Source organism: Gorilla gorilla, chromosome 9 (assembly GCF_029281585.2).
Source record: "Gorilla gorilla gorilla isolate KB3781 chromosome 9, NHGRI_mGorGor1-v2.1_pri, whole genome shotgun sequence".
Lineage (NCBI taxonomy): Eukaryota > Metazoa > Chordata > Mammalia > Primates > Hominidae > Gorilla > Gorilla gorilla.
In genome coordinates this window covers 48,170,976-48,315,154 of record NC_073233.2, presented here as the reverse complement: position 1 = coordinate 48,315,154, position 144,179 = coordinate 48,170,976, and the positions used below count along the sequence as shown (strand labels likewise).

The following is a 144,179-nucleotide window of genomic DNA, read 5'->3' as shown; positions in this document are numbered from 1 at the left end:
TTAGCATTTCAGTCTCCTTCAGTTCAGCTCTGATTTTTGTTGTTTCTTCTCTTCTGCTAGCTTTGCAGTTGGTTTGCCCGTGGTTCTCTAGTTCTTATAGTTGTGATGTTAAGTTGTTAAACTCAGCTTTTCTAATTTTTTGATGTGGGCATTTAGTGCTATAAATTTCTCTCTTAACACTGCCTTAGCTGTATCTCAGAGATTCTGGTATGTTTTATCTTTGTTCTTATTAGTTTCAAATAATTTCTTGATATCTGCTTTAATTTTATTATTTACCCAAAAGTCATTCAGGAACATGTTATTAATTTTCCATGAAATTATATGGTTTTGAGTAAATTTTAATAGTGCATATCTCAATGTCAAATGAATAATCAGTGACCTGGGACCAGGCAGGATAACTCCCTGACCCACCCCAACTACTTGTTAGCAATTATTGTTTGGAGCTATGGCACAACAGTGGGAGAACATCACGAATAACAAGTTATCCTCAGTTCTGCAGGTGAGGTCTGGAAAAATAAATTCTATTAAAATATTTTCAGGTTAAAAAAGAAATTTTGAATAGAAAATAAAATGAATTTGTATTTCTTGCACATACGAGTGTGTAGACTGATTCACACTTGCTTAAAAATATAATGATCACAAAATAATAACATTATTGGACACTTGTAAATGCATGCCACTCTTAGAATCTTATGCTAAATACATTAAAAAAATTTTTATTTACTTATCACAAATCTATATAATAAATGTTTTTATTAAGCCCATCCTATGAAGCAGGAAGCTAAAGCTTAGTAATTTATCTAAGGTTATAATTATGCCACATCCCTTTACAGAACCAATGTTTGCCACTTGCCCTGACCTGGTAATTTTCTTTCTTGGCTAATTATTTCAATATAAGACAATATCATCTTTACTCTACCCTCATAGTTTTCCATATTGTCTTCACTAAAAGTATGTGAAGCTGTTTATTATGTGAGCCTGAGTAGTACTCAGTGAGATAGAGATAAATGTCCTGAAAAAAATCAAAGTGGAATGCCAAATGGGGCAAAATCATCACTGAACTCTAGAGAAGTCCAGGTATAGATTTAATGAAGGTAAAATAAGTTTAAATTTACTTCATATTTAATTTTTAGCCTAACTCATTAAAAAAAAGATACTATAGATATGCATATAATAAGTAGGGTAGACCAGGTTCTTTTTAGCAAGTAATTGTTCTCTCTCTCTCTCTTCCCTGTCTCTTACTCTATCTCCACCATCTGTTTGAGAGGAATACATTTTCCTATCCCATTAGTCTATTGATGTTGGGCTTGGCTGTGTGATCTTTGTTCAATGTGATATGAGCAGGTATGCCACAAGCTTGATTGAGTCTGTGATCTTGGGCGTCAGCGACTCTCCACGAGAAGAAATCCAACCCCCACCCACCTCCATGGGTAACCACTACTCCTTCAATCTCAGCCTAGAATTACCAAAAGCAGAATAAACCCATCTCCAGCTCTAAACCAAGCCTGGATAAATTCCCAGCCTAAAAGCAATGCTACCCAAGATGACAGACATACAAACAAGAAATAAATGCTTATTCTTGTATATTATTGAGATTTTGAGCTTCTTTTCTACACATAAAAAGCTAGTGATATAATAATCAATATAAAAGATCACCCAGTTAATCATCTCTTTACTTTTAGTTTAACTCTCAGGAATCAAAGTTTGGTGAAATGAATTATGAGGATGAAGTCCTCCAACATGCTTCTACAGTTACTTACTTTTTTGTGATTTGTATGTAGCTCAGGAACTAGAAGATAGGAGATAAATTTTGGAACATGAAAAGCTCTCTCTTTCTAAGCAAAATTCCGTAGAAAGAAAGCAATGATGTCTCCACCAAGCAATAATTGTGAGCATAAGTTTCATTTACTATGTAGACATTCAGAACAGGAAGAACTCAGAGAAAAGCGTTATCATAAAGACTTGAAGTATAAAAGATTAAGACACTCTTTAAGATTCCATTTCTTCATCCCCAAAATAGAAATAATCACAATATCTACTTTATAGGTGAGATTATTAAATTTATTTCATAAGTATTTATTAAACACCAATATTTATTGTTTGGCCAGTTTCTGTGAAATATGTTGAGGATACCATGGTGGAAATAAAAGAGAAACATTTTTCATCTCATGTGCCATATTGTCTGGCCACCTTAACAATATTTGTAAAACCAAATATTCACAATAATTAAATACATGCATAACTAAAAATTTCAAAAGTGTTTTAGAAATTAAAAGAAATAGTACATATAATGTGTTTATCTCAGTGCTAAATTATTAATATTATTACTTATCAATTATCAACAAAAGAGGTTAAGATGATATGGCAGTTATGATCATCAGGGTGAAAATTCTCAGATTTTTCAGTACAAGTTCTCCTGGGCTTGGATTTTTCTCTTTGTCTTTTCATTCTCTGTCTCTTTTTCTCTCCCTGCTCTGTCTCTCTCTCCAACACACACATGCTGTCTCTCTCTCTCTCTCTCTCTCTCTCTCTCTCTCTTTGTTTGCATAAATGTAAGCATTGGCCACACTGAACAGGTTTCTAAAGTGATGGTAAGCTAATAATAAGTACACCGTCCTACGTGATCTTAAAAATCAGGTATGTCTTTCCTAATGTCTCACTAAGAGCTCCTTACCAGGCAAAACGATGGTCTTCAGAAAGAAGGCATCTGTATAAGGACATCCAGCCTGCTTTTACATTCTGGGCTCAGGAAACAGTAAGAAAGGAGGCAGTATGGGAGCAGCATATTGTCCACAACGTCTCTAAAATTTCCTTGCCATTTGTGTTTAATGAAACCTAGTGGGTTTCTAGTAGATGCTTCCAACAGTCTCTTGGAGTATGAATTATACTGAACTATCTTGGTCTGATAATTTAATATATTATAATGGAGGGGCATTTCAAAAGAGCAATGGGATGCTTAGATATTAAGGTCCTGTTTCTAACCTCACTTTTTATTCATAGGTTACTCTCTTTGGTTAAATCACTTAATATTGCTAGATTTTGTTTTTCTCACCTGTAGTTTAACAATGTTGAAGGCTAGATAAACAGGTATTTTCCATGTCCAACCATCTATGATTATATGATTATTCTAATAACTTCTGAAATCTCTCTCTCTGTCTTTCTCTCTCTCTCTATGTGTGTGTGTGTGTGTGTGTGTGTGCGTGTGTGTATCTGTATCTGTCTGTCTGTCTATCTATCTAAAGACAGGCAGGGACCCTAAAACTCACACATTATGCTTTTCCAATGGATTTTGCCATGAAAGCTTTGTTTTACATGATGACATGATATTAAAATTTCTCAAAGGGTAAAGCTTTGAGTTCAACCTTCTATTTTAAATCTAAGACTACATACACATACACTATAGAAAATACATTTCTGCAGTAGCTGAACTTCCAAGTCTAAAATCAATGAGGCAAAGCTGCTTTATTGAGTTATTCCAATAATACCTATCTGCTTTTAAAGGGGCCTTTGTCTAATGATAGTCAGAATTGTAGAGCCAAGAAGAATAATAGACTTCATTAGATCTAAACCATTATTTCACAAATGAGAACATTTTTATCTCATTTTATCCTTATGCCAGCTTGGATTTGGTTTAACCTGAGATCACCTCACTGTATTGCTGTCACTATTATTACAGGATGTAGGGAACAAGCATATATTGACTACATACTATGTTAAACACTGTGATAGACAATTGCACACCATTGCCTTTGTACTTCCCAGTTTCAAAGCAAGGTAGATATTAATATCACCTTTTACAGAAAAAGGAATCAAAGCCTACAGTTTACGTAAGTTAGACAAGCACTGTTAGTGGCAGAATCAGGGTTTGAAACCATCCTTGTTTATTTGAACTCCAAACCCAAGGATCTTTCCACAATGCTAGCTCTTACCCTAGGACCTGTACATTGGCATAAAAAAGTCTAAAACCTCCTGGAATTGTTTGTATAGTTTTGTATGTAGACACACACACATACACACACACACACACATATACACACACACATATATATATATATATATATATAAATATATAATTTCCTCTTTGGAGAAAGTTTTAGCTTTGATTAAATTTTCAAAGGGAGACATGATCCTCAAAATACTGAAGACTCCCAAAAGTCTATTCGTGTCATTATTTAAAATCTACCTTACTGCAAAATTAATTTGGGAAAATTTACTACATGCACCAGTTAGCCCAGGCTGGATGGCATCCACCACATCTCAGTGGGTAAAAATGCCAAAGGTTCATTTCACACCCAGACTCCATTACCATGTGAGGTAGTTAGGATGGTAGCTTCTGGGTGGCCCACATTCAATGTGCTGGGATGATGAAATCTCCTCTATCTGGAAAGTCCTGTGACATGTCAAAGACAGAAAATGGAGAATCAGCCGGGCGCGGTGGCTCACGCCTGAAATCCCAGCACTTTGGGAGGCCAAGGCGGGTGGATCAAGAGGTCAGGAGATCGTGTCCATCCTGGCTAACACGCTGAAACTCCGTATCTACTAAAAATACAAAGAAATGAGCCGGGCGTGGTGGTGGGCGCTTGTAGTCCCAATTACTCGGGAGGCTGAGGCAGGAGAATGGTGTGAACTCAGGAGGCGGAGCTTGCAGTGAGCCGAGATCGCGCCACTGCACTCCAGCCTGGGCGACAGAAAGAGACTCCATCAAAAAAAAAAAAAAAAAAAAAAAAACCAAAGAAAATGGAGAATCAGACTCAGTGAGTGGCTCCTACATGTACCCGTAATATCAGTTCATGTTTAGTTAGCCAAAGTTAGCAACATGACCATCTAAAGACAAGGGGTGAGAAGCATCGTCTTTTGGGATGCCCAAAGCAGAAGAGCAAACATTTTTCATAAAAGGCTAAGAGGTAGAAATTTTCAGCTTTGTGGGCCATTCTGTCACAACTGCTCAGTCTTATTTTTGTAGAGTGAAAACAGCTATAGGAAATAAGAAAATGGGAATGGCTGTGTATCATTTGGTCCTGAGGGCTGAAGTTTATGAATTCCTCACCTATGTGATCAACATGCATTGGTTGCTTAGCAAGAGCAAAGCTTTTTTGTGAGTTAAGGTCAAAGACAAATTTGTCCATTGGCTACTCAAATTAGAACTTTAGTGATGAAGTGAACATTTTCAACAAAATTCCTATAACTTATGTATAATTGTATTCTACAAAGTTGTATGACTATTTCTAAATGAAAGCTAAGGCATATTATAATTCTACAAGGTGAAAAAAATGCTTAAGTTTAAACCTCTCTCATAGCATGATTTTATCTATGAAAAATATTTGAAATAAATGAAATATTTAAGATTATCCTTAAAGTAATCAATCATAGATCAGTATTATTTTTCATCACTTTATTTTTTATTTTTTTTATAAGTAGCTGATACCTGGCAAGAATGTCAGATTCTGAATACAGATATTCCATGTATCACAGTGACATAGACTTAAAAAATTGAGATTTCCTGAAAAAAGTGAGCCAACCTGCCTTGAAGAAAATTAAAGAAACAAACCAAGATTCTTTTCTTATCTTTATCGCCTACTGCAGATGGGAGAACAGGAGCTGAAAGTGACCGAAGTGACTCAAATATTAGTTGGAAAGTGTTGAGACTAGAACCTAGGTCTTCTTCCTCCCAGGTTGGGCTCGTTTCTACTCAGGCCGTGAACTTTTTACTCACGGGACTGCATGTAATAGAATAAAATAGCAATGTTTAAGAGCTGGACCTCTGGAAAAAAGCCATACTGTCATGCTTTGTTTTTATTTTAAATCCCCCAGGACCTTGGGCAAGTTATTACACCTTTATAAGTCCCATTTTCCTCCTTTAGAAAATTAGAATACTAGGACCTTCTGCATAAGATTGTTCATAGAATTCAATATTATAGGCTTGTAAAATGCTTAGCACAATTTCTTGCATATAGTAACTGCTCAACAAAGTATAGCTCTCATTTTTACTCTAATTATCAACTTCATTATATTCAGCCTTATACAATAGCATGCATTTACCTGTTAGGATGGTTATTAGTTTAATAAAAATATATGTCCTTGAATATCAGAGAAACTGGAACCCTTCTACACTGTTGGTGGGAACGTAAAATGGTGCAGTCATTATGGAGGTTCTCCAAAAAATTAAAAATAGAACCACCGTATGATCCAGCAAGCCCACTTTTGGATATTCACCCAAAACGATTGATTCAGGACCTTGAAGAGATAAATGTACTCTTACATCCATTGCAGCATTATTCAGAGTAGCCACGATATGGAAACAACCAAAATGTGCATCAACAGATAAATAGTAAAGAAAATGTGTTATATACATACAATGGAATACTACTCAGCCCTCAAAAAGGAAGAAATCTCACCATTTGCAGCAACATGTATACAGCTGGAGGACATAATTTTAAGTGAAATAAGCAGGCTACAGGTGGACAAATACTAGATGATTCCAGTTACATGAAGTATCTAAAATAGTCAGATTCATAGAAGCAGAGAATAGAATGGTGGTTGCCAGAGGTTCAGAGTAGAGATGTTGCTCAATGGGTATAATGTTTCAATTTTGCAAGATAAAAAAGTTCTGGATATTTGCTGTACATCATAGTGCTTACATTATGGTATTGTGCACTTAAAAAATTTCAAGAGGACAGATCTCATGTTAAATGTTCTCACCACAAAACCAAAACAAAACCAAGGATAAAACAAAACAAATAAAGCAAACATAAAGGAGGTACCTGGTATAATGCCAACATGACATAGCTGAATTTCTATCCTGTGCTAACTCTGCTTATTTTTAAAAACCAGGGCACTGGTGATAAAAAGTTCCCTTAGTAACCAGACCAGCTGAGACTGGTAAGAACCAAGAAAGCCAACCAAATGACTTCAAAAAGACCTCAGGCTTCATATAATCTCATTTTCATGCTAAATGACTCTCCCACCATTGCCGTAATATTGATAATCACCATGACAATGACCAGAAGAAGTCATCAAAGAACAAAAAGGAAAGCAGTACTCTGGTTCCAGAAAGCTCACCTCCCATTGCCAGAAAAGGCATGAGTATTCCTCCCCTCACTTTAATGTCCAACCCCTTTATTAAAGAAAGCCTATATTTTAATTTCCTCATCCCTCACCCATTGGGAAGTTGATTTGTAGGCCATGCTTCCACCTCTCAATTCTATGGCCATCAAACAAAGCCTGTACTGCTTGACACTCACTTTTGGTTTCATGTATTGGCTCCGTGACACTGAACAGGGAAAGACCCCATCTTTCGGGGACCAGCTTTATCAAAGGGACACAAGGAAACTTTCGAAAGCAAAGGATATATTTATTACCTTGAATGCGGTGATATTATTGTGAGTATATGCATATGTCAAACTTATCAAAATGTATGTATTAAATGCGAAGTTTTCATTGTATATACACTATACTTTAGTAAAGCTGTTTAAAAATAGTGTTTGTTCGATTATGATCTGTTTGATTACAATCTGTTTGCAAACTCTCTGCACCTCACTTGTGGAAAATTGACTACCCCTCACATAAACAAGATCCATTTGTGTATTAAGTATATGCAGTCTTTGATGCCTGGATTTTGAGGTAAATTATTTTTTAATGAAATAGTGAATATTCTTCTTTAAAGGCACTTTATCTCTGGCCAGAGACAGCAGAGCAGCCCAAAACATTTTGTCACAGCACTTTTATGAATAAATGGGTAATATTAACATGAGTGTGAATTTTTGTTTCTCAGCTCAGCATGTATCACCAGCTTAAAATCTCTCTGAGAAAACACAGCTTTGCATTCATGTGGACACAAGCTCAAGTGCATACCCAGAGCACTGAGGTCAGAGAAATGATTCTGAATCCTGAAGTCTACTCAAATGCACAGTGGCACAGCCTTGACGTAGCTTAAACATCTGAAGAGCAGTTAACGGACACTGTCCACTTTGTGGCTATCCAGGAAGTTAGAAGAACCTTCCATTTATTATCCCTTATTCTTGAGTTTTTGTGAGTATATATATAAATGTTAAATGAAGACTATTGTGGAAAAGAGACAAAGTGCTCCAACGTTGCGCACGGAAATGTATGATCACATTTTTCTCTGTCCCAACAATGGTATAATTACTTTCCGAGTACAAAATGTAATCAGACACACAAAGCAAACTTTAAAAGGTGTCTTTGCCAAACACCATTGTGTAGGAACAAGGTGAAAGCCATCTTCTTCCTTCTCTTCCTTGTTTCCTTCTTTCCTCCCTTTATTTTAGAAAAATAGGATGTGGAGATTTAAATTATTTCCAAGCCCTCCATAGTATCACCTCCACCTACTTTTTACAGTTATTGCCCATTGCTCCTCCTTGTGAAGCTTTCTATCTTACAGTTCTGAACCATTTCTTATTCCTTTGTTTTGTTGCTTAAGTCTCCTTATCATTTATTACTCCCTTCTTTGGCCCCTATCACCACCTGAATAGATCCTATACACATTTAACTGTGGGTTAGAATGAAACAAATAGTCACTGAGCAATTACAAAACTAGATATACAGGGGTTGAATAAATCAGATGTTTTACTCTTTTTTTCACAATATATATAAAGTACTTAATAGTTGTTGGAGGATGTAAAATAACAGTCTCAGAAAGTTCAACACTTACATTCAGAAAGTAGAACCTTTGATTTAAACCTAAATTTTAGGGAGCCACTTTTTTTTAAGGGGTAAGGGAGGAGTCAATTGGGCCAAAGAGAAATATTCTCTTAAGTCATACTTCAAACTGCCCTAAACCCACTGCTTCAAGGGCCTCTTTCCTAAGTCTGTTATCCTCAGAGGACTCCATTGCTGATGTGTTCATCTGGACTCAAGGAGTGACCAGGAGCCTGCTGTTTACAGAAAGCATGGATGGAGCTTGATAGGAAGGCGGGGTGTCCACATGCGGCAGGGTATAATCAGGTGTAGGAAGGAAGGCAACATGAGACTCTAGGAGTCAATCATTCTGAATTAAATTCTGGCTTTCCATGTTGTGGTGAAAATGTCACCTTGTATTCTTGCCCCAGGCCTGCAAACTTTAGGCATGGACAGGAACTACACGGCCTGTTCTCTATGGGGCCTTCCTTAATCCTCTCAGTCACTTCTGAACTTCTGTTTTACTGGCTCTAGGCCTTGTCTGCTCCATAGATCACTTTTAGTTGTGAATTAGTTATATTTATGAACAGACATTTTCATTATCAGCTTATAAACCTCTTGAAAGCAGACTCTGTATGAAAGATGCATATTGGTGGTTTCAATATACCTATAACAGTGTATCTTCCAAGTTATGGATAATTGATAATTTTTGTTGAGTTAGTAGAAAGATAAAGAAGTTTTTTAAAAATGTAGATTTTTTTCCCTCTTCTAGAATGTGCCAGATACATGATAGTTGGCTCTTGTCAAGGTCATTTGGTTATAACAAACACATTCGGGTTAATGGAGAATTCAAGGAGACCCTTAAGATCTGGTGGGGATAAAGTAGGACTGAGACTCATAGGCACTAAAACTGAGGGTTTAAGAACATGACTGTCTTGTTTTTTCTAGGACGACAAGACTGTGAATTGCCACTTCTCTGAGACTGGTTTCCTCTGCCTACCAGGTTTCTGCTCCATTTACTGTGATTCAGTCTTGCCTGGTCTTTTGTTTTACCGGAACACTGTCTGTGTCAGTCAGCATTCAACCAGAGGAACAGAGCCAGTAGGAGGTACATATTGAGAGATTTATTGAAAGGAATTGTCTTATGTGACTGTGGGGGCTGACTAGGCAAGTCCAAAATCTGTAAAGCAGGTCCTTAGGAAGGGCAGGCTGAAGTTCTCAGGTCGGGGCTGAAGCTTCTGTCCACAGGTGGAATTTTGTCTTTCTCAGGTAAGCCTTGGTTCTGCTCTTATAGCCTTTCAACTGATTAAATTGTACCTCCCCAGATTATATACAATATTCTCTCTTGCCTAAAGTCAACTGATTTTGCACCTTAATCATAGCTACAAAATGTCATTACAGCAACACCTAGATTCATGTTTGGATGAGTACATATTCTAACTAAGTTGACACAGAAAGGAAGCTATCACACTGTCTCTGGCCTCTATTTAGCCAGACCCTTTGTTTGGCTTCCCACACTTAGATAGCCTCATTTTATTTTAGTTAAAATATTCAAAATAAAAGCTCATGTTAGTTGTTGGCAATCAATGTTTTCTATCCCTGGTGAGGTAAATGGGGCCAAGATAGAATATGTAGATCTACTCCTTCCAGAGACTGTGGTGGAAAGTTTCTCTAGAACCTGTAGGCATGGTTAGCCAAGAAGCCCATCTTGTAGAATGTCTACATTTCCTTGGCTCTCTTCCTTAATATTGTGGAAGTAAGGGATCAGGCCATGAGAGGTAAGGCACATTCTCAGTCCCTTAATTTTACAATAAACAGTCTCATCTGAAAGGAAGTTTTATATGGATGAAGTAAGTTTGAAGCATATACCAAGAAAACATTCATCAGAATTTTGCTAATTTACAACTGTATTAAATATAGAGGCAAACCAATAAAGTGCAGTATGGCCATAAAACTCATAATTTGTTTCAAATGTAATAATAGTAATAAAATACCTGAGTGAATCTTTTGCAATTTTTTCCCTGTGTGTTACTAACGTAGCTTAATTCTGTCAGTTTTTATCATTCAGACTTGTATTCATTTGCAGGGTAAATATCTACTCTGTTTCATAATTTTGCAAGTGTGTAACTTTGATGGAGATTATAAAATTTTACTCACCAATGGCAGCTCTTTCCTTCAGCATATCCAATTAAGTTTTCATCCTAAAGCAAAGTCTTACAGATCACAGCAGAAACAAACAATTGTCATGGGCTGTGGCTGGGCTAAATGCTAATCGTGGCTGGCTTCCTTCTGCCCACAAAATTTGTGTTTTACAGTGAAATTCAGAATAGTATAAATGAGCTATAAATTGCATTTTCATTCTCCAGCCTCCACCATACAAATTCTGTAAGTGAGTTATGCATCTTATATGGTTTGCTTTTGATACCACAGATTGCTGTGCCCTGTGGTTTTATGTACCCAACCTCTCTTGCTGATAAGCACCTTTGCCCTAAGTGAAAGAGAGAAAAAAATGAAGGTGCAAAGGACTGAACTATTGAAGGCACTTAAAGGAGATCTGTAAGACAGAATATTTAAGATGTAGGTTCACTACATTCACTTATGGGCTAATTTGTGAAAAGCCTCTATTTGATAAATGACACACTGTGTTCGGTACTCTGGATATTGTCCCACATATATACATGTATGTGGGTGTGTATCTATCTATCTATCTATCTCTCTATCTATATGAGAGGCAGCTCAAGTTCCAAAATCTCTCTCTCTCTCTCTGGTCTCTAAATAAGAAAGGTACAGGGAGTATTGTGATGTGATTAAAACAAGTCTAATCACAGACAAAGTGTGCACTGCTTTATGAATGTTCCAGGGAGGAGCAGATTGCATCCAGCAGAAATAAGACATAACTTCATGAAGGAGTTTTGAAAGACATTAAAGATGGATTTGTTGACAATACAGAACTAGGAAATCATATGAGCAATGGCAAAGTGCAGGGAAGCAGAAGGTGTGTTTGGGTACAGGAAGTCATCCTATGTTGAGTGCAGAGGAGGGCACTGCCAAAACGATATGGCTGAACCCAGATTATGGAAGATTTTCAATATGAGAATAAATTGTGTACTTATTTCTGAGGAATGTAACAGATAATTCTGTGAACAAATGTAATAAAGATGTTAAGGCAGAAACATCCAGGCAAAAACTTGCCTTCTTAGGAATCCCTAACCAGCACTCCTTAGAATGTGCTCCTTATCTGTTTGCTACTGGTTCACACTGAGATAAATGCAAACAATAAAATTAAATATACAAACATTTTATAAAAACCTGTTATAACCATCCAAATGCATGACTTTGTATTTTTCAATCCATGATGGATTGAAAAAAGAATTGATCTTCACTGCAAATAATCTGAGAGGTACCCCAGTGCCTACTCAACATGATGCCTAGCATATAGATATATTCACTTTGCAACTGGAGTTGGAATTTATGTGTCTGTCTTTCTCTTGTTCTTAATTACCTTTATCTCACTGGCCATGTTACTTTTTGATCTTGACATTTTGATATTGCATATTTATCTTGACCTGTTGAAAGGCAATAATATCAGGCCATAGAAATCAATCCCATGTAATTCAGAGCAAGGGTCAGCAAATTATGGCCTATGGGCCAAATTCAGTTATCTGTCTTTTTTGTAAATTGAATTTTATTTGAACAAAACCATGCTCATTTGTTTACATTTTATCTATGGTTGTTTTCATGCCATAACAGCAGAGCTGAATAGGTGTCACAAAGATTGTACTGACAGCAAATCCTAAAATATTTACAAATGGTTCCTTTATAGTAAAAGTTTATATGAAAAGTGATTGAGTCTTATATGGAAGCTACTCATCACATACGTAAGGTTCTTATTTTTAGGCATGAAAGGAAGCTCAGAGAACATGCTACATTAACTAATTTCTCACACCAAGTTTTTAGTTCAGCCCAGAATAGAATGCAAGCTAATGACATTTGATGAGAAAAATCTGATTCTTGTCACTGGTTCTAAAAGACCATATCAGGTGCGTATATCCTAGAGACAATAACACCCACATAAAGGTTATGTGGGGAAGTTGAAGTCATTTCAGGTAACAACTACTTTAAATTTCTTCATGTATCATTTTTTGCTTTGGCTTCTAACAGCATCGGGGTAATCAAAAGATTTTTTTCCTGGAAGTAGTAGTTTCTTGAATTGGTATGGAATTATATAAAAAGTAAGGCTGGGCGCGGTGGCTTATGCATCCCAGCACTTTGGAAGGCCTAGGTGGGTGGATTGCCTAAGGTCAGGAGTTCGAGACCACCCTGACCAACATGGTGAAACCCCGTCTGTCTACTACAGATACAATAAACTAGCTGGGCATGGTGGCGGGCGCCTATAATCCTGGCTACTCAGGAGACTGAGGCAGGAGAATCGCTTGAACCTGGGAAGTGGAGGTTGCAGTGAGTCGAGATTGTGCCATTATACTCTAGGCTGGGCAACAAGAGTGAAACTCCACCAAAAAGAAAAAAAGTAAAGATATTAAGTAAAACAGTTTTCTCTTCTCCTTATATACCTTCTTATATATTTGTGTCGTGGTTATCATTGTGGAACACAACCACTGCAACATTATTTGCTATACTGGACCCATTTCCATATTTAGCTATATTCTCAGAAGCAAAATAATTCAGGGATCGAGAATAGAAGGGAAGAGAGGCATTAATTCTTTGCTTTAATTTTTGTAAGACAAAGAAGGGCATATTATCAATCTATAGATAAACTTATGTGATATATATTACCCCATTTTACAGTGAAGAAACTAAGATTTAGAGAAGTTGTATAACTTGCCAGTGTTGCATAGCTAGTAAGTGAAGGAAACTGCATTTCAGCATAAGCCTATTCTTCTCACTCTCCCAGCTGAAGTTTGAAAAAAATAATGCCATGTCAGAATATAAATCTAGGTGGAAAAAGGAAAATGAGCAAGATCAAGATCCATAGTGATTAAAAAGTTCTCAGCTTGGCTGGGCGTGGTGGCTCGTGCCTGTAATCCCAGCATTTTGGGAGGCCAAGGCGGGCATATCACCTGAGATTGGGAGTTCAAGACCAGCCTGACCAACATGGAGAAACCCTGTCTCTACTAAAAGTACAAAATTAGCTGGGTGTGGTGGCACATGCCTGTAATCCCAGCTACTTGGGTGGCTGAGGCAGGAGAATTGCTTGAACCTGGAAGGCAGAGGTTGCAGTGAGCCGAGATTGCACCATTGCACTCCAGCCTGGGCAACAAGAGCGAAAATCTCCATCTCAAAAACAAAACAAAACAAACCAAAACAAATAAAACACACACACAAAACAAAACAAACAAAAAAAAGTCCTCAGCTCAATATAGACAAGATCAGGTGGGAAAAGAATGCAAGTAAATTCATTATATAGAGGAGGAAAAAATTTTTTAAAAAAGCAGGAGTGAAAAGAGTGATGTTGGGCAGAGACAATGGTTAGAGGCATAGTGCATATATTTTGAATAATAAAACAGCTTCCATATTTTCAAGTCTCTGCACACACATGTATATTTATGAATACATATTACCAACAATGAGAAAAACATCTGCAACCCATACCTTGGAGAAGACAAGGGGCTGTAGATGGTTCTGTGGCTCACTATGATCTGCTGGTATTCTGAAATAAATTCATGTATAAATGCTTTGTTGCTTATAAATCCAACCACAGGTGAATAATATTTGCAAATCTCTAATAACTTGGAAACGTATATTGATTGCACCAGAACCTAGACTATTAAAAGTTATTACAAGGTATATTTTATTTGACTATCTTCCAGAAAAAATATTTTTTTTCTGTTCAGTTGTCTTTTAGAAAAATAACTTTCTTTCTCTCAATCTCTCACTCTCTGTCTCCCCTACACCTCCGTTTTATACAAGACTTAATCAAATCATGACACCCATTTATGCATTTGGGTATAGGACCAGAAATTCACATAATGAATACTGCAGCTCGCCATTTTTAAAGAAGCTTTTGACTCAGAAAATAAACGTTTTAGAAGATAAATTTTGTTTGCTTATTTGTTTCTATATTATATTTATTAACAACTACTGGCTGATTACTTTAAAGCCAATTTCAACATTAAAAGGAATATACTGTCAAGCATGGTAAATCTTCCATACTCTAATTTCCCCTCGACCACCTAGAATTCAGTCACTAGCAAAAAGTCCCCCAGGAATATATAGCTGTAAGAAACTACAGATCCGTGGAAGCCTGCAAATCACTTTTCTGGCATTCTAGTCCACTCAGATGTTCCTCAAGTCCTATAGTATAAGCCTGTTTGAAACCAATTAATTTTCTGAAGGAAACCCCCACTGCCCATATTTTGTGTTCTAGAGAAGGGCTTCCCATCAATCCAGTTGTCTAAACCAGATACCTAGGTTTCATTCTTGCCTCTCCTCTCTTCATCACCACCACCATCTAGTTGTTTGTTTATTTGTTTTAACCAATCTTTATTGATTCTACCTTTCTTAACTCATTCACCTCTATCCACCTCCATTGCTCTGGCTCTGAGTGAATGATCATTTATCCAGGGATGGCTGCAAATGCCTCCAAACTGTTCTCCCTGCTTCCACTTTTGTCTTGCTCCCACCCATTCGTCATGCAGCAACTAGAGAATGTTTCCCCTCAAATTCAGTCATGCCATTCCTCTATTTAAAGGTCTTTGTTAACTAACAATTGCTTTTAGAATCAAATCTAGACTAAGCAAATTGTTCTGCAGAGCTCAATCATCTGACTTTTATTGATCTCTGCTGCTCTATCTTTGCTGTCTAACCTGAGAAACTTAATATAGCTCAAAAGAAGCACACTCTTATTTATCGCCAGGACTTTATTCTATTCATTTCACCTGGAATGCTATTCCAGGGTTCTTTGTGTGATCAACACCTATGTGTCCTTCAGAATCCAGCTTAGAATTTAATTAATCTGGAAAGATTTCCCTGACTGGTGCCTCCCCTCACACTCAACACACATCACACCACATTCTTGCTCAAATGCATCTCATTATTTCTCATTCAGTGCATTTAACATTTGTATTAGTTTCATCTTGCTACCATAACAAATTACTACACACATATTAGCTTAAAACACTAGATACTAAATGTCTTACAGTTCTGGAGATCAAAATTGTGGCATAGGTCTGATCGAGCTGAAATCAAAGTGTCAACAGGGGTGCATTCTTTCTGTAGGCTCTAGAAGAGCCTTCCCTTTCCAGCACGTAGAGACTGACTGCATTGCTTGACTCATGCCCTCCTTCCACCACCTTAAAAGCCATCAACATCAGGCCAAGTCCTTCTCACATCATGTCATTTTCAGTTTCTCTTCTTCTTGTCTTAATGCCTCTTCTGTATCTTTCTTCCACTTTTAAAGATTCTTCTGATTACATCTGTACCCATCTGGACAATCCAATTCCTATTGTAAAGTCAGAAGTTAACAATCTTAATTCTATCTCCCGCCTTAATTTCCCTTTGCCATGTAAGGTAACGTGTTACTAGGATCCAGAAATTGGAATGTAAACTTCTTTTGGTGGGGTAAAGATTATTCTTCTTACCACAATACTTTCTACTATAATTTTATGTTTACTTGTCTGTGAGCACCACCCCCCTAACTCCCCTGCAGGCAACACACCCCAGCCATACACTTACATATAAGTTTTGAGAGAGAAGAAATGGTATTTGGCCCCTTATCAAAGCTCTGGTGGCTAGCAAAACTCTTCATATGTAGTAGGTCAATATATATTTTGAAAGGATAAGTTAATGAAAACTGAGTCAAAGAGTCTACGGACCCCTTCAGTTCTGAACCGATAGTCTTAATGAAAGACCATCACTTAACTTGTAGAAAAGAAGAAAGCTATATGAATGAGTTTGTTTAACTTCCTCCAACAATGCTGTGCCCTAACTGTTGCGGTATTAAAATGTTCAGCTATTGAGGAAGCAGAACAAATAACTCAATGATAAGTGTGACTTATTCATTGCGCCATCTATAATTAGATAAAAAGAATTAGTTTTATTTTGCTTTGCTAAGAATGTAGTACTATTATCATTATTATGAATTACTTTTTGGAGTCAAAGGAGTACAAAATCTGACTTTTTAGTGTTAGATCTGACCCTGAGAGTTGTTGTCTTATTTTATTTTTATTATTTTATGTTTTATGTATATATGTATGCATGCATGTATTTAAATTGACAAATGAAAATGGTGTATATTTATGGTATACAACATGATGTTTTGATATATGTATACATTGTGGAATGGCTAAATCAAGCTAAGTAATTTATTCCTTACCTCAGACACTTAAATTTTTTTGTGAAAAGATCATTTAAAATCTACTCTCATTAATTTTCAATTATACAATACATTGTTAATGACTATAGTCACAATGTTTTACAATAGATCTCCTGAACTTATTCTTTTTGTCTACCTAGAATGTTGCATTCTTTAACAACATGTCTCAAAATCCTCCTTCCCACCCTATAACTCTAACTCTGGTAACAACCATTCTACTCTGATTCTATGAGTTCAAAGTTTTAAGATTTCATATATAAGTGAGATAATGCAGTATTTAAATACGTTTCTCCATCTGGCTTATTTCACATAGCATAATATCTTCCAGGTTTTTCATCCTTGTTGTGACAAATGATAGAATTTTTTTAAAGCTGAATAGTATTCCACTGTGTATATGTATGTGTGTGTGTGTGTGTGTGTGTGTATCACATTTTCTTTATCCACTCATTTGTTCAAAGACACTTAGTTTGATTCTATATCCTGACATTTCTAATACCCATTAATAAAAACTTGAGACTTTGATACGATGTCATTAAATCAAATAAAACAGTGACCTATATTTCACGCACAGCTCTTTTCTTCCACTATCATATGTCACATGGATTCACAGTGTCAGCACCATTAGGATTTTTTTTTTTTTTTGAGACGAAGTCTCACTCTGTCGCCCTGGCTGGAGTGCAGGGGTGCGATCTCAGCTCACTGGAACCACTGCTTCCTGGGTTCAAGTGATTCTCCTGCCTCAGCCTCCTGAGTAGCTGGGACTACAGGCGTGTGCCACCAAGTCCAGCTAACTTTTTGTATTTTTAGTAGAGATGAGGTTTCGCTGTGTTAGCCAGGATGGTCTCGATCTCCTGACCTCATAATCGGTCCCCATCAGATTCCCAAAGTACTGGGATGACAAGCTTGAGCCACCATGCTTGTGGTGGCTTAGCATTTTTTACCAGATAATTGTTGGTGGAGGAAAGCTGCCTAGTGTGCTTCAGGGTATTCAGCAGCATCCTGGCCTTTATCCTCTCAATGCCAATAGCACCTTTCTGGTTGTGAAAACCAATAATATCTCCAGATATTGACAAATCGTTTTGGGGAGAGGGAAGAAGGCACAATCAGCATCAGTTGAGAACTACCAATATAACTGGTTAGATAAAATTTAAGACAATTTCGTTGTCTTTCCCTTAAAGACTCTTGGCTATTATACTGGAAAGAAGATTCTCTGATAATGTGGGGTACACATTCATGTAGAAATGGTATAATTTCTGAGCCCCTGTTTAAGGGCTCTTTGACAGATCATAACAAGCATCCATTTTTGTCCCCCATTTTTACTCTTTTCCTCAATTAAGAATTCTTTTATTTCTCCTGATTTTATTTTGCTCTTATAATAAGCATTAACCGGTGCTTACCACATATGGAAACTATTATATTGGATTTAAAGATGGAGTTTCCTCCTCCTTTTCCTTTTCCTCTGTTTGCCCTTCACTGTGCTAGCAAGGGCATTTTGATAGCCTCTCAAATGAACACACATATATGTGTGTCATGTAAATAATAACCACTTTCTAAAAGTGACCCATAAAAGCCAGTCCTGACCGTATTAGCTCCTCCTTTTCCATATGCCAAGTTCCATGTTCTTTTAGGAACAGCCAATTAATCCTAGACTATGTTATTTGCTTATGCTGATCATCTCATGAATACCTGCCCAGTAATTGGTTTTATCGGTTTTTCTAGAGTGCTGCATGAAGTGTAACCACCAGAAAATGTCAGTCTACTTTCAATGAAAATCACTTTTAATTTTTTGGTTGCCTGATAAGCTTCACAAAGAGAAATATTTTAAGCACATAATCCTAGAATCCATCCTTTGAAGTAATTTTATTTTCTTACCTGCTGGCTTCTGTTTCCAAGCAGTTTGTGCCTTTAATCAATAGTTTATTATATCATAGAGAAAAAAAAGTGTGGACCACTTTTTAAATTGTTTGTTTGTATCTACTTCCTTTTGTTTCCAAGGCAAACTTGGTAGCTGGCCTATGATATACATGATTTCTGTGGACAGCCAAGGAACTCTGACTTCATTCTACCCCAAATATATTTCTAATATTCGAAGTTAGATATCTGTTTCTTTCACATAAGATTTTGAGAAATTAATCAAACTTGGATAAGATATGGCATCTTGACTTAATGACAATTTTGTAGCATAATTTTTTGTAGATAGGAGTAAGAAAATATCATAAATCAGCTCTTGATAGGAACAGCAGAGAGAAGAACAGAAAAAAAAAAGAGTCCTGTGAGTACTTAAGAGCATCCTGGCCTACTTATCAGTTTGTCCCCAGTGGGTTCCAACCATGGTGTGGCATTTAATCAGGCTGGATTGCATTATGTGTGAGTACATAGGTCTATAAGACTCATGATATACTGGACTAGGGACTACAAAATTTCAATGGGTGAGTTTTTTGTTTTGTTTTACATGTGAGAACTATATTTCTCAGTAGCCCATACCAAAATGTAGAAAACTTGTCAATAAAAGTGTGTAATCTGTTTGGGTTTTTTTTTCCTCATTACTTCATACTCAATGTGTAGATCAGAGGCTGTAAACAGTGGCTCCTTAGTAAATTTATATTGAATGAATGAATGAAAAGTCACAAAGGAGATCTGGAACAATTATTCCTCCCTATTCTTAAATTGTTAAATGTAATATGTCCCCTGTCAAGAGAGTTGTCCATCAAAGTCTCATTTCAGATATACAGTACACCCACCTGATTTTATTGGTTTGATAGCAGTTCTGGTGTTCTGGGGATCTGCGTTGTATTTGAACCCATGGGCATATAAGTCTCAGAGGTGAGAAAGTGGAAAGTGTACAGGCTTTGGAGTCCTCAAGAATGAGTCTGTATCCTACCTCTATTTCTCACTAGCTTCAGGACCCTAGACCTCCTAAGCTTTGGTTGCTTCCTGAAAATATGGAGAACTGACATGAACTGTGGATTCCCTCCTCTAAGTCAACTGTGGAGAAACTGCAGATGAGGGAAGAATGTACAGATCTAAAGGTTTTATGAAAAACCCAGGAAAACACCAAACACTTCTGTAAACTGATGTGTGGCAGGTGGCACCCTGCAGCCCTGCGGTGAAATGCCAGAGCAGACAGGTATGGAAAAGGTTTTTTCCTTCCATTTTACCTCTAGGCTTGGGAAGATTCCTGCCTTCTGTAATCCCCAGGGAGTCAGTGTCAGCAGCGCTTGCTCAGGCTATCAAGTGTTAGTAGTGCGTAGCACAGCACAACCTGCTGCAAACAAATGTGAACTGCCCCACCCCCTCTAACATTCAGTCATCCTTCCCTTCTCCCTTCAAACCCTTAGCCATGGGGGATTACAATCTAAAGAGAATGCTTTTTTCCCTTTGCTGGCTTGTTCAAAGGGTTTAAAGGAGAATGCATGATCATAGGATTATGCCTGGTGGAAATGAAGCAAAGAAGGTGGTTGCCAGCAGTTCTGAGGCACATTGTCTCTTGTCTCCTGAAATTCACAGGAAGAGCACAAACAAAGAGGGCCTGGGCTTTGACTCCTCCCTATGCCTAATAACAATCAGATTTTTCTGATACCCCCTGGGGGACAGGCACTCTCAGCCAAAATAACCAGATGCTTAGGAAATGCAACCATTAGAAAGAAAATATCAAACAGAACAATGTTTATCACACAAATTTTAAAATGGGGATCAATAATTTAAACTAATCATGAAAATATTTGCAATGACATAGGGGAAAATGTTAATGAAATGGAACAGGACAATTGAAAAATTAGTCATAAAAAGTATAGTAGTTGTTATGCAGTCATAAAAAAGAAAGAAATTATGTCCTTTGCAGCCACATGAATGGAACTGGAGTCCACTATCTTAAGTAAATGAACTCAGGATCAGAAAACCAAATATTGCATGTTCTCACTTATAAGAGGGTGCTAAACAATGAATACATACGGACATAAAGATGGAAATAATAGACACTGGTTCTCCAAAAAGGGAAAGGATGGGAGAGGACTAAAGGTTGAAAACTTACCTGTTGGGTACAACATTCGATATTTGGGTTGTAGGCACACTAGAAGCACACCAGTCCCCACCATTACAAAATATACCCATGTAACAAACATGCAAATGTACCCCCAGACATAGAATTAAGAGAAAAAAGTGTAGAAGTTGTCACAGACAACAGGGCTCTAAGGAGGCATGATGATTAAACAGTGTGGTGTCCTATGTAGGATCCTGTAGCAGAAAAATAATAGTAGGTAAAAACTAAGGGAACCTAAATAGTGTAGACTTTATTTAACAATAATATGTCAATTTCTGTTCATTAATTATGACAAATGGACCATACTAATGTAAGATGTTAGTAATACTGGAAACTGGATATGGGGTATATGGGAGCTCCATATACTATTTTTGGAACATTTCTGTAAACTTAATTTTATTTTAAAATTAAAGTAAGGACTTTCATTTTCCAGTTTGGTATATAAGGAGCTTAGAAGTTGTCATTGTATCCTAACAATAAGTAAAAAGCTGAACAAACTGAAGAATAACTGAAGAATAAACTGAACAAGCTGAATAAACTGAAGAAGGAAGTTCTTCATATATCCTTCAGAGAAGTGAGTTCACAGGACATCATTGCCCCCAAAATTTAAGAGACTGGTAGATGAACACAGAAATTCAGAAATTAACAGAGCAGAAACCAGGAGCAGAAAACTCTCTGAGAACTAGTACCAGGGTAGGAAAAGCTAAACTGTAACTGACCAGTTACTGGAGACTCAGTGTGGGCAGTCTGAGAGTTAAAGTCTTCAGAGATGCCCATTGTTGGGGTTTGGGAAGGGGTGCAGTTCATGCTTTTGTGAGTTTTACCTTTAGGAGCTCTGCTCACTTCCCACAGTGAAGGCCTGGAAAAATCCCCTTACTGATTCTGCAGGCAGGAGTGAAGGGAGGGGAAACTCCCCATTTTGATATACACCAGAGCATTCTATTCTTCGTCACAAAGCCTGCTGTCAGGAGAAACTATTTCACCAGAATCTAAACTACTGGGGTTTTACCAGAACCTAACTGACTTGGTAGAAGGGCAATTCCCAATTCCAGCCCACTTTAGCTGTCCTGTCCCTCCTAAAGTGAGGAAGGACTGAGACACTTCCCTTGCTACAACTTACCATCACATTATTAAAGGCCTATTTACCACTGTTATTTGTATCCAGTCTATTATGTCCAGCCATCATGAAAACATTGCAAAGCATACTCAAAGTCAAAACAAAACAAAACAAAACAACACAGCTTGAAAAGATTCAACAGGCTTCAGATTCAGACTCAGATATGGCAGGGATGTTGGAATTATCAGACCAGGAGTTCAAAACAACAATAATTAATATACTAAGGATGCCAATGGATAAAGAACACAGCATGCAAGTACAGGGGGACAATGTAAGCAGAGAGATGGAAATCCTAAGAATATTTTTTAAATGCTAGAAATAAAAACACTGTAACAAAAAAGAAAAATGTATTTGATGGGCTTATCAGTCAACTGAACAGAACTGAGAAAGAATCTGTGAGCTTCAGGGTATGTCAATAGAAACCTCCAAAACAGAAATTAAAAGAGAATAAAAAACTGCAAAAATTAAAAGGAGTAGAATATCCAAAAACCGTGGGATGCACCTGTAAATTGGTGTACCAAAAGGAGAAGAGAGAAGGAGCTAAATAAATATTTAAAACAATAATGACTGAGAATATCCTCCAAATTAATGTCAGATATTAAACTATAGTAACAGGAAGCTCAGAGAATTCTAAGCAGGGTAAATGCCTCCAAAACCTATATCTAGGCATATTGTATTCAAACTGTTAAAAACCAAAGATTAAAAAAAATTCCACAGAAGCTAGAGAAAAAATCATCTTACCTATATGGGAGCAAATATATGAATTACATTTAACCTCTCTTCAGAAACCAAGCATCCAGGAAGAGAATGGAATGAAATATTTATAATATAGAAGAAAAAGCCACCAACTTAGAATTGTATACCTTGTGAGATTATCCTTCAAAAGTGAATGAGAAATAAAGACTTTCTCAGACAAAAATAAACAGAATTTGTTGCTGGTAGACTTGCATTGCAAGAAATGTTAAAAGTTCTTTAGAAGAAGAAAAATGATTTAGGTTTGAAATTTGAATATACATTAATAAAGGAAAAACATAACAGAAGGAATAAGTGAAGGTAAAAGAAAAACTTTTTATTCTTAATTGATCTGACAGGTAATAGTTTGTTCAAAACAATAATAGCAACAGTAAAATAAATTATACATATATATAGTTTGTGTATATATGTATAATTACATAAGCATACCTAAGTGTATGTGTGTATTTGCACACATTTGCATACCTAAGTATATACACATACACTTAGGTATGCTTACGTAATAGTGAAATGAATGGCAGCAACAAAACAAGGAACAGGAGAGAAGAATTAAGATTTTTTTTTATTATAAAGTACTTTTACTACTTGCAAAGCATTTTAGTATTATTTGAAAGAAGACTTAGATTAGTTGTAAATGTATATTGCAAATTCCAGGGCAACAATTTAAAAAGAAGAAAATTATAACTGACATACTAAGAAGAAAGAAAAAATTGAATCATATAAAATGCTCAATTAAAATCAAAAAACAAACAAAAAAGGAAGAGTAGAAAAATAGGAACAAAGAACAAGGACAACAAATAGAAAACAAATATGACAAATTTTAATTCATTATATCAATAATCCGTTAAACATCAGTAATCTAAATACACTAATTAAAAGACAGAGATTGTCAGAGTAGATCAAATAAGACCCAACTATATGTTGTCAACAAGAAATCCACTTTAAATATAAAGACCCATATAGAGTATGTATAAAATGATGAAGAAAGATATAGCATGCGAACACCAGTGAAAAGAAAGCACGAGTATCTATATTAATTTCAAACAGCATAAACTTCAGAGCAAGGAAAGTTATCAAGAATAAAGGGGGGGCAGGGCCAAGATGGCCGATTCAAAGCAGTGACAATTGGAGGCTCCCACAGCAAAGAACCATAACAGTGTGCAAATCCTGCACTGGCAAACGAGGGATCCAGGTTCTGTCATCAGAACTGACTAGGCAGCTAGTGTGACCCATGGAGAGGAAGGAAGAGCAGTGTGGTACGGTGGCCCACCTGAGAGCCACACAGGGCAGGGGAATCCCCATCCCTCAACCAAGGCAGGCAGTGAGTGAGCATGCTATCTAGCCTTGGGAAAACGTGCTTTTTCCACAGAACTGTGCAATCCATGGATTGGAAGATCCCACTACTAAGCCTTTGTCACCAGAGCCTAGGGTCCCAACCATGGAGCTGTGCAGATTCTCCACAACCACTCAGTTAGAATCTGCTTAAGCCTACTGAGCTCCTGGGTGGAGGGGCGGCTAGTACCACAGCTGTGGCTGCCTGCTGTCTAAGCCCTTTGAGCTCCTTGGGGGAGGGGCGACAGTCAACACTGGGACTGATAGCTGCCTAACACACTAAGCTACCAGGGTGAGGGAGGGGCAGCACCATCTCTCTAGCTCCAGGCTGTGCTTTTCCCCTGCTGAAGCCAGGGAAGCTGGGTGGCTTGGTCCCAAGAGGTATCCATCATAGCCCAACACACCAGCTCTGGCAGACTATGTACAAAGTGTCTCTTCAGCCCTGACCAGACCCATCCCTTCTCCTCACTGTGAGGTGGGAGGCCCTCGCTGCAGGAACTCCAACAACTCCAGCCAGGGTCTCAGGGACATAACTCTAACCTCCCTGGGCCTGAGCCCTTAGGGGAAGGGGTGACCACAGTCTCCATGGAGCAGCAGACCTAGTCTTTCCTCCTGCTAGCTCTGAGGAATCCGGGCAGCCCAGATGAGTGAGTTTTCCCCCAGCGAAGCACACCTCCTCCACCAAGGGACAGTCAAAGTGCTTTGTTAAACAAGTCGTGCTCTCCGTGCCACCCAACTGGGTGAGACCCTCTAACAGGGGTTGTCAGACACCCAATACAAGAGCATTTCTACTGGCATCAGGTCAGTGCCCCATGAGGTCAGAGATCCCAGAGGAAGGAGCAGGCACCCATCTTTGCTGTTCCCCAGCCTCCTTGAGTGCCACCTCCAAGTGTGGGAGTGAACCAGATGAATAGGGCCTGAACTGAAGCCCCAGCAAACCTCCTCAGCAGCCCTACAGAAGAGGTACCTGACCATTGCAAGAAAAACGGACAAACAGAAAGCAACAACAACAGCATCAACAAGAAAACGCCCCCACAAAAGCCCCATCCAAGAGTCAGCAGCTATAAAGATCAATACTAGACAAACTCATCAAGATGAGAAATAATGAAAAAATCCTGAAGACCCAAAAGGCCAGAGTGACTCTTCCCCTCCAAATGATTGCAATGCCTTTCCAACAAGGACACAGAACTGCAGAAGAAGATGGGTGAGTTGACAGAAGTAGGCTTCAGAAGGTGGGTAATAATAAACTCCACTGAGCTAGAAAAGGATGTTCTAACCCAATGCAAAGAAGCTAAGAACCTCGATAAAAGGTTAGAGGAGCTGCTAACTAGAATAACCAGTTTAGAGAGGAACATAAATGACCTGTTATAGCTGAAAACCACAGCACAAGAACCTCGTGAAGCCTACACAAGTATCAGAAACCAAATCAATCAGTGGAAGAAAAAATATCAGAATTTGAAGACCATCTTACTGAAATAATGCATACAGACAAGATTAGAGAAAATATAATGAAAAAGAACAAACAAAACTTCTGAGAAATATGAGACTATGTAAAAAGAATGAGCATATGATTGATTGGAGTATCTGAAAGGGACAGGGAGAATAGAACCACACTGGAAAACACACTTCAGGATATTATCCAGGCAAACTTTCTCAATCTCACAAGACAGGCCAACATTCAAATTCAGGAAATACAGAGACCGCCACTAAGATACTCCATGAGAAGATCAACCCCAAGACACGTAATTGTCAGATTATCCAAAATTGAAATAAAGGAAAAAATGTTAAAGGCAACCAGAGAGAAAGGCCAGGTCATCTACATAGGGAAAGCCATCAGGCTAACAATGGACCTCTCAGTAAAAACCCTACAAGCCAGAAGACAGTGGGGGCCAATATTTAACATTCTTAAATAAAATAATTTTCAACCCAGAATTTCATATCCAGCCAAACTAAGCTTTACAAGTGAAGGAGAAATAAAATGCTTTGTAGACAAGCAAATGCTGAGGGATTTAGTCACAACCAGGCCTGCCTTGCAAGAGTTCCTGAAGGAAGCACTAAATATGGAAAGAAAATCTGGTACCAGCAAATGCAAAAACACACGAAAATATAAAGACAAATAACACTGTGAAGAAACTGCATCAACTACTGTGAAAAATAACTAGATAGCATCATGATGACAGGATCAAATTCACACATAACAATATTAACCTTAAATGTAAATGGGCTAAATGTCCCAATTAAAAGACACAGACTGGCAAGTTGGATAATGAGTCAAGACCCATTGGAGTGCCAAAATCAGCAGACTTATCTCATGTGCAAAGACACACATAGGCTCAAAATAAAGAAATGGAAGAAAATTTACCAAGCAAATGGAAAGAAAAAAAAAAAGCAGGGGTTGCAATCCTAGTCTCTGACAAAACAGACTTTAAACCAAGAAAGATAAAAAAGACAAAAAAGGGCATTACATAGTGGTAAAGAGATCAATTCAACTAGAAGAAGTAACTATTCTAAATATATATGCACCCAATATGGAGTACACAGGTTCATAAAACAAGTTCTTAAAGACCTACAAAGAGACTTAGACTCCCTCACAATAACAGTGGGAGACTTTAACACACCACTGTCAATATTAGACAGATCAACGAGACAGAAAATTAACAAGGATATTCAGGACTTGAACTCAGCTTTGGATCAAATGGACCTAATGGACATCTACAGAACTCTCTACTCCAGATGAACAGAATATACATTCTTCTCAGTGCCACAAGGCACTTATTCTAAAATTGACTACATAATTGGAAGTAAAATACTCCTCAGCAAATGCAAGAGAACTGAAATCATCACAAACAGTCTCTCAGACCACAGTGCAATCAAATTAAAACTCAGGATTAAGTAACTCACTCAAAGCCACACAACTACATATAAATTGAACAACCTGCTCCTGAATGACTCCTGGGTAAATAATGAAATTAAGGCAGAAATCAAGAAGTTCTTTGAAACCAATGAGAATAACGAGACAACATACCAGAATCTCTGGGACATAACTAAAGCAGTGTTAAGAGGGTAATTTATAGCACTAAATGCTGACATCAGAAAGCAGAAAGATCTGAAATTGACACCCCAACAGCACAATTAAAAGAGCTAGAGAAGCAAGAGCAAACAAATCCAAAAGCTAGCAGAAGACAAGAAATAACTAAGATCAGAGCAGGACTGAAGGAGATAGAGACTCAAAAAGCCCTTCAACAAATCAATAAAACCAGGAGCGGGTTATTTGAAAAAATTAACAAAATAGACCACTAGTTAGACTAATAAATAAGAAAATAAAAAAGAATAAAATAGACACAATAAAATGATAAAGGGGATATCACCACTGACTCCACAGAAATACAAACTACCATCAGAAAATACTATAAACACCTCTGTGCAAATAAACTAGAAAATCTAGAAGAAATGTATAAGTTCCTGGACACATACACCTTCCCAAGACTAAACCAAGAAGAAGTCAAATACCTGAATAAACCAATAACAGGTTCTGAAATTGAGACAGTCATTAATAGCCTACCAACCAAAAAAAGCCCAGGATCAGATGAACTCACAGAGATCAGATGAACTCTACCAGAAGTACAAAGAGGAGCTGGTACCATTCCTTCTAAAACTATTCCAAGCAATTGAAAAGGAGGGACTCCTCCCTAACTCATTTTATGAGGCCAGTGTCATCCTGGTACCAAAATCTAGCAGAGACAAAACAAAAAAAGAAATCTTCAGGCCAATATCCCTGACGAACATTGACGCAAAAATCCTCAGTAAAATACTGGCAAACCAAATCCAGCAGAACATCAAAAAACTTATCCACCATGATCACGTCAGCTTCATCCTTGAGATGGAAGGATGGTTCAACATACACAAATCAATAAGCGTAATCCATCACATAAAGAGAACCAATGACAAAAACCACGTGATCCTCTCAATAGATGCAAATAAGGCCTTTGATAAAATTCAACATCCCTTAATGTTAAAGCCTCTCAATAAACTAGGTATTGATGGAACATATCTCAAAATAGTAAGAGCTATTTATGACAAACCCTCAGCCAGTATACTGAAAGGACAAAAGCTGGAAGCATTCCCTTGAAAACTAGTACAAGACAGGATACCCTCTTTCACCACTCCTATTCAACATAGTATTGGAAGTTCTGGCCAGGGCAGTCAGGCAAGAGAAAGAAATAAATGGTATTCAAATAGGAAAAGAGGATGTCAAATTGTCTCTGTTTGCAAATGACATGATTCTGTATTAAGAAAACTCCATGCTGTCAGCCCCAAAACTCCTTAAGCTGATAAGCAACTTCAGCAAAGTCTCAGGACACAAAATCAATGTGCAAAAATCACAAGCATTCCTGTACACCAACAATAGACAAGCAGAGAGCCAAATCATGAATGAATTTACATTTATAATTGCTACAAAGAGAATAAAATACCTATGAATACAGCTAACAAGGGATGTAAAGGACCTCTTCAAGGAGAACTACAAACCACTGCTCAAGGAAATAAGAGACAACACAAACAAATGGAAAAACATTCCATCCTCATGAATAGGAAGAAGCAATATCATGAAAATGGCCATAATGCCCAAAGTAATTTATAGATTCAATGCTACTCTCATTAAATTACCATTGCCATTCTTCACATAATTAGAAAAAAACTACTTTAAATTTCATATGGAACCAAAAAAGAGCCCGTATAGCCAAGAAAATCCTAAGCAAAAAAGAACAAAGCTGGAGGCATCACACTACCTGCTGTCAAACTATACTACAAGGCTACAGTAACCAAAACAGCATGGTACTGGTACCAAAACACACATATGGATCGATGGAACAGGACAGAGACCTCAGAAATAACACCCCCCATCTACAGCCATTTGGTCTTCAACAAACTGGACAAAAACAAGCAATGGGGAAAGGATTCCCTATTTATTAAATGGTGCTAGGAAAACTGGCTAGCCATACTCAGAAAACTGAAACTGGACCCTTGTCTTACACCTTATACAAAAGTTAACTCAAGATGGATTAAAGACTTAAATGTAAAACCCAAACCATAAAAACCCTAGAAGAAAACCTATGCAATACTATTCAGGACGTAGGCATGGGCAAAGACTTCATGATGGAAATGCCAAAAGCAATTTCAACAAAAGCCAAAATCGACAAATGAGATCTAATTAAATTAAAGAGCTTCTGCAGAGAAAAAGAAACTATCATCAGAGTGAGCAGGCAACCCACAGAATGGGAGAAAATTTTTGCAATCTACTCATCTGACAAAGATCTAATATCCAGAATCTATGAGGAACTTAAACAAATTTACAAGAAGAAAACAAACCATACCATCAAAAAGTGGACAAAAGATATGAACAGACACTTTTCAAAAGAAGACATTTATATGGCCAACAAACATATGAAGAAAAGCTCAACGTCACTGATCATTAGAGAAATGCAAATCAAAACCACAGTGAGATACCATCTCATGCCAGTCAGAACGGCAATTATTAAAATGTCAAGAAACAATAGATGCTGGTGAGGCTGTAAAGAAATACAAAAGTTTTACACTCTTGGTAGGAATGTAAACTAGTTCAACCATTGTGGAAGACAGTGTGGCGATTCCTCAAGGGTCTAGAAATACCATTTGGCCCAGCAATCTCGTTACCGGGTATATAACCAAAGGAATATAAATCATTCTACTATAAAGATACATGCACACATATATTTATTGCAGCACTATTTACAATAGCAAAGGCATGGAACCAACCCAAATGCCCATCAACAACAGACTGAATAAAGAAAATGTGGTACTTATACACCATGAAATACTATGCAGCCATAAAAAGGAATGTGATCATGTCATATTCAGGGACATGGATGAAGCTGGAAGCCATCATCCTCAGCAAACTAACACAGGAACAGAAAACCAAACAATGCATGTTCTCATTCATAAGTGGGTGTTAAACAGTGGGAAAACATGGACACAGGGAGGGGAACAAACAAGAGCCAGTTGAGGGGTGGTGGGAGATGGGAGGGAGAACATTAGGACAAATAGCTAATGCACGTGGGGCTTAAAACCTCGATGACGGGTTGATAGTTGCAGCAAACCACCATGGCACAGGTATATGTATGTAACAAACCTGCACAATCTGCACTTGTATCCCAGAATTTAAAGTACACACACACACACAAAAGAATAAAGAGGGACATTGTATAACAGTAAAAGACTCGATTATTTAAGAAGACATAATAATTTTTAATGTGTATGCACTTAACAACAGTGTCAAAATTTATGAGAAAAAAAAGCATGGAACACTGCAGAGAAATATATGAATCCACTTTTATTGTTGGAAAATTCAAACTCCTTTATCAGAAATGAACAAATTTAGCAGGCAGAAAATCACTAAGTGCTCAGCAGCCCTGTCAATCTATTAGATACAATAGACATCTATACATGAATTCATTTGATAGCAGGAGACTACACATTTTTTACAAGCTCAAATCAAACCATCATTCTGAGCCGTAGAACACACCTTAACATATTTTAAAAAATCAGACATCATACAACATCTGCTGGCAGATCATGATGGAATTTCACTAGAAATCAATAACAGAAAGATAGCCACAAAATCAAAAAATATTGAGATTAAACAATATACATTGAAATAACATATAGGTCAAATAAGAAATCTTCAGGGAAATGAAATAATATTTTGAACTTCATAAAAATTAAAATACCACTCATTCAAATGTGTGGGCTTCAATCAAAATAGTGATTAGAGAAAAATTTGCAGTATTGAATAACATATTAGAAAAAAATTGAAAGATCTAAAATCAATTAGGAAGCTTGAAAAATAGAGCAAATTAAGTCCAAAGTAAGCAGAAAAAAATGTAATAATAATTAGAACTGAAATCAAGGAAATTTGCAATGGAAAATCAAAAGAAAAAATCAATAAAATCAAAAGCTGTTTCTTTAAAAGGTCAGTAAAATCAATAATCCTCTAGTCAGGCTAATTAAAGAGAGAAAGAGAAAGAAGATGAAAAAACTATATATCAAAAGTGAAAGATGAGACATCACTGCAGATCCCATGAATATTAAAAAATAATAAAGGAATATTATGAACAATTCTATGCCCACAAAATTGATTACCTAGATAAAACAAACCCTTTCCTTGAAATACACAATGTTCCAAAACTCACAGAAGAAGAAATAAACATTTTGAATTGGCCTATATCTATTAAATAAACTTAGTCAATAATTAATCACCTCAAACAGAAAAAAATGATGCTCAGTGGGTTTACTGGTGAATTCTACCATACATTTAAATAAACTGGACCAATTCTCTACTTTCTCTTTCAGAGGACAGAACTGGAGAGAATACTTTCTAAGTTGTTCTAGGAGACCAGCATTACCCTAATACTAAAACCAGATAAAGGCATTGCAAGTAAAGAAAACTACAGACCATTATCTCTGGGTGACTTTGCGTATGGTGGTGACTTCAGATATCATAACAAAGATATGATTTATGAAAGAAAAATGGATAGGCTGGACTTCATTAAAATTTAAAATTTCTGCTTTGCAAAAGACAGTGTCAAGAGAATGAGAAGACAAGACACAGACTTGGAGAAAATATTTGCAAAGAATATCTGATAAAGGACTGTTAAAATATACAAAAATGTCATAAAACTAAACAATAACAAAATGAACAACCTGATTTTTTAAAAAATTGGCAAATGACCTCACCAAAGACCCTACATTGATTGCAAGTAAACATATGAAAAGATGCCCTACCTCATGTAGTTGAAGAATTGCAAATTAAAACAATAAGATACCACTATTAAAATTGTCAAAATGCAAAACACTGACAACAGAAAGTATTGTCAAGATGTGGAGAAACCGAAACTCTCATTCATTGATCGTGGAAATGCAAAATTGTACAGCCACTTTGAAAAACAGTTTTGCAGTTTCCTATAAATCTAAAGCTACTTTTACCATAATATCCAGAAATCATGCTCTTTGATATTTACCCAAAGCAGCTGAAAACCTATGTCTACACAAAACCGTGCATACAGATGTTTATAGCAGCTTTATTCATGATTGCCAAAACTTAAAAGCAACTAAGACGTCTTTCAGTATGTGAATGGTTAAGGAAACTGCGGTACATGAAGACAATGAAATATAATTTATTGCTAAAAAGACGAGTATCAGTTTATAAAAAGACAGGGAGGAATCTTGAGTGCATACTACTAACTAAAAAACAAGCTAATTGCAAAACGCTACATGCTATATTATTTCAACTATATGGCACTCTGGAAAAGGAAAAACTACAGAGACTGGTAAAAAAAAAAAAAAAAAAAAAAAAAATCAGTGGTTACCAGGACTTAGTGGAGAGGGAGAGACGAACAGGTAGAACACAGAAGATTTTTATGACAGTAAAGTCTCCTCAGTATGACAATATAATGGTGGATGCATGTCGTTATGCATTTGTCCAAACCCATGGAGTGTACTACACCAAAGTGAACCTTAATGTAAGCTACAGACTTTGAATGATAATGATATATTGACGTAGTTTCATTAATGTAACAAATGCATCAGTCTGCTGTGGGATTTTCTTATTGGAGGAGGCTATGTCTATGTTGGGGAAAAAGATATATGGGAAATCTATCTTCTCTCTCAATTTTTATGTGACACTAAAATTGTTCTAAAAAGTAAAGCCTATTAAAAATAAACAGCTAAATAAATAAATATAATAGTTAAAGTGAAAAACACAAAAATGGAATGAAGAGCAGAGTGGTTACAGTGGTGAATGAATTAGTGAATTTAAAGGTACAAATGAGAACTGTCCCAAAAGATAACGGGACGTAAAAATGAAATGGCAGGGCATGGGAAAAATTAAGAAACCTAGAAAATACAAATAGAAGTTGCCATTTCTGAATGATAAGATTTTCAGAAAAGGAGAAAAAATACATATATAAATATGTATGTATCTATGTGTATATCTACATTTGTACATGTACATACTCTTAAATGTATATGTAATATGCACATATATGTATGTGTGAATTTATAAATACATGTGCAATTCACACACGTATGACAAAAAGAAAAATATTGAAGAAGTAATTATTATGTATTTTATAGAAATAAGGAAAAATGAAAGGCCCCAAACTAAAAAGGTTCATCAGAAGTTAAATAGTATAGATAAGAAAAATTCCTCACCCAGACATATTTTAGTAAAATTTAAAGACATCAAAATGAAAATACATTTATTAACAGTCCCCAGAGGGAGATCACATCTAAAAGAATAAAAATCAGAATGACAGTGGACACCTAACAGTGATATTTCTGATGATGAATTAATATTTTAAAACATTGAAAGTAAAAGATTTTGAACCCAGATTCTACATCTGCACTAATTATTAATTAAATATAAAGATTCAATGCATATATATTCAAATGTGTTATATCTCAAAAAAATTGCTACACAAAGCCTTTTTTTGTCAGAAACAATTTTAAAGACAGAAGTATAGCCAGTGGATTCCACAGAAGGGCATAATTCCATAGGATCCAGTCTTTGGGAATAACACAAAAATGAAACAAAGAAAATTTTATTTCAATTTTCCACTGAATTTTTATTGAATGTTAAAATACACACCCCCTCCCAGTTTCACTATGGGATTATCTGAGCAAAAACAAAATCTTTAAGTGTTAACCTCAACCTGCCTGAAGTTGTTAACATATGTGCAGAAGGTTGTATTAATAACTGCACAGACTCCATCTTGTTTAGCTAGTAAATAATTCAACGCTAGTCTGTTATTGAGAACTACATTTCCCAAAGAGTCTAAAGATTCTTTAATTCCCTTTAGTGCCCACCTGTGTTGGTGGCTGAGGATTCCAGGGTTTGAGTCAAGTTCTTTAGTGTTGACTCATGGTGGAAAAAGCTACCACAGAGGGCCACTAGTGTTGTTGCTGCCCCAATTCCCACCAGAGTTAATCCTATTACTCACTTAATTCTGGTGTTGCTGGATCCTTCTGGGTTTTACACTGTGACCCCTTAGGGGGCAAGGGTGGCCAGTATGCATTCACCCATGTTCCTCATTTTTGATATACAAGGGAAAACTACTCCTAAAATAACAGGTAGCTCCCCGGGGAGTTGGGAATGGTTATGGAGTGTGTTTTTCCCACTCACAGCCGCAAATAAAAATGAGGCCAGTTGGAGCACAAATAGAGGACCTACAGGGTATAATGTCTACCCTTTTGTGTCAAGTTGGAACTATAGAAATATTCTTCTCAAATGGTGGTGGCCAAACAACCTTTGTTTTCTAAAAAGGAGTAGTACTCCCATCTTCCCAGATTAGGCAGTTGTTTTTCCCCTGTATGTCTTGTTTTCAGAGAAGCCATTATATATGGTGTCCTTGATTACAAGTAGAATCCCATTTACCTCTCTGTGGCCCTGGGAACTTGGCAACTAGAGATGGATCAGAGCATCACAGGGAAACTTCTGCCTTTTTGTCATTAACACAAAAGTGGGTGCAAAAGATAGAATCATGAGTGCACTGGAGATATAGATACACAACTTCCCAGCTCCAGGTAATAGTAGCAGGGATGGGGAGTTGCATGGAATCCATTAGGTAAGGGAGAGTTCCACTTAAAAAGTAGGGGTTTGGGTACTTTGGGATTGCTAGTTAAGAGGTCTGGGGAGATGGCCATGAAAATTTCTAGATAAGCCAGGAGGTAAAGCTCTCTGTCCTGGGGATATTGATGACTAATCTAGTGACCATAAAAATGATTTCCTAGTGCTACAACTTTTGAAATATTTACTATAGAATTTTGTTTCCTCCCACACTGGATCAGGGTAATTGGGAGAGAAAACAAGATGAACAGTGGCAGCACAGTGTCCAGATGGGCTTTAGAGTGGCCTCTACATCCAACAAGGAAAAAAAAGGTGTTTCCTAGGAGGAGGTGGTTGGCAAATTTGATAGAAAAGTAGTATTATAATCAAGAAGAAGAGAAAAATTGATGTTTCTATTACTATCCACACCATCACATTACCACTTTTGGCTGAGTGTTGATTTTTTAAAATAAGTATCTGAAGTTTTCCAAAGGTTCATAGATGCGGACCATGGTGTCTGCCTTTTGTGACTGCAACTCATAAGAAACAGGTTTAATCCTGGACAGGGGTACCCAACTAGTGATTTCCTGAAGATTAACAGAAGTGGGGGTACTTAATAATAGCAAATAAGGGCTCTTTCATTTTGGTTGTAATTGATCTTTAGGGAATCTTTCTTTAAAGTTTTTACAAAGATTAAGTCTTCTAGGAGAAGGCAATACTTAATTTTTGTATTTTTGAAGGGCTTTGTGAACCTAGCCTAAATTTTAAAGGAGTCATAGGTGTGTCTAACCCCATGATTTTTGTAATGGCTTGAGTTATCTTTTCAGGGATTTGGGGGATTTCCTTTGTCCAAGGGACTTAGTGTCAAAAGACTTATATTTAATTAAACATTCTAGGCCAGACAGGAATGGATATGGGCAGATACTCATTAGCCCTTAAATTATTTTTAAGCAATATGAGTCAAAAACTAAAAGCCAGAAATAAGATTATATGTCAATAAGAGACCAGAGTATAGAATCAGGCTATATTGAGAGAAAACACTGCTCCCACAGAGTTTTAAGTAAAAACACTTTAGCATCTGGCCATAATGGTAGTCAGAACAGGAAGAGAAAAAGTCATGGGAGCTGACAAAAAGCTAAAGGAGAGAGTTACATGAATCTGAGAAGCTTTTAAAAGAAATAGGTTACAGGATTGTAAAGAAAAATTTCTGGTAATTTTGCAAATTAATATCTTAAGAAAATTTGGTTTTAACAGGTAGAATAGTTTTAGGAAGTCTATTATAAATCATTTTCTTTTAATTACAGCTAAAATTTAATCATGGAAATTTCTTTCATATATTTCCCTTCATGAATCTTATTATAACCCACACAGACCATCTACAACATGCTTGGACTTTATGACTTGTTTTACATTATCTCTTTCCTAAATAACCAACCATTTTTTTTTTTAGGACAAAAACTTACCATATAAGATTTTTTTTATGCAATATTACTCTTTTTTATACCTTCCTTGCCAAAAAATATATTTTCTCTCTGTAACGTTCTTTACATCTCTTTTGTTCTACTCATTGGTTCCATTATATTTTGAAACTCTCTTTTAATAGTTTCTGAATCAGACAGAAATTATTATTTTCCCAATACATAATATGTTTATTTAGCACTTCCTTTTTTATATAAACCTAGGAAGAAATAAATTCTGAACTGCCCACCAGACATTGGCATTCTGCAGGTGAAGATAACTTTATAATTTTAAGATTTGTAACTAAGTGAAAAGCTCACTGTTCAAAGCCATTTTAACCATTCGAAAGCTACAAATGCCAGTGGCTAATCTTAAAATTAACTTTTAGAAGACACAGCATTTTTTTGTTTGTTTGTTTGTTTGTTTGTTTTGACAGAGTTTCGCTCTTGTTGCCCATGCTGGAGTGAAATGGCATGATCTCGGCTCACCACAACCTCTGCCTCCCAGGTTCAAGTGATTCTCCTGCCTCAGCCTAATAGCTGTGATTACAGGCATGTGCCACCACGCCCCACTAATTTTGTATTTTTAGTAGAGACAGGGTTTCTCCATGTTGGTCAGGCTGGTCTCGAACTCCTGACCTCACGTGATCCACCTGCCTTGGCCTCTCAAAGTGCTGGGATTACAGGTGTGAACCATCATGCCCAGCCCACAGCATTTTTTTTAACTAACAAATTTAAACTAGTCATTTCTTTGATTTATCAGCATTTTTTATTTATAAGCTAAACTGATATCATGCAAGACACAACACACACTGCAATACCTGTATATACATTAAAAAAATCAAACAAAGTGACAAAACAACTAAATTCAAGTTATTTATGAAATTGTGACCTGTATACCTGGCCAAATTTTGTTTACCCTGAAAGGTACAGAAGACAGGAAGAGGCAGGAAGGGGATCCTATAACATTAAATACAAAAGGAAGTGGGTGAATGGCATTGCTCAAGGGGAAAACTCAGAGTCCCTGAGCCACTGGAGAGCTCACACAGCAGTGAAGACACCAAAGAAAGATATTCAGGTAGACACTTGTGTGCCACTGTGGCAAGCTGTCTATCAGGTCATGGGCCTGAGATCCCCAATAAACTTACTTGAGTAAGGTAGCTCATTAGGGCTAGTGGAAAGAGTTTATCTCTAATATTGATGGCGAAGCTTTTCCTCTCTCACCAGGGATGGCTTGGGTGTTCTCATTGCCAGTGGCCCTTTTGCTTATAGTAGACACACTAATTCTGGCCCATGGTCTGGCAAACTGGGGTTCTTGTCTGGACATTCTAGATGTTGATCTCACAACACTTTCTCAGGATGGGTAATTCTAAGGTGGTGAGGACCTAAATAAATTGTTAATAATTGTACTTTTTTGGCTATTTCTCTTTTTCTCTTTTTTTTTTTTTGCCTCTTCTTCTGCCTTGTCCCTATTGTTGTGAACCCCAAAGGCCATGTTTAAGAGTTGGATCATGAGAGTTTGAGGTCCTACTGCTGTTTTCATAGCTTCCTCCTAATGTCAGGGGCAGATTGAGTAATAAAATGTATACTCAGGAGAGCTTGCCCTTTCAAGGGGTCCAGATCTGTATTAGCATATTTCCTGAGTGTCTTAATCAAGCAACCCTGAAATGGAGTGAGAGTTTTGTTGTTTATGTGAATTATTTCTCTAACCTTGTCATAATTGATTGGCATAATTGCTCACTTTTTCTTTTGCTTTGTTTTTTTCCATAGCATAGCAAGCTGATGACAATACTTGCTAGTTATGACAAATTAAAGAAAGTAGTGAACTTAACTTCTCTGTAAGCTTTTCCAGATCCTCTGAAAGCTGGCAAAATTTCCCTTGTATAAAACTAAATCATGTATATAAAATGGAACATGTAAACTGAGTATTCCTTCATTTTCACCAACTATCTCCCTACAATGAAAACAGGTTTTATTTTAAGGGCTGATATGAGGCCTCACTTTTGCAGGTACTGGTTGAATTTAATTTATTGGACAGTGGGGGGTATAGGCTGGGGCTTGTTAAATAAGGTGCAGGGTTACCTGATGACTTTGGGATGGAATCCTTCTTTAGAGAAGTAGTCGGATGCTCCCCTTGGAATTGGAGGAATGAGGAGACTCTGAGGAGGTCATAGGCCTTCCAGGAGGAGCAACTATGAAAGGATTTCTTAGGCATGGCTTTCTGGCACCTGGAAGTAACATGATCCAGTAAAGGGCCATAAAAGTCTGAACATAGATCTTTTCCCATTTTCCTTCTTTTTTACAGAAAACAATGCCTCATTGTAAAATAGCATTATAATGTAAAGAAATATGCCTAAGTCAGATATGCTCATTTTAAAATTTGTATTGAACTCAAGAGGTGTTGCAATAGAAAATGAGTTTCTTTTTCTTTAAATTGAATTTGAATTTGCTCCAATAGCCTAAAAGACACCCTAGTGCAGAGTCTACTGGAATGCTTGTCATTATCTCCATTTCTGACAAGAATTTCTACTGGAAACAGAAGTTTTTGTAAATCTAGTGAGAGGGAAAGCAAGTGGGCCTTTGCTACTTTTCCCTTTTAAATTCTCACTTCCTGAACAGAAGGTGTAAGTGTAGTTAACAACGCATCATGAGAATGGATTATAAGTGTTTGCCAGTGAATGAAACACTACCAAAGAAGTATTTTTTATTAAGTAAAGTGTAGAAGGAAAATTATATATAAAGTTACAATAAGAAATAAAAATATTATTATAGAAAATGATAATTTCAGGGCAGAAAACAAGAAAAGGCAAGACCAAGATAACCCTAGGCTGGGCCTCTACTCCACAATCCTAGAGGGAATGTTAGGGCTGAAAACCCCAGAGCATCTGGTGACAAGGGGTGGCCAAAAATACCAAATGCCAAAAACCCAGACTACCCAAGTATCAGCCAATGAGGGTCCCCACATCAAATGCTGCAAACCCTAGAGTATCTGGGAGCCAACCAATGCAGAATCAACACAATGGGGGACCTCTCACAATCAAGTGTCCTGCCTTATACAATTGCCCAAATATAGTTAACAGAAAGTCAAAGCAACAAAACTGCCAACAAAAAACACATTTTAGGACTAAAAAAAGATGGCTGGCAGAGCAATAAAAGTGATTAAAAGGATCATGGAAAGGAATGACCAGGACGTGTTTTGGGGCACTCAAACAATGGGGAACTTTTAAATGACCACTTAGACAAAGGCTTTCATTCCCTAGCTCATCCAATATTATCAGGGGAGGGGGAAGAAGAGGGAACCCACACACATCCACAAAAGAAAAAATGGCACTGACTGGTCTTCCACATGGGACTCAGGTGAAAGTGTCTTCAGGTTCTCCCAACATGGGTGGGCTCAGGTGCTGTGGTGGGAGAGGCCAGCATGAGGTCTGGCAACCCACCAGCCTGCTGGTCAGAGCAGCAGGTCCCACACAAGGCAGCATCACTATGGCTGCTTGCCCATTCACCGAACTCCACTGCCTGCTAGGAAAGATGATGACTCTAAGACCCTTTGTCTACTCTTAGCACTTGCAGTGTTAACAGTTCTTTGGTGTTACAGCCTCAGTGATGCAGCTCTTGCAGCCTCAATCACTGACTGCTTCGTTTTCTCTCCACTTGTTACTGCTCTGCACATCCGTGGTTGTCTCTTGCTGTTGCCTTGCCATCTGCCAACCACCACCTCTCTCACTGTCTCTCACACTGTTGTGTTATCTCTTCTGCCCCCACATTAGGTGCCACTTAATGCAGAGCATGTAAGCCCCACAATGAGGTTTATCCAGGAGATTCTTGGCTCCACTCAGGAAAGAATTCAAGAGTGAGTCGAAGGTAGAAGAAAACAGCTTTCTTGAGGTGGCACAATTCCTGCAGAGCAGAGCAACCTCACAGGCTGTGTGTTGAGAGTAGCAGCTCAGGGGCAGTTCTGCAGTCATGTTTATACCTATTTCTAATTACATGCAAATTAAAGAACAGTTATTCAGAAATTTCTAGAAAAAGGGTGGTAACTTCTGGGCCATTGCCATGGAAACAGATGATAACTTGTGGACATTGCCGTGGCAATGGTAAACTGACATGGCACTGGTGGGCGTGTCTTAGGGAGAGGTGCTTTCACCTCTTCCTTGTATCAAACTTCAATCTGCTCCAACGTAAAGTCCTACCTCCTAGTTCAATCTGACTTATTTTATGTTAAATCATTTAACAGAAGATATGTATTACAGTCATAAATTTGGAAGTTGAATATGTTCCAATGAAAAAATATAAAAAGAAAAGCTGTATATTTATAAAAAAGGAAATTGAGATGCAAAGGAGTCTTCAGAATTTCAAGCCAGTAAATTACAGAGGATAACTCTCAAACCCTAGTATGTTTGCCTCCTATTGCCATGACTTTTCTGTAGTAATTCTTCCGCATTATTTTTTAGTTTTAGTTTATTTTTAATGTACATTTTATACAAGGCATTCAGGTAAGGATAAAAAGGTGAGCATACAAAAATTCTAAAATAATGAAGACAGTTTTAAATGCCATAGGAGAGAGGTACAAGCAAAGAGGTGCACATAGAATTGTTTGTTAAAGACTTAGTGGAAGAATAAATATATCAAATGGCTTCAGAATAGGAGCAGCTTAGGATGTTCACAGAAAATGAAATAAAGAGCATATTATGGGTAGAAAAAATAATGTGAGCAAGGGCACAGAGTCTGAAAAGAATGAAATATGATTAGAGAGTAAAATAAATAGTCCAGTTGAGCTTAAGAAGTGTTTTCTAGACACTAATACATGTTTAAGAAAGAAAGAAAGAGAAAGAAAGAGAGAGAGAGGGAAGGAGGGAATGAGCTAGGAAGGAAGCAGCAATGGAAGGGAGGGAGGGAGGGAAGCAATCAATGAACAAATGTAAGGTCTTGAATAGCAGGCTGAGAATTTTCAAATTAATTCAAGAGAAAAATGGGTTTAGCTAATGCTATTTTGTTTTTCAAGATTGTCTGCTGGCTTCCTTCTAGCAAATGCAGTTCAGAATTGGTGATCGTAGTGTATAGAGTTTTGGTTTTAGTCACATAAATATATGATTCTTACTGTCCCTTTCTTGGGATGATAACCTGGAAGAGGGAAAGCAAATAGCATTTCACTCAGGGGGCCAGAAAAATTATAAGTCCAGTCAGAACCCAAGCAAAATAAACAATGTTTCTGAAACACAAGTTATGACCAAAAAGAATGGATGAATTATTACTCTGGCATTTTCTTTGTTATTTATGTCCAGAAATCGATCAAGCTGAAGGAACAGAATAATTTATAAATCAGGTGCCATCAAATACTTGTGACTCTCAACTGGTATAACCTGTCCCAGAATTCCTATAAGATTTGATGACAATAGAAAATAATCCTATTACAAGCCTGACATTAATCATCAAATACATATTATTCTAACCTGATATAAAAATATGAATTAAAAATACAATAGCTGCTGGAAACAGAAGTGCCCACTGACTGTATAAAACCATTTCTCCCTCCTCACCACACCTTGTTTAATAAAAATAGATGTAGGTGATGGAACGTTTATTATGGAGACAAGTTAACCAAAAAGACCTGTCAATTTGATGGAGGAGGTTATTTGTTCAGCAAAATATCCAAGCACATGAAGCAATCTGGAAATCCAATAGGAAAGCAGAAACAGCCTGCTTCCTGCTTTTGCTTTCCCCCACCTGTCTTTTTGGCCAGAAATAAATATCTGAAGAGAATTGATTAGAAGTATATACATAGCTTCATGAACATATTTTGCTTCATCAAATTCAGAAGGACTAGAAGGTGTTTGGTCATCTCATGAGAGCAGAATTTAGAACAAGAATCTTGTTAGAAACTACTAGGCAATCAATCTCTCTCTCTTTCTAGCGGTTGTGTGGTCTCCCTACCCATTTTATTCAATGGACCTACACTCATGTGGTCAGTCTCTCAACTAAACTACATTAACTAAATTAATAGATATCTGATAAATAATTTAGAATTCCAAGAAATCAGTTTAACAATAAAGATAAAGGTTTATAATTGGCAGGCAGAACAAATGTTTCCTATCAGCCTATTAGTGTACCATTTTTCTATAGGCTGCATGCTAAGAAAGGTTCTAATTGGAAGGTATTTTTGTGATCAGAAAAAGAGAAGTTAATTAGGCAGTATCAATGGCTCATGGCACCAAGACGATTACTGATGTTTTTTTTCTATTCCTAAGTTGGATCTGAAATGGCCTCACTCAGGGGACTCTCTGTTCTACATAGTGTCAGACTGAGCTGTTTTTATTTGTTTGTTTGTTTTTCAGGATGAGCTGTTTACACTGTGGTCCAAAACATCTGCAATTTTTAGTAGCTTAAAGCTACACAGGTTTATTTCTCACACATACCACATGTCCGTGTTGAGCTAGTACCTGTGCTGGCTCACGGTTTCAGCCTGATGAGAGCCTTCAACATCAGGAATCTCACCAGTTATTGCTCCAGGGAAAAGGAGGGAAGGCAAATTGTGCACTAACTCTTAACTGCTTGGCCTTGGAAATGAAAGACAAAGCTTCCTCTCATATTCCATTGGCTAAAGAAAGAAAGATGATCATGCCTGACTTCAGAGCACAGGACATTTCAAACATATTTCACACCTTTAAAAATGAGAATTAGAATATTAAAAACAGCCCTATTATCTTTCAAAACATTTTTGCTGTTGTGTTCAGCTTTCTAGATACATTTTTTCTTTTTCATAGTAAGTTGTACTAAATGTCTGTAGTGTGGTTTTAGATTTGCTAATGGTATACATTCAAATTCTCATAAGTGCTGTCATCTAACTGGCATATGTTTGGTGTCTAAGCTCAGCAATACATTTATTGCTTAGTGGAGTGGAGTGGAGGCTACTTCCACAGAGAACTGATCTCAACCATTATTTGTTGACTCTTTTAAGTTATCATGCTTTAAAGGTCTGCATGCTGCTATTACTTCCATGTACACACACCCAGAATCATCTTCTAACTCTCTGGATTAGTAATAAGATGGGTTCGTGTGCTCTTGTTCTGGGAAATTGAAATCCACTGAGATTATGTGATAACTGTTTATTTGTCAGTTGCACCAAGCTAAGGCTTATTTTTCAGAAGGAAAAAAGTTCTTTCCTCTCTATAGACTATATCCACAATTTAATCAAAGACAATATGATGTGGTAGAAAAGGTCACAGACTTTGGAGCCAGATAGATATGGATCTCAGTATAGACTTTTTTAACCTATCAGTGTGGCCACTTTCGGCGCTAACCTCTTTCAGATTCTTTTTCCTCATGTATGAAACAAGACAATGGCACCCAAATAGGAGTTTTGTCATTAGTTAATGTTACAAATCAAATGTGCCCAACATAGAGCCTGACATAAGAAAGGCTACTTCCATTTCAGAAAATGTTTGTTATAGCAACTTTCTGAATATTGTGCCAGAAGACACAATGTGAAATAGGGAATATTCTCCAAACAATGTGTTTATTCACCTCTGTTTAGTGAAGTACTAAAGGTGTGTACCTAGCACAGTGCCTGGCACAGAGTAAATACTATAGTTTCCAAATGTTTGTAGAAAGAAACTTTTTAGAATGTAAACCAATAGTAGCTGCAGGTCTAGTTAATGGGAATCCTGCAATTTCTAATTTTTCAAAACAAAACTTCACACTCTTGAGGAAGGAAGAAATTAAATCTTGTTGTAATTTATATTCCATCTGAGGCTGTATTCTGCTATGATCCCACCCAGGCTGCCTGTAAATAAATAGTTATAAAACATAGACCCTGATAGAAATTCAAAGTCCTATTGCTTACATCCACTCTCTGTGTTCTCCCTTCCATTTTGTTTTTCTCACGAGCATTATAAAAATAAACAACCCCTGCTGAGTTATTTCTGTCCCCATCCATTTCTTTTCTGAAGCTTAACAATTCAGGGGAAATAAGCTCTAATTTATTTTTTCCTCTGTATTTAGCAGGACAACTAATCTTGATTTTAAAAAGCTGTCTAGAGTGTTTGTTTTGGCCTTTGCTATTAGCCTGGACAGATTTCATTAGTAACCAAAACATAAAAATGCCAACGTGTATTGGCCTCCAGATTGGTGTGCCTCTCCAAAGCATTTTCTAGGCCTTGGGATGTCACTGAAGCAAGCCTTGAGGTTGAATGGTCACTAGACTTATGTTTGAGGGTATTATATTTTATGTATTTCTCTAGGGATGTTTGCTAGGCCTTCCTTTATTCCTCTTTGAGATTGCTATATACTGATCTCCCTCTCACTGCTGTTCTTTCTTATGGATGTAAGACACTGGTAGCTGCCTCAGCCTTTACAATTCCGACTCCGGTCACTTGTATGCTGAATACGTGCAGCACCCTAACCTCTTAGGTATCTAAACTTGCAATGCCTCACATTGAAAAAAAAAAACAATATTCCATGTGAAATATCATTGAATGTGAGAAGAATTCATATGCTAGAATAAAAATTGATTCCATTTTCTACACATTGTGAAAGAAAAAGTAAAGATTCTGATGTGTTGGCTAGATCATGAAATCTAATCTATATTTCAAAGTCAATAAGAATGATAATTTGGAATCAGTTCAATTGTGCTTTGACTTTAGTTTACTGCAAAGTAAAAAACAGCACAAAGGAAATACATAAGTTAAGGATAAGAGTGAATGTGGTTCCCCAATGTCACCCTAGTTTGTCTGAAAGATGCACCTTAAGTTCAGTGATCAAGGCACCCCTACAGGAGAGGAAAAAATGCTTCTTAAGAAAGTCAAAACCTTTTCTATGGCTTACAGGCTATATCAGTACTCAAGGGTTTACACTAGTACTATAAGAGGCATTCCTCATGATACCACAGTTACAGATACCCAATGTTCATAGATGTAGCCATGACTTTCTATATCAATTTGTAAGCTCCAAACTTGTTGAGGATATTAAAAAATAATCTATGCTAATTTATAAAAAAAACCATAAACCATCATTGTTATGACACATTGTGAAAATTTGCTTCTTTAGAGTTCACTTTCATTTGCTCACCATGGAAGTGATAATGCTTAGTGCCTTGTCTATAAAGAGTGCTCACTAACATTTAATGAGATGAGAGGAAATTATGCAGTTAAAATGGAGGGACATCTACAACAAGAACACCAAAAAACAAACCTTGTCAACATATGTAACAAGTAAGATCCAGTAACAAGATCAAAAGAAATATGCTTATGAAGAAAAATGTGTGTGAAAAGTTAAATTGATCATCTTCTTAAAAGCATTATAGAATGAAAGAATACATATAAGGAAAACCAGTTATATAAATAATTTATACTCTTGATCTAATTGTGTCATATTGGACAAAAATTACTTCACCTTTTTCACATGAAAAAATAGGCATTTGACTATATAATTTACTAAGATTTATTAGATTTTCCACAGTATTTATTATGAGTAGTATTTTTATAAACTCATGAGGAAAACTCAAGTAATACACTAAGGTCGATGTGTTTTTAATTTACTCTGTTTTCTACAGATTGTTTTCCTAATAAACAATAACTTTTTAATATTTCAGCTGGTTAATGTGTATGTGGGAACTTTGACAATTTAATTCAGTTTTTGAATGCTTTATTTCATGTCAGATTGGCAAATAGGAATAAAAACATTATCACCAGCCATCTCTGGCACCTCCTTTTCTAACAACTCCTGTCGATATAGGTGAAAATGATCCAGACCTCAAAAATGGGAAAGAGAATAAAGGGACACAATTTCAATCTCTACTGTCAGTAGTGTCTATGGAAATCCAATAAAATATCTTAGCTTTACAGGAGGAAAAATTCAAGGCAGATTGAAAAGTTACAAGCATCTTCACATAAAATAATAATAACCACTGTAATTGAATATGGACAAGACAAATGAGAAAAGCAACCAACTTTCTGATGAAATATTTAATGGAAATATTACTTAATAGGATGAATTGCTGATCTGAAGATGCAAGCTCCACTGAGGAAGAGCAAGGAGAGCTCTGGGCTGAAGCTAAACAGATATAGAAGCTGTTCTCTTTGATAGATTAAGAGGAAAAGGGCGATAGCTAATTTAGTAGAATGAAATTTTCACCGTTTTCCTTCCTTTTTCTCGCTAGGATTCATTTTCTCCCTTCCTTTCCATTTTTATGTTCAAGAAAAATGTTTAATGCATGACAAACAGAAAGTGAAGACCCTCATGTATTCATTTATTCAGTATATTTAATATATACTTTAAACTTTTAAAAAATGCTAAATCATAGTGAACATTGATTCTGGGAGAAACTAACAAGTTGGTTTCACTCTTATCCCTTTTAAGATCACTCTTTCCCTGTTAATTTTTTTTTATACAGAAAGCTCTTGGGGGTTTTTCTTCAAGTGTGTTGAATATTCTGTTGTTTCATGTTCTAAGTCATATCCATTATAGGACACATAATCCTTCACACCCAGAAGTTCCTTTACTCAAAGGCTTGCCAGCTCCTCAACCCTGAAGTCATTATTGAGCCTGGAGTTTTCCGTCATCATCACCTGCAGATCTCTAGCATGGGCTGGTTTAAGATTGATGATCTTCAGAATGAGTGGGATGCTGTGCATAATGGCTCAGCAGGCTGCCTTCAAGTCGAGGTGCATTCCTTGCTATTTTCACCATGCATTTATTGTGCTGCCCAACCTGTCTTCCATTGATTTGGGTCCATTCACTGTGGTGTAATAGGATATAAAAAGTAAACTTTTTGAATTGAAAATGCTGCCTTCTTCTCAACACTTGGCTGTAGCTGGAGAATCCACTTCCAAGATGTTGAAATTGCATGACTAGTAAATTGGTATTGACTGTTGGCAGGAAGCCTTCATTCTCACACATGGACTTCACACTGAGGTTCTTGAGTATCTTTATGACATGACAGTTGGCTTCCTCTAGAGCAAGTTCCACAAAAGGAAAAATCTGTAATGATTTTTATGACCCAGGTTCAGAAGTCATACATCATCATTACTGCAACTTATTAATTGGTTATACAGATCAGCCTATTTATTTGTGCTGGACAGTACTACATGAGTGAATGAATAGCATGAAGTGAGAATTATTGAGAGTCATCTTGGAAGCTGGATAAGAGGGGTTTTAGATATTTTGTGTTGACAATGGTATATTTGTAGTTAAAAAGAGAGACTTTCAGATTGCATTATTATTACTCAAAAGTCACTCCCTTCCTGGACCTGTATTCATCAATGTTTTCTATAAACATTTCCAAAATCTCAGTGGAGCAGCATTTATTTCCTTCTCACATTAGTTTTCAGTGGCTGTGGGTCACACTGTTTCTCTATTTTGTTCTCTTCTTTTTTGCCTTGTATATTTTCTCACATTTCATTTGCCAAGCAAGTCACATGCCCAGGCTGATAATGGAACATGGAAATATATTCTCATAAAGAGTATGGCAAGGCAGTGGATACTATCATCTATATCACTTATAGTAGCAAAATAATGGTCCTCAAAGATGTCCATCTTTTAATTCCCAGAACCTGTGAATATATATGGCATTATATGGCAAAAGGAACATGAAAGTTGTAGATGGAATTAATGTTGCTAATGATGTGACTTTAAAATAGGGAGATTGTCCTGGATTATCTAAGTAGACCCATTTTAGTCAAAAGAGTCCTTAAAAGTTCGAATTTATTAGTGGGAACAGTTCACCTAATCATTAAGAGGTAAAGAATGGAAATTCGGAGGGTGTATGTCTGGCCTTGTCATAGATAAACAATGATGGCTTTCCTAAGTCTTAGTCTATGAAAAGGGTGGCTCTTTGCAGTAAACCAAAGAGGCAAAGGCACCAAAGAAGAAGGAGGGATTAGCCTTAATTAGCCTTCACTGTGTTCCAGGAGTACAGGGTTCAGGTAAAATTCAACATTGTTAATAGTAAATTTGTATTGCTTAAGTAATTAAGTTTGTGGTATTTTATTATGGCAACAATAGAAACGTGATACACTATCCTTTCCATGTGACTTACAGTGTTTTCCCATATTACGGACATAGCTAACCTACAACTATCAACATTTAACATGAGCAGGAAATAAATGTTGGTTGTTATAAACCATGTTGATATATTGATACTTACAGTAAGTGCTGATAGAATATTATCTCATAGAGTTGTTGAAAGATACAATAAATATATACACACAAAGTGAATACATAGAGTGAATATATATACATATATTTACACAGATACATATAAAATACATACACACACATGCACACATATAAATTGCCCAGGACACAGTAAGCACTAAATGCAAACAATTATTGATTTTGTAGAAAATATTGTTAGTTTCACTGTTATTAGACACTCCAGTAGAAATGCTAAGTTATCGGTTATATTTATATATCTAGAGTTCAGGGGAGAAGGCTAGGGTAGAATAAAATGAGAGTCTACAGCCTGTATACACTCTATGGCATTATCACCTTGGGACAAGGAAGAGTGTGGTGTTATTGGCCAAATATAACTAAGAGGAAAAACAGGAGCAAAGAATGTCCCAGAAGCAAACAGCAACAAGAAAACACACACACACACACACACACACACACACACACACACAAGTTCAAGGAGAGAATAATCAACTGTGTCAAATACTGCTGATGGGCAAGTAATACAATTAAAAATGAGCCATCACATTTAGCCAAGTAGAGACCATTGGCGATCTTGACAAGCGATGTTTCACTGGAGTGGTAGAGATACAGTCTGATTGAAGTGGTTGTAAAAGAGATGAGAAAAATAGAAAAAGCAAATGTAACAAGCTGTTTTAATGAGGTTTGCTTTAAAAAGGAGGAAAGAAGAAAGGCAGTAGTTGGAGAGATATGTGAAGTTCAATAAGGCTTTTATTGTATTTGTTTTATTATTTTCCATATTGGAAATATAAAGCATATTTATATTACTAGAGAAATGATATACATTATGAAATTACCAGGAGATGTTGATAATGTAGGATAGAGTGGAGAATTGCTGAAAACATATTCTTTAAGAGGCCAGAAAGGATAGTTCCTCTATAGTAAAAAGAAAGACAGCACAGAATTAGAATGCAGGCGCAATTATAGTAAACAATTAGACCGTGGGAATACACAGTCATTTTCATGTAATTGTGTTTATTTTCTAGTGAGAGAGTGAACACGATCATCAGCAGAAAATGAAGATAGAGGTGGGATTGAGCAGAGAGTCAAAGGTGGGAAGTGGTCATTGGGAAAGTGGAAGAGTGGGTGAAATAGAGCATGTAGTAGGATTGTTAAGCAGCACTAAAAATGCACTTAGTGTTGGTGGCCACTAATTTAAAGTGAGATCAGTCAGCTTTGTTGTTTTTCTCCACTCACATACATCTGAGCAAATGTGTAAACAAAGCAAGCAGAGAATTTGATATAACCAGAGTTGGGGTTTTGTCAGCTAAGTGGTCAAAGGAAGAAGAGGGAAAGGAAGTGAGAGTATGATAGTCAATGGTTTAGAGGAAGGATAGAATCTACAGCTATGCATGAAGGGATGTGAACTTAGAGGAGAAACAGTTCAAACATCAGATGAGAAGTAGAGTGCAGACTCCAACAAGTCAAAACACATAATGAAGTTATAATATTAGAACAATGTATTAGAAAGATTCAGATGAGGTTCAGTGGAATACTTGACATTGGGATATTGCAGACGAGCAGTCATTGGAAATAACAATGGAATGAGTGTTTGAACTGAGGAAAATGCAAGAATGCTGGACGAGAAGAGGTCAAGAAAATGAGAGGCTGAGACTTTGAAAGAGTTGTTCATTCGGAGGTTGAAATCTCTAATAACTAAGAAATTAGTATTATTGGAGTGATGTTGAAATGTATTTATTTAGATCTTATTGTATTCTATGCCTTGGGGAGAAAGAGAGAAAGTTAAAATAAAACAGAAAAGAACAAAACAAAAAGAGATAATATATCTTTCCTCATGGACTTCTCGATCTTGTCGAGGCTTACCCTTCCTGAGGATATACAGAGAGGTTGGCTTCAGTTATGATGGGAGAAGTTTTCTTCAAAATAATATCTATCAATGATTTTTTATATGATGTAGTCAACTATTGGGCACCTTTTTCTATTAACTCTTTATTCTTTGCAATTGTGTAGTTTGACTTCTAATTCAAAACTATAAGTGTACTTAATTTTCACTCATGGGAAGATTTTTTTCCCAGACATCAAATTCCAAACTATATTCTCTTTAGAGTATCATACGACATCCTGCTAAAAACCAGGGGTAGGGGTGTAACAGGGGCAGTACTAGTGTCAAAAATCCCACATGAATTAGGCCAGTAGTCTTTAACTTTTTGTAAGTTGAAGAGTATAATAAGGAATCAGTGCATATAATCCATTTACATGTGGAACTTAATTTCCAAAATATAGGCTTCCTCTAAGTCCTTCATTTACCTAAAATGTGGTTTTTTTATGAACGAACTAGATATAGGGGAGATTCACTGCATAGCATGTGCCTAAAGCATAGCTCTGGATGATATAAGTAAAATTGAAGCATGCATTGTGAAAATTAAAATAACATTCAGATAAAATACTTAAAGAAATAATAAAATTCTATCAAAAAAGAGATGCTCACAGCATATAGCCTTTATCCAATTGAGGACAACGAAAACAAGCAAATCAACCAACAAGCAAACAAACAGCTAACCTCTAATAGACATTTTTCTGAACAACTTAACTGTGAGTCTGCACGGTACATCTCCCTTTCACCCCATCCCACATACACATACACACAATTAATGTAGACCACTTACTAGCAGACAGAGCCCATGAGTGAAACCCGGGTAAAACCTTTCAGATTACCATTTCTTAAGCCACTTTCAGCAATCAGGTTTTATGCTTTTATGTTTCTTCAGCCTTTATGAGTTGTTAAACGTAGATAACACAGATATATGCATGTCCTTGTATTACGTGCTCTTGAAAAATGGAGGCTTCCAGGTGCTCAAACTAAATACAGTCACTCTATCCTCCACTGGCAGAGATCTCATCCTGATATTAATTTCTAAGTAGGTTGGGCATCTCTTACCAACAGTGAAATTGAACTCCATCACACGTCAACTTGTTTGATTAGAAAACCAAAAGCTACTTTCTTCTGGAAAAATTCATGGTCTTCTTTTTGCCATACTGCACAAAACTAGGTGGGGTGAAGAAAATAATGGAAAGAAATGAAAAGAAACAACCTAAGCAATAATAAAAATGAAAAGTCACAAAAAGCAATTATATAAAAGTTCCGGCCGGCACAGTGGCCCACGCCTGTAATCCCAACACTTTGGGAGTCCAAGGTGGGCGGATTGCCTGAGCTCAGGAGTTCGCGACTAGCCTTGCCAACATGGTGAAACCCCGTCTCTACTAAAACACAAAAAGTTACTCAGGAGAGGCAGCATGCGCCTGTAGTCCCAGCTACTCGGGAGGCTGAGGCAGAAGAATCACTTGAACCCAGGAGGCAGAGGTTGCAGTGAGCCGAGATCACGCCGCTACACTCCAGCCTGGGTGACACTGTGAGACTCCGTCTCAAAAAAAAAAAAAAAAAAAAAAAAAAATTCCACAAAACTAACCTGCTACCCAGAATAACTATTTCACTATCCCAAGTTAATTTTTTTTAAATAATATTGACGCGTATATCAAGGTCATGGCTGGGGTGAGGGGTGGGGGACATGGAAGAGAAGGAAGGAAAGACTGAGAAAGTACATTCACAAGGAAGGACTGAAGGAGACTCAATACTAAGTGAAGAAATGGAGAGCCATCATTTATTTTTCTCTACCATGCTGTACCTGAAATGTGTAGGCATGCTGTTGTGTATATATGTGTGGGTATGTGTACGTTTGCATGCACTCACGTGTATATTTCTATGTGCACACATGCATGTATTTCTTCTGGTTATGTGAATGTTTCTGTGATGCTTAGGGTTTTTTGTAGCCAAGAGCAAATAAAATTCCATTTTACACTCGATGAAGACCAACATTTGTCAAAGTTAGACTTTTGACTCTGGGCCTCTACTTATTAGTTTATATTGATACATAAGTCTCTCATATAGAAAGGCAATACTATTGACACACAGTAACAGAGCACAGACTTAGAATTGCTACTCTAAGAAGGTTCTGCGTGCTTTTACATGCTGATATATATAGCGTAACAGTTGAAGTTAAAGCCAATTCCAAAATAAGATGAACTAAACCTACATAATAAAAATGGATAACATTATTTAGATCTTACAATATGCCATGTACTATGTTAAGCACTTTTATTTGATTATCATATTTGATTGTCCCAAAAACCTATTAAGGGAGCTACTATTATTATGTCTGTTTTGTAGATGAGGAAGCTCAGATTTAAAGAATTATAGATGAGAAAACTCAACTTCCCATGATGATGTACCTGGATAAAGAGTGGCAGAGGTGTATGAAAATCCATCATCTTATTCCAGTGCCAACTATTAACCGGTGCATTATATTCAAGATAATCTTGGACCAAGTAGGCAGAGATTAACACTCATTGCAAACCACAGATCATTCTCTAAATGATTCCAGTCAGAATAAAGAATCTATAAACCCACTATTCGAACAAGAGATAAAAGAAGATATAGAAGATTATACGTATATATGTATATATAAGGAATATTTTATATATATATATAGAGAGAGAGAGAGAGAGAGAGAGAGAGATGTGACATTCGTGGTAATGCAGTGACATTGCCCAGGAGATAAAACATAGAAGAGCCTCATCAGCATTCACAAATTTCCTAAATATAATATAAAAATGCATTTCTTGCCATACTTCATGACTATCTGCTGCCACTTGGAGTGACTGGAGCTTCCTTTGCAGGTTTTTTGTTGTTGTTGTTGTTGAAAACCTATCTCTCTCTCTCTGTTTGTCAAACCCAACAGAATCCATAAAATGCATTAAAAGTCCCATTGTGGAGGCAAAGCATTATTGAACTACAGTGACAAAGAGAATAAGAGGCACAGATGCCACCACAACTGAAGCAGCAGGTTCACACGTACTGGAAAGCAGGTATGTTCCCCGCAGCACATATTTGGAAAAGCTGGCCACTCCTTCAAAAATTGAAGCACTTTTAGAAATCATATATATTAATATCAATGCCCTATAAAGTAATATTTGAGAACACACAATAAAATATGGGCAAATCTCGACTGCAATGACATGTTCTAATAAAGGCTCAGAAAACCTGGTTTTGTTACCTCTGCACCATAATGCTGTTTCTCAACCTATTTTCTAACTCCAGTGACTATTAGTCAGGCCCTGTCTCAATGAGCATTAATTACCTCATACCTAGGTTCTTTTTCAAAGACTATAGAGTGGTAGCCTAACGGCTAAATCACACAACTCACATAATTTTTTTCTGCACAGTGTAAGTATATAAATGCACATTATGTGTATTTATATGTATAACATATGTACTTGTGTATATATATATACACACATATATACACACTCATAATTATACACATGTATTCATTATATATGGGTGTGTGTGTGTGTATGTGTATGTGTGTATATATATATATATATATATATATATATATATATATACATATATATATGTCAGTGCTTTAGAATAATGGAGATGCACTGGCTTCTTTGCCATTGTTTCTTTATACATTTACATTGCCTGACTGCAGCTTCACATACTTCTCAAGTCATTTCAATTGTACATGTTTTGTATTCTTAACTAGATTGGGCTAAAGTGAGGCATTCTCTCTTTCACTTTTTTTCAGGGCACAGGCACATCAGCTCTTATATTTAAAAGCAAAATTTTGTTCACTCATATAGTTTCAGAAAATTTATCATATTCTCAAAGGAGTTCACTACCCAGAGAAATTTTAAAGGTCTCATAAAGACCTCTAGTTCCCAGTCATTATTTTATAAACTCTGTTATTTTATGTCTGGGAGGGAAGGGAAGTGTCTTAGCTAAAGTTGATACTAGAATATATACCATACTAATTAATGCCAGTCTAGGACTAGAATGAGGTCACCTGACTAGCAGACACAAGTGCCATTTTTACTACATCAATCTACGTTTAGGTTCTTCATCAATATTTGCTTCAATCTGTTTGGCAACAGCTAGGTAAAAGGATAATTGAATGTCACAATCTCTATTTTAAAAAGGGGCAAATTTGAATCATTTATTTTTAACCACATGAGTATATCTATATTGTCTGATTCTGTTCTGGATGTGTTGCTCCGGGGTCATATAACAAATTTTCTTTTTTAAAAAAATTTATTTATTTATTTATTTATTTATTATTATTATACTTTAAGTTTTAGGGTACATGTGCACATTGTGCAGGTTAGTTACATATGTATACATGTGCCATGCTGGTGCACTGCACCCAGTAACTCGTCATCTAGCATTAGGTATATCTCCCAATGCTATCCCTCCCCCCTCCCCCCACCCCACAACAGTCCCCAGAGTGTGATGTTCCCCTTCCTGTGTCCATGTGTTCTCATTGTTCAATTCCCACCTATGAGTGAGAACATGTGGTGTTTGGTTTTTTGTTCTTGCGATAGTTTACTGAGAATGATGATTTCCAATTTCATCCATGTCCCTACAAAGGACATGAACTCATCATTTTTTATGGCTGCATAGTATTCCACGGTGTATATGTGCCACATTTTCTTAATCCAGTCTATCATTGTTGGACATTTGGGTTGGTTCCAAGTCTTTGCTATGGTGAATAATGCCGCAATAAACATACGTGTGCATGTGTCTTTATAGCAGCATGATTTATAGTCCTTTGGGTATATACCTAATAATGGGATGGCTGGGTCAAATGGTATTTCTAGTTCTAGATCCCTGAGGAATCACCACACTGACTTCCACAATGGTTGAACTAGTTTACAGTCCCACCAACAGTGTAAAAATGTTCCTATTTCTCCACATCCTCTCCAGCACCTGTTGTTTCCTGACTTTTTAATGATTGCCATTCTAACTGGTGTGAGATGGTATCTCATTGTGGTTTTGATTTGCATTTCTCTGATGGCCAGTGATGGTGAGCATTTTTTCATGTGTTTTTTGGCTGCATAAATGTCTTAGAACAAATTTTCAATGACAATGGCGACAAACATCCAAAGGAAGTGACTTCAGTTTCTGGGAAGAATGATGCTTGAGTGTACTTATTAGTGTTGTCTTGCTTAGGAATGCTTGTCTCCTTTGAGTTACTGTGTTATGCTTCCTCCTAACTTTTCCATAAATAAAAGTATATTTTGGGAAAATGAGAGTGGTAGGGAAAAGCATAAGAACTGCTGTCCATTTTAGAGACCATCTGGTGCAAACCCAAATGCCATTTCAGCTGACCTAGACGTATTGCTTCAAGTATAATTTTTTTTCTTGTAAATCTTTTCCTAAGTTTCACTTCATTCACCTTAGACCACATGTGCATTTGGTTGGGCCATGCTCATGCTGTGGCAGTGTATTTAGGAAGTGGCTCTTTTTCAGCACTTTTAAGTCTCAAGATTAAATACACTCCATTCAAAAAGATACAATCTTTTAGGCACTAGATAGTTTCAGGAAGGCAGAATCTTCTTTTACTAGGCTCATACTCCCACTCAAGAAAGCCCTTCAGGTTTAGCAAGTTCCACCCACCTATTGCATTTCTTTGAAAAGCACAAAGGATGAAAAGAAGTAGATGATCTCTCGAGAATGCTGAGTTTGTAATCAATTTCCTGCTGAAAATGACATCAAAAGTAAATTTGAGTCAATTTTGAAAGGCAAAGAAAAATCTCTCTGTTCCTTCTCAGTCAATATTACTTGAGACTTATAACCTCTTATCTCAAGCTTTTCTTAATTTTTTCTTCTCCCCTACTCTGTTCCGTTGAGGATCAGAGTTCAATCAAATGAAAACTATTAGGAAGAAATACGTGACAATTCCACACACAAAAAATGTAAAGACTAAGAGCATTTAACAGACCAAAAGAAGATCAGATGAAGCACAATTTGAAAGAAGATAGAAATGATGATACTTTCCATATTAGCAAAAAAATTAATAAAAGCCCCAAATAGACATGGTTCCTAAAAGTAAGTAGGACAGCTCTAAAGAACTAAAGATTTTTCTTGAGTATATACCATGAATACTGCACTGTGACTGCATCCAGATGGAAATACAGGGGAATATAAACTTGACAAAGGCCAGCCCTTAAGTTAATTACCATATAGGTGAAGGCATAAAATATAGGCTTGTGAAAAATAAATATACAACAAAATGGTAAGCAATTGGTATAGATAGACAAGAATCATTAAAGAAGATTCCAGAAACCTCCCTGCATAGAGTATGAGGCACTTTTAGTATTTGTGGTAAAAATTTTTCATTTATATAATCTTTATTGTTATGAGGGAATTTCACATTCATTATCTTCTCTTATTCTTAGATTAACATCATTACATAGGTAGGTTCCATTTCATAAACAGGTGAACTGGGGATTAGATATTTTACAGAATTTTCTCAATGCTATATGGATGGATAGTGTCAGAATTTTGATTTGAAACTCCAGCTATAGTCCTAAACCGATATAGGATGGTCAAGGTAAATAAAGTACTAGAACTTAAAAGAGCCATTACTTGATTTACCAGTTACATACAGAATGATGAAATAGGTATTGCTTACCTGGCCATACCTACACTTCTATGAGAAAGCAGAAACCCTTTCTAGAAGGGTAGGTACAGACAAGTATGCAATACTATTAAATATGATACATGAGCTAATTGGAGGAATAATGATGATCAAATAACTTTTGCTGCAACTTCTGGAAGGCTTGGATTGTTACCTTGATGCTCTCCTAAAGTAGGAGCATGTATTATACAGACATAAAAAGTGGTTCAGGACATCAAGAATTTGAGAATATTGGGGAAAACCAGTACCTTACCATAAAAGATTCACTATATAAGAGGGGAAAAAAATCTTACCATTTGAGAGAAAAGGAGGCAATGCCAGTCTAGGTAGGGGTCTAATCTTTAAGGAGAGAAAATATGTTTTTAAATTTCATTGCTACCATGTTCTAGGTACAAAACATTTGAAAAGTTCGATTTCCTAAAGCTTCTTAAGCCTCATCTATTAATGGTATAAATAACCATATAGTAGGTACGTAGATGAATATTGCCTGCTGACAGCTCATAGATTTGAAAACACTCAGAAAGATGTTTTCAGCCAGAAGAAGCTGCCCTATCAAAGCTCATGCCTACCAACGAGGCAGCCCATTAACCATGTCACTGTGGGGAGCCAAAGGCACACTACCTCGATGTGGGACAAATCTAAAGGGCCTTCTCAGCTTCTGAACTCTACATGGGAACAGCTAATATCTTCATTATAGCTCAATACTATTTCATTATATTATCATTTCATCATCATTATTAGTTAATCATTACTTCATTATATTTCAGTTTCTCCTTCTGATCAATCTTGCATTGTTCCTTTCTTCACAGGTGTTATAGAGGCCACTTTCTAATACATTTTCTACACACAGTTTTCCATTTGAATGTTTTCTAGTGACTCTCACTTAATGGGGTTGGTGCCTGGAGTGATCATAGAATAAGCAAACCCCAAGGTAGAATATAGAGGCCACTTTCTAATACAATTTCTACACACAGTTTTCCATTTGAATGTTTCCTAGTGAATCTCCGGGTGTTAGTGCCCGGAATGATCATAGAATAAGCAAACCCCAAAGTAGAATTCTGGAGCTCTACCATCTGCTGTGGTAAGTGGAAAGCTGACTGACCCTGGGATGCTGTATTGGTGCAATTATAAAAACTTTTACTGGTGATGAACTAGAATGAATTACCTTGGATGGGAATGCCCTAGCCATGCAATGACTCAGGGAAGTTGTAATATCAAGGACAATGGAATCAGATGACATTATTATAATTTTTTATGAGTACATAGTAGGTATCTATATTTATTGGGTACATGAGAAGGTTTGCTAAAGGCATGTAATGCATAATAATCACAGCATGGAAAATGGGGTATCCGTTCCCTCAAGCATTTACTGTTTTTGTTAAAAATAATCTAAGTATACTCTTTTAGTTATTTTTGAATGCACAATTATTTTAACTATAGTCACCCTGTTGTGCTGTCAAATACTAGGTCTTATTCATTCTTTCTATCATTTTTTGTACCCATTAACCTTATCTACCTTTCCCCACTTCCCCACTACCCTTCCCAGACTCTGGTAACCATCATTCTACTCTCTATCTCCATGAGTTCAATTGTTTTGATTTTTAGATCCCAGAAATAAATGAGAACATGTGATGTTTGTCTTTCTGTGCCTGCTTATTTCACACACCATAATGAACTTCAGTTCCATCCATGTTGTTGCAAATGACAGGATCTCATTCTTTTTATGGTTAAATCGTACTCGATTGTGTATAAATACCATATTTTATTTATCCATTCATCTGTTGATGGATGCAGGTTGCTTTCAAATCTTGTCTATTGTGAACAGTGTTGCAATAAACATGGGAGCACGGATAACTCTTTGATATACTGATTTCCTTTCTTTTGAGTATATTCCCAGCAGTAGGATTGCTAGATAATATGGTAGCTGTATTTCTAGTTTTTTGAGGAACCCCCGAGCTATTCTCCACAATGGTTGTACTAATTTACATTCCCACCAACAGTATACAAGGTTTCCCTTCTCTACACATCCTTTCCAGCATTTGTTATTGCCTGTCTGGGTTAAAAGCCATTTGAACTGGGATGAGATGATATCACATCGTGGTTTTGATTTGCATTTCTCTGATGATCAATGATGTTGAGCACCTTTTCATATTTCTCTTTGTCATTTGTATGTCTTCTTTCGACAAATGTCTATTCAAATCTTTTGCCCACTTTGAAATCAGATTATTATATTTTGTCCTATAGAGTTGTTTGAGGTCCTCATGTATCTGAAATCAGATGACTACTGTTCAGTAGCATTGATGCATTAGAAAACCACAAGGAAAGGTTCAGGTTAATATGCTAGCAATTTAAGGTTAAGTGTGAAAATGAGAGTACCTACTATGCAACTTATAAAAAAGGTTTTTATCTCTTCCATCCTGAGGTCAGAAAAGCAAAGATTAAGATGAGGACTGAATCGTAAGAATAGCAAAGAAAGATGAATTCTCAGTCCCAGCAAGTCCACTGTGCCAAGCTCAATACCCTAGTTAGGAAAGAGTAGGACACAGAGACGCGGAGTGGGGGATTCTGGGTCAATACACTAAAAATTCTAGAAACCTAAGATTTCCCTGAAGCATCTGGGAATGCAAAAATGTCCCACTTTTTTTCTCTCACCACCCCTCCTACTGTTTGGAGAACAGGTAGAGGCTTTTGCCTTGTAAGATGATATATGCCTGCTCAGGATCTATGCCTGCCTTATTTCTTAGATGCCAAATATATACCTGGGATCAAGATATAAAACAAGATAACCTAGGTATGGAAGTCCTGGGCTTCCTGAAGGATAAAATGGATTATGCCCAGAAGAAGCTGCAGGACCCAGAGTACACGTGCTAGCAGCAACCAGCAGAGCAAACATAATACCATATCTTTATGACACAGGATCAAGGGGAAAAAAGGCAGGTACTGGGTAGAAAGCTGGATAGGGATAAGTTTATTGATGGGAGAACGCTCTACCGTGACACCAGATTTTAAATCTCTGACGCGGACCCTGTGAAACTGTGCATTTATTCTATTAAGATGGCTCTTGTAGGCCGGGCGCGGTGGCTCACGCCTGTAATCCCAGCACTTTGGGAGGCCGAGGTGAGCAGATCACGAGGTCAGGAGATCGAGACCATCCTGGCGAACACAGTGAAACCCCGTCTCTACTAAAAATACAAAAAATTAGCCAGGCCTGGTGGTGGGCGCCTGTAGTCCCAGCTACTCGGGAGGCTGAGGCAGGAGAATGGCATGAATCCGGGAGGCGAAGCTTGCAGTGAGCTGAGATCGCGCCACTGCATTCCAGCCTGGGCGACAGAGCGAGACTCCGTCTCAAACAAACAAACAAACAAACAAGCAAACAAAAAAGATGGCTCTTGTAAGCTTAGACAGAGATCCCCCATGCCAAGGGAAGGAGAAATGACAGGACCGTGGAAGGTGTAAAAGATGTAGAACATGTAGAAAGGGGAGTTAAAAGACTCATGGAACCGGGAAAAATGCTAAGTTAGTCATTTAGCCACTGCTATTACAGTGGAATCATATAAAGGTCAGGTAATCAGTGAAATGTTTGTCCATATCTAGCTCATAGTGGCCCACTAGGTTCACAAATTCAACCAGTGGTTATTTCCTAGTCTCCAAAGGTATAATGGAAATGGACATTCTTGATAATTCACACAACTTTCACATTACATCCTGATCTATGGGGCAAGAACTATTGGAAAGAGTAGGAAAATGAAGTAAAAACCTCTAAATTTGCCATTTTTTATCCCCAACCAAGATAGTAAATTAGAAACAATATCACATCCCAAAAGAAATATCAGAGATTTGTAAACTCTGGCAGACCTAGAAGATAAATGTGGTAGTTTGCATTTAATTCACTGCTTATTCCCTATCAAAAATCAGATGCATCCCAGAGAATTAAAGTAGACTACCCAAAACTCAACCAAGTAGCACCTCTTATTACAGCTGCTTTGATGAATATGGTAGGTGTATAAGAGCAGGCTAACATGGACTCAAATGTATGCACGCATTTATCTAGTAAACACTTTCTTTTTTATCCCTAGTAAGAAGGGAAAAAATAAATTGTTTATAATCACATAAGATGGATAAGAGATTACTTATTTATTCTTGCCCAGGTTATGCTTAACACTCTTACTCTCTCTCATATTACAGTAAAAAAAAAAGGATTTTGACTATCTTATTCTACAAAACCTCATATTGACTCAGTATATCAACAATATAACGTCAATGACATATGAGTAAAATGTGCAAGTATGCTAGGGTTCTAGGTAACACACATTAGATTCAGAAAGTGGGTGATAGAGCCTATGACAATTTAGGAATCTTTGAAGTTATGCTTGTCTAGAACATACCAGGAAATTTTATGCAAAACAAAGGGAAATTTCTTTTCTTACACTTACCAATAAGAATAAAACATATCTGTCTGGTAGCATCTTTGGTATCTGGAAGCAGTGTATTCCACACCTGGAAAGACTGCTATGATTCATAAACGTGGAAGAATAAATAGCATCTGGTTATCTTCTATCCGTACTGATCTCCTTACCAAACATTTTCTTGACCACAATCTTGATATTCTCTTCTAAACAAGCCTTTTTAGTCTTCACAACCTGATCAGGCTGATAATTTTGTAAATCTTTAAGTTCTGCTCCGCTTTTCATTATAAATTCTGTCTTTAATTCATTTCTTTCTTCTCATGTTTTACCATAAGCAGTCAAGAGAAGACATGGAGCAGCCTGAACACTTTGCTTGGAGATTTCTTTCACCAAATATACTAGTTCATAGCTCTTAAATTCTGCCCTCTACATAGTAATAGGACACAAATGCAATTTGGCCAAGTTCTTTGCCACTTTGTAGCAAGGATGGCTTTTCTTTCAGTTTCCAATAAGATAATCCTCATTTCGGTCTGAGACCTTGTCAGAATTGCCTCTTCTGTCCATATTCCTGCCAGAATTCTGATTATGAACACTTAAATAATCTCTAAGAAGAAGGGCGTTCTCTCTATAGCTCTTTTCTTCTTCTGAGCCCTCAACATAATTACCCTTAATGCTTCATTCCTGGCAACCTAGGCATTTTCTACTATACACTTCAAAATTGTCCCAGCCTCTACCCATTATCGAATTTAAAAGCCATTTACACATTTTCATATATTTACTATAGTAACACCCACTCCCTCTACCAATTTTTGTCTTTCTAATCTATTTGTGCTGCTATAACAAAATGTATGAGAGTGAGTAATTTATAAAGAACCAAAATTTATTTATTACAGTTCTGGAGGCTGGAAAGTCCAAAATCAAAAGACTGGAATTCAGTATCCATTATCTGCTGAGGGCCTTCTTGCGTCCTCACGTGGCAAAAGGGGTGAACACTATGTCCTCACATGGTGGAAGGTGGAAGGGCAAAAAGGGCCAAATACTGTGTGAAGCATCTTTGTAAGGGTTTTAATCCTTTTCACAATAGAGAACTTCTTATTACCTAATCACCTCCCAAATGTCCCACTTCTTAATATCATGCTATTTTAGTGGAGATTAAGTTTTAACATATAAATTTGGGGGCAGGAGGTGGATACATTTAGACCATAACACAGCCCTACTTACGCAGCAGAGATGAAGAGCAACAGAGATTTTTAAATTCCCCCAATGGCCAGAGCTTCCTGCAGTGTACTTCTTTATCTACTTTAAATGGAAGAATAAGTGGCCAAAAGTCAGAATAAATATAGTCTCATGGACAGTGGCAAATGCCTTGGCTGATTGGTCAGTCATCTGAAAGGAGAAAGTTTGGAAGATCAGGGACAAGGAAGTCTGGGAAAAATTATGTGAATAAACTATGGAACTGAGGCTCCGGTGTGACTATCTTTATATTGCATATTTATAGCCACTAGAGATCATCTACCATTAAGAGAAGGTTTAAATAACTAAGAAGTCAGAATGACTCAGCAAGTTGACTGCAGCCAATCATTGTCATTGTTCATCCCAGTCCTGGTATAATAGACACACAAATGGAGTAAATATAAGGCCAGGGATGGAAACCATCCATGATCTCAACAGCATGGACTCCCACTGATCAAAGTGAATGTAACCACCTCTGCTTCTAAATATCATACCTACCATACCAGAAAGAGAATTCACCACTGAGCCCTTTACACGGCATCATTCCTTAAGCCACTCTTTCTACCATTTATGGGTCAGTGATTCATCTTTCCTGGAATAGACACATACTCTGGGTTTGGGCCTGTATTTCAAATTTGCAAAGTCTAGTCCAGTACTGCTATCCAACAGCTCACAACTACAAGCTAAAGATCAGTTGGTCCAGCCTTGATGTCTATGCATTATTGACAAAGAAAGAATACACTATTGGACAAACCCAATTTTCTAGCAATACAAGGGGTATAAGCTGGAATCCCTTCTTTATTATGTGTGTAAGATTCCATCACAACCAATTCATTTTGGATAAATGACTAGATATTTTGTATAAATTACTTTTGCTTTTGGAAGCCCACAGAAGGAAGAGAATTAAAACATTTTCATAAATGGTGGAAAGAGAATATCAAATACCATGTCTTTGTTTTACTTTCTTAGCAATTAAGTAGAATTTAGGAGAAGTGACATATTCGTTTAATAAGAAACCTGTTGGGGCACTAAGAGGTAGTCACAATTGTCATTTTCTGAGACACTCTCTGGGAGCAGGGCATTTATATTATATGTGGTTTAGGCATTAAAGGCAGTCATGGATCTCATGGATGTGTTAATTCATTAACAGTGTTATCATAATAGCTAAAAATACGTGGCATCTACTATGTACTATACATATATATTCCTAAACCAGACTGAAAGCTCCACGCATTCAGCAATTGCCTTAAATTTCTGTAGTTATTCTTGAATTATACTTCCACATTTGATATTTTGTTTGTAGTAAATAACTGTTATTTTGATATTATTGTTATAGTTTCATATTTGGTATTTTAATAATGCATAGGTTTCATTATTCCTTTTACATTTCTCCATTACAAAAGCAACAGCATATCTGGTGACTCAATTTAAAATGGAATACATGAATAATGTTTATTTGCAGATTGACAACTCAATTTGATGTGCGGCACTTCCCAAGGTGAGTCACTAACTCTCATGTCATCAACCCAGGACTTTCTTAATCTTTTCTGAGAGAAACTACGTCAGTTCCTTGGGCTTTTTTCAAGAAAGTAAAATTATTTCCACAGAGAAGAAACAATCATTTTCTAAGCAATAAGGTTACTGAACTACTTTGGCTGAGTAAATAACTCTGTTTGCTTCAGGGCACATTCAGAGAAATTTCCAATTCTTGTCGTGGATTATGACATGTTTTCCGCTTGATAAGACAACAGAAGTGTGTATTGGACATTTAAGCAGATTTTAATGTGCAAGTTCTCAACACGCTGGTTTTCCCAGGACTGCTGCTGGGTAAGCTCACCTATCTTCTTCATTGTTTAAGGGTGAAAAATCTCATTGTTTATGAGATTATTTTAATTTTATTTATTTTCTCTTTTCTCTTCCTACTCTACCCTTTCATACTTTTTTAAACTTCAGAATTATTCTAGTGCAAATTAAACTCAGATTTTGAAGTCTCTCCCAAACCACAGTCTCCCATTTATGATGTGTTCAGGAGACATGTAACTAGATGCCTTGGCAACATTTTAAAACAGAGCTGTCTACTCCCCCTCCAAATCAATCTTCCCCCTTGCCTTCCCATCACCTTTGTATCTCTCCCTTCATTCATTCAATCTTCTTTTCACTCTCTATTAAATTCCTGAACTCTGCTCTCAGATGATCATTTCTGATAGAACATCTCTCCTCATTTATCCTCACGAGAATGTAAACTTTATAACTTTTGTCTGCTAAACCCATTTGTTGCCAACTTCCGGAACAGTGCCTGACACATGAGTACATGACACCTAAGCATGTAATAGGTATGTATGCAAGAAATTAATGAATCTCAAGCTCAAATGCCTTCGGTGGTTTCCTATTACATAACAAATTTACCTTGGCATTCAAATATTTTATAATGTTTATAATTACATCCTGGTAGTATATAGAAGCTATGATTATAATGATAACGAAGACTCAATAATAATTTAAATAAATCATTATTAGAAAAAATCTTTAACTGATTAGTTCTACAAAGTGTTTTGAACTTTGTCAATTAAAAAAACTAGATGAACTATGTACTAGGCAACATGCTAAGAGATTTTTTACAAGCATACAACTTGATGACATGAGTTTCATTGTTCATATTTTTCAGATTAAAAAACAGACTTAGAAGATATGATTTGTCCATGGTCACCCAACTAGCAAAAAAATAGAACTGAGGTTTAAAATGTTTTTAATCTATCATTGTTTTACTGTGCTGCTTCTCATTTTCTTTATACAGAAAATAATCAATATTATAAGTTTAAAAAAATTAACATTTCATAGAATTCTCTTGATAGGAACAGTCCACTTGAAAATAGAGAGTTTTCTCTTTTTGGGGATGGAGGTTTTCATCTCTCTTGGAAGATCTGAGGGATTCTGGGAGCCCCAGAACAGTGTCTTATCTGCAGCTGTGAATTGAAACCTGGTGTGACAGCCCTGACCTTAAACCCTAGAACAAACAAAAGACAGTCCTCCATCCCTCAGGGTCATAAAAATAAGGAAGTATTTGATGGAGTTCATAAATATACAGAACATTTCCATTTTCATATAATTGCTGTACCTGTCCAGGGACCCTTTCTTAGTCTAAATGGGAGCTACCCACTGAGCAAGGAACCGCCTCTCACCCTGGCATTTCATCTCCTCAACACCTTTCACCCCTCCTTGCTTCTTTGGTAGATGGATCAAGAAGCCTGCTGGAGCTTGAGAGTCCTGAAGAAGCTGCCTCTTCCTTGACCCCACTGCTACTCTGTACGTGGCTGGATCTCTTGGAAATTGCCAACCCTGGAGAGAAGTGTCTTTGACTTCTCTCCTGGCCTGGACAAACCACAGAGGAAACTTAAGGTAAAAAAAAATTTTAATATATTTTCCTCTTTCTTTCAGGCTCTGTGATAGCCACAGAGGCTAAATGCAGGTGGAAGGGGAAATCCATCGTCTCTGCATGTGCTCCTCTGACATTTTGATAAGAGCACAGGGATGGGAAGGTGACACATCGCTTAAGCTACCCTTTTAAAGACATACCTTTTCAGGGCTCTCAGAAAGCTCAGTAGGAACCTTTCAGTCTGCTGGGGAAGTTGAAGAATTGTAAGAATAATTAGACCCACAGAAACACACTTGTCAGGTGTGGCTATAATGTCTCTATAACTTAATATATACTTACAGTTAGCTTTTTAATAATTCTGCCATTTCCATTTAAAGAAAATGCTATTTTTAACTTAAATTCTTATTAAGGGATATTTGTCTTGGTTTGTTTGCTTGTTTATAGAGTTTGAATTTTAGGCATGAAAAGGACTGTAAAGATAATTGATATCATTATTTTACATTATTACATAATAATATAATTATTATTACATAATATGGAGGCTTACTCAGACCTCAACCTGAAAAAGTAAGTCATCAGGGCTGTTTTAGAGAAAGCGTGGCCACAGGGAAGGTCTGGCTCCTTCTCCTTCTCCTTCTACTTAGTCCAGAAGATGCTCTGCAAAGCCTACTTGGAATATTGTTGAGTTGATCTGAACTGTTCTGGAGAAAGACACAGAGGAATGAAGTGGTTTCTACAGCCACATCACTTGGTGGCAGAACAAACTAAAATGTAAGCTCTTGATTTTCATTTCTGACTTTGAGGTTAATTCAATTCCTTATATCTAAGGGAAAGAAAAAAATACTTAAAATGGAGATGGCTGAAAAGAACACAAACTTTAAAATTTTCCCAAAGGCTGGGCTGTAAATAACTATGTTGTGACAGAAAAAAATGCTTCACACTCATAAACAGGAAAGTATTAAACCACAGTGAAACATCCTACTGATGATGGGCATTTGTCCTGCTTTGGTAACTTTGGTTCTGACTTGTGTATTCTCCCTGGCACAGTGAACCTATCTTACACCTGTCCTCTGAGTCCTAAAATGCACTGAAATACTCAAGGTTGAGAATATCTAACCTGTTGCTGCTTTGCAGCTGCCCCAACCGACATTTGTTAAGGTCGTTGTTTTGGGGGAACAGCCATGGAACCCCAGGCATGTACGTGCCAAAGGAAAACTTGGCATGAACATGGGGGGCAGGTAAATCAGTCCTTTGAGACAGAAACAAAACTGTCTTGCTGTCATCCAGGATATGCTCTTTGGCACTGAGCTGGGCATCTTAACCAGACAGGAGGAAATGCTCGTTTGCATTACAGAGAAAAAGTACAATTTTAGTATGTGTAGGAAAATGTTCTTCCAACAACCTCTTTGTCTCCCTGCCATCAGCTTCTCTAAGTCCATGTTTTTTTCTGCTCAAAATAAGTCTCCGTTTTTCTATTTTGTTTTAACCTAAAGTTCTGCCTTGTTTTTTTTTTCTGCTTCTCCCCAGTCTCTTCCTACTTATTTGTTTGTTCTCCTTTCATTCTTTCTTTTGGCTTATGTATTCCCCCTGCTTTTTCCCTCTTTCTTCTTTTTCTTTTTATTTATATTTATATTTTCTTTCATTCTTCTTTTCCTCCTTCCCTCTCTTCTTTCTTTTCCCCATTCTTCCACTTCTCTGTTTCTTTTATTTTTTCATTTTTAGTCTTTCTTTCATTATTTTTACCTTGTTTTCACTGTCCTTCTTTTCTTATTTCTCATCCTTCCTTTATTTCCTGCTTTTTTTCCGTTTTTCCAACTATATGTCTAACTTTTCTTTTCTTCCTCCCACCTTCTTGTTTCCTCTCCTTTCTTCCTTCCATTTCTTTCCTTTTTTACTTCCTACTTCTTTTTCTTTCCTCCTTCTACCTTAACATATTATCTCCTTTCTTCCTGTCTTACTTCGGGTTCCCCAAAAGTAAACCATGAGAAAGAAATTTGAGTGCAAGTAGTCTATTTAATGGTGATCTAGCAGTAGAGAAGTGAAAGTGGGTGTCCAGGAAAGCCAAGAGAAAGTCCACTGATTGGAATGTTTCTACTGTGGATGATGAGCTCTTTCCACTAGGAGTCATCCACTAAGTGGTAAAGAAAAGGGGATATTCCTTTACAGACCTGAAATTCTATAAATGGAGGGTCCCTCCTTTGGCTATAATTCTTATTCCTTGTTAACTGCACAATGTGGAGGGCAAACATGTCCATGTTCAAAGAATGGCCTCAAACAGAGAAACATGGGGAGCCCCAGCATGGGTGAAAATTATCTGGGCTGACCTCCTGCATATGCCAGGTTGATAATAATGGGTAATTTCAGCATTTAATATGCCTCTTTCCTTCCATCATTCTTTATCCTTTCTTTCTTTCCTTCTTTTATTAAACAACTATTGAGTATCCATAATAGGCCAAGTACTGTGAATGAATGTAGGAACAGGTAAACAGGCATGGTCCCAGTCTTTTTACAAATTACGCTCCTAGTCTATTGAAACTGATGAAAATAATTATTAATCACATAGTCATAAAACAAATATAAAATGGGAACTGTAATATGCACCTAGGAGAGACTCACAGGGTTATCAGAGTTGATGATATAGGATGTGGTCTATTAGGTAAGGATGCCTGAAGTAGTAATTTGAACTGAACTCTAAAAGGTGACTATCAATTATCTAGAAGAACAGGTGGTGTGAAGAGCCTTCAAGGGCCAGAGAACAGTCAGTAAAGAGAATACGGTTGGTAAAATATTGAAGAGCATCTGAAAGGGCAGTTTGGCTGGGACAGACAGTAAGAGACGAGGTAGCACAGTTTAAGCTGGAGCCAAGCTATCCAGAGAACTTCTTTGAATGTGAGTATAGCCATGTCATTTCTGTATCTGAAAAACACTCTAGTGGTGGACTATTACTTACATAAGTGCTTCTTAAACTTTTCTACTTATATTCCCCTTAAAAGTAGAAGACAAGAGGAAGGCATTCTTGGTTATCTAACAGATCATACTTGGAAATTATTTTTAACATGCTTTTCATATTTTATTTTAAAAATTTGTACCAACTTAATGTACGGTATATTTCAATGTACCAAACTAATTTATATCAATCTTGCTAATTATTTAAATACTAAACTACATTTAATTTTGAAATGTTGATACAGGTAAAACCCCAGGCAACATAACCGGTAGCTATCTTTTTTTATTGAGTATAATGGTTAAAAGCTCAAGTTTTAAAGGAAATAGGGAAGAAAAGATCAAGCACCGGCTTTTTCCTTACTGGTTGGATGGCCTTGGGCAGCTTCATTAAACTTTCTGTGACCTGGTACATCCTCCCTCATCAAAATTACCTAACTCAGAAAGATGCTGTAAGAATTTAATCGGAGCATGTAGCATCTGGCACAGATCCAGGCCATTAGCACTCTGTCTATGAAGTTGACTATTGTTATTATGATATCACAGCATTATTATTGTATAGTAACTATTGTTACTGCTATTTTTATTATTGTAATTAAGTTGAGTCATAGTTATGGGAGGGGACATCAAGTGAATAGGAGCATACTAGCAGGCCAAATGAGGAAATGGAGGCTCAATTTTCTGAGAGTCCATGTTCGTACACAAGGAGATGTCCTCACATTGCTTCTAACCCGGTGTCTAATGGGCCTGGACATACATTGCCTTAGGGCCCAAAGGTGCTGAATCCCAACAAAGCTGGTGCTGAGCAGACAGTGGGATGAATTGCCCCCGGCACAGCTTGCACTAATAGAGAGCACTGGTAGGCTGAGAGGAAGCAGGGAGCAGAGGGAGAATGCATTAATGATGAACCTCCTGCAAAAAGGGGAGAGATCAGTGAAAGATTAGCTGAACTGATGATCTTGCATAGGAAGGCCAGCTGTGAGAGGTTAATGGAACATTAAAAGAAGAGAGAACTCCAAAGACAGCTGGCTGCTGCCTGGGATGGTGGCTTTGAGTCATCAGATTCCAAACTACCATGCACAACAGACAGCCGCAGCTGGGGGTAGAGTTATGACCCCAGCCCTGCAGAGTTTGCTGAGAGGGCAGTTAATATTGGCGTGCAGGGTCTAGGCTTGGAGAGACAATGTGTTAATTCATCAGATCCTGTGCCACTTTTCCTCATTCCCTTTTTTGAGTGACAAGCATCCACTAGGATGGAAATCCGCTGGGATATACATTAAAGAAAATGTTCTCAGGTCTTTTGCTCAGTCTATTCCTACATCTTCTATGCCTAAGGCCTAAAGTCCTCAACATTGATCCTAAAGGAAAGTGAGGGAGGTTTTGTGTTCCCTGAAATTGATTTATTTATCGTAGACTTTTTGATCATGAAAAGAAATAATTCTCAAACTTTGCTTTGACCCCTGGCAACGGACGTGTCAGATAGCTCTACCCTGGGCATGATGAACTCCAATACGGAGTAAATGTGCCTTTGCTGCCTGCCAGCTGCCAGCTTCCACTTCCTCCCCACAAGACAAACGCATATGAAGACGGTATACACTCGTCTGGCCTCATTTAGGTAAGGATTAAACTGATATCAAAGGTAGACTAATTTAGATGATTGTTCTGTGAAAATTAAAACTGAACTAGAAGTGCAAAAATACTCAGAATGTTTGAGATTTCATTATATTAATATCTCAGTGGAGATCAGACTATACCTACTAATAGACTACTTTTGTGGTTTTTGCTTCAAATCTTCATCTGTTTCTGCAAATTTTAAAGCCAGATTCTCCAGTCTCCTAGGAAATTGTGAGTTGTCAATATAATTCCAAGGATATTTTGGCCTACAGCCAAGGAAAGCAAGATAATGAATAAATCTCAAGACACTAAATATAATTCCACATTCCTTTCTCACCTCTAAGAAAGTATATCTAAATTCAAGTGGGTGATGAACAATTTCAGGAACAATTTTGATTCTGCTGTTGCTCATTTTTAAAAGATTTTCTTAAGCTTCACTATTTGATTATTAGGACAAAAATAAATTATTAAAAACAACTTATAATTGATTATAATATATCCATGGGAAGTTGCTGTTACAGAGAAATGCAATAATTCTTTCCATCCTTGCACGTACATACCTTTGCAATTTGATTGTAGCACCCTACCCATCAAAAAAATGAATTCACTTCTCCAACCGGTGAATCTACACTTAGTCATGTGACATTTTGGCCAATGTGATATTAGCAAATTATACGTAGGCAGAGACCCAAAAGGTGTTTGCACACTGGGGCTTAACCTCCTTCGTTTATAGTGGGAACACCAAAACCAAGATGAGAATGAGCCTGACTTAGCTAGATAGAAATGGAGAAAACAGAACAGAGAAGCCCTAGCTGAACCCTAACAAAGGCTATGCAAATGGATGTGATCATTATGGATCATCCAGACACAGCTGAGTCCATGAACAATTACAATGTCAAAATTGTCTCATTAATTTTCTTCAGGTTTCTGAAAACAGAATAAAAAAGACCTGACTGAATCTAGTCCAAACGGGTGACCCAGGTTATTGTTTTACTTTTTCTTGTTGGGGTGGCTTTTCATATTAGCAATAGATAATTAATACAGAAGTCAATGCCAAAACTTGAATTGTATGGTAACGAAAGATTAAAGTATATTGCATTGCCTTTAAAGTACATTGCATTTCATCGAAGTACATGGTATTTGTCACTGGGTGGCAAAACGAAGCTGGTAAGGAAACGGTCAGTGAAGGCTTGACAAATTCCAAACTGCTATTTGAGACGGAAAAATGGCAACCCGTGTTGTGTGATAATGAGCCTTTGGTAAAACTGTTGCCTGTGTTGGTCTTAGGCCTAGCCATGGAAGATTGCTTAAAAAGATGCCCCTCCACCCCCATCAATTCTACCCATCTCTCGCACTGATGGTCCTTTTTACATCAAAAGCTGGAGTCTAACTCCCTTCCTCTTGAATTTTTCCAGCTCTGTATGTTAGATTATAGGAAGGAAGAGAAGTAAGCTAAAGAAGATACTGCTCAATTTGCAAACAGAGTTTAAAGAAAATGTTAGAGCCCAGGACTTGATAAACTATTCACAAACCTGTCCTCCCCGACCAAAAAAAAAAAAAAATAGGTTCTAAGAGTAAGAAATCACCTGAAAATTAAAGTCCAAATTAATGTTGTGGTTGTAAAATCTTTTCAGGAAAAACAAACTTGATTCAGTAAGTGTCATCTGATTCTGAAAGACATTAGGGTTTCGCAACTTTGTTTCACAGAGCTCTGCCTTCCTGAGCCCAGTGGGATTTGGAGAGTTGAGTTGGGCATGGTAGAGAGGGATAACCAAGTGAACTGGGAGCTGGCCCTTCACTCTGCTCCAAGGAGAAAAGTTCTGTCTTTTTCTGTTATTATATTTGGTTTCCATGTAGGTGTTTGATGGAACAGTGTTTTCCAAAGCCAGTAAGAAACATGTAAAAAAAATCCTGGAAAAACCTCCAGTAAAGAGCAGAATGTGCATTTAAACCTAGGTCACTTGGATCCCAAAGGCCATACTCTTCCTTTCAGGTCATGTTGCTTAAAGGATGGTTGAGGGGTTTTGAGGTTACAGAGTTTTCCTTGCCCATTATATGAAGTGTATCCACTATGTTTGTATTTCTCAAACCAGAAACTGACAGTCCATGTGGCAACAATATAGTATATTTAAAATCTGGATTGTTCTGGAAGATTTTAGTTGGAAAGTTGTGTTATCCAATCCTTAAGAAATACTACTAACAGATCATATCATCTAAGCAGGATTGTACAGAAGAGAGATTTCAGAACTTTGTAAATCATTTTGTCCATTGATTTATTAATTATTTTACAAATTAATTGTTGAAATTAAGGTCCTATGCTAAAAACTGGGGAACAGGAAAAAAAACAAACAACCAAACCTTGTTTTGGCTTCCAGGAACTTCTAGTTTAGAAGGTGAGGCAGAGAAAGTTTTATCTATGCAAAACAATGTCATGTCTAAAAGGAAGACACTTGAATAGAAAACTTTGTCTGCTAAATTGCCGGAGCCCATGCTTTCCTGAACCATGGGCATGTGGATTAAGAATACAGTGGCTCACGCCTGTAGTCTCAGCACTTTGGGAGGCCGAGGAGGGTGGGTCACGAGGTCAGGAGATTGAGATCATCCTGGCTAACACAGTGAAACCCCATCTTTACTAAAAATAGAAAAAATTAGCCAGGCATGGTAGCAGCACCTGTAGTCCCAGCTACTTGGGAGGCTGAGGCAGGAGAATGGTGTGAACCCTGGAGGCGGAGGTTGCAGTGAGCCTAGATTGCACCACTGCACTCCAGCCTGGGCGACAGAGTGAGACTCTGTCAAAAAAAAAAAAAAAAAAAAAAAAAAAAAAAGAGAAAGAAAGAATACCATTTAGTATCCCTTACTTTGGATATATCCTATTTAGAATATATCATAACTAAATGGTGTTTCTAGTTTCAGAAAATATAAAATAAATCATGTTATATAAACTCAGTTTTCTTATCACAAAAGATGTTTCTTTCCTCAGATTCAGAGGAATAAAACATAAAAATATAAACTTAAGGGCCTATGAGGTACCAAATGATTTTTATTGTATTATATTTTCAAGTGTGAGAGAGACCCTGGACACTTCTGCCCCAGGCATCCTGACTCATGATTCAGTCATCGTCTTAACTTGTTGAAGTGCCGATAAGCTAAACTAATTTACAGGTGCTAAAGCCATGTCATATGGGGCTGAACAGGTGAAGCACCTAAGGGGATCCCAGAAAAAATGCTTTTCAGTGCAAGTTAGCTTCCATATCTTCTGTCCTACCAGCATTCCAGTTACTTCAAGCCTTACAAGTAAGGGTTTACATCGATTGGGGCAAATATTGAGTTTTTCCAAGTGAGCATCTTTATTGTTAACATAGTTTGGTAGTTTTCCAGCAAGACAGCTACATAAATCATTCTGTCTATTTCTGTACTTGTGAAGGCATTCAGGACACCTGGGTTTGCCCAGTAGCAGAAGACTTGACTTTAATTAAGGTCAAGATGGTGCGACACCAGACAAGCTTATGGAATGTTACTCATAAAAGTGCCCAACCATATTCACAATTAGAGGTATGAACACCACTGTTTCAAAGAGGGGTAGCTGATATATTTTATTATTTTTAAAATAGTGTGGCTATCCTGACCATAGTGTAGATTCCCTGGAGTGTTAAATGGAATGGATAGCCATCTTTACAAATGTGTGCGTCTGGTCTTTCCTTAGTTATATTTGGAATATTAAGTACATTTATAAGATCCTTTATAAGAAACAATTCGATAAGACTTATTCCAGCAGAAATCAATTACTGATAATAATAGAATGGCCAAAAATGATGGGTAGTTATATTTAAAATTGCTTTATAAAATTTTTCTTTATATGAAATCATTTAAAATTTCCAAAGATTCTGTAAGCTAGGACTATTATAATCCCCACTATCCAGGTAGAAAACTAGTCTAGAAAGATTAAATAGTTTGATCAAGATCACGCAGCTAGAAAGGGCTTTAAATCCAGGCTGCCTGGCAATATTGTTTATTGATGTGGTCCTTAGGCAAGCCATTTTAAATTTATTTTTTACCGTACTCAAGAGAAAATAGAGAAAAATATGTTTTCTTCTTTCTCATTTATGATGTTAACATCTGTGGCAAAAGTTCCCATTTATCTTGAAATCTACATTTGAAAGGGAAAAAGCGGCCGGGCGCGGTGGCTCACGCCTGTAATCCCAGCACTTTGGGAGGCCGAGGCGGGCGGATCACGAGGTCAGGAGATCGAGACCATCCTGGCTAACATGGTGAAACCCCGTCTCTACTAAAAATACAAAAAAAAATTAGCCGGGCGTGGTGGCGGGCGCCTGTAGTCCCAGCTACTCGGGAGGCTGAGGCAGGAGAATGGCGTGAACCCGGGAGGCGGAGCTTGCAGTGAGCGGAGATCGCGCCACTGCACTCCAGGCTGGGTGACAGAGCGAGACTCCGTCTCAAAAAAAAAAAAAAAAAAAAAAAGGGAAAAAGCACTTTCAGTAGATGACATTATAATATGGTTTGGAAAGCTCATTATATGAAAGAAAGCACAAAAGGTGAATTTGCACTACAATCTGCCAGCCTGTTAAATAAATGTATAAAATAGAGCTTAAAATATGAGCCTAAAGTTAAATACCTTATGTTGCAAACAAACTTGTCGCATCAGTGAAAATGCCCTCCTGTTCTCCCTTTTTCACTCCTGACACCACCCGTCTGTTCTTGCCAGCCAGGGGTTTTTCATCTTGCTGTCTTAGAAAGTGTTTTTCAAGATCCTAAGATATCAATAAACCAAAGTCTGCCCAATGATTAAAGAAAGATATTTTGACCTTCAGAAAATATATTTATGCTTTTTATCTCCAAACTTTTACCTCTCACCGTCTACTCCCTAATTCATTTTCAGGTCTTTTCTTTCACCTAGTTGAGTGGAAAAAATATAGTTAATAATAGATAAAACTGTATTGAAGGCTTACTTCTGTTTCAAACACTTTCCATATATTCTCATAGAATGCATTTCCATGTATCCATATATTATTTAATTTTCCCACATCTTAGGGGGTATGAAATGTTTTTATCATAATCCTTTTATAGGTGAGAGAGATTAAGTTTATACAAAGGAAAAGATATTGAACAGAGATTTGAATGCACATAGTTTAATCTTGCTGCCACATTCTGACCCTCTGTAATATAGTTTCAAGGACCAGTAATGCAGTACTCTCATCTAACTTAAATATTGAGTCCATTTCAAAGTTTGTGTAAGATGAACATCATCCTAATAATGTGGAAATGACATTGGGAATCATTTACTCTCAGGAATTTCATTTGTTTGCATACAAAAAAGTGGTTTGGGAAGATATTTGTGCTGATAATTGATGCAGGGAGTTTTATCTGAATCTAAATTATAATGTGTTGATAACATTTCCTCTCTTGTGAAATGTGATTCTTAATGAAGTCTGGTTATAATCAGTCAGTTAGCAGATTTGTGCTAAAAATAGCATCCCCAATGCTCAGATTCACTTCTGGAACTTCAAGAATTCTGCCTAATTATACCAAAAGTGCACATATGCAGGGCAGACCCACACTTACATAAATTGGGTTCACTACATAAATACTCCTCATATTTTTGATACTTTATTACTGTGGTCTTTCAGTTTTCTTAAGAAGTGTAAATCATTAATCAAGCAAAAATGTGCATATGTGACATGCTTTTTCATTTGCAATGTTACTTTATTCAGGCAAAATTTGAATTTCGGTAGTACATCATCAGGAAATATATTATACCCAGTGTGCCTTGGGTAGCAAGGCTCTGCCATATTTTGAAGTCACATGAGATACTCAGTAATATTTGTTTATGAATTACTAATTGTGTTATAATGAGATAGCATCTGATTTTGCAAAACAATAAATATACATCCACTGTCTGTCTTATGAAATGGAGGCTGAGGCAGGAGCATGGCGTGAACCCGGGAAGCGGAGCTTGCAGTGAGCCAAGATCTCGCCACTGCAAACCAGCCTGGGAGACAGAGCGAGACTCTGTCTCAAAAAAAAAAAAAAAAAAAAAGCGAGACAAAACTTATTCCTGCCTTATCACTCAAAGATAGAGCTTGAGTGATTGAAGACGTTCAGGAACTGATTATATACGTGAGGGTAATTATAATGTGGACTCTAATTATAAAACTAGCATGTGGCATTGGATTCCTGGGAGTCACTGAGTTGCCTCTCCAACAGAGACCAGGTGCCTGGGGAGAAAAAACAAAAGCCGAGAATGGAGAACATAAGTGAGAAGTAGAAATATTTTAGGAAAAATATTCCCTGCCCATTTTCTCTCATAACTATACAACACTTTCCCTTTTTTGCTCTTCTCTCTTTCCTTCTACTTTGAAAAACTGAAAAACGTGCAAAGGCAGAAAGAAAAGAATAATCTAAAAATTTATTCTTTTGCTTTTTAATTTTTTAGCTGTTTTTATTTTGTTTGTTTGTTTGTATAAGTAGACTTTTATTACCCTAGGGCTATTCTTGTTGTCATTCCCTTTTTGTAGACGTGGCAAACGTTAAGTGAATAGTTGATGTGTAAAAAGAGTCAGAAAACACACTCCTTTTCATTACAGGGAATTAATTAGTTTAGCTTATTTGTTCCTTTGTAAGAGAATGAGAATTCGACATACTGGATAAAAGAACAGAATAATTTAGTCCAAAGTTGGTGACAAAAGAGAGAATATATTTAAAACATAAAGGAAAGATGAGGAATAACCCAATTCCATTCCCTCCAGGAAGGCAGTTAGCTTTTTTGCAAATATGAAAAAATATATATCAATACTTCATATTTTACTTTCAAAACAATTAGTAGAATAAATTGCACAGGATTTAAAAATTCAACAATTGGCAAAACTGAAAATTATTTTGTGTTTTGGAAATGGTTTTGTGTTTACTCTTTGATTCAGCTAAAACATGTACATGACATATTTAATTCTTTGTATTTTAATATTTATTTTTTAGTTCCTATATTTTTATTGTCTCAAACTTTCTGTACTCCGGTGTTTGGTTAATTTCATAATTCCCATTTTTTTCAAACTTTATTAAAATCACAATGCTTATTTTTATCAATTTTATAATTTTCCTGTTTAATAGTCCTATTATAATGTAGACTCACATATCCCTACTGCCCCTAATATCGATCGTTTTATTGCAAAAAAATATTGAGAGGGAGACACAATCTGCATTATGTAATTTTATATTTCACTTATAACATATTGTGCCAATCTACTTAGTACTGCAAAAAGGGCACATGGGTAAAATGGTGGAGCAACAATTACATTTTGCTGTGTTGTGTAGTCAATAAATGTCTAGGCTCAGGAAATAGACGGTCTGGGTTCCAGTTCCAGCTCCAATATTTACTAGAGAAGAAAATATGAACAACTGACATTACTTCTCTTTGCCCATGTACATGTGTCACCTTTAAAGTGAGGTCGATTATAATAATAAAACCTATCCAATTAGACTTGTGAAGTTTGAACTGGTTAATATATGTAAATTGATAAGAACAGTTTCTGGTGCAAGAAAGAAGTGCTCAAGAAAGTTAGCTGTTATTACTATTTTGAGTCAGGATTATAATTAATAGTGATTACATTTTGGAAGTAACAGTGTGAATTATGTCAAAGACTAGAAACAACCCTTCATTGATGACATGTTCAGATACTAGTTTGCTCTTTTTGAATAATGAAGCTAAAATGATTCTTCAAAAAGTCCTTCTTGTTAAATAGAAGTGAATGAAGCTAGCATTTTATGGGGTGACCTGGGGTAACATAGGACCTTATACCTGGCTGGGACTGAAAAATCATTTTATTGCCTAGATGAGGAAACTGAAGTATTTAGAACTGATAAAGGCAGCTTTGGAACAAATATTTTCTGACTTCCTGCTCTTGGATTTCTTCCACAATGTTTTGTACTACACTAAATAAGCCCTGTGCCTCTTTGAAACATTCTTCTAGCTAGGACAGAAAAAAAAAATGTTTAAGCTGAAAAAAATATCAAAGTGATTAGATATGAATTGGAAAACAGTTCTAATTAAAGAATGAGAGGAAATTCATACTGTTTTGAAGTATAATTTCATATTTTTAGGTCTAGCTGGACAATACTCCAGTCAGCCCATCCACCACATTTTGTAAAAAATTGTTTTTATTAGTTTCTTCTTTTCACTTGAATTAATAGCTTCCTTGTGCTAGGAATCTGCAGAGGGCCCAGTAGCCTTAAGCATTGTACAACTAAACCTTGGACTCACCCACTAAGTGATCCTCATACCATTCAATAAGCATACTAAGTGGTTTCATTCATGTTATATGTAATCCTCCTACCAAATTTTATTATATGCATTTAACAAATGTGAAAATGTAGGCATTTGAAAGTTAAATAACTCACCCAAAGCTAAGCAGCTAAGATACCTGTGCAGGATTTAATTCCAGTGTCTGGTTCCAAAGCCAGATCTCTTTCAAATATATAGCAAACAGCAAAATTTCCATTTGTCAGTGTCAACTGGAATCAATGATCTTCTTTCTTCGGAGTTGCAAATAGCTATTTTCCTAGTCCCAAGGGCAGCCATGGCAGCAATACTGTCCTTGGGTGCCAAAAGGAGAAGGGAAGCATGTGATTTGAGAAAGCGCATTGATTGCCTGGCCCGTTGAGAACCATGGACTGCCTGTACTCAGCCATAAACGTTCATTTCTCAGGCCTTGACTGCTTTATTTCTAACAAACCTTTAAATTTAACCATGTTTTTCAGCAATATTCAAGTGTATAAGAGCATATTTATTTTACTGATATCTTGAGATTCAGAGTTTTCTTCACATACTAGACTAAAATTTCCTGGATCCCTGACTACACCATTACCATTGCTATGAGGGGTGGATTGAGGAGTTCTGAATGGCCTCACACCACTCAGGATCTCAGTTTCAGTGTCTGGTGTTTTTTTGTTTTGTTTTGTTCTGTTTTGTTCATATTTTAGAAAGAAAAAGGTATATCAATAAGGAAAAGTTACAAGGCCTACATATATACATATATGATGTGTATGTGTATATATACATAAATATATATGTATTCTTACACACCATACACACACACACAAACGTGCACACACACATATAGAAAGAGACAGAGAGAGATATATATTCATCTATATAAATATACAATTACATATAGAATCCTCCTAGGTAATGCGTGCATATATAGTAGATACTACTCAAATATGAGCTTTCACACTTTTCTAAAAGTTGAAAATCAAATTCAAAAGCATAATAATTTTTACTACATCCAATAATATTCAGAATATTTGTCTCTTTCTTTAGCAACTCACACAGGCCTAAATCCAATAGTTTTCCCAAGTTTAGTGTAGTGTCATATTGGCTACCACACACTCCATGCTTGGAGCTTACCCTTTCTATGTGGCACTATTTTACACTGTTATTACACCACTAGATCAGAATAGCAATATGATGCCATAGATTCACAATGGAATCATCATAAGGCCAATATTTTGAGTAGACTCTCTAATACAAGAAAAGAAGTCACACAGTATTCCCCTGTAACATGATGTTGGTAACATAATACCTGACCTGTGAGGCAGTCTACCCTGGAGCTACATATGGCTATGTTACAATAAAAAGTAGATTAAAAAGTCCATTAATCATTTGCTGCAGGAACTAAGAGGACTTTTGAAAATCACTAAATGTGCTTCTTACACTGTGAGAGAAGACATTGCATTTCTAATTTGTGTGGTATTTGATTTACTTTTCCATAAGAACCATTAGGATTTTAGGGGTTACTGGATCTGGTAGGGTTTTCCCTGATGAAACATGCTATTGCTTAGGACTCTCTACAACTCTAAGTAACAGAAATACAATCTAAACCACAGCAGCAGTAAGTGGAATTTATTGCATCACAAAACTGAAACAGTTTAGAGGTAGAACTGGTCCCTACTGAAGCTGGAGGCAGCGGCTCAGTGACAACTCTACCATGTGTTGACAGACTCAGTTTTCATATTCCAGGCTCCAGAATTTATCCTATACTCACCAGTATGACTCCAAGCAATGAGAGAGGAGGACCCAAGCAGGCTTCTGCTTATGTTTTTGGATTCAGTCTCTTTCATTAGCCCCAATTGGATCATGTATCAATTCCTGAGCCAATTATTGTGGCTAGAAGGAATAAATGCCAGAAGGGGTGGGGCATAGATTAGGTTAAGCCAATCAGCCACACCCCTGATGCTAAGAGTGAGGTCATTTCCGCCAAATAGCAAGGCTGTAACACAATGGTAGAAAAGTAATTTACCAAAAGGAAATTAAAAGCGCTGATGGCAGAAAAAAAAGGGGGGAGGGAAATGGAAGCTGGAGAAACAGCCAACAAATAGAATCCCAAATGTTTTGCTTGAAATGGAAGTGTTTACTCAGAAAAAACGTATAGATAACATTCCTTTGGAACTATTATCCTGAAAGTCTTGAGACTGCAGACTCTCAGTAACAGAATGTCAAGGAATCCTACGATTTAGATTCTAGAAAAAAAAAATGGAGGGGATATCAATGTTTTCTGCCAAGTAGAACATCTTAGCAATATCAAAGGTCTTTGAAGATGAGAATTATTGTATTACTTTTATCACGAGCCCGTGATAGATTTCCTAGTGTCAATCTGAATAACAAACAGAGAGAGACTCTCTAGAGGAAAAGATGTTTATTTGGGAATAGAGTATTGCAATGGGAATGTGTATGCCATTATCAACTATGTGCATAGTCAGGGAGGTAAAGGAAGGCAAAGGTTTTTGAAGGAAAAAAAAAATGAGAAGTGCATAATTGTAGTAATTATCCATAGCTAAGTAAATCAATTACAGCTTGAGGCTGGACAGGCAATTGTTGAGATTTCCTTGCATAAGTATTGTTTTAAGTAAGTATGTGCAAGGTTACAAGTCAAACCTTTGTGCAAGGTTGTGATTTTTGTAGAATTTGTTTTATTATCAGGCATACAAGTGTGAGAACCTTCTCTTCATGGCGTTCCCTGGCTCTATTTGTCAAAGTTTTCTTAACATTAGTGACTCCATCTTGATTCTTTCATTTTCACATTAGAAATCGTTCTTTTGTGCAGATAAGGTTAATGAAGTTCTGTTCACTTCACTTTATATTATCTCTTGATTATCTATTTTGGCTTTCTCAGAGATTAAGACTTGCAGGAAAACCAAGGCAACGGGAATGTTCATTTTCTAGGGAAAACCTAGATTCTGAGTATGGTAACTGTCCCAGGGACACACTGAACATTATTAGAGCAAATATCAAGATATTGGAAGCAGTATTGTATAATCACAAGACTCAGGCTTTGAGGTTAGGCAGATTTGAATTCTAATGTTATTCCAACCATAATTAAGGCATGTCTTCCCTCAGGCTCAATTTCCTTATGGGAAATCATACTACATGCATGATAGAGATGAAGAATTAAATATGGTAATATATATATAAATCGGAGCAATGTTTATTATATAAGAAATAAGCATGCCTTTACCCTCTCCTTACTAGTTCGTGGAACATTTTTTGAGATCAGCCTAATGTGTCACCTTTAACTTAACTAAAACAATAAAAACCCACTATGTATTGAATGAACTTCATGCAGTGGTTAGGAATGCAAACTGCAAAGCCTGAATGCCTGGGTTTGAACGTAAGCTCTTTTAACTTGTTAGTGACTAGTTAGGCAAACTACTTAACTCCTCTGTGCCTCAGTTTTCTTATCTATAAAATAGTGACAAAAAGATTTCTGACATTTATTGAAAGCTCATCAAATGTCAGGCATTCTTCTAAGCCTTACTACGTATAAACTCATTTAGCTTCAAAATAACTCTCCATAGTTGTACTACTACTATTGCTATATTACAGATGGGGAAGTTGAAGCACAGAAAGATTCAATTGCTTAACAAAGTGATGGAACTGAGATAAAAATCCACAAAATGTGGCTCTGAAGTCACTTTGCTAACCACTAACTCTATTCATTATGTATTTTTATCTCTAAACCTTTATGTGTATTATCTCATTTAATCCACTCAGAATTACAACAACCTAAATCACTATTTCCAGAGAACAGACTTTTAATTTTCAAAGAAGGACTAAGCAACAACCAGGCAAATTAAATAGCTCAAGTTTACATAGCTAGTATGTGTTGCTGCCTGGTTTTGAAACCTGTATTATTAAAACCTAAACCTTACAGCCTCCATTTCAATATCACCTGAAGACTGAGAATTCCACCAAAATATATGAAATCCCCTTGTCTAATTGGAGCATTTGGAGTTCAGCAGAATTATCTCACCTACACAGTTCTTACAACACTCCTTCTTGCATACTATGCATTTCGGGTTTTTGTTAGTCATCCCTGCTGTCGCTGGCCTGTGACCTTGGAAAGACTATTTGAGCAGCTTGAATGGAGTGATCAGCAGAAGGTTAGTTACACTGGCAGCCTCTAAAGTTATCCTGTACCAACACTTGCCTGGAAGCAAGAAGTTTAAAGTGGTTTCCATAAGAAAACTATATATAGTTTTTATTTTCTTTTTAGCTTATCTATGAATTATACCTATTGTAATTATCCACTCACATTTTTATAACATTTTTCCACTGCCTTTAAAATTAACACATACACATTACAGAATGCTAGAACATACAGAAAACATATTTATTTTTCAAGATCGACTTCATAGGTTGATTATTTTCCTTGTTTTTTTAGTTTTATATGCTGTTTGAACACTTTACTGGTAATTATATTTACTTTTAAAATCTAATCTAATCATAGTTTAGCCTTTTTGTAAAACTAGGGAATAATCCAATGACTGTGGTGCTTCCTTATTATATATGAACATTTTGATTGTTAATATATTATTATCACCTCTTACCACCATATCCTGAAATCTCATATATTTTGGAGTTAAACCCCTAGAAAATGTCAAAGTTATGTTTTGCTTTATTTTATTTTCATTTGGCATGCTTTCCTGCAAAAAAATTTTGGGTTTTGTATGTCCCTAAATCATATATATTTACCTGCTATAGTACCCATCGCGCTCTTCTGGTGTTTTACTATTCAACTCAGTGTTTTACTTTATCTTCTTTAGGTTGACTTAAGTAGCTCTTTGAATCAATGTTTTCTGAGGTCCATATGGGCAGCAAAGTTACTGGGCTCTTGAATAAGTGAGAATGTCTTAACAAATGAACTTCTGCTCAATGTAGACTCTGAGTTGAACCCTACGTCTTTTGAAAGCGTGTGCACATCCTCCATTCACTTTGTGCACTGGAGAAATATGTGATCAGCTTGATTTTGTTTTGTTAACAAACTCATCTCCCTCGTTTAATACTTATAGAACGTTTTGTCTGACACTAAGTCTAGGTTATTTGCTATCAGACAGGAGACTACTCATCAGACAGGATGATTCAATTCAATATGGGGAATTATAGGTGTTTTTGACAGACTGAGAACTTACTAGTTTCATAACACTTATTGTGAAATTTTACTAGAGCTTACTGAAAAATAAATCTAAAGAAAAACAAAATTGGTGACAGAGAGCAAAGGAAAAGTAATAATAAAAAAAAAGACACTCACATCTAGCAAACAGCTCTAGCCAGATATAAAATAAAGATAAAAAGAAACCAAATAAAAGGGTCAACTCTTCGAAAGTCAAGTGGGTAAACTTTCTGAAAGTGCAGAGTGATAGAAGAAGAAAGCAGAATCCTAGAGGCATTTGCCACTACTTAAGAAAAAGTTGTAGCAAAAAGCAAATGCTGCTCACTGTTTGAAACATTCAAAAGCTGGAGAGATACAACTGAGAAGCATAAGCAGAAATGTCGGTCCTCCGGAGGACTCTAGCTTCCAAGGCAACAACAGCAGTTTGGAAACTCCCTAGGAAACAGCTTTCTTAGGCTTAACTGATTATAGCAAGAGGCACAAACTGCTGGCACAGGTATAAAATGTCCATTCACAAAAGAATCTGCAGACGCTTCTGCCAGGTAGAGGCTCCCTCAATTTACCATGGAGGTGCCAGAAATATGGGGACCAAAGAGAAAGTGGAAATCAAGAGATTTTTAATATTCTGAATGAGAATAAACAGTAGCTCAAAAAGTAGCTGCCACTTTTGCAAATGTTAAGGGCTAATAAAGTATAATTCTCTTGAAGGTCACTCTGCATGAAGAGATACTATATATAATTGGAATTTTCCCCTAGACAAATGGCAAACAAATAGTAATAAACTACTTATAGGAGATTTCTCCCTGTTGAAAATAACCTCAAGGCCATAGTCTCCAGGGAGACTTAAGTTGACTGGCGTTCTAGAAAACCTAATACAAGGAAGGGTTTCTCTGCCTGCCTCTTTCCGTCAGCCACCACTGAGTCCCTTCAACAGATCTCGGCAATAGTAAATCCTTAATTTCAAGAATAAAATAAAACACATCCTGAATCAACTGCTATAGGTGTTTCCTTGCTTTTTTTTTTTTTAATTTTCTGGGAGTTGGGGCATCCATTTTGTCTGTCTTCAGATCACTTTGGATCCATCAGAGTTGGCATAGAATTATTTAAATTTCCAGAATCTTGACAGATGACACTCCTGCGGGCATAAAATGTGTTCCCCTAAAATTGATATGTTGAAGTTATGACACCCAGTACCTGAGCATGTATGAACTTGTAGATAAGGTTTTAAGAGGTTATTAAGTTAAAATGAGGTCTTTAGAGTGGACCCTAATCCAATATGGCTGATCCTTTACAAAAAGAAGAAATTTGAACACACAAAGGACAAGTGCAGAGACAGAGGGATGACCATGTGAGGACACGGTGAGAAAGAGAAAAGCCTCAGAAGAAACCAAACCTGCCAACAATTTGACCATGGAATTCTAGCCTTTAAAATTATGAGAAAAACGTATAATTTTTGTTTAAGCCAACAGTGTGTTGAATTATTTTATGACATCCCTGGCCAACTAACACATATGTCTATTCCAGTGGAAGACAGTGATGGGACAGACCACAGCCAAACTTCAACTTGTTTCAGGCACGAGGAAGCCATCTAGCTAGGATACAATCAAACAAGAAATTTTAAAATGGCAAAGACTTTCATTCATTTCAATGACTTAAGAATGTTGAATTACTTTTGTACTTTAACTCACAAAAACCTGATAGATAATTTTCCTTTGGACATGAATTTACAAAGGCAAAGGGATTTAAAGCCCTGAATATGCTTATCCCTGGTAATTTTATTTGATGAAAGGATTTAATTAGTATTTTGGGGCATCTCTGTGTTGTGTGAAATTTTATAATAAGTATCTTATTTTATCAATTAATCTTATACAGAACCTCTAAGAGCATTTAAGATGAATGTGGCTAGAACTAATTTGGGATAAGAAGTAAACAGTGTGTAACTGTTCATCTTTGAGTTTAGCGTAGAATTGTGGGTAATTTAGTTAATACATACTGAATAACCCATTCTATAGTTTCCTGGAGGCAAAATGCATTCTGCCTACCAGTAGTCCCCAGGAGGACACCCAAAAGTGTCCATGGTCAGGTTTGGGGTAGCCATCTCATGAAAATGGTGGAAGAACATTCTGATAGTCCATTGACCTCTGTTTTAGCCCATTTAAGTTGCTATAAAGAAATAGCTATGGCTAGGTCATTTAAAAAGAAAGGAGGCTTACTTGTTCTCAGGACTCTGAAGACTGTAAAAGAAGCATGGTGCTGACATCTGCTTCTTGCGAGAGCCTCAGGAAACTTCCACTCACAGTGGAAGGTGAAGGAGAGTCAGGATGTGAAGATCACAAGGCAAGAGAGGAAGCAAGAGAGGGAAGAGGTCCTAGGCTCTTTTTAACAACCGGCTCTTGAGGGAACTCTCACAGGACCTGATAGAGCAAGAATTCACTCATTCCTGCAAGAATGACACAAAGATGTTCATGAGGGATTTACCTGCTTACCCAAACACCTCTCATTAGGCTCCACCTCCCACACTGTAGGTCAAGTTTGAACATGAGGTTTGGAGGGTCAAATATCCAAACTATAGCAACCTTCTTCCCCAAATTGGTTAAACAAGACAATTATAATGGAATGCTTATTCCTCTGCTCTCCTTGATGCCATTTCACTCCTTTCCCCACCTTGTCTCCATTCTTTTTTTCTTCCCATGGAGGAGGAATGAGTTACCTGGATTGGTGAGGGACATCTGTTGGTTTTCACGTCTCTGTTGTATTGGCCAAACCTGTTAAAATTGTGTAAGCATTGGACATTTCTTGATTTTGTTTACTTCTACTCTGCAACAGGAAAGGCATGATTCTTGATAAGTAGTATTTTCTTTTTGGAAGCCCTTAGATGGGCTTCCCAAGATCTGAGCTTAAATAAATGGTTGGCAGGAAAGATTAGGAAACACCGTGGGCTAAGCCCTTTCTTCCAATTTAGCTTATTGAAAAAGTTTGACTTCTGTGTCTGCTTCTCAATTGTTTCTAGATGAAGAAAGAAAAGAAGAGTGCAATTTAATTAGGCTCACTTAAAACCAAACCGAGACTGTTTGTTGTTTTATTAATAACACATGTAGGTGCATATTTATTTAAAATAATTTTCTATTTTATATAGTACATTGTTTTAATACATCTCTGCTCTGCAAGTGTTCTTTTATGTTTTAGAATATGTTCATAACATCATGACTCTTTTTAGTTTTCTCATCTTTGAGTGGACTACCCTAGAACAAGTGCTTGAAAGCCAATACAGTGTTTATACTGCTTTTGACCTAGCTCATAACTTCTGAACACTTCCTAAGATTTCCTCAAGGCTTACAAAGGGAAGGCAGATTTAATAGAGCCAGCTGCCAATTTCCTGTCCCTTTTTCTTCATGGGGTTAGGCGATCATCTAGTATTTCTATTGACAGATCCTGTGTTGAACTTACGAATCATTTTGAAGTAGTCTTTTGTTCTTCTTCCAAGCATTGTGCATGAAAACCCCAAGCCTCTTAACTGGCCATGTTTCAAATGTGATTCTTGATTCTGACTTTCAATCCTTCAGACTTTAACACCCATAGTAAAATGGGACACTGCATGCCTCCCCTTAGCTGTGTTGTTTCTTAAAGTTTTGTAATATTGGAAGGTGCAAAATGGGAGATTCTGATAGGAGTAAAAGAATGGAGAACTGTTCTCAAAATATTCTGAATTGGCCAACAGGGTGACTGTGTAAGGCTTTCTGATTGAATGTAAAGGCCTTGAATTACAGGAGTAACTAAAACACTTCTCCTAATTCATTTCTGATTGCTGTGAGGATCCAAGGGCTTAGGTACTGAGCAAGGAAATGTTGGCAGCTCTTAATTTTGTATTATTGCAAAAAGCAACTAATGGCTTAATAATATTACAAACACAGCTAATAAGAGTGATCAAGTAGTCAAACAGTCAAACACATTTGATGGCAATATATTTTACTTTAAAACATGGCAGGTCACTTATAGAGACACACACAAATAAATACTGGAAATGTAACAAAATTGACCTGTCAAGAATACTCTTAAATGATTAGAAGGACTATTTTGATAAGCTTCTTATTTTGGGAGGATGTTGGTGACAACCCAAATTACATTCAGAGAACAAGGACTGTTAAAACTTTCTTCTGAGGACACTAGGTATGACCAGCTCCACGTTTATGATTTGTAGTGAGTTTGAACTTTTGGAACCTGAGCTGAGTTTCTCAGCATAATAAAAGAAAGCCTGAAAGCCATAAATAATGGTCTTTCTTTGCTAACCTCTCCTCATACTCCACACACCGTGTATCTTTTCCTATAAATAAATGTTAAAGTATTAATGGAATATAAGTTTAAAGTATCTTTTCCTATAAATAAATGTTAAAGTATTAATGGAATATAAGTTTAAATGGTACCAGACTACTAGCCTACTTGGGGTACTAACATGGACTGAATCTTCACTGACACTAGGACTCCATCCAAAGAAGGGTCCTATTAAAAGACAGTTTTTCCCTAAATACATTGTATGTCATAAAGCCCAAACACAGCTTATACAGACTATTCAATTCTACAGAGTACAGATGGGTGGTAGGTAGCTAATGTTTGTTGAGTAAAGGAAGACAGATCAAGGAGTTTGAAGGCTGAGTTTCATGATTTGTTCTTTTTTATTAATTTCCAGGCAAAGAAGCCAACATAACACAGAGACTGAGACTCTGAGGAATGTGATATGGAGATGGAAAAATGGGGTAGGTCACTTAAAGTCAAGAAGTAAAAACTTCTCTCCTTCTCTGACATATTAGGAAAGCTTGAAGTACTAATGTTTGCCTAATAGTTTCTTGTTTTATAAAATAGGTAAGCCCTGGGCTGCGTGGTAGCAATTTCTCTAGCAGACCCTAGCAGAAGAATCCATCTCACCCTTCTGAGATTTATGAATCCAACTCCCATCAGGCTATCTCTGAGGACCTCCATTTGAGATTATTGCACTAGAATCAAATGTGTGCAACCAGTTAGCTGGTTAGAAAGCCTGGTTATGGTTTTAATGACTGCTATGCTGAGGTCCTGCCTTGTTAGTCTTTATATCAACACCATGAGGTGAGCTGATTTAGTACTACATATTATAGATGAGAACAAAATGTACCTAACAAAGTTAAATAACATATCTACATTCAAATAATTAATAAAAGGCAAGGCTTGCAACTGAAACTTGTCTCTCCCTAAAGTATGTCACTTGCAAAGACATTCCGAATCTTCAATAAAAGGGTTTAGAAAAAGCATGTTTGCATTGAGAATTAGCTAATCGGGGATCCAGACTCAGAAATGATTTTTAAAAGTTTATCAAGTTAATGAATTAAAAACTCTATTCTGTTTTATAAAAGAGAACGAACTCATAAAGGTAAAGAAAATATATATAACATTAAAATATAGACATAAGCTTATTCTCCACTTGAGAAAGAACTGCATTAATTTGTGATTTATCTGGAGAAAGGCTTATGCAGTTGAAGTTTGGGGGCACAACCTTAAGCTGCTCACTCCAGCAGTGCTTATTTAGCATATCCATTGAGTTCTCTCTTAGTTTTCCTGTGAAAAGCTCAAGGTGAAGTTCAAAGATACTTTTCTCTTTTTTTAAATAAAAAAGATGCCTCAAACATTATAATGAAGTGGAAAAACCAAGAGAATAGCAAACTATGAAATGTAGAAAATGTCAAAGGGGTAAGAAGAGGTACTTCTGATTGAGGGTGTTAAATTTCAGTGAGAGTATATATAATCCAATTTATCTCTTTCATATATACTCTAACATCATGCCTGTACATTAATTGGGAATTTTAATTTCAATTTGTGCTGTGCCCCTATGCTATCTTTGCTAATATTCCTTCCTTTTGCTTTTCCATTTTCTCTTTCCTACTTTCTCTCTTTCTCCAGGGCCAGCTAAAGTTACCTGTTGGAAGAGTATGAGATTGCCTTAATGATATATTTGATTTTAATAACTCCAAGGTGGCTGACCTCTTAACTTGGTGCCTGGGTCTATAAATTAAGGGTCATAACTTCCAAGCCTTATAATTTCTTTTCTAGTGCTATAGGCAAAGAAACACTCATATGCTGAGCATCATCTCAAATTCTTGGACTGCTTATCTATGCTAGGAAGAAGTAGTCAATTATAACTAGGGATGGTGCTCATTTGCAAAGTTAGAACCCAGTTATTTTCCTGAGAAGCTGGACATTGAAGTGTTTGGGATGAACTGATTCCATCTTGTTACCTCTGAGGATCTTGCTGTTATTTATCAACTGCATTTCACAGATTTATATAATGCTCAGCTTCTGTATGAAGTACAGATTGACACAAAGCTTAAAATCTCCTACTATAAGGAGAATAAGAGTGAGAGCAAGAAATTGAGAGAGGAGGGATGAAAGGAAAGAAGGAAGAAAGGAAGGAAGGAAGGAAGGAAGGAAGGAAGGAAGGAAGGAAGGAAGGAAGGAAGGAAAGAAGGAAGGAAGGAAAAGATACAGCGTAGGGCTGGTAGTGTGTATTAGCAGAGGAGTGGATAGCTAAACCAAAATGACCTGGTTTTACTTTTTCAGGAGGCTTTTGAATTCATGTCTCAAAATTTGTTTTCTCTGTTTTATAAAAATATTCTGAAATACCTCACTTATGTATCATTAATAAAAGTCTGACCTCAATTGCTTATAAATTTGTATGAAGTTTCTGCCTTGCTTTATTTCTTGTCTATTTTTGCTTTAAAGGGAGATCCAAAGAACTCAGTGAATGCCCCCTTTTTTCTTTTCTGTGTTTTAAAATTCAGCTTATATTATTGACACAGTAATGGGTTGCAAGCTGTTAGCATTTGAAAAAAATGTCAAAATGCAATCTTAAATAATAGCCAGAAATGATAGAAAATCTCTTTCAGTAACATTTGTTACTACCCTAGGTGACACAAACTGTAGTGTTTTGCATTTATATATTTTGTTGTCCTGATACCATTTTCATACTGTTTGACTAAAATATAAGCCAAAAAGTTATTTTTGAAACAAGGTACAAGCTATGATGGAAAGAAAGGAGAGGAGAAGGACACAAGGAGAGAGAGATGGAGACAGAGGAAGAGAAAAGAAAGAGAAAGAAGGAAAGCACGAAAAGCAAGAACTCAATTTGTATCTATGGTGTGTGTTTGCTAACCCAACCACCTTCTTAGAAAATGCACACCTTCTACTATTTTTTGCAAAGGCTAAAGTCTACAAATAACTTTTCTGGGTCTCAACTGTGTAATTTAAAAAAAAAAAGTATAGGTCAGGCGAGATGATTTCAGGCTCTGAAATCTTATTCAAATGAGCAAATTGGTTCTGGTAGCCAGGTTTCTGCCATAATGGGTATTGTCTAGCAACTATCCTTATAGAGAATTGTTAGTACATCAAATAGCAGGGTCAGACTTGTCCACAAGATAAATTAGCCCTCTTGATTAATGTTTCTTTGGCTGTTAGGATATTTTCAACTTGTGTTAAATGTGCTAGAAGGCTCGAGTGAGACCAGTTTAAACAAATAGGTTGCTTTTGAAATGTCAACACGTAAAAACTAGAGTTACTATTTATCATTTAGAGTTCACTGTTGTTTCTACATAACTTCATTTTAAGAAATATATGCAATACTTTTCATCTTGCTTCTGTCAATATTTCCACTAAGTTGATAAGCGATCTCTAGATATGATCATCTATAAGTCCTCTGAGACATTACCCAGAAACCATGAAGCATCACTGATGTCCTTGTCACGTGCCAGTCATCTTGCAGATGTTCAGATATTGGCTTTAGCAACAATACTTAATGATAGTTAATAATTGTGCGCTATTTTCCTCTTAAGAAATGTCAATCCAATAAGAAATATTTCCCAGAACTCAGAGGAGCATACACCAGAATTTAGCTATAGTGCTCTGTGGCCCACATATTAACAATGTTAGAGCCCAGCAATGTGCCTAGCACATAATAGACAGTAAATATTTGCTGATAAGTGAATCAGTGACCTTTTCACATCCTCCCAGATATTGTTTGAGATGTAGACAACTTTTAAAAGTATTAATCATACATAACTAATCTCTATTCTAAAGACTAGAAAACTGAAATCAGAATTTAACTAAGACCTATTCAATGAGGAATTTGTCTCAGGTCTGATTCAGTGTCATTTTGACCTATCTAGAAGTCACTGCTGGAGGAAACAGTTGTCTTACTTTACCATTTGATAAAATTTCACTTTTTCGGAAGAAACTGCAGATTAATGAGAAAAGTCAAGCTCTTTTGTGGGATTTTCTCTATCGATGCCATCCATCACTGTGGCTGCAATGGAGCTCTCTGTATCTTCCGCCTCCACAGTGCTCAGCTGTTTTTCCCACCTGGCACCAGAAATGCAACTCAAAGAAAGAAACAGCAGAAGGGAAATAAAACAAGAACAAGAAGCTGGGATTGAAGCCAGATGAGGTGGAATGAGCAGAGAGGCTGAGAGAAACAGAATCTAAATTCTACATTACGCTTTGCCACAACCCACCTCTGAGAGTGTTGGCCCCATCTCTTTCATCATTCTTCTGCTTCTTAAAAAGGTTGATATGATGAGGAAAATAGGAATGAGGAGAGAGGATCTAAAGTCTCGTTGCTTCAAAGCTTTAGCTGTCCAATATCTTCTAAGATTTCTGTGATTCTGAAACTTACACGTTTAAAAATTTAGAGCCTGATGGACTAGCTCTGAAACAAGCAAAGCAGAAGGCAGAGCCAGTGAGCATAGGATTTGCTGTCCATGTGTAGGGGGAAAGGAGAAAAAGTAGTTTCAGATATCCTTGAAGTAAACCAGTGCAGGTCAAAAAAGAAACAAAGACAGACATTTAGGACAGACTAATGATGTTACTACCATGGTGAAGTAGAAATGATTATTATTTAGATTTGTAGCATAGTTTTATGTGTACATATATATGTGTGTGTGTGTGTGTGCACATATATACATACACACACAAACATCAAATTGTACACACTAAAATAAGGGCGTATTATTATTAATTTCATTCTACTGCACAGATATACTTTTTCTAGTTCTTTTCTACATATATATGTATATGTAGAAAAAGTTATATAACTATATATCATTAATTTTTAAAAATCAGATCAGATAGGTGTGGGGTGTGTCCATAATCTCAGCACTTTGGGAAGCTGAGCAGGGAAGATCACTTGAGCTCAGGAATTTGAGACAGGCCAGGACAATATAGTGAGACCCTATCTGTATAATAAGTTTAAAAAATTAGCTCGGTGTGGCTGCACATGCCTGTAGTCCTAGCTACTCAGGAGGCTGAGGTGGGAGGATGGCTTGGGCCTGGGAGGTTGAGGCTCCAGTGAGACATGATTGTGCCCTGGACTCCAGCCTGAGCAACACAGAGGGATGCCATCTCAATAGAAAACAAGAAAAAAAAAAAACCAACTTAAAATATCAAGATCTACAAATTTGTAAAGGAGAGAGAAACTTTATTTCTCCTGAAGAATTACAGTCTACAAGGTGGCCATCCTGCAGGCTGGGGAACAGCCTCTAGCCAAGATCACAAACAGTTACTTCGAAGAAGAAAGGGTTGGAATAGGAATTTTATGCTGAACAGGTTACAGGTTACATACTCAACAGGTTACAGGAGGAGCTATGAATATTCATAAAGGTGGTCCTGACACATGCATATTGAAAAAACATGCATGTAACATACAACCCATGTTTACTTTCAGGTGTAGACTTAACATTTAAATGTATTACAATTAGGCCCTATGTATTAGTCTGCTTTCACACTGCTACAAAGATACTACCTGAGACTGGGTAATTTCTAAACAAAAGGGGTTTAATTGACTCACAGTTTCACGTGGCTGAGGAGGCTTCAAGAAACTTGCAATCATGGCAGAAGGCAAAGGAGAAGCGAGGCCATTATACGTGGAGGCAGGAGAGAGAGATCACAGGGAAAACTGCCACTTTTAAAACCATCAAATCTCATGAGAACTCCCTCAATATCACCAGAACAGCATGGGGGAAACTGACTCCATGATCTAGTCACCTTCAACCAGGTCCCTCCCTCAAAATGTGGGATTATAATTTGAGAGGAGATTTGGGTGGGGACACAGAGCCAAAACATATCACCCTATATGTCACAACGCTGTTTTAGGCCACAAAGGCGTGCAAGTGCACAATCTCTGTAAAATGGCCAGAACCAGTCCTTGGTTGGCGTCCTGTTTATCTGTAGGAAGTTACTGTAATCAGTCTTTTGTCCAATAAAAGCTGTGTTAGTGGCTGGTGGAGCAGGGACTGGGGGTCAGTTAGTGAACATCTTTTGGAGCTGCAAATTGTTTTAATGTTGCTTATCTCAAGGCCAGTGTTTGTTTAGCTGCTAGAGAATAAGAAAGACCTTGTGGCAATTAGAACATGGTTTATTCTGTAAGTGTATAGAATGTGTGACTTAATTCTTGCCTGTTATAATTTGGTATCTTATTGCCAAAATGTCTGGTTTATAATTTTGTATCTTATTGCAAAAAAGAGCAGGTTCTGTTGGTTTTATGATCTTTATTTTAACATTAATTTTGGTCAGTTGTCCCTAAACCATAAAAGGGAGGGGTTATAATGAATCCCAACTGACCTGTCATCCCATATGGCTGGGAACTAGGTTTTTAAGGTTTTTGGGGGGTCCCCTTGGCCATAAGGGGTCCACTGAGTCAGCAATGACTTAGGATTTTTAGTTTACAATATATATGTATATATATGTGTGTGTGTAGATGTGTGTGTCTGTATGTACGTGTGTATGTAGGACAGAACCAGAAAAGTGTACATCTGTATACCAGAATGAAACATTTTGAAACAATTTTTAATCAACTATATTGAGATATAATCTGCATATAATGAAATTTAAACAGGTTGAATATGTAGGTTAATGCCTTTTAAAAATGCAGACAGTTGTGTAGCCAGCACCCTAGTCAAGATGTAGAGAATTTTTGTCCCCTGGAAAGTTCTCTTTCATCCCTCTGCAGCTGATCATTTCCATGCCACCTCTGACACAGAGAATCACTGATAAAATTTCTGATCAGGATAAATTAGGTTTTCCTGGTTTTGAACTTAATAGAGATAGAATGTTTTGTTATCACATTTTTTTTCACAACAATATCTAAGATTCATTCATGTTATTCAGTTTCAATCATTTTTGTTTCTGCATAGTTGATGTCATATGAATATACCATATAATATATCACATGGATATACCACAATTTGCTTGATGGACAATTAGAGATATTTAAACTTTCAAGAAAGAAACCCATATAACAAATACATGGGTATATGTGTGTGTGTGTGTGTGTGTCTATATATACACACACACACATATATATACGTATATATATATAAAACACTCCTCCTAAAAATATACATACTTCACCAAAAGTAGGGAGGAATTATTAATAGTAAACGCAAAGATGTAGGCTCCAATAATAGAGGAGATGGTTAAAAATACTTCTCAAAATCATGCTGAAGGTTAGCAAAAACCTGGAGAGAACAGAGCTTCAAAAGGGACTCTAAAACAGAAAAATACATATTTCCCCATTCAATTGTCTTGACATCTTTGTTGAAAATTAGTTAAATTAGTATGTATGGGTTTATTTCTTCTTTCTCTTTTCTGTAACATTGATCTATATGTGTATTTGTATGAATACCAAATGTCTTGATTACTATAGCTTTTAAGAGTAATACTTGACTCCAGGTACAGTAAGTGCTCCAACTTTGTTCCTCTTAAAGTTGGTTTATTTATTCTGAACTCTACATTTTTACATAAAATTTAGAATCACTTTGCCAATTTCTATTTCTATCTATTTTTTTATTTTATTTTATTTTATTTTTTGAGGCGGAGTCTCGCTCTGTCGCCCAGGCTGGAGTGCAGTGGCACCATCTCGGCTCACTGCAAGCTCCGCCTCCCGGGTTCACGCCATTCTCCTGCCTCAGCCTCCCGAGTAGCTGGGACTACAGGCAACCGCCACCACGCCCAGCTAATTTTTTTTTTTTGTATTTTTAGTAGAGACGGGGTTTCACCATGTTAGCCAGGATGGTCTCGATCTCCTGACCTCGTGATCCACCCGCCTTGGCCTCCCAAAGTGCTGGGGTTACAGGCGTGAGCCACCGCGCCCGGCCAGTTTGCCAATTTCTATAAAAACTCCTGATGGAATTGATGGAATTGTAATTGGAATTTTGTTGGGTCTTTAAATCCATACCCATGTTAAGTCATTTTATTTAGTTAGATCTTCTTTATCTCAGTGAACTTTTATAATTTTAAGTGTAGAAATCTTAGGCATTTTTGGTAGATTTATTCTTAGGTATTTTATATGTTTTTTAAAAAGTTTTTCAATGTTCTGCTGTCCATATGTGTGTGTGTGTGTGTGAATACAATTACTTTTTGTATATTAACTTTTCATCTTATGAACTTCCTAAATTTGCTTATTAGTTCTAATAATTGTTTTATAGATTCCTTGAGATTTTCTATGTAAACAATTAGATTATCTTATTTTATAGAAAAAGTTTTGCTTATTTCTTTTCAATCTGATTATTTATTTAAATGATAAAATCAGGAATTCTTACCTTATTTCCAATCTCAAAGGCAAACATTTCAGTTGTTTATCATTAAGTATAGTGTTGACTGTAGTTTTTTTTTCCAGGTGCTTTTTGTCAGTTTGAGGAATTCCTGATTTGCTGCATTTTTAAAATCATGATAATTGTTGAGCTTTTGCAAATAATTTTTATGCACTTATTGAAATGATAATTGTTTCTTCTTTATTCCATTGATAGGCTACATTACAGAACTAATTTTTAATGTTGAACTAACCTTTCATAAACCTTAATTGTTTATGATGTATTGTCCTATATATTATTGGATTAAATGTTAACATTTTAAATTATTTTTTCCATCTAAATTTGTGAAGAATATGGATTTGTAATTTTTATATGTCTTTGTCATGCTTTGAAAAAATGTAATTTCTTCTCTGAGTGCTTGATAGAGCTCATCTGCTTGTACTTATTTTCCTAGTCCTAGGTAGTTGTTGTTGTTATTGTTTTAATTTTTTTTTATTTTGTCCATGATTTTTAGCTGTAGTTAGTGAGAGGGTTGGGCAGTAGTGGGCTCACGGTGTCATAACAGAACTGCATCTCCACACCTTAGCCATCAGTTTTTGAATATTGTTTTCATATTAAGCAGTTGTAGTGCAAAGCTTAATCACATATATGATTATATTTATGAATATTTTCTTGTAAGTAGGTTATCATATGTCTGAGTGGAATGGCAGTTTATTCCTTCAATTTTCAATTCTTAGAACTTTTATGTTTACAACCCTGGATAGAACTCTTAGCACAATGTTGACTAGAGATAGTGATAACAATATCCTTATCTGATTCCAGGATCTAAAGGTAATGCTTTAAAATTTTTATCTATCAATATTATATTTGTGGAGATATTGGGTCATTTCCATTTATGAAGTTAAAAATGTTCTCTTGCATTATTTATTAAGAATTATTTTAATTTAAATTATAAACGGGTATTAATCATTTTTCTGAATCTATTGACATGACTAAATATTTTTGTCTCTTTTAAACTGATACTTTGGTGAATGACATTATACAATTTCTAATTAAAAGCCAAAATTTGTATACACACACACACACACACACACACACATAGATATTGATATAATTTCATTCCATAGCTGAATTTTGCTGGGCAATATTATATTTAAGATTTCATGTTGGCTGGGTGCAGTGGCTGACGCCTGTAATCCCAGCCCTTTGGGAGGCCAGGTGGGCGGATCACGAGGTCAAGAGATCAAGACCTTCCTGGCAAACATGGTGAAATTTTGTCTCTAAAAATATAAAAACTAGCTGGGCGTGGTGGCGTGTGCTTGTAGTTCTGGCTACTGGGGAGGCTGAGGCAGGAGAATCACTTGAACCTGGGAGGCGGAGGTTGCAGTGAGCCGAGATCATGCCACTGCATTCCAGCCTGGTGACAGAGTGAGATTCCATCGCAAAAAGAAAAAGAAAAAAAAAGAGAAGATTTCATGTCAATTTTTAGTGGATGTTGTTGGTCTATATTTTTTTATCATGTTATTATTGTCTTACATTACAATTAAGATTATTGTAGTATTATGAAGTAATTTTGAGAATGTTCCTTCTTTTTTATTCTTTGGAAATCTTTATATAAAATTGAGAATATATTTTTATCAAATGTTTGCTAAAACCCAACACTGAAATAATATGAAATCATTGTTGCAATAGTTTATTTTTTCTCCCACTGATTAAACGTATTTTAAATTTATAAGCTTTACATACTTTTTAATTAAAATTTTCTTTTAGATTTAGGGAGTACATGTACAGATTTGTTAACTGAGTATATTGCATGATGCTGAAGTTTGGTGTACGAATGATTCCATCACCCAGGTATTCAGCATACTACCTAATATCTTTGAAAACCTTGTTCCCTCCCTTCCCCACCCCCTCTAATAGTCCCCAGTTTCTATCATTGCCATCTTTATGTCTATGAGTACCCAGTGGTTAGCTCCCACTTATGAGTGAGAATATGCAATATTTGGTTTTCTGTTCCTGAATTCATTTGCCTAGGATAATGGCCTCCAGTTGTATGTGTGTTGCTGAAAAATAAATGATTTTGTTCTTTTTTATGGCTGCATAGAATTCCATGGCATACATGTACCACATGTTCTTTATTTAATCCACACTCGAGGGTCAACCAGGTTGATTCCGTGTCTTTGCTGTGGTAAATAGGGCTGCAATGAACATGGGAGTGCATGTACCTTTTTGTTAAGATGATTTATTTATTTTTGAATATATGCCTAGTAATTGGATTGCTGGGTCAAACAGTAGTGAAGCATGATATTTTCTTGACTGTTTCGTGGGACTCGTGACAAGGGTGCCTCGTTTACTCAGCCTGCCCCTGTCTAACCCTGGCAGGAGGGAGCATGTTAGCGAAAGACTGCAGGAACTGGAGCGAGCACTTTAGGGCTCTGGGAGGAACAAACTCCATTTACTCGGTTTGCCACACTCAACCCCTTGTGGGAGGGAGCAAGTAGATGAACTAGCACAGGATCCAGCTGGCTACTTTGAGGCAGCGGCAGGAGCAAACTTCATGCCGGCCTATGGCACCTTCCAGCTTGGGGTGCCTGAGACCCCCAAAACTCAAAGGGCATGTTACAGTGCTCTTTTAGCTCGGCCATCCGTGGATGGCTTAAGTGTTAACAGTTCAGTGGGCCTTTTGCCTTGTCATGTGGTGCAGCTGCCCTCTGCCATCGAGGGCAAAGGGCCAGTATGATAGCCTTTTTTGGGGTATCCACACTCATGGCTCCCAAGCTCTTGTCTAGTGCCCAGGAAAAATTATGCTGCATGAACGAATTGAAGGATGGTGAATGTGGAGGATTTTACTGAACAATGAAAGCGGCTCTTAGCGAGTAGGGAAAATGGAAAGGGCATGGAAGGGCAGGTTATCTTCCCCTCAAGTCTGGTGGTCTCCGGCGGGACCCTTCCCTGAAGTCAAGCCATCAAACCATCCCTCTGAAGTCAAGTCGCTTCTCTCCGATGACCAGCCATTTCTCCGCTCCTTTCCAGTTGAGTCCAAGGGTCTTTATAGGAACAGGATGGGCGTTCGGGTGGTCCATAGGCAGTTTAGGAAAAGGCAACAGTCGAGTGGGAAAACAGGGATAGAAGTTCTCACTTTGGGTCACAGGTTTCAGGCTTTTCGACTTGAAGGTGGGACTTCGTCAGGGACCTGCCACCGTCTGCCTAGAGTTTCTCTGCCTCCTGCCTCTGTTGTATCAGTAGTTCTAAATTCTTTGAAACATCTCCAAACTGCTTTTCACAAAGGCTGAATGAATTTATATTCCCACCAACAGTGTATAAGCATTCCCTTTTCTCCACAGCCTCACCAGCATCTGCTGTTTGTTGACATTTTAATAATAGCCATTCTGACTATTGTAAGAGGGTCTCTCATGGTGGTTTTGACTTGCATTTTCCTCATGATTAGTAATGTAAAACATTTTTTCATATATTTGTTGGTTGCTTGTAAGTCTTCTTTTGTTAAGTGTCTGTTCATGTTTTTTGCCCATTTTTAAATGCAGTTATTTGGTTTTTGCTTGTTAAGTTGTTTAAGTTCCTTATAGATTCCAGATATTAAACCTTTGTCAGATGTGTAGTTAGTGAATATTTTCTCTCACTCCTTAATTTAAATACTCCTTTATCTTTATAAAGGCTGTCTGTTTACTCTGCTGATGGTTTATTTTGCTTCGCCAAAGCTCTTTGGTTTAATTAGGTCCCCGTTGTCAATTTTTGTTTTTGTTGCAATTGCTTTTGAGAGCTTAGTCAGAAATTCTTTCCCAAGGTTGATGTCTATAATAGTATTTCTTAGCTTTTCTTCTAGAATTCTTATAGTTTGAGGTCTCACATTTAAGAGCTTCATAGGCTCACATAAGCCTCTTTAAAAATAAGTTTGACGTTTCTTTTTTCTTAGCTATTGTAGATGTCATCCAAGTTTCCAAATTTACTGGCAAAAAAGTTAGCATAGTCCTTTGTGAGTTAAAAAAAATCACAGCAGTTTCTGCAATTTTGTCCCTTTTTCATGTATTATTATTTATATGCATTATCTGTTTTTCTCTTGATCATGGTTAACAAAGATTTGTCTATTTTTATCAGCTTCAAATAATCATCAATCAATTTATTATTACCTTCTTTTGTATCTTTATTTTTGTATCTACCATGCTTTTTTTCTATTTTATTTTGGTTGCTTGTTTTCCTTTCCTAGCTTCTGCTGTTGCATTCATACCTCAATAATTTTGGCTTTTTCAAACATAAGCATTCCTGTGAAAGGACTGTAAATTCAGTTTTAGCAGTTCCTCAAAAATTTGCAATGAATAAATTATTTTATTGTTTATTTAATTTCCATTATAATCTCATTGTTAACTATATATTATTAACAATATATGACTTAATTTCTAGCTTATGTCTTATCTTTAGTTATGTTTCTGACAATGATATCCAATCATAATTACATCATGTTCAGAGGACATTGACTGTAGAATAAAAATTGCTTGGAAGCAATTTGAATTTTTGCTTAAGAAGAAAAAATATTCTTAAACTGTTGTGTACAGGGCTCAGTATATGTCTTTGAGATTAGCTACTACATTCCTACAAGGTTCATCAATTATTCAAAGAAAAATGTTAAATTTTCTGAAGTTGATGAAAGATTTATATATTGTCTTGCAATTTTGGTAGGTTTTTTGCCTTATATACTTGTTTCCTAAATCAGTAGCTGCTTATGATAGTCAAATTTTAAATTTCAATTTGAACCTCTTTAGTTCAAACAATATTATTTTTTACCTGAAAGTTTACTTTTTCTCATATCAGTATAGACACTCCATATTAATTGCCTGTGGCCTTTTTTCCATTTTGTTTAATTTAAATACTCCTTTCTCTTTATGCTAAAGTGTGGCTATAATAGGCATATAGCTAGACTTTAAAAATCTAATCTGATGAACTCTTTTAAATAATCTTATTAATACATAAAAAATATATAATACCATATCTGATTATACTTATTTTAATTACTGATAATTTTGATTTATTTATAGTCATTTTATTTTGTTTATTTGTTCTGCTTTTCATTTTTCTTTATTCCTGCCTTTTGCCTTATATTGAATTGAGATTTACAATTAATTTTTCTTCTCATTCTACAAATTTAAAAGTTACACACACTTATTTGTGTTTATTATTTTAAAAATTTATTTGATTATATGAATGTGAGCCTGGTCATTTAATTTAACAAAGTCTAAATTTATTACATTTTGTTACTCTACTTCAAAGTGATATGATGAACATCTAAACTTCAATCTTCTCATTACCTTTATTTTTATTATATTTGGTCAAGATTTCAGGTATTTTATAATAATTTTTGCTCCTAGATTAGACTGTATTGCTATAGTTTTATACAGTCATATACCTAATATCTGGGGTAATTTTTTTGCTCCCTTCTCCAGTCATATTTTAGTTAGGAAATACAATTCTAGATTAAGAATTATTTTCTCTGAGCAACTGGAAAATGTTATTTTACATTAAATTTTAAGTTCTTCACTTGATGAATCTGCACTGGTATAATTGTTTTGATTTATTTATAATAAGATTTTTCTCATTGTATCTGAAATCTTCTCTTTGTTTTTGGGTTTTGAAATTGTACTGCAATAAATCTCTTGTGCATTGTTTTCATTTTAATTACTTTAAGTTTTTTATGCTTTGTCAATAAGAAGAAATGTGACTTTTATAATTTCTGGAAATTTTTCTTCTATATTTTTCCTTCCTTTTTAAAGACATTTATTTATTTATCTTAATTGACACATAAAATTGTACATCTTTTTTGTGCACAACATATTTTGAAATACGTATATATATTGAAATGACTAAATTGAGCTAATTATCATATTCATTACTTCATGTAGTTGCTTTTTTTGGTAAGAACACTTAAAATCTGTCAGCAATTCTCAAGAATACATACAATATATTGTTATTCAGTATAGTAACCATGTTGTACAATAGAGCTCTTGAACTTATTCCTTTTATGTACCTGAAATTTTGTATACCTAGACCAATATCGTTCCAATACCCTTCCCCAACCCCTAGATCCTGGTAACTTCTATTCTACCATCTACTTCTATGAGTTCAACAGTTATAAGTGGAATCATGCAGAATTTGTCTCTCTGTGCCTAGTCTTTATTCACTTAACATAATGTCCTCCAGGTTTATCCATGTCATAACTAATGACAGTATTTCTTTCTTTTTGAGGCTGAATAGTATTCCATATTATCTTTTTTCATTCATCCACTGAAGGACACTTAGGTTGATTCCATATTTTGGCTGTTATAAATATCAATGGGTGTGCAGATATCTCTTGGATGTACTGATTTCATTTCTAGAAAAATAAATAAATGAATAAAGCAATCCTATTTACAATAGCTACAAAAACTACAATACTTAGGATAAATTTAACCAAAGACATACCAGACCTGTACATTAACAACCATAAAAAAATAGACAAAATAAATTGAAGACATAAGTAGTCATTAATTCCATGTTTAGTGATTATAAGAATTAATGTGTTAAAATGTTTATACTAATCAAAGCAATCTATAGGTTCAATGTAACCCCTATCAGACTAACAATGACATATTTCATAGAAAGAGAAAAAATAATTTTAAAATTTATGTAGAACGACAAAAGAACCCAGATAACCAGTCTTGAACAGAAACAACAGAACTGGAAGTATCACACTACCTGACTTCCAAATTTAATACAAAGCTATAGTAATCAAAACAGCATGGTATTGGCATCAAAACAGACACATAGACCAATGGCATGGAAAGCTCAGAAATAAACCCACTTATTTACAGTTCATTGATTTTTGACAAAGGTACCGAGAATACACAGTGGAGAAAGGACAGTCTCTTCCATGGATGATGTTGGACAACTGGATATCCATATGATAAATAATAAAATTAGAATCTTATGTTATACCACATATGAAAATATACTTAAAATGAATTAAAGACTTCTATGTAAGATTTGAAACTGGAAACCAACTAGAAGAAAACATAGGGGAAAACTCCATGACATTGTTCTGGGCAATGATTATTTTGGACATAAATCCAAAAGCACAGACAAGAAAAGTAAAAATAGACAAATGGGATTGCATCAAATTAAAAAGCAATGTAATCACTGAATGCATGCATTGTATTTTCAGCAAGTACACCGAGGAAAAAGTATTTACAAGTTGTGTCATTTTGGGTATATTATTTAAGCATTTTACACAATAGTTTTATTTTTATTTTTATTTTTTTTAGTTTTGTGGAACTTTTTTTTTTTTTTTTTTTGAGATGGAGTCTCTCTCTGTCACCCAGGCTGGAGTGCAGTGGTGCGATCTCAGCTCACTGCAAGGTCCGACTCCCGGGTTCACGCCATTCTCCTGCCTCAGCCTCCCAAGTAGCTGGGACTACAGGCGCCCACCACCATGCCCGGCTAATTTTTTGTATTTTTAGTAGAGACGGGGTTTCACCATGTTAGCCAGGATGGTCTCGATCTCCTGACCTTGTGATTCGCCAGCATCAGCCTCCCAAAGTGCTGGGATTACAGGCTTGAGCCACCATGCCCAGCTTACACAATAATTTTCTTATCAGTGAGAATGGACATGATCATAACAAGCACATGGGGATTCCAAAAAGTGCATGAAGATGTTTTTAAAGCAATGAGTTTTGTACCTGGTACATTGAAAACAGCCAAAAATGGGATTTAGTTTTGGGTTATAACAAAAATTTTCATGGAAAATCTGCCTGGAGATGCAGATAAATGGATTCACGTGAGAAAGATAAGTAGGAGTTTCCCAGAGAGTGAGAAAACATGGAAGGGAGAATCTCATTCCAAAAGGAGGAAAGCAGTAGATGATAAAGGAGGAAAGCAGTAGATGATAAAGGAGGAAAGCAGTAGATGATAAAGAGTTCATATTCATTGAGCACTTACAATGTGTCAGGCACTATAGCAGGGGTCAATAAACTACCATCTGGTGCCAAATCCAGCCTTTTTGCTGCCTGCTTTTGTAAACAGGCTTTATTGCAGCACAGCTATAATCAATTGTATGTGTATTGTCTATGACTGTTTTCACACTACAATAGCAGTTAGAGTTGTAACAGAGACCATATGTCCTTTATTACAGACAAAATATTTATTATCTAGCACTTTACAGTAAAAGTTTGCTGATCCTTGCACTGTATTAAGGAATAAATGTAAATTTTCTCATTTATCTTTCGGTATCAAGGGAAATGAAAGGGTGTGGTCAGTTGAAGAAAGGCAATTATTTGAAATTGGTATAGTACCAGGGCACAGAGATGAAGAGTATGTGGTGAAGAATAAAAATTGAGACTAGAAAGGTAAATTACAGATAGTGCTTAAATATTTCATTCACTAATATTTGAAAATAATGACAAGGAATGTGTAAGACCAGATAAAGTATAATTATCTGGGTCAGATAAAGTATAATTGTCTAAAAATATGTGCACAGCTACCTGCTTCAGTGGCAAAGAAAAGACCTTATTCAATTATTTCCCCCCATTACAAGTTACTTTCTCTTCACACATTTGCTGTTTGTGTATCACCCCCTTTTTACTGCTTGCTTAGTCAGTATGTGTCTCTCATTCCTAAGAATCTGTTTACAAAAAAAAACCTTCTTCATTCTTGCCAATACTTTCTTCAACACCCCATCCTACTCCCTCATCCATCTTCAGGATTTATATGTGTGGGTTATTTTTTTTTTCCTTTTTGCCCTATGTTTAGGTCTTACATGAGCTTCCCGATTTTCAAACAGCCACATCCTACACAAACTCTGACTCTCATTCCAATCTATCTTGCCAAAATTTTTCTGAGCTTGTGAGTCAGTGTTTAAAATAACCTACAGGAACTGGGCTGTAATGATCTTAGGATATTTTACTCTCAGGAGAGTGTTACTGTTTCCTAAGATGGCAGACATACCTAAGTCAAGAATATCAATTCCAAGTCCCCAAAGCAAATCTGTTTGCATTGCAGTTCATTTTCAAGAAGGTGCAACGCACCTACCTCTAGGAGCTCCCATAACACAATCTTTAGCATAACTGTTGAATTCTCATGAGTGAGATGAAGTCAGTGTTTCAGATATATGAACTACACAGATCTAGAGGAGGAGAAAAAAGCACACTGACTTAGTCAAGAAAAGCTTCCCAAAGGGGAGAAGCTGACATTGAAACTGGAACTGTGAAAAATGCATTATGGTCAAGTACAACTATAAGGTTAATAACACATGGCAGAATATATAGCCTTTGGGACTAATCAAGAATGGTGACAGCGTTGTATTCTATCAATTTAGTTCAATTAATGTTTATCTATTTTTTCATTCATTCATTCATTATTTCATTTATACTATTTCCATTCAGCAATCATTTTAAGCACTATGCAAGTCAATGGAAATTTAGAGATAAAGAATTCATGGAGTTCAAAGCTTATCATGGTCAACAAAGCATACACACACACACACAAACACATATACACATATATAATTTATACACACACAATTACACAGCATATTTATATACATATACAGTAACTGCATAATGGTGACAACTACCATTTACCAAACATCTTATGTTGTTTGCTGCCATTCTTGTAACCCAGTAAATTTGATATTCACGTAGTCACAGAGGTTCATAAAGGTTAGCCAAATTGCTCAAGGAAACACAGTTTGTAAGTGGCAAAGCTGAAATTTTAACCTAAGTTTGTCTGTATCTAGAGCTGGCCATATATTTTTCCTCTATGTTGTGTTGCCTCTTTGAGAGATGTGGAAATTGCAACAACTTGAAACATATCCAAAGAATAGAGTTAGCGAAGAAGAGATGACCAGCAATAGATGTTGCCAGACAAGACAGTGAAGTGGTTGATAGGAAAATATTTAGCAAGATTTCTTAAGAATTCATAGTAATTTTGGAGACAAAACACCTCCTGCATGAATCAATTAAAGAACAGGCCCTTCTTTCATTTAGAATATTTTGCAACTTACATTTGAAGCTATGGGCTCCTCAAGCAAATGCTTTTTCCACTGGTTTTTAATCCCTGTCCTGGTTCTCTTCATTATATAATAGGAAGGTTGACCAGAGAGATCTTCTGGCCAGGTTCTCCATGTACCTTAGATTGGGGTTAATATGGGATAACTGAATTTGACTATATTAAATTAAAAGAGCCCAGGGTGACTTACATTTCAATCTTTTCCAGTCTGAATTCCAGGCAGGCACTATGGTCTGTTATTCTGTTCAAGGAGTTTCACCATGTAAGTAGCAAAAGAATGCTGAGAATAAGTTTAAAATCAAAATGAATTGAACTCAGGGATTTAGGTGTACACTGGCATTTTTTTTTAATGAGCTGAAGCCCTGACTAATGAAATATGCTTCATGTTGCACCAAAGTTTTTAATGTTAGTGACAGTCTTAGAAGCTATGATGTTTTTGACATTTTAGGAGCTTCCACATTAGTCTGAGCCAATGTACCTCAAACTTCAATGTGCATACAAATCACCTAGGGATCTTGTTAAAATGCTGCTTCTGATTCTGTAGGCCTGAGATTCTGCATTTCTAACCAGATGGTGCCCACATTGCTGATTAGCAGAGCTCATTTAACTAGCAGAGGTGAAGATATTGAAATAACAAGACATAAATATGGGTGGATCATGGTTTTCTAGTCATCTTGCTTGCTTTTTGTCTTGGAATATATAGTATTTATATATCTATATATAAATATATATATATATATATACATAGTGAAATTTATATAACTCATAGAATATATCAACCATGAAAGGAATGTAATAGGTTGCCCAAAGTAGATCCTATTGTACTTCAGGATGCAATAAGGAAATACAGAACTGGCCAAGAAATATTCCATACTCATGGCAGTGCCTCTGCACTATCTGCGGTGAGAACCAGTTTTCTTCCCATTCTGTCTTAGACCCATAGTTAATAAAATATATAAATTACTAGAAAAAGATACACAAATAAGTATAAAATATAGTTTTAAAGTTATTTTTGAAATGCTACATTCAGGGTTTGAAAAGAAAAATTAATTAATGTTTTTTAGGTCTGAAAAGAAAAAAATTGACATTTTTTAATTTCAACTGTCATAAAATTTTCCTAATTTCATATAAAAGTTTTACAATGCTAACTCTCAATTTCTATAACTGTTTCCTCAGAGACTGGCCCAATATGCTGACCACACTATGAGCAGCATGGTTCTTGTAATGAGTAGTTCAGTAGGATACATAAATAAGTACATTTACCACAGGATTGCATATGACATGGTACAATGCTCTGCACACCACAAATACTTAGTAACAACCTGTTAACTGCTCACTGATGATTTTGGTTCCTTTTCATCTGAGTGATATTAAAATATTTTTATATTCTATATTTCCTTTCTGTTTAGATTCATTTTGTTTGCTCCCTTTGGCCTTTTGTTTTAAAAATGCGTCTAAACACCCTCGCCGTTACTGAATACAGAAAGAAATATAAGGTGAAGGATTATCCGTCTTGTGTGAGATGATTACAGCAGAAAAGGACTATTATTTTAATAGGGTTTGACAGCTTCAGCAGAGAGTTGTCTGATGGCGACAAAGTTAGGAAGATATTTTTTTCCAGTCATGAATAGAGATAAATATACTTAAGTGATATGGGAGCAGGGATGTGATGATTTCAATGACTCTATCAGGGTCATTATGACTAATAAAAAATTAGTCATAAAAGAACATGTGTCATGTTTTCCAATATTAGAGAAGTAAACAATTAAAATATAAGTAGTGTGATATGAGTGAAAAATAAGAACCCAGTTTAATATAGACTGGCCAGAAGAGATTACAATGCCATATTTGATGGTATTACCTTTTTCATCGTAAGAGACCTGAGAGGGTGGGTAAAGAGATTGAATGTGTTTCACAATACAATATAGATGTTGTCTCTCAAACTCATGATCAGAATCAAAAGGAGGCAGTAAATAAGAGTATTGGTTGGAGATAATTCTGGAGAGGTTATCTTTATAAACTGTGAATTAGAAAAGGTAAAACATACCTGCTGATTTGAACATTTGCCTCCAAAACAAAACACCTTTCCTGCTCCATGTACCAGTGTACATTCTCTTCAGTGGAAATAAAGTCTGACATATTTGGCTTGAGTATTTAATTATTGTGATACTGGGTGTTCTTAACTGTGCCTCCCCACTGCAGTATTAATACAAGATGGGAATAAAGAAACTACTCTTTCCCTTCTTTTACAGAGACCTCTTGTCCAAAGGGGTCATTGGAACCTGCTGGAGATGGTTTTTTCACAATCCTCATTTCATTTTCTGTTAGTCTTTGAGAAAAGTGAATATATCGCAATTTAGAAAATTGAGTAACACATTCAGAAATGACAACTCTGTACTTGGTTATGCCAAGAGGATTCTCCAGATAATCTCCAAGATGTAAAGACTTAAGATGTCATCAAAAAACAAGGACTGGACCAGGAGCGGTGGCTCATGCTTGTGGCTCCCAGCACTTTGGGAGGCCAAGGCAGGCAGATCATGAGGTCAAAAGATGGAGACCATCCTGGCCAACATGGTGAAACCCTGTCTCTACTAAAAATACAAAAATTATCTGGGCATGGTGGCACATGCCTGTAGTCCCAGCTACTCGGGAGGCTGAGGCAAGAGAATTGCTTGAACTTGGGAGTTGGAGGTTGCAGTGAATGGAGATCACACCACTGCACTCTGGCCTGGGCAACAGAGTGAGACTCTGTCACAAACAAACAAAAAAACCACAAGGACTGGCTTTGAATATCCTGTTGTTTTGTTTCAAAATATGACATTTTCATTCATATTTCTTGGTTTTCTGTGGATCTTACATGATTTTCACAGGAATTTTCACTGTGAGAATTCCTTTTCAGACAACTAAATCTCTTTGTTATTGTTCATTGTTTACATGTTAAATAATATCAGTTTATTGTGGCTTATTTCCTGGATACACTTTCATTAGACAAATAATGAATGGGTTTTTAATTTCTCTTTGACATTCTTTCCTGTGGCCAGGTAAACGATGCTGGACCACCAAGACATGGACAGCCAGTTTGGGAGAATCTAATTTCTTCATTATTTTTTTCTTAATACTATTTATTTCATAGAATCTGATAACGGAATATACTTTTTGGCATGACCTATATACCATTTATAGGTTTGTACAAAAGAGCAGTTTTTGCCATTGAAAGTAATGGCATATTACTTTTGCCATTGAAAGCAATAGCAAAAACCGCAATTACTTTATCCTGGTGCGTCTTTATGCTGAATAAGTTTCATGGTTAAAAGTATTGAAGCTAATCAAATTCTGGTTCTACCCTTTACCAGCCATGAGAACTTAGGAATGCCTTTTTAGCTTTTCTGAACTTCAGTTTTCTCATCTTCAAGATAATTGTAATGACCAAATTTACATCACAGAGTTTTCCTGAGTGTTAAATGAAATATAACCTTTTAAATCCTTACCACAGAATCTGGAATATATAAACGACAAATAGTAGCAACTATTTGTGAGCCTTTATTTACATATTTACAAAATTTATATGAGGTAGATGACATTAACTCTCTTTTATCTATAAGGAAATAGGCTAAGAAAGGTTAAATAATTTTGACATGACACAGCATGTTAATCCAAACTATTAAACCAGTCAGAGGTATTGTCTTTCCTCTACATTATTCAGAAAATACCCTTTCCTATGCAATACTGTAGTTTGGTACCTCTAGCGTCCAGCAGTATCTTTGGGCCTGAATGCCACCTATTCCTCTCATACCTATTCTATTGTTTATTTCCTGAATGTAAGAGCTAATGTTTATTAATCCACTAGTTACAGACCTGTGGATTTATATACATAATTCTGATTTTAGCTATTTCATATCTAAAGTGTATTGAATAAAAATGTGAATTTCACTTCTACCGAGTGTATGCAATAATATTATCTTTTAAATTTTCAGCAAATTTTGAAGCCTGTGAACCATAGGGATATCTGACATGATGGAACTCTGAAAATAAACATACATGTTTTTCTTTTGCCCTCCACGGCTTCCACCACAGTTGGGGATTGCCATGATCCACAAATGGTGGCCAGATAGTGGTACAATGTGACTTTCTTGGAGTAATTATATCCCTAAATCCGGATCAAATAAGAGACTAAGGGGACCCAATAGTTCAGATCCACAGTCTTCCCATAATGATCTTCTAGAATTAGGCTGTTGTAGTAGATAGAAATGATTGACCATATAGCATCTGTAAAGCCAAATAGGACAAACTGACTAAAGCTAAAATGTCAAGAGAAGCTTCCAGTTTGGAAATCAAGGATTAGAACAAAGCCAAAAGGCATTGGAATTTTCAATAAACAGAAATAAGTCCTTAATCTACATGCAAGGGCATTTGTTCTATCAGGACCAGGGTAAGGCAATCCAGATAGTTCAAGACCAAAACACTGGAAAACAAATAATGTCTACTTCCTTCTGGGGAGGGTTTGTTTGGCAGCTGCTCACCCTTCTATGATTCCTCTTGGGTTTATATAGCTATGGGTTGCCTCTTAAAAGTATAAATGAGGTCTTTTGGTAGCTGTCAATCCAGAGTAATATAAAGTTCTATTTATGGTAGCACTAAAAGAGGAGCCAGTGACGATATATTTAACAAACTGTTAGATGTTGGAACCTGATAAATTATCTCCCCCCAAATCTACCTCAACACCAATTCACCAAGAGAACTTGGATTACTGTTATGAGTTCAGAGGCCCCTGTTGCTCTTCTCCATAGCAAGAGTATATGACTTTCTCAAACCTGACTTAACGATACCAATTTCAGGTAACTACTGGAAGTCAACATTGTTCCAAGCAGTAAATCTTAAAAATCAAGTGTACAGACTCTAGTCTATATTTTCTGAGTTCACTCCAGGCTCTGCAATTTACTAACCCTGGCCATCAGCAAATTATTCAATTATGTTAATCTCTATATATTTAAAATAGGAATTGTAAGACTACAAGCCTCAGATGACTGTTGTCAGAAGATAAAGTGAGATAAAGCACATTAAATGTTCCAAATGATGATTGTCATCATTAATAGTGTGAGAGAAAAATAAAGTATTCAAAACCGATGGATGCATCAGGAACTGGCATGAAACTAAGAGGCCAGGCAGTCCTCTGAAAATTATATGAGAGCAAAATTTTCTGATGTCAGAGTACGAGGCATTCTCACGTGAAATGGGTAAATAATGCAATGATAATTTCTTTAAACAATTTATCCTGAGAAAGACATTAAATTATAAAAAAGTATTCCTTTAAAAAATGTATCCAAAGTGAGAAATTGACAAGAATCAGAAGCAGAATGTCAAAAGAAGGGGAGCTACTCTCTGTTGCCCAACAATGAGCAAAGAACCAGTTTAAAACTTTTGCTAAACCATTGTAATGAATCCATCCCGTCATCTCTGAAAAATCAATTTTCTGAATCATCATGGAAATAAAATTATTTGGAGTTTAAGAAATAGTGTTTTGGTGAGAAGAAGTTTCACAGCTTTAGCAAGACTGGGTACTGAAGCTATAAAAGGTCTTTGTGAGAGAATGTTGCCTTGCTCAAACAATATTTCCAGCAGACTTCATTTGGGAAATTTAATCTACAGAAATAAGTACATCAGGTTTTATGTATAAAGAAATTCATTTCAGTATTTTTATGGCAACAAAAATAAATTGAGATTATGCAGAAAGAGTGGCAAAAGTATATATCATAATTTATTATATAAAATATTCAACTATTAAAAGGAATACATTAGATAAATATGCATTAATAAGGGAAGGAAGTAGAAAGAAAGAAGGAAGAGTGCGAAAAAGAAAAGAAGTGATATCCCTGAATTTCTAAACTTGACAAATCAAGAAGCCCATTTCAACAAATCGGGAAAACCATGATAGTTTTCCCCAGGGTTTATAAAAAATTTTCCAGGTTGTTGGTTTTCTAGAGTTTATAACATGATTTAAAGCTGCAGCACTCACACTGACTGTTGAATGAGAAGCACTATACTCACCTAGATATCTGTGAAACTTCTTAATTTATTCAATATCAGCCTATCTATTTACATTTGTGCATAGTTCCCAGCTGTGAATCTGTAGTCCTTGTACTCTCACAGAATTAAGTTCTCATTTGAGAATATGATTAAAAAAAAAAAGAACTTAGCACATATACACAAATACAACTGAGGGAATCTGTGTGAGAATGAGGCCAATAAAGTAGAACCAAGATAGGAGACAGAGCTCCGATGATATTGTTGGATAGGCCTGTGCTGAAATTCGGCTCAATTTTCAGATATTCAGATAAAATAAGCCAATACATTCTACTTTGAGCATGCTTAGGTTGGGTTTCTGAGACTGCAGGTAAATTCCTTCTTTATCTAGTAGGAAGAAGAGATGGGTAAAGGTATGATTAGGTGTTGATTTGGTGGCAGAAAGTTGGGATAATACCAATCTGTTGGCATCAGTTTTCTATATTAAAAGAAGTTAAGGTTATTCCTGAGAGAATAAAAAGATTATGGAGTTGGGTGTAACAAACAAGGAAAATTTGAAAGGGAGTGGGAGAGTGCTGAAGAAAGAAACACAATGTAATGTGCTAGTTAAATTAATTTCTTAAGATCTAATCTCAAACATACATTTCCTATTTTATTCAAAAACATACAAAAGCCTAGCAACCTAGCAACTATTTAAAAGAAAATTAGAAAATACCCAAAATCCTACTACCTTAGGACACTATTTTTTACTATCTAAATCTCTTCTCATGAGCAATATTATTCTGTGTGGCAAAGATTTTGCCATTTTGTGATCTTCCCTTTCTCGTTTAACCAGAACTCATACTGTACATGTAATTATTGTCTTAATAAGTAGATTGATTAACAGATAAAATGAAAATCCATTACTTCCTGGTTTTAATTACTACAAAAATACAAATAGTATTTCCTTGGTATATTATTATAATTTTAAGCACTCATGTATTTTATTTTTTAATCTATATAATCATGAACATCTTCATATACAGTGGTAAATATGGAATTTCACTGTTTTCCTTTCTTTCCCTTATAGTTACTCTGAAAATATATCTAATATATTTAATCACTTTTTTCCCTAGGCCACTTCTTCAAAAGATGCCACCAACAACTTCAATTCTGTTTCCTAGTTCTTATTTCCTGTATGAATCATTCTCATTTGTGTCACTGTACTGTAATGACAAAAAGACATTTGACAAGGAAAACATCAAGTACATTTTTCAGCCAGGTTCCAACAACTGTACTTACAAAACTACGTAACCTTAACATATATTTATATGTTAAGAAATTTGATATATTCTTATCAAATTTACATAGATTTGTCTTTCTAAAATTGTGTAAAAAAAGGGCTACCGGTAACCAATACAATACAAACAGGGAAGAAATTCCATGTTACATGTGGGCCCACTTATAAATACTGCTGCCAATCCTACTACATGCTAAAACATTTTATCTCTAAATATAATCTCCTTATTGATATCAACTTTTATGGGAAGAATGATAATATGCATTTTTACAGCCAACTGAAATTTCGAATGCACTTTTGTTTTAAAGAGGAAGTCTTGCTATGTTGCCTAGCCTGAACTTGAATTCCTTGGCTCTAGGGATCCCACCACCTCAGCCTCCTGAGTAGCTGGGTCTACAGACATGTACCACTGTGCCTAACTCCAATGCACTTTTAACTTCAATTTTCTGTGTTCTTCCTTACAATCATCCTGGGGAGCAGATATGACCATTAATCTGCTTCTTCAGATGTAAAACCTGAGGTTCAAGGAAATTCGTTGATATATCCAATATCACACAGCTAGAAGTAGCTGACTCAACATCTGCATTTTCTGTTATATAACACTGCTACGAGTTAGGGAGACAGATGTGAATTCAAATGTTTGCTTCAACATTTATTGCTTGTAATTCTAACCAAATTCACATATTTATGCTGGTCTCTGAAATTTTAGAGAACATTGTCTACATTGTGGATCTGGTAAAGATTTTATATCACTCCACTGAAATTTTTTAATGTAAAGTCATCAACTACCATTTTATTGACAATTTCAGTAGATGCTTTTTAACCTTCTGCTGTATTTGTCATTACTGTCTTTTTCTTACTGAAGTACTCCATTCTTTTGATTTTTGAGACATCACAGTATCATAATCACTTTTCCTCAGTCTTCTTAAATATTTTGTTTCCCCTCAAAGTTCCATTCTTCACTCTGTCCCTGAGAAATCTACACCTTCTCCCTTTGTAATCTCACCTTCTGCATGCCTTGTCATCCATGTGTTTCACTGTATTTGGCTAAATTGTTTCTCCCAAAAAGATATGTCTAAGTACTAACCTGAGCACTTGAGAATGTGACTTTATTTGTAATAGGGACAGGGGGCAGAGAAATTCAAGGCAGAAAAGGGCAGGTCCCTGGCAAAACCCCACCCTCAAGCCAAAAAGCCTGAAACTGTGGCTCAAAGTGAGAACTTCTATCCCTGTTTTCTGGCTCGAATGTTGCCTTTTCCTAAACCACCCATGGCCCCACCCTGCCCCATCCTGTGCCTATAAAAACCCAACTCAGCTGCTAGTTGGGACTATAGCTGGACATCAGAGAGAAGTGGCTTGACATCAGAAGGACAGCTTGACAGCGTAACTTTGGAGAAGAATCTAGCTGGAGATGGCCAGACTTCGGGGAAAGATCGTCTACCCACCCAGTCCCCTTTCCAGTTTCCCTTCCCACTGACAGCCACTTTCACCAGCAATAAAATCCCCCACATTTACCGTCCTTCAATTTATTCTTGCAGCCTTTTTTTCCCAGATGCCAGACAAGAGCTTGGGAGCCACAAATGTGGATATGAAAGGCCGTCGCACTGACTCTCTGCTCTTGCTGACTCAGGGCAACCACCTCATGCAGAAAGACAAAGGGCTCACTGAGCTGTTAATACTTAAGCTAAAAAGCACTGTAACACACCCTCTGTGGCTTCAGAACTCACAGGCACCCCCACCTGGATACTGCAGTGGGGCCTGCTTGGAGTTCATTCCTGCTGGCGGTAAATTGTCCGGCTGGTTCCTGCACCTGCTCACCTGTGTGCTCCCTCCTGCAAGGGGTAGAACACAATGGGTCCAAGTGAGTGGCGTTTGGTCCTGCCAGCACTGAAGGGGCTGGCCGGTTCCAGTGTTCATTCACTCCACTTCCCACACTTGTTCGCTTGCGCACTCCTTTCTGTGAGGAGTTGAGAGCAGTGGGCTGAGTAAATGAAGCACCCCTGTTGTGAGTCCTGCAAAGGGGTCAGGGAAATCCCACTTCATCTGGAAATAAAGTATTTGCAGATGTAATTAAGAACTTCAAAACAAAATCATCCTGGACTTAGGGTGGCCTCTAAATCTAATGACTTGTGTCTTTAAAAAGAAGAAGACACACAGATGTAGAGAAGAAGTCAATGGGGCAATGTGAAGATGGAGGTAAAGACTGGAGTGATGTGTCTACAAAACAAGGGATGTCAACGATTGGCAGTAGAGACTAGAAGCTAGAAGAATGATGTAAAACAGCCTCTCCTCAAGAACCTCCAGAAAGAGCCAACCCGATGACACCTTGATTTCAGACTCCTAGCTTCCAAAACTGTGAAAGAATACATTTCTGTTCTGTTAAGCCACTTAATATATGCTAATTTGTTACAGCAGCCCTAGAAACTAATACGTTCCCTAACCTTCCTTTTTAGCCCAATTTATTGGCTATATCAATGTTGTGTCCCCAGACAGATAAACCTTTTGTCCAAAGCTGAGATTTTCAAATGCTATCCCCAAACTTGCTCTGTTCACTATGTTAGACAAGGGCAAGACCATGTGTAGTCATAGCAATATCATCACTTAAGTAATGTCTTCTGTTCCTAGGGCTTCAGTCCAATGAGAAGTCTATGCAAATAACTATCAAATATATGTCTATAATCCTGATCTGTATTTCCAGCTCTGAATCAGTAAACTCTGCCACCTACTCAACAGTTCTTTCTCCTTGGTATTTGAAAAACTACTTGTACCTAATGTAACAAAAGAACAAATTGTGATGATTCCTCCACTCCAAGCATAATCCTCTTGGTTCTCCAAATCAGCTTCCTCAGTGTTTCCACCTTATATAAGCTTGAAAAAAACAGAAACCTAAGAGCCATCCTTTACACTTAATTCTCCCTAAGTCATTCCCAAATTATAGCCCACTTATGTTCAGTAACTCTTTAATGTACATCTCCAGTCCCTCTTATATTCAATAACTCTTTAATGTGTTAACTTCTATCTCTGCTACCATCTCTTTGTGACCCACTTCTGTCATATCTTCCACAGATTGTTGCAATAGCCTCTGGCCCAGTGAACTACAAATATTTTTGCTTTTTCCAATGGCAAATCCAAAGAAAAACTAGATTGGTCCTTTTGATCACAATAGTGATCACATTTTACCTCAACACATCTACTTCTACTCTTTGAAATACCTGAATGGATTCCTGTCAGTTTTTTTATCCAAAGCCTGAACAAGTCCTCAAGACTCTGTTGAGTCTGGCCCAATTCCTCAACCTCTAGTCAAAAAGCACTTTCCTGCTTTCCACCCACAATGAGATACCGCTGGCTTTAAAAATGCATCATGCTGAATTCTGAATCTTATCTGCCTGGGATGCTCTTTCTCTTGCTTCTTGATTGATAATGTCTACTATCTTTTACATCTTAGCCTAAAAGTTACTTTCTTAGAAGAGAGTTCCTTTTTTTTATTATTTATTTATTATTTTTTTTCTGAGACAGAGTCTCGCTCTGTTGCCCAGGCTGGAGTGCAGTGGCGTGATCTCCACTCACTGCAAGCTCCGCCTCCGGGGTTCAAGCCATTCTCCTGCCTCTGCCTCCCAAGTAGCTGGGACTACAGGCACTTGCCACCATGCCCGGCTAATTTTTTGTATTTTTAGTGGAGATGGAGTTTCACCATGTTAGCCCGGAGGGTCTCGATCTCCTGACCTTGTGATCCACCCACCTAGGCCTCCCAAAGTACTGGGATTACAGGCATGAGCCACCACACCCAGCCACTTAGAAGAGACTTTCTTATTACCCTAGACTAGGCGAGGCTCACCTATTCTATGTTCTTCTAGCATTATTTTTCTTTATTCTATGGAAGTCTTCATAGAATTCCACATTTATGTGCATGATTGTTGGATTAATATTGGTCTGATCTCATATTCAGGATATGAGAATATGCCTGTCTTCTTTATTGTATTTCTATTGTCTTTGTTAAGCATAAAGCTGGCAAGAGGAGAAGCTAAAATAATTGCTGAACAAATGCTGTTGAATAATGTGCAAAACACGCTTGATGTGGGTATGAAACCATGAACACATCAATCTCCATCTCTAAAATTATAGAGTTGTGATCTATAGAGATTATTGGAAATACCAATTTCCGTATCAGAGCTGGAAGTTGGGACTTTGATTCAAAATATGGCAGCATAGTACAAGGTAGCTGAATGAGGCACAAACTGGAGCTCCAGTTAACTGTCTATTATCCAGCCCCAAACTATGTCACTGCAATGGAGGGGTGCAGAAAAACTGAGCCCCTCCATGGGGACACTGCTAATTTATGGAAATGTTCAACATCCGGGACTGCTTGTATGTTTCTTCCAGAGAGATATTTATTACTACCAGTGAAGGGAAATACAATAAAAACAATTACTCAAAAACCAATTTCCCTGGTCAGTTCCGTTATACACTGCTGCTACCATCATGAATATTTGTGTTTTAAATAAGTGCTTTTTCATTCTTAACACCTTCTGCTGCTACTATGTGATTTCAAAGCTAAGAAAACAGGTTACCTGGCTGTATTGATGAAGAGGTCTAATATATCTTCTTAGGGGATTTTATTTCCAGTGTGTTAGAGTGTTACTTGTTTATGAAGAAAAATTTCCCATTTTTGTTGAGAGTACAATGTCTTTCAGAAGAAAAAAGAGGGCCCACTTTAATTTTAGGTCGCAAATGAAGTTGGACATTTGGGAGGAACAGGCCATGAAATGTACCTCTAGACAAATCTAGAGAAAGAACTTTATGATTAAATCAGGGCTAAAAATGAGAAAGCTAATTTCTCCATCTGATTTTTTTTCTAATTATCATGGTGAACAGGATTTAATTCCTGAGCTGGAGCTCCAGCTATGTTACTTTTCAGCTATCAAGTCTTGCCTACTTTAACTTTTGGGGTTTCTTCTTCCTCAGGTCTTACATGGTGACAATAATTCCATGCCTGGCTTTCTCTGAGGAGGGTTAGGCATCTCCTATTCAATAATAAATTTGAAAACATAGTATACATTATTAAACAATATACATGTCAGTAGTTAGATTTTATTACTATAATGAAATATAGACCAAACTCACCCTTTCACCTCTTTATCTGCCTAATTTCTATGCATACATTAGATCGCCCTTAAATATTCCTTCATCTAGGATTTTTTCCTTGCCTTTGACCCACCCTTAATCATGTCCATGGTGTCCTACTATTCTGAGAGAATCATAAGTCTCATGGTAATTGTGCGTTTAGCTCCCTGTCTTCTTCAATAGACAGAAAACATATTAAATACAAGGACCTTTCTTATCTTACAAACCACTCTACCATCAGTGTCTTACAGAACACCTAGTATATATTGAGTACTCAATAGACAGTTTTAGATATAGGCATGGTGAGAACAATGGAAAACATAAGTCTATAAAAGATGTTGTCTAAATAGAATATCATAAAATGGCATGGCCAGGAGTTATTTTATTTTTGGTGTTCAGTGAAAGAGATAATTTAAATTTGACAAATTATTAGCACAGATTAATAAGTCTCACCCCTAAATATCTATGCCTGTAGAGTTATTCACCTATTGCTCTCAAATCAGTTATTTTTCCTTATTAATATGAACTCATATGCTGTTTCTTTAAATGCAATCATTTTCACCAAAAAATTAAAGGAATAAGATTCGTAATAATCTTCAAATGGTGACAAGATTTGTAGTTATATTTAGCATTACCTTGGGGACCATATTTTGACAAGTCCTAAATGCCACTCTTTTCTCTCTGTGGCCTTGTAAACAGATCTATTGATATTGCCTCTTCATTTCAGTTGGTCACTCCTAGAATATGAATAGGCATGTTTTTTTCCACAAGACCTTTTTTTCCACAAGGACTAATTAGCTAATGTTTGTAGAGTGCCTCCAAGATAATAAGTACTATGGAGATGCTAAGTGCCATTATGATGAAGCTGTGCCTGTGGGATACTCTGAGATAGAAACTGCTTGAGAATGTGTTGCAGTGCAAAGCTGAGTGGAATGGAGCAGCAGTTCCCCCCTAGAATGCAACAGCTTGCACCAAAAAGAAAAAGCTTTCTGAAAATATAAGCCTGAGATAACTTTCTCAGAAGCAGGTGAAACTTTGAGAGTGGTCCTGGCTAAATTAAAAAGTTGCATATCACTCTAAGTCAGAAGCACATTTCCCTTCTACTGCTTGCTTCCCTAGGGAACTAGAAAAATATAAACACAGCTGCTATGGAACTTTGGGCTTTCTAAGGACAGGAGAATTTAATTTCCTTCTCTATATGAAGACTACGTGATAAGGAAGTGTCCCACTCTGATCTGAGCTTAATCCTTCTTCAGTGTAACCAGGATATGTGTACTAGAGCTGTGGCAAAAAACATGACAGCAGGCTTGAGCCCCTAACCTGCAACCTTTCCTCTTTCGGTCCTGACTTTCTGTATTTTGTCCTTTCTTCCAAAAGTACTACTGATTGTCTACTACTTTCAGATACTGTCCTAGGTAGAGACATGAAGGGAAATGGAATAAAGAAAGGAGCTCTTTTTTTCTTTGATATCAATGTACTCATCTGGATGTCCAGTTCTTTCCTTCTTCTTCAGGTCGAATCATGGATTCATGAAAACATAGCATATTTTGACCTAAAAGAGATTTTGAAGACCCTTATTTAACATATGATAAATCTGAGATGTGTATGTGTGTGTGTGTGTGTGTATTATCACCAGTACCAATACTACTACTAACACTAACGGTAATAGTATTGAAGATGATTATGATAACGATGATGATAAGGAGGATGATGAGGATGATGAAGATAATGTTACCAAACCCTATTTACCATGGGGCCTAGGTTTGGGGTAGGTATCCTTAAATCATATTTCTATATTGAGAAAGCTTCTCCTTCTCCTTCTAGAGAGAAATACAGCTCTTCTGAAGTACATTCCCTCAGATTATACCATCTAGTCATCCTTTTATATGGAGTCACATGCAGACCTCTCAAATGTTCTTTAACCATTCGAGGTTTTAGTACTGAGTCACTGTGTCCTTGATGATTTGAACATTTACAGATATGATTTACTCAGCAGTTTAGTATCTCAGTTCTTGATTGTCTCAACTCAAACTCTATTTTTCCTTACACTTCTTTAGCTATTGTTTCAATAAATGTACACTAGACTTTATTATGATCTGTAGCTGTACCACCTTTAAAATCTTAGTTTTAAATATCAAAATGGATGATAAAGATTCCAACTAATTTATTATGCCCCCCACACTCTGGCAATTAATCACTCTCATCTTTGGTCCAATTAATTGATCTTACTATTTATTTTATTTGCCATGAACTCCATCAGGTCTTCCACTTCTCATTCCCCAGTTTACCTTAATAATGAAAACCACTCCCTTATGCACAGTTTTAACTCCCATACTTTACCTCTTTCATCTGCCTTCTCCTTCCCCACTTTGATTGTATTTCTCTGTCAAAATCTAACTCTTCACCTATGCTTTTCCTGTTACTAAACATAATTGGAGGAAACAGATAGCCATGCTCTTTAGTTTTTGAATTTTTTACCACAAGCTGCAGATGAGAACTCATCTACTAGCCAATTCACCCTCTCACTTTCTACTGACTGTTGACTGATAGTCTTATGTCTTATTTTGCTGAAAAAATAGAAGCAATTATAAGTGAACTTATCTAATTTGCCCACCAACAAATCTATCAATAATCCTTCATCTGTACCAAAGCATTTATCTTCCTTCCTGTTACAATGAATGAACCCTACATTCCTAGGAATAATTCTTACATTTGCACACTGATTCTTACATTGTCATCAATGTAACAACATGGTTCTGAAATTTAATATCTTTGTTTGTCATCAGTTTATCTTCTTCTACTGAATTATGTCCATCAGAATGAAAATCTACTGTAATATGTTCCATCAAAAAAATAAGACAAAACAAAATGCCTACACCCATTGTTTCATGAAGCATCTGCAAATATCTGACGATTTCTCTGCTCCATGTTATAGCAAAACTTCTCAAAAGCAGAGACTGCACTAATTTTCTTCTTTTCATCTCACCTTTTCTCTTGAATCCACTCTCTTCAGGCTTTACTCCACACAACATCACTGAAATTACCCTTGTCACAAGAGACCACCATCTTGCCAAACTCAAATGCCAAATCTTAGTCCTTGTTGACTTCTCAACAGCATTTTACAAAATAAATGTCCTTCTTGAAACATTTCCTTCACTTGACTTCTGGAACGCAGAATTCTGGCTTTTTTTCTGCATCATGCACACCTCCTTCTCAGTATTTTTAGCTAGGCTCACTTCATTTTCCTTATTAATAAATGCTGGAGCAGTTCCAGGATCCAGTCTTGGAACTCATCTCTCCTTTATCCTCACTAGTCCCTGAGATGAACTTATCTAATTGTATGCTTTTAAATATCATCTACCTGCTGAACATATAGTTCTAGCTGTATACATCTCCCATGTTTCCAGCTTATATATACGCCTTCCCACTCACCAGCCCCTTGCAATTGTAATCTGCCTCTCAACTATATCGTTTCCAAGGCAGAGCTCTTCATTGTTCACTACAATTTTTTCTCACTCCCTGTCTTCCTTATTTTAGTGATAGGCATCACTGTGTACTCAACTACTTGACCCAAGAAACTTACTGCCATTTTTAACTTTTCTCATTTTCTTATTATACCCCTATTCCAGACAATCTGAAATGCCTGCCAGATTTCTCTTCAAAATATATCCTGAAGCATTTTCCACCATAATAAAAGCCACTTGTATCTATCACTAATACCCGTGTGAAGTCTTCTGAAGTGGCCTCACTGGCCTTCATGTTTGCCCACTTCACTCAATCATCCTCAAAGCAGCCAGCATGAATTTTGTAAAATTTATAATAGTTTATGCCACACTTCTCCTCAAAATCCTGCAATAGCCATTCATCCTGTTTAAAAGGTCTATATCATCTGGCTCCTATGTATGTCTCCAATGTCCTCTCTTACCCATTTAGACTTTTGGGCTTCTTCTTGATATTAAAATACACCACACTTATTATTGCATCAAAGGTTTTGCATTGTTGTTCCTCTTGCCTCAACATTCTTTACTAGACTGATCTTCATATATCCCTTTTCCTTATCCCTGACTGTTCTGTGACAACCCTATCTAAAATCAAATGTCTCTATTAGTCGTTGTACTAGCCTGTTCTCACACTGCTAATAAAGACATACCTGAGACTGGGTAATTTATAAAGGAAAGGGGTTTAATTGCCTCACAGTTCCACATGGCTGGGGTGGCCTCACAATCATGGTGGAAAGCGAATGAGAAGCAAAGTCATGTCTTACATGATGGCAGGCAAGAGGGTATGTCCGGGGGAGCTCCCCTTTATGAAACCATCAGATATCATGAGACTTATTCACGATCACAAGAACAGCATAGGAAAGACCCACCTCCATGATTCAATTACCTCCCACTGAGTCCCTCACATGACACATGAAAATTATGGGAGCTACAATTCGAGATGAGATTTGGTTGGGGACACAGACAAACCATATCAGTCATTTTCCATTGTCTCATGTGGCTGGATTTTTATTCATATTACTTACATGACTTTTCATTATATTATAGGCTTATTTGATATTATTCATTTCTTTACAACAAATAAGTTCCATAACATAAAGATTTATTCATATGTAATTTAATGTGCATTTCTGACACTGTTCTAGGTTGTTGTACATTAGTGTACATAATGTACATTACATCTTTGTACATGACTTCTACATACATAATGAACAACAATCTAGAACAGTGTCAGGAATGTGGTATGCTCTCAACAAATATTCATTGAATAAATTAATCAATGAATCTTAACATCTAGTTCATCTATTACATTAACTATTAACTATTAACATTAGTTCAACATATAATTAATCAATGAATCTTAACATTTAGTTCATCTATTATACTGATATGAGACTATCTTCTATGGGTATGCACAGAGTAAACTGAATTATCAGACTGTTTAGCTACTATTTCAATAAATGTACACTAGGCCTTATGATCCAAAGCTGTTCCACCTTTAAAATCTTCATTTCAAACATCAAAATGTACGATCAAAATTCCAACTAACTCAGTCTGAAACTGAATTATCAGACTATTTACTGTTCTTAGGTCCTTTCAATACCCAAAATTTTAAAAGCAGTTTTTCAATGTCTTACATTTTTAAATTGTGGGTTACAACCCATTCAAAGTGCCCTAAAATCAATTTGGTGGCTATGACCAGTATTTTTGAAAAATGAAAAAGAATAGAAAATACTATGGGATATTACATATATTGTAACGTTTCATGAAATGTTTCATAAAACATTGGTTTTAGTAGTATACAAGTTGAGAAAAATGATCAGAATCGAAATGAGTCACTAATCTTGACAAAGTCCTAAAAACTAGAGTCAGGAAAGGCCATGAGGAGAGAGTTTACATCCTTGAATGTCTGATAACAAAAAAACACTACAAAGACCATAACCTTGCATAAAGGCCGTCACAACCTTACACAAAAATACTTCTATAAGAACATCTGCCTAGAAATGGCCTGTCCAATTTCAGACTAGCACCATCCTTGTTATTAATTATCCCTGTGGCCAAGAATAATTATTTTAAAACGACTACATTATTCTCCTTATGTTTTTCCTTTAAAAACCTTTGCCTTTTCTGCCTCCCCGAATATATATAGTTTACCATGGCATGTGTAGTCCCTTTGCAATGCCGTATTTCCAAATAGACATTATTTTCTATTAGAGAGTGTTTCTGTTTGTTATTCAGGTTGATATATATGATGTCAGAAATAGGATCTTCAGTTCACTATCTGAAGGAATTAGCAATTCTCAGAACTGGTGTGTAGTACACACTTGAGCCCTCCACTTTCACAGCGTGCTTTTTTTTTTTGCCCTAGTGAGTCTTAACTCAGATCAATTCTCCCTCCTATTGGTAGAGATTTTTTGACTTTACTTGGTTTCTGGTTTGGAAAAGGCCATCTTAATAAAGGACTATATATACCTCCTGGGATGATAAAAGTCTTTTCATCTTTCCCGGTAGTAAGTCCTTTTTAGTATAAAGATAAGAAGTGTCTTTCTAGATTAAATATTCTTTTTTAATACTGAATTTACATTCTATCTGTGAGATATGTCTTCTCTGCTTTGCATGCCTAGTTCAATATTTTGTTTCATTTGCATGCCCAGGTTAAACTGTTTTGAACACATTCATCTTAGTTTATTTTTATTTGGGTTGACTGCATTCCCTTGCTTTTATCTAAAAATATTTCAAGAGCAAAAATAAACATTCTGGAAGGGAATTCAGAATGGCTGAAATAAAAGCCACTAGGGTAGTTGCTATCATCTAAAACACTGGTCTTAAATTCTGACATTTTCTGACAGGATTTATAGGATTTTCTTTGTTCCCAAGGGATTAATAAGAAATGAAATGAAATTCTTAAACTTAAGGCGTGCCAAATTTTCTTGAACTCCAGTCAGCTACATATTATGGCCTATACTTGTGCGTATTTTTAAACTGACAGACAAATTACATCAAGGATAATTCAGAACTGTTCATATTATCAATGACCATTCAGAGATGGTCATTATTTTAAAAACCTGCAGCTGTAGGGGGAACATATGGTGTCTTCTAATTTTTCTGTTTCTCTCTCTCTCTGTGTCTCTCTCTTTTTCTGTCTACTTTGAATCTGCTGACTTTTCTACTAGTGTTGAGAAAAAAACTCACTGTTTATGGAATTCCAGCCAAGATTAAAAAGGAAAAAAAGTCTTAAAAGTCCTTCAAATTAATGGCCTTAGAAATCACAACCTCTCTGTGGTAACCAACAGCCTAGACACCTTTTAGAAATATAAATTCATAGTTGTCTAACAATTGTATACAATGATGGAATTCTTAATTTAAAAATTAATAATCTAAAAAATACTAGATAATTGTTTATAAATGTTAGGCTCTCTGGTCAAAATCTTGAGCTTAGCACAATAATACATCTCTGTCTAGCAAAAAACTTTAACTTTTTCTGCCATAAAAAGCTAAAAGGAAAAGGCGAAAAAAAAAAAAAACTGCTAAAATTCTCACCTAGGTGCATTAGGTAATCAAGCAAACTAGACCAGCCGACAAAAGACAGATTTGTTATAAATGTAAGGCTTCTTAGAGATTTTGTTTTTCTTATACAATTCAGCCAGTCCTAGCTAAACATAAATTTTAAAAATTTAACCCTAAACTTATTTTCAATTGATTTACAAAAAAGGGTAAAAGAATTTTTTTTTACTTAAATAAATGAAACTACCATGGAAATACCTTTACCCAAAATTTTAGTCTACAGGCTTTATTAGATTACCTGTAAAGACAAATAAAGTTTAGCTATGTAAACAGGTCTCAATTTTGTCAGAAATATAATTTGGATCTAAGTGTCTGTTATAAACTAGTGAGTTTTTGTTTGTTTTGTTTTGTTTTACTGTCTTATGACTAAAATTCAAAAGTGAAAGCTATAAGGTCTTTATTTGTGTGTGTATGTATGTTTAGATGGGTTTACATATGTATATGTTCATGTATTATTTTATATGGTATGTCCACATGGTCAAAGCTGGTATAGTTGTTCAAAAATATTGTAAGGATAAAAGAATATTCGTATACAAGATAAAATATATAGTAATTAACCTAAATGCCTTTAGTTTGCATGACTCCAGTAAATTGTTAATAAATAAGCTGGTTTTAAAATTATTGGTAAAATTTTAAAAAAGGTCTTCAGAATTCTCAGCATGTATTTTTACCTGGATTTACTGTTCAGACAGCTTTATATGTGTCTCTGCTATATATTTAAGGTGTCAGGGTTTGAGACAAAGATTATAAAACTATACATCTAGCCTAAAATGGAATGATCTTTGTGTAATTTTTTGATAAGTAAGACCTATTTAACATTATTAGTTTAGTGAAAATAGCTGTATCTTCTGGGTTATCAAGTAAAAATTTTTACTTAGGTGAACAGCTAATATTCACAGGCTATAAAAATAGTTAACCAGGAAAGTAAAATGATTAACAGCTTTGTCTAATACTGTTAAAAGTAAATAAGTTAGGTAAATGTAAATGAGATAAACATTTATAAATAAACGTTTCATGTAATTTGAAATCTTCAAGTTACATTAAATAATAGATATTCATTAAATGCTGGATTATTTCCAAATAAGATTAAAACAAATTATGTTACAGGGAAGTATGCTTCTAAAATTATAAAATGCTTCTTGTCTATAAAATATTGACATGTTACAGACAATTCAATATTTCTTGCCTCCTAGGTCTTCACTAAATTTTAAAGTTACTAAGAGTTAAAAATTCTAATTTATATATATAATTTTTATATAACTATATATAAATATATAATTGTATAAAGTGTGTCAAAAAATGAGATATGTTTTTAATTTTTAAAAATTATGACTAAGATATAAAAATGTGATATTTATTGAAAAAAGTATAACTTTTTCTTATTCAGAAGTTATTTGAAGGTTGCTTTAAAATATAAATTTAGGAAGGAAATAGAAGCAACAGAGAAAGAAACCAAACAGTAGGAGAGAGAGATGTGGGGAAAGTTACAGATATGAAAATGTATTTTTGGTAAGAAAGGCTAAAATGAAGAGAAAAATTTTGTATAAAAAAGAATCCTGTATGGTAACTGTGTCTCCTAAAGTAAAATAACTGATTATTTAAGAAAGAGAAACTATAGGACAAAAGAGAAATCCAAGCATGCCATATATGGTCTGTGTAAGTCATAATAAGATTCATGAAAAAGAAACTTATGAAAGGAGTTATGTGTGTGATCAAGTTGGCTAGAATTAGAAGGTGATTATTTATAGTAGTCTTTCTAAAGATAGATTTTTTATATTAAAAATACATTAATACCAAACTAAAAAAAAATGGGTACCTAATGTTAGAACAAGGTTTCCTTAAAGTGTTGATTTACTTTTAGTTATATTGCACGAGGTATTAATTTTTAATTTGGAAATGTTTCTTTTTGAAATTTATCACGTGTATCTCAGAAATTCAACTTTTGTTCTACTTTACTGCGTGTAATTTGCAAATTATACATTATTGTCTTCTTTTTCTTCTCTTGAAATCATGTATCTTTTTGCTTGGTTGGGGTGCTAACTCTCTTCTTCAACCTTTTCATTAGCTCCTGTAACTATTTTTCTCTGGTTCCAACTTTTGTTGTGGTCAGATAATGAAATGCTTATCTTAAAGGCCTAGAAATGGAATGTTTTTCTCCAGTATAACTTGATTCTATATTCGTGGCTTTTCTTGATATGTCTGAATAGTTTCATGTAACCAGGAAATTTCCCATGCTGTTACTAAAGGTCATGTACTCCGTGCTCAATGTAATATTTCCCTTGTCTGTATTTCTCTATAACATGGTGTACAGTCACAATTCTGTACATATTTTTCTTGTATCTGATTAAATTCAAGTACCATTTTCATTAGGTTTGACTTCCAGGTAATTTAAGAAGGCATCTCATAAGAATAAGAAATCATGCTGCAGAAGGTTTTTCTTTACCTCTTTATCTTTTTGGTAACTGACCTAAAAAAAAAAATTTCATGTTTTATCAAGATAATTTTGTATATTGTCTTTATTAGGCTTTTTATTAGTTAGGAAAACTGAGCTTTTAAAGGTTTAATGTTTTTATATCCATATAACTTTTTGTTTTGCTTTTTGAAGTATTTTGACTATAACTCTGGTAAATAAATATTATTTTACACAACCTATAATTTTGGGGTTTTTTTTACATTTTTTTCCTTTTTGTTGTTGTTTTAATTTTGTTTTAATAGTTTGGGGGTATGAGTAGTATTTTGTTACATGGATGAATAATATAGTGGTGAGTTCTGAGATTCTAGTGTACCCATCACCAAACTAGTGTACATTGCACTTAATGGTTTGTTTTTTATATCTAGCCACCCTCCGGCCCTTCCTCTTCTGAGTGGCTAATGTCCATTATATCACTCGGTATGCCTTTGTGTACTCATAGCTTAGCCCCTACATATAAGTGTGAACATACAATGGTTTTCCACTCTAGTGTTACTTCACTTAGAATAATGACCTCCAGCTCTATCAAAAGGTGATTTTGTTTTGATCAAGTGTTTTGAATCTTTTGAAATCTTTGGCAGGTTTCTCTAGAATCAAAATCCTAACTTAAATCTTTTGGGGCTAAAATTAACTTTGGAATTTTCTGGTTAAGTGCCTCTAATGTGTCAAAGAGTGTTTCTCTTCTCTTGTAGTGATGCTAAATGATTCGACTTATTTGCTAAATTATGCAGGAGATATTGTCAAATAACAAGTGATACTATAAACTCTTTCAGTTACATTTATGGGTATATAGCTGTTAAATATGTTTTAAAAATTGTACAAATTCATAAGTCTACTATATTATCAATCATAATTTTAATTATGCTAAATCTTTTCTACAGTCCTGTTTGTATGGATATGTCATTAATGTTAATGTTCTAAAGATTATATAGAATTTATTAAATCTGATGGTCCTGATGTGACACTGTCAGTCATGAATCTGGTTACCTTAAAATACTACATGTAGTAAATTTAGTAAATTTCTTTGTCAATTGAAAACTTTCATCAGATTTTAACCATAAGCTATTTCAAGCTTTCACCATGCACAGTTATTGCTTTGAGTTATCTAAAAGCATTTCCAATCAGCTCTATTCCAAAATTGCTTTTTTCTAACTAGTACTCTTAAACACAGATTTCTGATAACTTTAAAATAAATGGACAAAATAAAAATTTTCAGAATTCTAATTGTAAAAACCAGATACATTCATATAACTGCTAACCAAGTTAAAGCAAAAATGAATTAATTACATGAAATGAAGTAGTTGACAAAGATAATGTCTTATGACTTTTAATTAAAACATTGCTAGTTATTTACTTAAATGTTTCCTTTTCACGATTTAAGAAAATTTTGCTTTATAAGCTATCTATAGTTTTAAACAATCTGGTAAAGTATACTTTTGTGAACAATAGTGGAGAAATTTGCTTTTCCTCCCTACTTGATTTATCCAAAATTTGGAAGCTGTTTGTGCATATTCTTATTTTTTATTTACATAAGTTTAATAAAAATCTACTCTGTCTTTGTAAGCAGAATACAAGTAGAAACATTGATTATATTAAATATTACCAAGGCTTTGACTAAAATGCCATCATTTAAAATGTGCATAGAATGTCCAGCTTTAGGAGTTTGCAGCCTTACAGTAAGTAAAAATTGTCACTTCCTGGTAGTCTCAAGAACCTTTAGATGCTAAGAAAAATCTAAGGTATGCCTTAGTTTGGGTTCTTGGGTTCCTAGCCTTAAAAGGTTTTTGTTTGTTTGTTTGTTTGTTTATTTATTTATTTATTTTGAGACAGAGTCTTGCTCTCTCACCAGGCTGGATTTCAGTGGCACGATCTCAGCTTACTGCAACCTCCGCCTCCTGGGTTCAATGGATTCTCCTGCCTCAGCCTCCGGAGTAGCTGGGACTATAGGCATGCAACCACACTCAGCTAATTTTTGTATTTTTAGTAGAGACAGATTTGCACCATGTTGGCCAGGATGGCCTCAATCTCTTGACCTCGTGATCTGCCCACCTCGGCCGCCCAAAGTGCTGGGATTACAGGTATGAGCCACCTTGCCGGGCTTCAAGAAGTTTTAAATCTGAGATTCCTATAAGATCAATGTGGAAAGAAAAAGTTATATTTCCAAAGAAAAACTGTAATACACCTGTGCATTGTTTTTTTGTTCTTATTCTCTGACTGAATCAATTTCTGAATTTTCCTAATTTTCTCCAATATTTGGCTACAACTCTGTAACTCAAACAAAAAAAAGCTACTCTGTTCCTATAAAAAGCAATATAGAGTTGAAACTAGATGAATTTCAAGAGACAAACCCTGTATCTGATGTATGGACCACATAAAATGTTCACTAAGCTGCCTGATGTCATGACCAGAAACACTCAAACTACAAACTAGGAGAAGTTAATGTTTTCACAGTGTAAAAAGCTTTTCTCAAGACACAGAAACAAGACTCCAGATCATAGTAAGAATCTTACCCCACTTGCTACCTTTTGTACTTGACAAGATAATGATTAATTGAAATTTCATAATCAATAGCTTCTGCTGGTAACTTAACAGAAGGTAACCTAATAAATCCTTCAGTACCCATTGGTTGAATTAAAAAAATATATATGTGCTATTGCTAGTACTACATGCCGATCTAGATAAATTTCTCTGGGAAAAGTTGACCCTCATATATACAAAATAAGCAAACAAGCTACATGCTTACAAAATCCTTCATCTAATTCCCTATGCTTATTTGATTCATGCAATTGGTGATCTTAAAGTCAAGGTTTATGGCTCAAAACCATTACCTAAACTGGAATTGTCACATTATTATTAATATTACTTTGTATTTTCCTTGTTTAAGCTTTATATCTGTTACTAATTAAATTTTTGCAGAAGTTCAACTTCTAACAAAATAATACTGACCCTACACTTTAAGCTGGTATCAAAAGACCATGGAACAGACAAAATTGAACTTACTAATGAACTCTGAGTGGACTTAGCATGAGAGCCCCTCCTTTTAAACCTCTGTTGTTGCTCAAATATGGCTAAAAGAATGTTGACACTGACTGCTACTTGCTCATCCTTCTCCCCAATGTGGAATGAGACCAGCAACTGGGACAGGTACATTCTGGTGTCAAGGGACAACAAGTCTTAACTATAGTGTAATTTATCAGTGATACTTTCAGAGAAAGATCTTGATCAAAAGGGGGAAATGTGAAAGTCATCAGAATCCAAATGGAGCCACTAATTTTAAGAAAAGTCTGACACATAGAGCTGGGGAAGGCTATAAAGAGAAGGTTCTCATGCTTGTACACTTTATAATGAAACCACAACCTTGCACAAAGTCTGTCACAACCTTATACAAAAAATATTTCTGCAAGGACATCCGCTCAGCAGCTGCATGGCCAAACTTGGACTGGTGTCACCTTTGTTTTAATCTTTGAAGCAGTGGAGAAGTTTTTCAAAATGATTAGGTAATTTTTCTCATTTTTTTCTGTAAAACCTTTTGTCTTCCTTTACTTCCCTGAATATGCATGTAGTTTACTACGGCATGTATATTTCTTTCGCAATGCTCTATTCCCAAATAGGCATCTTATTTTTAGACAGCCTCTCTTTGTCTGTTATTTTGATTGACAATGTATATGTGTGTGTTGAATAGTAAAGTAAAAATAAATATATATTTTTTAATTTGGAATTGCAGTTAAAAACTCTTAGGGTCACACTATAAAAATATTCCACTGCAACAGGAAATATAACTTTTTCCCTTGTCTATGGCAATGGTGAACCCAAGCCAGGAGGGAAACTCAGCCTTAATGAATACAACATGGTGGTAATAAAGAGAGATTCTGATGTTGAATTACTCTTTTAGTTGCTACCCTCTTTTGTTTTGTTTTGTTTTTTTCCAAAGGCAAAAAGACCTTCGACTAAGCTTGTCCTGAGATTCCTGTGTTGTCTTTTGTGCTTTTCCTACATCACCTTCTAAATCCATACTTTAATTTTAGAAGAAAATGAGAATCTCTCAGTGACTCTTCCCGTAGTTTGTCTGAGTTTTGGCAAACTGACAACTGGGAGTCTGCCTTTGTAACTTTCTGTCTTTCTGACGTGTTCACTGAGATCTCCAATAAAAGACACAACAACCCAGTCTTGCCATGGTCTCCATGATAGTGCTCGTCAATAGGAAACAAGATTGCTGTACCTCTTAGAAATGAAATTTCTTGTTGATACGTCTTTTCATTTCTCAGAAATTTGCCAAAATTAACTTTCTTCTCACATTTTCCAGACTCAGTCCTCTTGAGTGTTTTTTATGTCAGCTCTAAATTGAAAGGACAGAAATGGAAGATAGCAAAGTCCGTCTAAATGGTTTATATTCCTAAGACTCCAGAGAAGTTTTCCAAGATAAGTGACTGTATTTTCAAAACTGCTACAAAATTTTACTATTGCCTGAGAAGCCAAGATATACTAACATTTGTTAAATAATCATTATGTGCTAGGACCCCCATATGCACAACATAAATTAACCCTGTTCTATTTTACATAGAGAGTTTTATCTTGCAATTGTTTTAAATAAATTTGATTTAGCTTCTGAGATTTAAAAATCAGAAGTTTTTACCTAAAATCCAGTTTTCTGGGTTCTCTGGAACTATCTGAAGATATAGTAAAGTAATACACAATAGCTCCTGTATTAGTTTGCTAAGGTTGCCACAACAAAATACCACAGCCTGGGTGAGTTAGATGACAGAAATTTATTTTTTTACAGTTCTGGAGACTAGAGTTCAAAATCAAGGTGTCAGCAGGTTTGGTTTCTTCTGAGGCCTTTCTCCTGGGCCTATAGACAGCTGCCATCTCCCTGTATCTTCACAGTGTCCCCTCTCAGTCTCTGTGTGTGTCATAATCTTTCTTCTTATAAGTATCAATCATATTGAGTGGGGTCTACCGTATTATCTCACTTTACCCTAATTGTCTCTTTAAAAGCCCTGTCTCCATATTCAGTCACATTCTGAAGCACTCGGGGTCAGGATTTTAATATATGAACTTGAAGAGAGCAAATAAGTAGTTAAACATTCAAACACATATGTTGGATATTATGATGGTTAATGGTATATATCAGTTTGACGGGGCTAAGGGATGCCCAGATAGCTGGTAAAACAATATTTCTGGTATGTCTGTGAGAGTGTTTTTGGAAGAGATTAGCATTTGCAACAATAAACTAAGTAAATAACATCACTCTTACCAACGCAAGTGGCAGTCACCTTAAATAGAACAATCCATTCATAAAATTATAATTTCCTTGAGAGATGTGCTGCATCTGACATTCAAGACACTCAAGTTCCAGTTCTGACACTACTCAATGTTGGGCAACTATATTGCCTCTTCTGTAACTTAATTTAGATAAGGTTATTTTTAAAATAATTACCACTTCCATGTATTTAGTGTTTAAATTTGTCTAGGCACTGTGCTAAACATTTTACATATATTTTTTATTTTAATTCTCACAGCCTCCTTTAACTAGATATTATTATGCTTTTTTATAGAGGAAGAAACATGGCTCAGAAAGATCAAATGCTTTGTTGACAGTCATACAGATATTAAAGGACAGTTTGGGATTTGAACAAATTATGATTAAATAAAAAATTGGCCTTTTCAACCATGTAGTATGATCAGTCTTGCCAAGAAATTCAATGAGGTGCTATATTAGATCTTTGGAATCAGACCTCAGTTCAAGTCCTTGCTCCACTATTTCTTCCTTAAAGTATCTATACCTTAGTTGTCTCTTCACTAAAATGGAGACATGTGCCATACCTTTGACATATTATTCCTAGGATGAGATAATTTATACATCTTAAATTCTTCAGCAGTTTCTGTTCCTGTAAGTATTGTCATTTTGTTGCTATTAATGTTAATGTGTCCATTCAGTTCCTCAAATCTATGATGCGTAGATAAAACTGAAGCTTCCAAAGTGACACAGGAGAATGTACGTCTAACAATATGGTAGATTAGATCACAAAAGATGGAATTGAAAAAATCTTTGTAGCAGCTGCCTGGATACCTAGATGGTTACTAAATCCATGAAATCAGAGACTCTACCTTAACTACCTCTATTCCATAGGATCTCCTAGAGATTCCATTTTATAGTAGACGCTTCTTTAAAGAGTTACTTAAATTGTATTAAACTCAGTGGTTTACTTGCAAATAAATGGCTGATTGATTTACAGAAGTCTTAAACATATGTATTTTTAATGAAAATTACAACCACAAACTGTAAAAGCATATGGTCTTAACTAAAACACTTATAAACTCACACTTGTAGAGAAAAGTGATACTAGGGTAGAGATAGTTAGTATAAGAAATATTTTTTTCTTTTCCAAAATGCCATTTGCCTTCATTAATATTCAAATGCGGATAAAAAGTACTTTTCATAGACTCCTTAAGATATCAAGTATGAAGACTACTCCAGAGAGGGGATTAAAAGTAAATTCCCTGGTTTTAAAGTGTTAGTTTTTAACATTTCATGTAAATGTTTTCAGTAAACTTGGTATAAAAGCATGATTTTAATGCTTTTAAGAGTGTATAATTTTACAGTTGATGTCGAATTTTGCTTGTCTTCAAATAATCACCATTTATATAACAATTCTCTCCAAAGCGTCTAAGCCATCTTCTACTGCCATTAAAGAAGAGGAAATGGCAGATAAATCATGAGTCTTTTCTAGTCATCACTCAAACCCCAAAGCAAACCTGGGGCTTTTAAGAGATCAAGAAATGTTCAGCAGCAATATTATTTCACTAAAGAAAGATAATCACAACTTTAAGATGTGGGCCTATTTAAAATATTCTTCCTTTTTTAGATATCAAATTACATTTTGCATATTATCTTTTGTTTTATAATGATAAAACGACATATTATAAAAAAGTAAAATATACAAATATGTGGTTTAAAAAGTAAAGGGGCAATATGGTTTTACTTCCACAGACATTAATTGTTAAAAGTATATTTCTTTTTGCTTTCTTTCTTTCTTTCTTTTTTTTTTTTTTTTTTTTTTTTTGAGACAGAGTTGCTCTCTTGTCATCCAGGCTGGAGTGCAGTGGCGCAATCTCAGCTCACTGCAACCTCCGACCCCAGGTTCAAGCGATTCTCCTGCCTCAGCCTCCCGAGTAGCTGGGATTACAGGCACCCACCACCATGCCTAGCTAATTTTTTGTATTTTTAGTAGAGATGGGGTTTCACCATACTGAAGGCTGGTCTTGAACTCCTGACCTCGTGATCCACCCGCCTCGGCCTCTCAAAGTGCTGAGATTACAGACCTGAGCCGCTGCCCCCAGCCGACAGAACCTTTCTATGCAAAATGTAAAAAAATGAAGACTGGAAAAGATCCTAAATGGAATAGTCACTTTGTTTTTTTGTTGTTGTTGTTGTTGCTGTTTGCTTGTTTGTTTTTTGAGATAAGGTCTTGCTCTGTCACCGATGCCGGAGGTCAGCGGTGCAATCTCAGCTCACTCCAGCCTTCACCGCTTGGGCTCAAGTGATTCTGCCACCTCAGCCTCCTAAGTCGCTGGAACCACAGGTGCGCACTACCATGCCAGGCTGTTTTTTTGTGTTTTTAATAGAAACGGGTCTCACTATGTTGCCAGGCTGGTCTTGAACTCCTGAGTTCAAGTGATCCACCAGGCTCCAGTCTCTCAAAGTGCTGAGATTATAGATGTGAGCCAAACTAGTCATTTTTAAAGTGGTGGTTGAATAGTCTTCAGTGAGTCCCGAGTTCCTTTTTCCTAATGGACTCTTTAAGTCCTGGAATTCTGACAATCTAGATTTTTAACCTGATGACGTTTATACGTATTAATGGCTTCTGTGGTTTTAGAAAAACTTTAGTTATAATTCCATATTTGTTGGCTTCCTGATGGTACAAAGTATTGGAGAGATGATGATTGCTCGTTCCCTTTTCTCTAAATTTTGAGATTTGACACCAAGGATAAGGTATGAACTGGGAAAAACAATCTGATTAGAAAAAACTGGAATTAAAAATCATAAGCTTCAGCTACTCCCTGAATACCTTAGTTGTCTTGGTAGATCCTCAATCCTCCCAAAAGGTACAAAGGGACCCCTTGGCTTTCTGAATGCTTTTATAGATAATTACCTCAATTCATGTTTGCGTAGTATCACACAGTTTTAGTCACATTGCTAACTTGAATTAAGCAGAGAGGTTACCCCAATATAACATTAATTCTATCAGGGAATCAAAATTGTTTGTCCTTGTTTAAAGAGGTGACCATTTGTTTTGGCATTCTAGGCAGGCAAGGATGCTTGAGAAAAATATGAGAAAACTACAGAAACAACTCAAAACTTTTTTGACTTCCTTAAAAGAACATCTCCACGGAGGTTTACAGTGAGCTGGTAACAGTGCTGCTGCACTCCAGCCTGGGCGACAGAGTGAGACTGTCTAAAAAAAATAATAAAAATAAAAAAAAGAACGTCTCCAATTTTAATGCATTTCTTTGTTCATGGAAATATACAAAGTGTATTAAGGAAGTAAAAACACTTTAAATCATGTCTCTTCAACCTAAGTGCTGGAGCAGTTTTTCTTTCTATAGGTTTTCTATTATTCTTATGTGAATCAGCACAGCAGAGTGTTTATATTTATCTTGAAACCTGTTCCTAATTCCTATTCTGCCAAGACCATAGAGATGTTTTCAAATAGTAAGCCCCTTTGCATACATTGTTTATAGATAAACAACAATAATCAAACTTAATTTATAGTGAATTATCATTGATCATAGTAATCACATTGTGCAATTAGCAGTTGGTTTCTACCTTTGCTGGAAACCACAAAACATTTTAAACCACAAAGATATTCACACTTTTTTGAATGTTCGTTCGTTTGGTGGAGTAGGTTGTTGATATAAATTTGAGGTCAAATGCTGGCCTCTACATAAATGTGAACGTTTTGGTTTGTTGTCACTTTTTAAGTCTGTAGCTGATACAAAATCTTAGTTATTTGGGGAGGAGATCTGCTGCTAAGAAATGCCAGGAAAAGCTTTCTGAGCCTCTAGTGTATTTTTGTTGTGGTAAATGTGAACCATAAGCCAAGACTCTGGTGGCAAATAGTTATTCCATTGTTTTATCTAACTGTACACAATTTCATGAGGCTTATTCTTTTATTTATAAATGAGGAAATCAGAATTCAGAAAGATTAAATAAGTTAACTGAGGCTACTAGTGAATGGAAGTCAAGATTTAAACTAATTATGTTTAACTTTAAAGACCATAATTGTCTCATTAAGCCAAATTATATCTAGGAATGCTGCCTTTCCAAACTTCTATCAAAAAATGGAGGCATTGGCTGGGATTTGGATCCTGACTTTCAGTAGTCTCCCTCTCCCTAAATGTGACTAGACTCACTGGTGGGTTTGGGCCCCACCTCAGTGGACTCATGTGACATAAAGTGGCTTTTATTTTCCTGTTGAACCCTCATTGTACACTCCACATTGTCTATTTTCCACAAGTCATGAAATAAACGTTTATCAATTAAATCCTATCCCTCCTTGATGGAAAAGCACCTAACCATCTCAACTGACAAACTGATTAACATCTCAACATCTTCTTTAGACCGGAAAAGACTGTATAATGAGAGACATGTCTGCCTCTCCCATCTTTTTCCCTATTCCTCCCTCTCTTTCAGTAGGAGGTCTCTGGCCACACTTCTTTCCTTTCTCTCCCACAAACTTGCCAATCTCATTTATGGCCCAGAGCCTTGGCACTTGCCAACCCTTCCTCTTGGAACCATCTATTCCCAGATATGTGCAGGGTTTCTTTCATCTCATTAGGCATTTGTCAGCTTATATATCACCACCTCTGAGAAGCCTTCCCTGACTGCCTTAGCTAAAATGACCTTAATTCTGTCAGGTTCTTAATCATCTAACATTACATGTTTTGTTTTTTTCTTCCTACACTAGAACAAATTAGGGAAAACGTCTTGTTCATTATTCTATCTGCAGTTCTTGAACAGTGATGTGTGACTATAGTAAGTAATCAGTAAATATTTGTGGAAGGAATGTATACATGAATTAATAAATTATGCATCTGACTCTTAGTAAGTGATCAAATAAAAGCAGTATACCTCTCTAGAAAACAGTTTGTTAATCTCTCATAAAACTCAACATGTAATTACCATCTGACATGGCATTTGCACATTTGGACATTTGTCTTAGAGAAATTAGAATTTATGTTCACACGAACACCTGTACACAAATGTTGGTAACAGCTTTATTTATCACAGCTACAAACTGGAAACAAGCCAGGTGCCCTTCAGTTGGGCTAAACAGTTAAACAAACTAGTATATCTATACCATGAAACACTACTCAATAATAAAAATAAACTATTGACTACACTCATCCACTTGAAAGAATCTCTAGAAAGTTAGTTTGAGTGAAAAAAGCCAATCACACGGGTTACATGCTAAAAAACTCCATTTGATAACATTCTTGAAAAGATGAAATTACAGAGATTGAGATCAGATTCGTGGCTATCAGGGTTAAGGACAGGGAAGGAGAAAACAAATGTGGGTAGGTTTATAAAAGTGCAAGATGAGGGATCTTTGTAGTGATGGGACTGTTCTGTATCTCAACTGTGGTGGTGGATAGAAGAAACTGTCAGGTGATAAACTTGCACAGAATTAAATGTACACACATTACACAGAAATTAGTGTAAGTAAAATTGGAGAATTCTGATTAAGATGGGTGAGTTTTATCAGTGTCAATATCCTGGTTGTTATATTTTGATACAATTTTGCAAGAAGTTACTTTTAGAAGAAATTGGAAAAAGTGTTCACAGGATCTTTTTTATATTCTATTTTAAAACGGTATATAAATCTACAATTACCTCAACATGCAAAGTTTAATGTTAAAAAAAAATATATCCTTGAAATATAATAACTTTTGAACAACATTAACTGTTTGAAAAATGAATAAACTGCTGTCCACAAACAATATTGAGAGTTGTGTTAAACAATCTAATTTTATACTTAAATTGTGATTTATGACCCTATTGAAAGAAAAATGCTTATGTATCTTTCTTTCTAGAATATCCTCATTTTGTATTCCTTCTCTTTCCTTTCAAATCCAGAGTCAGATTTTTATCCACTTGGAATATACATTTTTTTTGCAGAGGCCCTTAAAAAGGCTACTTGTATGGTCAAGCTGGGAGGTAAATGCAAATTTCCGAAAGTGCACCATAAGAACACGTAGTGAACATGCAATGCAATTCTTATTAGCTAAATAAATCCACAATTTGCTAAGTGATACTGTGGCAGTCATCCGCGACAAGGTGCATGCATAGTGGCTGCTCACACCTGAGCACAGAACATCAGTTAGCTGAGTTCTCTGGAGAAAAATAACACTGAAAGTTTTGATTCTAACATATTCCTTTAATCCAGATTTAAAACTTCTACTTTGGGTCCATGAAATTGTCAGGTTTAATTATTGTGCCATATTTTACAATTTCATAAGAAGTAAGAATTTTTCCTTTGAAAGTAGCATGACTTCAAAGTAAGCAAAAATTTGGTTTGAAGTCTAGTTCTGTCAATTATTAATTCGCTATGAAACCATAAGGAAGCCATATAACTCTGCACCTCTCAGGTCCTTTCATACTTCTCCATTAATCCCCTATCCTATCTCAACCATTTCCTTCTGTGGTCATAACCTAGAGCTTGTCATTATGTAGCCCCTTCATAACCTCAATTGTATGCATCCCATTCTCTGACTACACCTCCCCTCTTTCCACTGATACTTAGTTTCTGTTACTTCAACTCAAACAATTCTTTGATGTCAGCAAGACCTCTTTTCCTACTCTCAAACCATATGGTCTGTATTATTTTCTAAAAGTTTATAGCATTACATTTTAGTAAAAATGTTTTTAGTCTTTTATTTTTGTCTGTACTTCATTTTGAATAGTTTCTATTGCTGTGTCTTCAAATTCATTCATTTTTTAATTCTGCAGTGTCCAATTGGCCATTAATTTCAATCAATATATTTTTTCATTTTATGTATTTATTTTTCAATTTCATGTGACTCCTGTGTTATACCTTCTATTTCTTTCCAAATCAATTTCATGATGTACTCTTTCTTCCTTAACATATACAGCACATTTTAATAGCCAGCTTAACATACTTTTCTGGAAAGTTCATCATCTTTATTGCATCTAGGTCTGTTTCTATTAATTTTTTTATGATTACAGATCAAACTTTTCTGCCTATTTGGATAACTGGTCATTTTGCTTAGATGGCAGAGGTGATGTGTACATATATATCTACAATCCAACTAACTTACATTTTGAGGTATCGTTGGGAGGTGGGGGAATCAAGTTTCATTCTTTCTTTTCCATGTAGATATCTAAAGGTCAGTGCACTATTTATTGAGATGAGACATTCATCTCCTCCATGGTTCTACAGTCCCCTTTTTGTCAAAATTTAAATATCCACATGTGCTTATTGTTTCTGGTTTCTCTCTTCTATTCCATTGGCCTACTTATCTTTTATTTGCCCAATATCACATTATCTTAATTACTCTACCTTTAGACAAAGTTTTATAATGAATAGCTTTATAATAACCCAGTAGAGCTTTTTTTTGTCTATTTGTTTGTTTTTTTGAGACAGAGTCTCACTCTGTCGCCCAGGCTGGAGTGCAGTGGCGCGATCTCGGCTCACTGCAACCTCTGCCTCCTGGGTTCAAGCAATTCTCTTGCCCCAGCCTCCTGAGTAGCTGAGACTAAAGGCACCTGCCACCACGCCTGGCTAATTTTTGTATTTTTAGTACGGACAGGGTTTTACCATATTGGCCAGGCTAGTCTTGAACTCCTGACCTCAGGTGATCCGCCTGCCTTGGCCTCCCAAAGTGCTGGGATTACAGGTGTGAGCCACCATGCCTGGCCCAGTAGAGCTCATTTTTTATTCAGGAATATTATTTTTAAAAATACATCTGCCTAGCAATCCAAGAGAATGCTCACTCTGGATGCAGTTTCAGCACCACCAAAGCACAGTGTAGGTGCTACAAATCATGCAAAATAAAAAGATAATATTTTCTAATACCTAGGACTATCTTCATTACACGCTTTCAAATGTTTTGGCAGACAAATATGTCATCCTCAAAAATCTTTCTTTTAGATAGGCACATAGTTACTACTGGTTACACAAAATATGTATGATATTCCCCTTAGAAGACATCAAAATGTTATTTAAACCTTTACAGAATTGTATAAAAATTTCAAGGCATTTTTTGTACTTTAAAAAAAAATTTTCACATGCTACTTTGGACAAATCAAATACAGACTAGTTTCTAATCGCATCACTCAAATCTAACAAAACTTTGTTTCAAGGATTCTAACCCTGTACCTCAACACACCTGCTTAGAAATTTAACAGCACAGGGCTATAGTTCTCCACTTATTTGTTCTTTGAAAATGCAAAAGCTATTGTGTAGCCAGAAGCTTCAGACTCAATGCTCTTAACTGTCTAGAGAAAGAAGTTATGTTTCAATCCTACAATTGGCATCAGCATTGTCTCAAGAGTGCAGAGTAAGAACAAAGAGTCAGGAAGATTGCTGCTCTGCAGATAGTCTTTGAATATTGATATAAATTGTTGGACTGCTTAAACTTCTTGCAACTTCTTAAGTAGGTGAAGAGATTTTTACCTGTGTGCACAGTATATGTGTTTCGTGCAAGCTAACAAGGTCTTGAAACAGATTTTATGGGCACTTTTGTGAGCTCCCTCTATAATGAAGACATTGTGTTCCAATAAGGCCTTTTTGCCCTTGGATAGTGCAACAACATACGCCCTCATTATAGGTGTAAGTCCAAGCTGACAAGGATGGCCATGTTCTTATGAGGATTGTCACCCCATTCATCACTGTCAGGAAGTGGTGGAATTTAGGGGGAATCGATAAGATTTGGAAGAAAGTTAAAACTAGCATTGTGTTGGTAATATAAAAAATTACTGGCTCCTTATTTTGGGAAGTCTATCATTGTCCTGCAGATAGAAGAGTAGAGCTCTAGACCAAACTTGGGAAATAGATTCCAAACTGTTTCCTTTGGTAGCCTAAAGTCTGCACACATGGCATGTCCACCATTTCCTATATAGGCCTAACAAAATGGAATCTGTGGACTTACTGAGCAGGTTCCCCATGTTAGATCCAGGGACAGATAAGGGTCTCTGGACTCAACTAGTGCAGTCACTAGTGATGTTTGGGATATTATCATAGCTACTGTGGTATGTGCTAAAGTTAATCCCTTTGCTCTTTTTAAGCAAATTTAAAATTATAAAATTTGGTATGTGTCCTTGGTTATTTGTGTATTCCTGAATATGAATATGACCTAACTTGCCAGTGCTAGTCTGGAGACCTAAAATTCTCTGAGGCCTACCTTCTCAGCACCAATCACAGTTCCTCCCACATCCCAGATTCACTGTCTTCTGCTTGTGAAGTTTCTTCACTCACATTATCCTGAAGCTTAGGGAGCTCAAGAATTCTGATTTGGCCACCATTCTCACGTGTACCTTCTCATGGAGACCATCTGCAGAACTTTTGCATTAAAAGCCTCTTTTCTCAGCTACAGCTTTCAGATCAAAACTTTTTTCAATGTGAGATGTCATGGGAAACTATGCCTTATTGACAGCCGTGGTATCACAGTGGCTGATCATGAAGATGTCTTGAGCACCAAAAATTGGTCAAACATGATGTTACTGGTTTTCCAGTTGTTAGTTATACCATCTGATTCAAGGTTATTCACAATTTTTAGGAAATCTGGGAAAAAGGACTCATTCTTAGAGTGAACTATTATAGCTCATTCTCCGGTTTATTGTCTGAAATGGCAGATGCATTATGATGAATTGGAGGCACTGTCTAGCCCCCTTCTCTACAGACTAATTATTCTTATTATGTCAACACTTTGCTCTTGAACTTCCTCACTGGGGAAGGCATGGACAGAATCCTTGATTTCAGGTCATTTTTACATGCCTTAAGAAAAGGGTTCAAGTGTAGGTGAAGGGCTGCCAGAAGACACTCATAGCATATTCCTTCCTCAGCCTAAGGGTGGAATTTACATCATGTAATTCACTGTGGCAAAGGCCTCCCTTACCAATACCTTATCACCAACTGGATCATACTCGTGGTCTAATCTCCCTCTGACACAGAGCAGGGTTCAGAATTGTGTTCCACATGGTGTCAGCACAGAGAAGTGGGCTTAACTAAGTGTTTTCCCTACTACAGTGAAAAAGTCACAGAGCTAACCATAGAATCTTTGGTAGTTCAGTTGCTGGATGATCTGTTCAAAGTGTCCAAGAGAATTACACTCCTGAGTCAGGCCCTGTCCTCCTCTCCCCTCTTCTCTGCTGGAGTGAGGCATTGGCTTCTCTACAACTGGACCCAACAAAGTAAGAAGAAGTGAAAATATCCATGAAATTATTTCTCCTCTTCCTTCAACCTACCCTGTCATGATCCTTATTCTTCATTCCCCCAGTCTGTTCATAGAGTAACTCTCATCTTCACTTTTAAAA

General features: G+C 36.2%; 1 long non-coding RNA gene across 2 annotated transcripts; it reads left to right on the top strand.

The window, feature by feature from the left end:
* Positions 1-64,237: 64,237 nt before the first annotated feature.
* Positions 64,238-132,787, top strand: LOC129525459 (uncharacterized). Of its 2 annotated transcripts, none has more exons than XR_010135383.1 (4): positions 64,238-64,459; positions 65,864-66,028; positions 88,704-88,770; positions 130,473-132,787. It is a non-coding gene; the product is annotated as an uncharacterized lncRNA (long non-coding RNA). The 2 variants fall into 2 exon arrangements; XR_010135382.1 differs by lacking the exons at positions 64,238-64,459; positions 65,864-66,028; positions 130,473-132,787 and adding exons at positions 68,729-68,894; positions 70,428-70,563; positions 88,877-90,708.
* The last annotated feature ends 11,392 nt before the right edge of the window (positions 132,788-144,179 follow it).